The sequence below is a fragment of the Amblyomma maculatum genome, chromosome 10, assembly GCF_055883805.1.
Source record: "Amblyomma maculatum isolate TAMU_Amacu chromosome 10, ASM5588380v1, whole genome shotgun sequence".
In the NCBI taxonomy this organism is placed as follows: domain Eukaryota; kingdom Metazoa; phylum Arthropoda; class Arachnida; order Ixodida; family Ixodidae; genus Amblyomma; species Amblyomma maculatum.
This window is the reverse complement of record NC_139353.1, coordinates 136673887-136818065: the sequence shown is the minus strand read 5'-3', so window position 1 is coordinate 136818065 and position 144179 is coordinate 136673887. Positions and strand designations below refer to the sequence as shown.

The window sequence follows — 144179 nt, the reverse complement described above, 5'->3', positions numbered from 1 at the left end:
CTATTGTCCTTCGCCCTCAAGGTACAGATATTATGCTGAGGCATGCAAAAGGAAAGAAAAATAAAGAGCCTCTGCCCGTGCCACAAAGTATAATGGCTTCCCTCAAGGTACAAGGTATATTATATATATATATGGCTTCCCTCAAGGTATATATATATATATATATATATGTTGACACGTCATTCATAGACGACGAACATTTGAACGGGCGATTCGGAGAAGACGACGAAGCGAAACGGTGCTCCGCTTTTGTGCTGCCCTGACTGACTGTTGGTGTTCTTCGGTGCCAGAGCGCCTTCTGTGTAACGTTACGTTACAAATCTGGTAGAGGAATTGCCGGGTATCGATCCAGTCCTGCATAATCAACCTGTCAATGCGGAGCTTAACCCCGTACATCAACGCCTCGGCCGCCGCCTACGTGGAGAGCCCCCTGAATCGGACCCCTTCCGGCCGCTACCAGGACGACGCACCCTCAGACGGCCGTAGAACCTGCTGCAATGACATCTGAGAGCAGACTTCCCACCCACATCCTGTGTCATCAGCCGCGAACACCCCCCCTCCTTTCATGGCGACGTGTTCGAGGACGCCGAGGACTGGCTTGAGAACTACGAGCGAGTTGCTCGTTACAACGGGTGGACTGATGAGCGCAAGCTCCACAACGTCTACTTCGCTCTTGAAGAGTCTGCACGGACATGGTTTGAAAACCATGAGGCTTCCTTTCCATCCTGGGCAGCCTTCTGTCGTGATTTGAAAGCCACCTTTCCTAGCTATTTTCTCGCCTACTTTTGAGCAACACTTGGGCCGGTTGCGCATCGTGCTTCAAGTACTCAAAGGCGCGCAACTAACGATCAAGCCTGAGAAATGCCACTTTCATCATCATCATCATCGTCATCAGCCTGATTATACCCACTGCAGGGCGAAGGCCTCTTCCATATTTCTCCACTTAACCCGGTTCTGTGCTAGCTGCATCCACTTGACCCCTGCGAACTTCTTAATCTCATCCGCCCACCTAACTTTCTGCCGCCCCCTGCTACGCTTTCCTTCCCTTGGAATCCAGTTTGCTACCCTCAGCGACCATCGGTTATCCTCTCTTCGCACTACATGTCCTGCCCATGTCCATTACTTCTTCTTAATTTCCCCTAGAATGTCGTTAACTTGAGTTATTTCTCTGACCCACTCTGCACGCTTTCTATCTCTTAATGTTACCCCTACCATTTTTCGTTCCATAGCCCTCTGGGTTGTCCTCAACTTAAGTAGAACTCTCTTGGTTAGCCTCCACGTTTCAGCCCCATAGGTGAGTACAGGCAAGATGCAACTGTTGTATACTTTCCTCTTGAGCGATACCGGTAAGCTGTTAGTCATAATCTGCGAGTGCTTGCCAAATGTGCTCCATCCCAATCTTATTCTTCTTGTTATTTCCTTTTCATGGTCCGGATCTGCGGTTACTACCTGTCCTAAGTAGACATATTCGCCTACTACTTCCAGTATTTCGCTACCTAATGTAAACTGCTGTTCCTTCCCGAGGCTGTTGAACATTACCTTAGTCTTCTGCATATTGATTTTCAAGCCTACCTTTCTACTTTTTCTGTCTAGGTCATCAATCATTATTTGCAGTTCATCCCCGAGTTGCTTAGCAAGGCAATGTCATCAGAAAATCGCAGATTACTGAGGTATTCTCCATCTACCCTTATCCCTAACTGCTCCCATTCCAAGACTCTGAATACTTCCTCTAAACAAGCTGTGAATAGTACTGGGGAGATTGTGTCTCCTTGCCTAACACCTTTCTTTATGGGAATTTTGTTGCTTTCTTTATGTAGAACTATGGTTGCTGTGCAGCCACTATATATATCTTCCAGCACTTTCACGTACGGCTCGTCTACCCCCTGATTTCGCAATGCCTGCATCACCGCCGAGGTTTCAACTGAGTCAAATGCTTTTTCGTAATCAATGAATGCTATGTATAAGGGCTGGTTATATTCCGAGCATTTTTCTATCACCTGATTGATGGTATGGATATGATCGATACTAGAGTACCGTTTCCGAAACCCTGCTTGATCCTTTGCTTGATTGCAGTCTAAGGTTGTCCTGATTCTATTAGCGATTACCTTAGTAAATACCTTATACGTAACAGACAGTAAGCTGATTGGTCTAATTTTTAAGGTCCTTAGAGTCCCCTTTCTTGTGAATGAGGATAATGTTTGCATTCTTCCATGCTTCCGGTACCGTCGATGACACCAGGCACTGCGTATACAGGGTGGCCAGTTTTTCTAGCACGATATCCCCCCCCCCCGTCCTTCAGCAAATCTGTAGTTATCTGATCCTGTCCAGCTGATTTCCCCCTTTTCATTGTTTCTAGTGCTTTCTTGACCTCGTCCTTCGTCACTGGTGGAACGTCTGACTGTTTTTCCCTACCGCCAATCTCATTACGGTCCTGACTACTTTGGCTACTGTAGAGATCTGTATAGAACTCCTCGGCTACTTTGACTATCTTGTCCATATTAGTGATGACGTTGCCCGCCTTGTCCCTTATCGCATACATCTGGTTTTTGCCTATGCCCAATTTCTTCCCCCGTTCTTTACAGCATGCTCAATTTTCTCCATGTTATACTTCCTTATATCGGCCACCTTGCGCTTATTGATTAGCTTTGATATCTCGGCCAATTCGATCTGGTCTGTTGGATTGCAAGCTTTCATACTCTGCCGTTTCTTAATCAAATCTTTTGTCTCCTTAGACAGCTTACCGGTATCCTCTCTAACTATCCTACCGCCTACTTCTACCGCGCACTCAGTAATGATATCTCTGAAATTATTGTTCCTTGCCTCTAGGGTAATGTCGCCATCCTCAGTTAGAGCTGAATACCTATTCTGTAGCGAGATCCTGAACTCTTCTGCCCTCCCCCTCACCGCTAATTCGTTGATGGGTTTCTTTCTTACTAATCTATTGCGTTCCTTCTTCAGATCTAGTCTAATTCGGGACCTCACCATCCTGTGGTCACTACATCGAACTTTCCCGATTACCTCTACATCCTGCACAATGGCGGGGGCTGAACACATTATGAAGTCGATTTCATTTTTAGTCCCTCCGCTAGGACTTTTCCATGTCCATTTCCGGTTCTTCCGTTTGCTGAAGAAGGTATTCATGATTCGTAAGTCATTGCGCTCTGCAAACTCAACTAGTAACTCCCCCCTGCTATTCCTAGAACCAATGCCATAGTCACCTACTACCTTGTCTCCTGCCTGTTTTTCCCTACCTTGGCATTGAAGTCGCCCATTAGTACAGTATACTGCGTCTTTACTTTTCGCATTGCCGATTCTACATCTTCATAGAAGCTTTCAACTGCCTGGTCATTATAACTACATGTAGGTGCATAGGCCTGTACAACCTTCAGTTTATACCGCTTATTAAGCCTAATTACGATGCCTGCAACCCTCTCATTAATACTATAGAATTCATCTATATTACCCGCTATATACTTATTGACAAGGAAACCTACTCCTAGTTGTCGCCTCTCTGGTAAACCTCGATAACACAGTACATGCCCATCCTTCAGTACAGTATATGCCTCATTCGGCCTCCTAACCTCACTAAGCCCTATGACATCCCATTTCATGCCCTCTAGTTCCTCTAACAGCACTGCTAAACTAGCTTCACTAGCTAGGGTTCCAGCATTAAACGTTGCCAGGGTCAGTTTCCAATGGCGGCCTGTCCAGCGGAGCCAGGCTTTCTTAGCACCCCCTGCTGCGTTACAGGTCTGACCGCCGCCGTGGTCAGTTGTTCCGCAGCCGCTGGTGACTGATGGCCGGGGTTTTATGGAACTTATCATAGGAGGTTGTGGCCAATTACTGCACCAGGGTGGCCAACTCCTGTTCTGGTGAGGGAGTGCGTTGCCGGAGGTGTTCACCGGCATCAGGTCGCACCCGAAACCTGTATATGCAATTCCATCGACACGCGGATTTTTTTTTTGCCACTTTGCTTTCAAGGAACTACGCTTTCTCGGCCATGTTGTCAGTGCACAGGGCGTTCTCCCGGATCCCGGGAAGACTACCGCAGTGTCAAATTTTCCACGCCCCACCGACAAAAAGGCACTTCGACGATTTCTAGGTCTTTGTTGATGCTACCGACGCTTCGTCCAAGATTATTCTAAGATAGCTGAACCCCTGACAGCACTAACCAGAGAAGACATACCCTTCCTGTGGGGAGACGATCAAGAACAAGCCTTCCAGGAGCTTAGAAGCCGCCTACACAGACCCCCAATACTAGCCCATTTCGATGAAGACGCCGCAACCGACGTACATACTGATGCCAGCAATGTTGGCCTCGGCGCAGTACTCATTCAGTGGCAAGGCAGAGTAGAACGGGTTGTCGCCTACGCGAGCCGAACACTCTCACAATCGGAGGCGAACTATTCGACAACGGAGAAGGAGTGCCTTGCGGTAATCTGGACCATCAGCAAGTTTCGACCATATTTGTATGAACGACCCTTCCGTATTGTCAGCGACCATCATTCCTTGTGCTGGCTGGCAAGCCTTAAAGACCCGTCTGGACGCTTAGCTCGTTGGAGCCTCCGTCTTCAAGAGTATGACGTCACTGTTGTCTATACGTCGGGACATAAACACCAAGATGCGGATTGCTTGTCACGCGCGCCATTGGACTCCACTGCAGTGGAAAACGCCGACGATTTTCCCTTTATTGGGGCCATTACTCAATCCCATATGGCTGACCTTCAACGGAAGGATCCGGAGCTGACGCCGCTCATCGATTATCTGGAAGGACGCGGTGGTAGAGTACAGCTTGCTTTTCGTCGTGGCTTGCAGTCATACGCTTTACGAAGTGGAGTTCTCTACAAGCGCAATTTTGAAAGATCAAAAGAGACATTTCTACTCGTAGTGCCTACACACCTACGGCCTGACATATTAAGCGCTTGTCACGACGAACCGTCCTCCGGCCACTTGGGAGTTAGTCGTACGCTTGCAAGAATTCGGGAGAAATACTATTGGCCGAAATGATTACCTTTAGTGCGATCTTACGTTAAAACCTGCCGTGATTGTCAACGCCGAAAGACTCCGCCCGTGAAACCAGCTGGATTTCTTCAGCCGATCGCTCCACCGAAAACTCCTTTCCAACAAGTGGGGATGGATCTTCTTGGTCCTTTCCCGAAGTAAAGTAATGGAAAGCGTTGGATTGTTGTCGCGACAGACTACTTGACCCGATATGCTGAGACCGCGTCGCTCACAAATGGAACTGCCACCGAAGTCGCAGAGTTTTTTGTCCACGACATCGTATTGCGTCATGGCGCTCCGGCTGTTATCGTTACCGATCTCGGGGCAGCTTTTACGGCCCGCCTGACTAAATCTGTACTGAACCTTACACACACTAGCCATAGACGGGCCAAGGCATACCACCCGCAAACTAATGGCTTGGTGGAACGGCTAAACAGAACTCTGGCCGACATGCTGTCCATGTACGTGGATATAGAGCATAAGACCTGGGATCAAATCCTCCCATATGCCACGTTCGCATATAATACGGCACTTCAGGAGACGACGCGGCTCACACCCTTCGAGCTTGTCTTCGGCCGTCTAGTGACCACTCCACTGGATACAATGCTGCCCGTATACACCGACGACGAAGATGAGCTTGACCTGGACATCGCTAGTTTTACCCAGCGTGCGGAAGAAGCGCGGCAGCTGGCAAGGCAGCGCATATACCTACAGCAACAACTAGACGCTGACCGTTATAATAAGGTACGGCGCTTCGCTGCCTACGAGCCTGGAGACTATGTCTGGATTTGGACCCCCGTTTGTCATCGTGGGCTGTCTGAAAAATTGCTGCGCCGGTACTTCGGCCCATATCGTGTCCTCCGCCGCCTCAGCGACGTTACTTACGAAGTTGAATCCGCGACCCAAGATCCCTCAAGCCGCAGACGACGCAAGTTCACTGATGTACACGTCGTCCGAATGAAACCCTACCACGAACGCCCCGCTGACTGTTCTTGAGACTGATGGTGCTCCGCTTTTGTGTTTTGGCATCCCACACCAATCTAGCATAATATCTGTCAGCTCATCGCATCAAGCAGCATTTGCAGCATCGAGGCCATGCTGCCAAGAAGGGGGGCAATGACACATGCCATTCATAGACGACGAAGATTTGAACGGGCGATTCGGAGAAGACGACGAAGCGAAACGGTGCTCCGCTTTTGTGCTGCCCTGACTGACTGTTGGTGTTCTTCGGTGCCAGAGTACCAGAGCGCCTTCTGTGTAACGTTACGTTACAATATTATGCTGAGGCATGCAAAAGGAAAGAAAAACCTGAACGCTGTTGGCCCCACCAAACGCCATATCTATTTATGACGCTGCTCAGATCGACGGCAGCGTGGCCATTACCGCCGTCCAAGTTTGAATCCACCCGAGCAACAACACCGTCACGGTCAGTACTCCGGATAAGGATCGCGTTCTCCTCTACGCCAAGGTCCAAACAATCACCCTGGCAAGGTCGCCATTCCGGTCGCCACGTACGCCCCAGCCCCCACAACTCGGTGAAGGGGATAATATACAGAGCCCACAACCACGAGACCAACGCAGATATTCAGGCTGAGCTCAAAGCCAGGAACCCAGACCTCACTGTGCTAGCCACGCGCCGCATGGGCTGCACACGCCACTTCGTGATCACAATCGCCGGTGCCAAGTTCCCCGCTACGTGCGGTACCTTGGCTTTACCTTCGAAGTTTTTCCGTAGAAAAGCCGCCCGGAGGCGTGCTTTAACTGCCGAAAGTTGGGCCACAGAGCGGATATATGCCCCCATCCAAGAAAGCCAACCTGCCGCCGCTGCGGCACTGCACACGATCCTCCCCCGGACGGCCTACCACCAACATGCCAGGCGTCGTGTATTGTCTGTAAGGGAGGCCACCCTACAGGCAGCAGAAGCTGTAAATACCGCTTCATACAATCCACTCCAGCCAAGTCCTCTTCACCAACCACCGACACTGGCAACGACGCGGACGAGACAAACCCTGGACGCCAGTCTCGGCCCCGCGACCGTACCCACAGTCGCCACCAGCCTCCTCGGGATCAATCCTTCCCCCCACTCGGCAGTGACAGCCGTTCCAACCGGAGCCGTTCCGTTTCCGCCTCACGAAGCCCCCGGGCCAGACCCCAGACTGAACAGGCCAAGACACCGAAGCAGGTCGCCTGGAAACCCCCCACACAACTCACCGCCTCGTCTCTCGACTCGCGGGTAAGGAAGCTGGCAGACATGGTAAAGAAACTACAACTCCAACCAGCTCAAGCGAATGCGAAAATTCAAACCTTAGAATCTGCGCAAATGAACCATAAGTTGCAACCGCAGCAGGTGGCTCGCGCTCCTACCTCTGACGCAGTCAGTGATCCAAAGTGACGCCCCCCCCCCCCCAGCGACAAGAACAGACGAGTAGCCACCCTTATCCGCAAGGCCTGCATGGCCGAAAGCACAGGAGTGCTCCTCATACTTGGTGACTTTAACGCGCCGCACGAGCAGTGGGGCTATCCCCACAAAACATGCGGCCGTAAGGGAGCTGAAGTGTGGGAGACCGCCCAGACACTGGGGCTTACATTGCTCACCGACCCCAACAGACAGACCCACCCGCATAGGTAACACCATCACACGGGACAGCTGTCTTGACCTCACTTTTGCTCGCAACATTACAGATGCGCGATGGGAAAATCTTGGCATGAATATAGGCAGCGACCATTATGTTCTCAGCACGACATTCAAGGGCCTCACACAGCAAAGTCCCTCGCCGCACAGTGAAGCACACCAACTGGGACGCATTCGGATACGTACGTACTAAACGTGCATCCATCCCCATCGAGGACCTGGATGCCTGGACAGCCTCACTACTCCAGGATGCCAAAAATGCCACCTCCACGACTACACAGGAGGAGGATGGCCCCAACCCTGATGCCAGGCTCATCCACATGTGGGAAGCACAGCGTAGCCTTCAAGCTCTTTGGCTCCGACGCAAACATAACCGCCCTCTCAAACTTCGCCTCGCACGCCTTCAGCGAGAAATCGAAACTTACGCCGCTAAGCTTAGCCGGGAACAATGGCATCAAACATGCGACCGCCTAAACGGACAGCTAGGCTGTAAAAACTCATGGTATCTGCTTAAACATATTCTTAATCCGACCCACACTAAGGCAACAACCCACAAGAACCTAGCTCGCCCGAGTAATACACGCTTTTCAGGGCACAAATGAGGAACTACTCGACACTCTGACAGACAAGTGCTCTAACGCCTCGACCGAAATCCCCTGCCCCGTGGCATACACGAGACTTCCAAACACCGACATGGACAGGGGCATCACTACAGCTGAAGTTCATGCAGCTCTAAATCACATCAAGACCACCGCCGCCTCAGGTAACGATCATATAATTAACAAAATGCTCCGTAACCTCGATGACCAGTCCATCCAAGCACTCACGAAACTTTTCAACACCCATTGGCATGATGGTCGCCTTCCGGATACCTGGAAGCATGCCAAAGTGATCTTTATACCTAAACGGGGCAAAAACTTTAGCTGGGCAATCTCTGACCTATTTCTCTTACATCTTGTCTCGGTAAGGTGATGGAACACGTTATCCTTAACAGGCTTAAAAACCCCATAGACAAAGAAGATCTCCTTCCGCCCATTATGATCGGGTTCAGAGCCGAACTCTCCACTCAAGACATCATGTGGCAAATACAACATGACATACTCGACCCAGGTCGCATGCGGGCCACACGGACAATTCTCGGCCTTGATATTAGCAAGCCGTTTGACAACGTATCACACGCCTCCATTTTCACAAATCTCGCTCAGATGAATGTAGGCACCCGTACCTACAATTACATCGCAAACTTCCCACACAACCGCACCGCAGAACTGCACATTGGCGAACTCATCAGTAACAAGATTACCCTGGGCACAACAGGAACCCCACAAGGTGCAGTCCTCTTCCCTTTCCTCTTTGACGTCACCATGAGGGGCCTTCCCCCACTCTTAACATCATACCTCACGTAAAACACTCCCTATACGCCGATGATATCACTCTGGACCAACTCTGGTTCAGACGGGCACATCCAGAGCTCCCTCCAGACAGCCATTGATAGCGTCCACACCTAAGCGAAGGGCCTCACATGCTCCCCAACAAAATCGGAGCTGCTTGTCATCCGCGACAGGAGAGTGCGCCGACCCGCTCCCGCAGCGCTTGAGCTCATCACGCTCCAAGTCGACACACACCCTATACCTCCTGTCCAGACCATTCGTGTCCTGGGCATGCTAATACAGAACAATGCACAGAACTCGGAAGCAATACAACGCCTCCGCACCACAGCTCACCGAATAATCGGCCTTATCCGCCGCATCTCAGCACGTCGTAGAGGCATGATGAAGGAGGACCTCTGTCGGCTAACACATGCATTCCTCGTTAGCAGGATAATATACTCATATCTCTACTATCACCTTTGCCGAAAAGATGAGGCAGTTAACATCATCATCCGCTCGGTGTACAAGGCTGCCCTAAGGTTGCCACAATACGCTAGCACAAAACACCTCCTCCAACTGGGCATTTACAACACTCTTTCCGAACTTATAGAGGCACACAAGACAGCCCAAATTCATTGTTTCTCCAGGACAAATCATGGCCGTCTCATCCTTGACCGGTTAAAAGTCAACCCAAATAGGCGATCCCACAGCCCCCCTCCCGACATGTGTACACAGCCGCCTCGTTGCCAAACCGCTACCAAAAACATGCTGCCTGGCCGACACGACGCGCGCCGTCAGTCGGAACACGCAACATACGTGGACGCGGCAAGGCAAGATGCAACAACCTGTGTGGCCTGTGCTACCACACCGCAATCTATCCTTATCTCCGCCGCTACGGTGCGCGCCTCCTCCCCACCGAAGCGGAAGAAACAGCGATAGCGCTAGCTATCGCTGACCCGCGTACGCGTACAACTCTCAGTGACTCAAAAAGAGCAATTCTAAATTTCTCGGCAGGCTACATCTGCCTTCCTGCTGCACGCATCCTGCGCGGCTGCACTCCCTGACCGCGAAATTAACTGGGTACCCGCCCATGCGGGCAACTCTGGAAACGATGGGGCCAACCAATTTGCCCGTGGATTAACAATCCGGGCGGTCGGTCTCACGCATTCAGACGCATTCGCTGAAGCCCTCCAGACTTTCGTCGAAATTACCGATTTTCACGAAGAGACGAGACGCCTTTTCCCGCCTCCCCACCCCGACCTCGACCGAGCACAAGCTACCCTGTTCCACAGATAGACACAATCAAATCTTGTCACTCCAGGCTGTCACTAATTACTAACAGGGAGAGGACTTCCGGTTCCGTCTTGCGTGGAGTGCGGCTCCGTCGGCTCCGTGAGAAGACGGCGAAATTCGCCAGTAGCCCGAATCAGTGGCCTATACTTCACCAAAAAGAGCCCCGTGAAGGTGATCGCCACGCCCATACTACTTCTCGGCCCGATCTGGCCAGTTTTCAGGCCCCCACGGCCCATTTCGCCTTGAGCCGCCGCGTCGCCCGAGCTAGGCCTCACTCCGCTGGGGGCTAGGTCTACTCCGAACGCGACCTCCAAGCATAAAGTCATCATGAAGGTGCAAGTTCCAGGCGAAGCTATTCACCCTCGGGACTTCAATTCGCGGGACGGGACTCACATCCTCAGCGTTTCCGCCCGCACCCAGGAGCGACAGCAGAATCATCAGATCTCCGCCATGCAGACCGATGAGGCAGACAAGCCTACCACAGACGCTGGAGCGGCATCACCTGCTACCAAAGATACTAAAAAGGCCCAGGCATCCGAGCAGCTGCGCGCCGCCTGCTCTGCCGCACAAAGGTCACGACAGCAGCCGCCACTCCCACTGAAGATTACAAGGGGATTTTCCACTCCCGTGGAGGACTTCACCTCTCCTCAGTACCGCTACGACAGCTCCGCGTCTCAATCTTGAAAATCACCACTTCACTCCAGGAGCCCACCCGCACCCAGATGTGTGTTCATCCCACCAATAACACTTGCACAATGAGCATGCCAAACCAGACCGACGCACGTATGCTGGTACAAATCACCAAAATTAATTACCAAGACATCGACTACGCCGTAGCAGCCGACATCGCTCCCACGGAAGGCGCGGTGAGAGGGGTAATCTCGAACGCCCACTGGATTTAAAACCCCAGGGAGCTACTGGAGGATCTCTTGAACAGAAATGCTCGTGCTCCAATAGTGGATGCTCGACGCATGGGTGCCACTCGACCGGTATTAATTACATTACTTTTAGAGAAGGACCGGTTCCTCGCATAGTCCTTTATGGCGGGGGACTCCACAGGTGCACCCCTTACAGAGGCCACATGGACGCTTGTGTCAACTGCAGATAGTCAGGCCACAGGACAGATGTGTGCACGCTGCCACGTACGAATAACTGCGCGAGGTGTGGCAAACCGCCTCCAAAGGAAACTAGCCCTTTCTGCACTCCGGAATGTATATTATGCGGAGAAGCACACATAACGCGGGTACGGGGAGATTCAAGGCTGAAGGGCGAATACCTGCAATCAACGCTGCACCTCAATACCTTTCTCGTTAGGAAAGCTACCCGGAGGCGCTACTCGGAAGATAGCACTCAACGCCACTCGCTCCACGTCGCTTTGCAAAGGAGAACGCGCAAAGGACCCACAAAAGATGTCATGGGCTGACCGAGCAGCTGAAGTCATCTCCAAACAAACCTCGCCACCCTAGACCCATCAAGAGGATTCACGCGACAAGGAACTCAGGGCCCTGCGGGAAGAGGTAAGCCGCCTTTCCTTCCTTATACAGACCCCACGCCAGCCATCCTCATCCACCCTCCCTTCCCAAACTGTACCTCCCGCCTTTTATCCAACATCACCAGCCACGCAACACCCCCCCCCCCAAAAAAAAAAAAAAAGAAACGTACGTACATCAGAACCACCAGCTGTCACACATGATGATCTTGAGCAAGTTGTGGCAAAATTTGAATCAAAGCTAAAGACTTTAGAAGCCCGGTAGATTCCAAAATCGACTCCCTCTTCATCGAACTCGAGAACAAAATTGACTCGATGTTCTCACGCCTGGTTTATATGCTCGACATGAGAGTGACCAACATAGACACCCGCATTCAAACCTTAGAGCACAGGCAAACCGTTATCCTGAAGCACATCAATCTCCAACTACCTCCTCTCCATCCCTCGCAACCACCGCCCTCTTCAACGCCTAGCGCACTTGGCTCCCAATCGCTCCACTATAATGGGGTGGAAACTTAATTTACCCATTCTCCAGTGGAATTGCCGTGGTTTAGCGCGCGCCTTTCCAATTACTCGTTCCCATTCTCACCCCGCCACCCCAAATCATCCTTCACCAGGATATGGCCACTACAGCATCACTGTCTAGTTTCATGTCCTACCACTCAGATGCCACGGACAAACCCAGGGTGACCACTCTTAATCGCCGTTCAAACACGCACTATTACGTCAGAGACACCCTGCGTTACCACGAAAATAATGCATCACGCACACACAGTATCTCCATATTCATTGTCAATATATACCACCCCCTTTCATCCAATGTCTTCCGTGGAGACGCTCTTGCGGGACCTCCACCGACTCGCTGGCAAGCACCCTCTGCTCATCGGAGGAGACTTCAACTGCCAGCACACCGACTGGGGGTACAGTTATACTACAGGCCGTGGTCGACGGCTCTGGTCCTTAGTCCAGGAGCTGCGCCTCACTACACACAATTTCCACACAGCCACGCGGATCGGCACCAGCGTCAGCATGGACACCAGTCCGGACCTGACGCTCAGTCGCTTCCTCGGTGGCGTTACCTGGACAAGAACACAACACACGCTGGGGAGCGATCACTACCATCATTAACATATCGCTCTCTTTTAAACAATCCCGCCACACACACATCACCCACAAACTGGTGAACTGGAACGCCATCCGCGCATTGCGGAAGGACGACTCAAACACAACTATCACGGACATCGAAGAGTGGGTAGAATCACTTATGACCGATGTCCAACACAATACCCGGCTGATTACAACCACACAGGACACCCCCACTCTAGATTCCCGCCTCGCCCGAGAGAGAACATGTTGCTTCTCGCAAGCGGACGCATGGTGCATCGGCTCCGTGATTTTTCGCTTGTGACCGTGGCACAGCAAATCGATCCTCGAAGAAATCGGAGCGACTGCATCACGCAAGTAACCCGACATCAACCGCGCATCGCGGCAGCGGGGCTAAGCCTAACGGGTTGCTCACCCCTCTTTCTCCATTATGACTTCTAACTTGCAACGCGGCTATGATCCGACCGAAATGTCATGGTCCACCATTTCGACGGCCCAAGATACTGGTTATTTTGTCTCACAGCCCCTTGAGAATGAGAATCTTTTCAAACTTGTACAACGCCGCTTCAAGTCCAGAAGCGTACGCAAGATGGCGGCCGACAAGTCAGCGGCCTCCCAACCTTAAGCCAACAAGGACGCTGGCGCGCAGCCCCACGCTCGTTCTGTCCAAACTGCTGACCAACCAAAAACGGCAGCAGGCATGCAATGGCGTCCACGACCCATGCCACACCCGTACCCCCAAGACATTGTTGTAATCCACAAGCCCCACGTCACGGCGAACTTGCGCCGTGTGTTCCAATATGGCGAACTGGGAGCGGCGCTCACAGCCTACCTTGGCAAGCAGGCGGCAGCCACTCTCATCATCATCCCGACATGTAGCAACGGGCACCTAGGACCCACCTACAGCGGACCGCCTAATTCGCGACTTCAGCTTGGACACCGACAAGAGACCCCTCCCTATGCGTGGACATCTGAAACAGACCGGCGAAATCTGCCGAGTTGTGATCTCTGTGGCCAACCAGGAGACAAGCAACACCCTGAAAGAGAAAGTGCAGTGGCGAGCTGGCGAGCTCGCAGAAGTACTGAAGCTGGGAAAGACGAACGTCGCGGTTCTCACTTTTGTGGGGAAGGTGGGGCCGCGTTTTGTGCATTACAATTCGTAACTGGCTGTCGTGCGTGAATACAAGCGTACTGTGCCGGCGTGTGTAAGGTGCGGTACTATCGGGCAGACATGTGTCTTGCCCCGGACCCCTCAAAGTGCGGCCTGTGTGGCCAATGTGTGGAACTTACCCCAGAAGGTCCAGCTCCACATGAATGTAAACCGTCGTGTGTAATCTGAAGCTTGGCCCACCCCACGGTCTGACAGGATTGCACGGGTAAATTGCGAAGACTTCGGACGCCCAGAAACAAGCCTCGGCAACATGGCGTCTTGAAAACCGACACACTTGGCAAAAAGCCAGGTCACGCCACTCGCGGAGCCAATGACAGCGCGGAACGCGGCAACTGCACCGACGACTCACGTAGCAGTGACGTCAACGATTCTTCCTTCCATAACCTGACGTCATCGAAAGGCAAGAAGAAGGCACCCCCACCGCCTCCAAGCGAATAGAATGACAGACACTTCCCGGTCCTTCAGACAACCTCTTTGCTTCAGACAGACGGCGCTGCCAACGCCCATGCCTCAGGGTGCCTCGATGCGTGCCCGCTCGCCCTACCATGCCTCCGCGCCGCAACATAAGGTGGTGGTGGTGACTATGGTTTATTTTTGGGGAGGGGGTACTGGTCACGTCTTATGTTAGCCATCTTTGTGGCATCACTCTTGGTGACCAGGGGGAAGGGGAAGTTGGGATTAGGGGAAGGTTGGGGAGGGGAAGGTTGGTGACGCCGCATATGTCGCCGCCATTTCCGCACGAAGCACTATAGGCCCATGCAGGCCTACAGAACAGAGCTGAGGCCAGACTCCTCCAGATAAATCAGGAGGAGCCGGTGGGCAGAAAGTTGGTTCCGAGCTGGGAAGAGCAATTGCCCTTCCGTATCAGCAGGGAGACCAAGATTCCGATAGCCATTCAGAAGTTAGACAATACATCTCTTTGGAGCTCGGATCCAGAGGGCTATGTCATCTGCATAGATGGAGCAGGAAACTTTGTGGATTCTGATCTGCTGAACGAACTTCGGCAGGCCAGCTAGGACGAGGTTGAACAGCCAAGGACTGAGGACTGATCCTTGGGGAACCCCAGATGTAACAGGACGAGGAGCGCTAAGTGTTTGCCCAACTCGAACTTGGAAGGTGCGATTGGAGAGGAATGCCGAGACAAAGCGACGCAGTTTCCCAGTCACTCCAAGGGCATCCAGAGCCTGCTCAATGATGGTATGGGGCAGGTTGTCAAAAGCGGACTGGACATCCAGAAGAACCAGGAAGACAACATCGCCTGCATATTTGGCTTCCTCAAGGGTGGAGACCACATCCGCTATAGAGTCTGCAGTACAGCGGTGCTTCCGAAATCCTGTCTGCATCTCTGGAAGGAAGTTGGTTGCTCTGGCGATCCATGTGAGTCATTCCAGGGCAATGAACTCCATGGTCTTGCAGGCTGCAGATGTGAGAGATACAGGACGGTAGGAGGATAGTTGTTTAGCCGGCTTACGGGGCTTAAGGATGGGAACAACGATGGCATTTCTCCAGTTGTCCGGTAGTATGCTGCTGTCCCATGTCATTGAAGACTGCGAGGAGGCGCTTCTTCTCCGGGGCATCCAGATTACGGAGCATCTGGAGTGTAAGTCCGTCAGCGCCAGGAGCTGATTACTTCTTCGAGCGGTTGAGGGCACGGTGAAGCTCATGAGGGGCAATGGGTTCATTGCAGAGGGCAGAGATGGTCTGTGCCAAAGCTGCTGGTGGTGAAGGGGTAGCCCGAAGGGGCGAAGGGGGATTCGCTACTGGAAGTCCAGCGGATGGGGGGGGGGGCGTGGTTGACTTGGAAAGGAAGTCGGCAAGTTGCTCTGCCAAGTCTTGAAAGGAAATGCCTCTTGCGATAGCTGCTCCCAGGACAGGTTGTCGATTGGAGGCAACCTGCAAAAGGGATTTGAGGATGCGCCAGGCAGCAGAGGACTGTCTGGCTGACTGTATGGACCGGCAAATGCTGGCCCAGCTTTCCCGGGAACGACGGTTGGCCTGACGACAGCAGTAAGCATCGATCCTGCGGAAGGCCTTCCAATGTTCGGGATGGTGGGTGCGCTCGGCCACTCGCTCAGCCCTTCGTCTGGAGGCCCTAAGTCCGAGTAGACGTAGGTCCGGGACTGGTGCATGTAGTGGTACTGCGCAGGTGATTGTGGACCGCAACATAAGCACGTGAGCAGCTGGGCAGGGGCTGCCTCCTCTCCTATCCCCTCCTCATCTTCCTTCCCTTCCGCGGTCCCCGGCGTAGACGCCGAGAGCCGCAAATGAATCGAGCTGCTCAGGGCACAGAATGAGCAATTGCTCGTTAAAAATTCAAAATTTGGAAGGTAAACTCCTAGCCGCTTCGAGTCCCCAGAGCTTAGACGCCATGGAGAGTGAGCCGGAGCTGCCAGCCGCGTTCGCGGCAGCTATGACCGCTATGAAGGCGCGTCTCGCTTCCCAACTGCAAAACATGGTGGAGGCCGCCATGAACCGCGTCGCAGCCAAATATTCTTCAATGGTTCCTGAAACTGTCTCCAAATACATGCAGGATAATGCCAGAACGAGCCGTCGGGCTGGGAACCTTAAAATTTTGCCCCGTCTCATAAAAACAGTCCGTCTAGCTGGGAACCTTAAAGATATGTCCCGTCTCACAAAATACTCCCGAATTATTGCGGATTCGGATAATGAGGACTCCAACCCCGCACCTACTTCAGGTGCCGGCTCCGTGGCGGCGTCTGTACCAGTGTCTCTAAATATCACTCATGGCGGGACAGCCTAAACAGCCGTCCCGCTCCCCCAAATCATGTCAATCACTATTGGTAACGCAGTGAAACTTCAGGGGCCTCAAGAACTGCCAAAAACGCGCGAATCTGCGCCTCTACTTAGAAACATTTGAAACTTCGCCCGGCGTGGTCGCCCTCCAGGAGCCAGGAGCGGTGGCCAAATTAACAAACTACACGACGTTCCAGCGAGACCCCTCGTCCCGTCTGTTCGTACTCAAATCATACATGGCCACAGAAGTGGATCTAGACCTAACACTCCCCTGTTCGTATGTAATGGTGATGATCTTACCCCTCCACCGCTCAGATCCTCCCATGCACATACTCGAAATATACTGCTCCTCCAAACTAAAGCGAGTGGCATTCGCAGACATCTTTAGCCGCGCGCTGAAGACAGCGGGTCGAGACCCCCTCCTGATATTGGGCGACTTCAATGACCGCAGTCAGCTGGAGGGGGGTACCGTAAAGAGGAGGTGCAAGGACGCAAACTGGCGGAGCTTGTGTCTACACTGAGCCTCACCCTCCACACCGACCCTGTTTACCCAACACGCGTAGGAAACTTCGTGACGCGGGACACGTGTCCGGATCTTACCTTCACTCGCAACATACGATACGCAGACTGGGTTAACACCGAGGAAACCCTCGGCAGCGACCACTGCCTTCTTAATACCACGATCTACACACACCCCTGGAGCGTTCTACCACACAAGACCATATCCCTAATTGGACTACCTTACGACAACATTTTCCCGCCACTACCAACACGGCATAGTAGAGAAAGGGTACACCAACTGGTCCCGGTCACTGATGTCACACCTTCGCACACAAGAAACGCAGATCCAGGTCACAGAGGCAATAGCGGACGTGGATAACCACTTCATTCACCTCTGGGAAGCTCGCCGCAGCCTTACGCGCCGCTGACGTCGCCAAAAATACAACCGCGAACTTAAAGAACATATTGCCGATATCATCCACCGAGCCGCCGAGTACGCGGTCCAGCTCGTTGACTCAAACTGGGTGGATCGTTGCAATACAGCGGTCCGACAAATGTCTAGCCATAATACATGGAGGCTCTTCCGCGGGCTCGCATCAATCCAATGCAGACCCGCACCGAAATCCACAGTCATTTACACTGAGCAATCCACTCCTTTAAAGGCAACACTATTCAGCTGGCACAGTCGCTCCGGGATCGCTACTTGTGAACAGCTCAAGACCCCCGAGGATTGGTCTACTCCTCGCAGGCAAGGACAACTCGGAGCTGGACAAACCTTTCCAGCTTCATGATCTTGGGGCCAGTCTAGTCAAAATGAAGAGAGGCACCGCACCTGGTCGGGACAAGGTCACCGTCAAGCTTTTGACGAACCTGCCTGACTAGACGTACCAGTGCCTACTCGAATACATAAACCCAATCTGGACAGAGGAAACCCCCTTAACCATCGATTGGAAAACGGAACTTGTGACTTTGTGAAAGCTGGCAACTTGTGAAAGCTGGCAAACCAATCGACACGGATAACCTCAGCCCCATCTATCTCACCTCCTGTGTGGGCAAACTAATGAAGGCTATGGTGCGCGATCGGCTATCCGAGTATCTTGAACACAGGCACACTTTTGCGGCCACCACGTTCGGATTTCGCCCACGCAGATCCGCGCAGGATGTCCTTCTCCAACTTAACAGAGAAATTCTCAACCCATTCGAACGCCCCCACAATGACCGGGCTGTAATCGCCCTAGACTTGAAATGCGCTATCGATAACGTCATGCACGAAGTCATGAAAGGGCACGGCAGCTGGGATTGCGCACAGATAGATAATCCGCTTGTCTTCCTCGTGCAGATCATCGCCAGCCTGCTGGTGATACCGTCAGGATGCCAACAACCACGTCAGCATTTCCAGCCCGAACATGTGCAAGTGCTACGGAACGACAATTTTGCAACGCCCCCGGTCCTACGATCCACGGACGAATTTTGGCACCTACCATCACCAACGACTAGCGGCAGCGACTGTGTGGCCTTCAAGCCATGCGGAGCGGCGCTGCAAGCTTCTTGGACTATAAAAGACTTGACCGAAGGATTTCGAACCAAAGGGCACGGCAGCTGGGATTGCGCACAGATGGATAATCCGCTTGTCTTCCTCGTGCAGATCATCGCCAGCCTGCTGGTGATACCGTCAGGATGCCAACAACCACGTCAGCATTTCCAGCCCGAACATGTGCAAGTGCTACGGAACGACAATTTTGCAACGCCCCCGGTCCTACGATCCACGGACGAATTTTGGCACCTACCATCACCAACGACTAGCGGCAGCGACTGTGTGGCCTTCAAGCCATGCGGAGCGGCGCTGCAAGCTTCTTGGACTATAAAAGACTTGACCGAAGGATTTCCAACCAAAGGGCACGGCAGCTGGGATTGCGCACAGATGGATAATCCGCTTGTCTTCCTCGTGCAGGTAAGAAAGCGCTTTGGGAAATGTTTTCGATCTAGCGAACGTTGCCTTGTTGTGCTGCCGTGCCCTGCGGTACTTCTTGACACAGTGTGCGATGTGGTGCATGTGATGAAATTGTTACTGCTTGCGGGTGACGTTGAGAGTAATCCTGGGCCTGACATGGCAGAACTTTCGCAACAGTTACAGAATATAGCAGATGACATAAAGACAATAAAAGAAGAAAGGTTAACATCAATAGACAACAAACTAGAACGTCTTACTCTCCTTGAAGACAAACTTTCGTCATGTACCGATCATATTGCCAATCTTCAACAGGTCGTATTATCTCTGGAATTAAAGCTAGACGATCTTGAGAATCGCTCCAGAAGATCAAATCTTATTATTTATGGCATCCCTGAAAAGGAAGAAGAAAATAGCGAATCCCTGGAGCGAACTGTAAATGAAGAAGTTTTGAAAGAATCCCTAAAAATGGAAGAAGTTGCAATAGAACGCATTCACAGACTAGGTAGACCAACGGAAAACAAAACAAGGCCTGTAATACTAAAGCTTCTAGATTTCAGGTAAAAAACGAACATTTTGCGCAACTGTCACAAATTAAAGGGCACCGAGTTTACCATAAGTGAAGATTTTTCGTTTCGTGTCCGCGAAATCAGAAAAAAGCTATGGAAATACGGGAAACCAAGAAAAGATCGCGGCGAAAAAGTGTCGCTGGTTTACGACAAACTAAAAATAAACGGTGAACTTTATTTTTGGGACAACGAAAATTGTGAAGTGTTACCAGTTGCAGCTCCTCCAGTTACACCTTCACTAACCGAGACAAAAAACCAAAACACAGGTACACGGACTCTACGCTCGCGCCGTCCACAGCGTCCCAAATAACCTTCGTGAACATTAATGCGCGTAGTATTATCAATAAGGTCGGTCCCCTAGAATCCTTATTATTAGGTTTAAAGCCAGAATTCATGGCGATAACTGAAACATGGCTAACAAAAGAAATTAAAGACTTTGAAGTAATTCCCCCAAATTATTCCATATCACGCAAAGACAGGCCGACGCGAGGCGGAGGCGTGGCATTATTGATAAGAAAAGATATAAGATTCCTTACGTTACCTGAAGTTGAAGGGGTAGAAGCTATCTTTTGCAAACTCTGCTTTTCTGATTCTACCATTGTTGTTGGTTGCGTCTATCTTAGTCCTTGTTCTGATCCTATCATACTCCAATCATTGTATACGTATATGCAACATCATGTTAAGGGGGCGAGACTAATACTTTTAGGTGATTTCAATCTTCCTGATATTAACTGGAACACCCTGCACCATAATTCACCTTGCGCCGATGTTGTTTTTGATATAATGCTTTCTTTTAACCTTTCGCAAATCGTAACAGAACCCACACGTGTACAAGGAACCAGCTCCAACATTCTAGATTTAGTTTTCCTGAGTAGTCATTTCCCCTGTCAAGAAACCAATGTGGAAATTTTAAATGGCCTGTCTGACCACAAACTAGTAATGTGTTCTGTCCCGCATCACTATAATGCACCTTGTTTGCAATCAACAATAACGTATCCCGACTACAACCGAGCTGACGACACTACCATACTTGATACTTTATCGCACGAACTAACATCATTTCAACATCTCTCGGATGACATACACACTGATATAGAAACATTGTGGCAGAGATTTAAAAACGTTGTGTCATATTGCATCACTAATTATGTGCCTACCAAGACTAAGAGAATACGCAAACGTAATCCATGGATAACTCGAGCCGTAATTCATGCCAAACGAAAAGTTCGACGACTGAAAAAAGTGCAAAAACGCCATCCATCACCGAGAACAATTGAAAAATTAACCTTGGCTATCACTGATTTGAAATCCAAAATAAAAACAGCTAAAACATTTTACTTTACTAATACGCTGACTCGCTTCTTAAAAGATGCTCCCCAAAAGTTCTGGCGTCACCTGAGCCCTAAATCAAGAAATGAAAACCAAGCTTCTCCAGACGAAAACCGAAATATTGCAGCCGCGCTGAATAACTACTTTACTTCTATCTTCACTACAGACAACGGAACTACGCCTCGTACTAATTTTTGCTCCGGAAATTACCTAGAACCCCTTACCGTAACAGAAACAGGTGTCTTAAACCTCTTACTAAACTTGGACACAAAAAAAGGATCAGGGCCTGATGGAATCTCTAACATCTTCTTGCGTAGATATGCCGAATGGGTAGCAAAATTTTTGGTGGTACTCTTTAACAAGTCGTTGTCAGCGCACACCCTTCCTAAAGAATGGAAAATAGCTAAAGTGACACCTATACATAAAACAGGAAGCAAATCAGATCCCTCAAATTTCAGACCAATTTCACTAACCAGCACAGTATGCAAACTACTAGAACACATTATCTTAAAACACATAACAACCTACTTAGAAGAAAATCAAATTTTAACACCTCTTCAGCACGGTTTTCGGAAAGGAGTTTCTACAGTCACACAACTAATCGAACTTACACATGACATATCCTTCGCCATTGATCAGCAGAAACAAATCGACCTAATTTTCTTAGACTTTTCTAAAGCTTTCGACCGTGTATCACACTCTAAACTTATTATGAAACTAACTGCAACCTTTGGAGCTGGCCCCATAGTAGATTGGATTGTTGACTACCTGACTGACCGTACTCAATTCGTCGAAATTAACAACGCGAGGTCCGAAACAGCCAATGTAACATCCGGTGTACCACAAGGCAGTGTTCTGGCCCCAGTATTATTTTTAATTTTTATAAATGACTTACCTACTAGTGTTTCTCAAAATATTAAACTTTTCGCCGATGACTGTGTACTTTACCAGGAAATTAACTCTGTCAATGACCATATAACTTTAAATAACGCCCTAACAGCAGTGACAAAGTGGTGTGAAGAATGGCAAATGACTATTAATGTTAAGAAATCAGTTACTTTATCCATAACCAGAAAGTTACATCGATCAGTTTTTCAGTACACAGTAAACAACATTCCCCTTGCCTCGGTTTCCGAATATAAATATTTAGGCATAACACTGACCTCTGATTTCAGATGGGATTCTCATGTTAACATTGTCACATCAACCGCCTTAAAACAGCTATTTTTCATTAACAGACGCCTTAAACAAGCACCATCGGAAACAAAGCTACTCGCCTATAAGACATTTGTCAGGCCAGTTCTAGAATATGCCAATGTTGTCTGGTTCCCTTTCACTAACAAGCTTACTAAACAGATAGAAGCAGTACAGAGGAAGGCGGTCAGATGTATATATAACAAACACAGGTTGACAGACTCACCAACAGAACTACTCAAACAGGCAGGACTACTAACCCTTCAAAACAGAGCAAAACTAGCGCGCCTTAAAACCATGTACCAGCTAATACGCAATCACTTAAAAATCGACACTTCAAGATACATATCAAAATCACAAACAAGACAAACACGTAATAATCAAGCTCACACTCTAAACGAGTTTTCATTCCGTACTGACACTTTCAAATATTCATACTTCCCTCGTGCTATACGCGAATGGAACACCTTACACACATCCATTGTTAATAATTCATCATTAAATGCTTTTAGTACATGTGTGAAACATAAGCTACTTACATCTGACTAATTAATGTGTTCTTATGTCATTACGAATTTTTCTCCTTCCGTTTGTGTTTCACTTGTCGTATTATTTGTCCGCGAAAATCTTGTCATACGCTCCTCAGTCTGTCTTATTGCTATAGTATAATTTGTTATGCATAATTTTGGTATCATATTCTTTCATGTACTTGATTAATTACCATTACTATATTTTGTACCTCTGTATTTTTATGCCCTTCCTGTTACGATCCCTGATGGGATTAACAGTATCGAATAAATAAAATAAAATAAAATACTGACCCATCTAAGTGAAACACACTGTGGCAGCAATACTTTTAATTATATAAGACAATTCCTTACAGACCGACAATCCTATATCAAAATACAAGACAAGGAGCACGGACCATTCATATTCGGCACGCGGGGCACACCTCAAGGCACAGTTCTCTCCCCGCTGCTTTTTAACACTGATGCGTCTGCCGGCCCAGCTGGCTGAGGTCGAAGGCGTGCAGCACGCGCTCTACTCCGACGTCATCACCCTATGGGCAACGCAGGGCAGTGTTGGTGACATTTAAACCTGCCTGCAAACAGCGGCGAGCATAGTGGACCGCTGTGCCCGGCGCTGTGGTCTTCAATGTTCCCCCTAGAAATCACAGTTTGCGCATCTCCGCCCCTCTCCGAGATGCACTACACAAATCTCGCTCTCGCTTGCGAGCGGTTCCATTCATGAACCAAAAAATATCAGAGTACTCGGTCTCTTCATCCATCACCAAAGACGCCCTGACACAACACTTGCCAAGCTCCGCCAGGTGGGGGACCAGGTGGGCCGTATGGTCCGCCGGGTGTCTACCAAACGCCTTAGTAACCAGTCGAATCCTGTATTCGACTCCTTACCTCCACTTGCGGAAGAACGAGGAGGGCACCCCCTAGGTGATCCTCCGAAAAATCATGAAACGTGCCCTCGACCTCCCAATCTCCACTTCTAACAGTCGGCTCATGGCCCTAGGGGTGGCGAACACTATCAGGGAGCATCGGGAAGCACATTTGATGAACCAATATACCCGCCTCACACATACAGTGTCGGGTCGCCGCCTCCTTGCCCGGCTGAACATTCAAAATAAGCAGTTCACAGAGGAGAGGCTCCGCATCCCAGAACTCTGGAGACGCGCCCTTAGAGTGCGGCCTCTCCCTGCCAAAATGTCACGAGAAGACCATAATGGGCGGTGCTTGGCGCGGGCGGAAGCCGGCCCGCCATTGTGGCAACAAGGTGTGTTCTACGTGGATGCCTCGGGCCCCCATCTGGGGGGGGGGGGGGGGACTGGTATACGGCCGCGGTCGTTCACAACGGGAACACAGTCGATGACCTTACATTCCAGGCCAAATCTATAACATACGCTGAAGAGGTAGCCATTGCACCCGCCGCCTCAGACCACACTTCTAAATATATCACACCGACACACGAGGGGCTTGTCGGAACATCGCCCAAGGGTGGACTACCACCTTAGCCCATAGGATATATCAAAATTGCAGTCGGGACACGGACCCCGCGTGCGGATATCTCATCTTGGGTCCTAGCCACCAGGCTCTTGCAGGGAACGAGGCAGGTGACGCAGCCGCCCGCGCGTTTTCTCTCCGGGCAGTTTCCTCGGGACTCGAATCGGGTGAGGACATCGATTCCAATCCGGCCTACACAAAGATATTGTAAATTTTTATCAAAACTCGCATCGCAAGTACCCTAACCCATGCAAAGGGTTAGGAAAAGCGAACGAGAGGCTGCTCCTGCGCCTCTTCACTAACACGATGCTGTGCCCGGCAGTACTTAAACATTTTGACTCCCAATTCACTGGCCAGTGCCAGTACTGTGAGGAGGTGGCTGACACCTACCACATGGTATGGGCCTGACAACAAAACCCATCCCTTCCCACATCCCTACCCTTTCCCGGGAAGACTTGGAGGTGACCCTGTTCGGCTGCTGCGACCTACAGGCCCAAAAAGCCTTAATGCAGCGTGCGCGGGCGGCGGCAACCGCCAATGGGGTCCCTGACTAGGTCTCCACCCAGTATTGTAAGGCCGAGGCCCTTAAGGCTCCGCGTCAAACAAACCCCCAAATATACAATAAACGTTTTCACCACCACCACCGCCTCGCCCACCTCTGGGAGGCGTACCACAGCTTACTAGAGCATCGGAAACGCAACAGGTTAAACAGAACGCTTAAAAAGCGACTGGCCGCACTGCAGACGCAGATACAACACGCAGAGGAGGTCTGCCGCTCTAATTGGAGGCAAGTTTGCGATGAACTTGCCGGAAAACTGTGCACCAAGCAAGCTTGGCAACTTCTGAGACATCTCATAGATCCCACACGGTCCAAATCCACTACATAACACCATGTTACACGCCTCGTACACACACCCCGGACGCTCTTGACACACTTCAGCGGACATACACCTTACCCGGCACATCCGTCTCCATGCCCCTCTACTCAGGAAAACTTAACCCGGAATTAGACGCTGATATTTCTTAAACAGAGGTAAGAGCGGCCCTCCTGACTCTGCACAAATTCAGCACCGGGACTGGACAAAATCTCCAATTCTATAGGAGGTATTCACTGAGGTCGTACTACCAGATGGCGCGAGCATCGTCCCGCCTCGTCCGCCATGTCGGAGGTCGCCGGTGGCATCGGCGCGCGTCGGCTCGCGCTGTTTCAGGTTCGCTGTCAGGTGCCCGCCGTATATTGGAAGTGATCCGCAAAGTTTTATCAAGCTGGTAAATACGTCCACATACACTTTTCTTTGTTGAGCCCTTTATGGGCACGGAGTTTGCAGCGATATTTTGATGCTCCGGGACATAACACGCTGTTCAGTGTTGCACCAGGCATCACCCGTGCAACAGCTCGACAGCAAAAGTGGCCGGTTACCCATTTAGCGAAAAACGACTTGCAGCTCGTTAAACCCGTTGTTGGCTGCCACTGAGGCAGAACACATCGTGAAAAGACAGCGAGCGCAATAAATTCTCCAATTCCAAAGCTGGCATGGCAGCGAAACATACACTTTTAGTGGCGGTAGTCGGCAAACTGCCGAAGCTTCCACAGGCGCTGTTCCAGCAGTAAAGCGAATCAATGCAGTTGCTTAATTTGGGTGACAGAAGATCGAGAAAAAAAAAAGTACTGTCATGTCCTCGCAGGATAAACGGCCCACCCAGAGAGCATGTTTTACAAATTTAGTATCGGCTACGTAGCTCTGCTCGAAATGCACATAACCCATGGAACCTAGGTTCGCAACAGCGCGATGTACAGCGATAACGCTTGATAAAGTTTTAACTTGTTACTTGCAAGTCGGAGGAGGACAGACACGTCGCAATGTGCTCACCTCTAAAAACGACACGCCGGTCATCGACACCCTCACGCACGTGTGGCTCTTGGCCTCGCTTTCTTGCCAAAAATTAACACATTCGTGGCTTAGTACGTTTTAATTTCTTCCCCTGTCGCAAAACTTCAGACCGCACTTCACGTGGCAGGCAGCGATGTCAGGGAATTCAACGCGAATCAGTGATCTTGTAGTACACGACACACCTCGACGAAGTTACCGCGGTCGTACGAGCCGGTGTTTTCACAAAGTCAAACATTTTGTCCAGACAGTCGTTTTTCTTGTTCCACGAAGTCCACGGGTGTATCCACTCGCTCGCATGGTTTTCGCTGGCGCACGCAGAAATTCTGTAAAGGCGCGAAAGGCTTACCCCACGGATCAGAACGAGTTGAATACTGTGGCTGGGTGCGGCGCCCACACACACGACCCATGCACGACCACGCGTATGGCGAATTCTGCGCTGGCCGCTAGCGCCCCTAGCGGATGACGTCACGTGAATACCTCCTATACTCCGCAACCCTGATGACAAATCAATCACACAGATTACAGACTACAACAAATGCTGGGCGGAGGGCACCCTCCCGCAGTCCTGGCGATACGCCAAGGTAATATTTATACCAAAACCGAACAAGCCTCTTAAAAACAACTGCTGGGCGCAGGGCATCCTCCCGCAATCCTGGCGACACGCCAAGGTAATATTTATACCAAAACCGAACAAGCCTCTTAAACTAGAGAAACTGCGCCCAATCTCGCTCACCTCGTGTCTCGGTAAACTTTTTGAGCACGTAGCACTTGTGAGATTGACACTTCACATGGCGGACAACGACGTTTACCCACACAGAATGGTGGGACTCCGCCCCCATCTCTCCGCTCAGGACGCCATGCTGCAGCTCACTCACGATATCTTCGACCCGGCTACTATTCCGGGCCACACAAAGGCAGTCCTGGCTTTGGATCTGTCCAAAGCTTTTGATCGCGTCGAACATCAGGCGATCATGACTGCCCTTTCTCCCCTGAACATAGGTGTACGAACGTACACTTACATTCGCTTGGCTGAGGTTCATTCTGGCCCCCTTACCTCTCCACCCTACACCCTCAGCGGAACTCTGGCGGAGAGCAGACGTCTATCTGTAACCGTGCTGATACCGCAGGAGCTGCTTCGCGCCCAGCTGCGCTTTGCACGTGAACCTACCCACCCGTTTTCAGAGCAAAGTATGACATCACTCTCCAATCTACTGCCTGCGCAATATCAACGCGCAGTACCGTCATCTTTCCCACCATGGAGGTTTTCTTCATGGCAAATTTCGACAACTATACCTGGCATCAAAAGAAAAGCCCACACCCCAAGACCCGCACTTAAATACTTCGCCCTTGAGCACATCTGTGCACGCTACAGTCATCATTGCCACATCTATACTGATGGCTCTGTCACAGCTATTTCTTCATCCATCGGCGTGTGGGTACCATCAATGCACACCACAATCTCGGCAACACTCAGTCATCGCACTTCAGCTGTGGCTACTGAGTTAACAGCTCTGAGAGAAGCAATTATATATATTCTACAATAACGCCCTGCAGCATGGGTTCAGCGATTGTCGCGCTGCACTACAATTGCTTAAATCATCAAGAATTCAGAAAGAGCTCGTCATTGACATAAATAAGCTACACACAGAAGCCTATGACCTGAGTCACAGCATTGTGCTACAGTGGTTACCTGCTCACTGCGGCATCGCGGGCAACGACCTCGCAGACGCCGCTGCAAAAGAACTAAAAGATTCCACAAGGACAATTTCAATACCATTGTCACGAAGAGATGCAGAAAGACTTGTAGCAACTGAATCATGGCGATTGCAACGCTCTCTGTGGTGTGACCCGAACCATAAATATCGACCTCTACACCGAATAGATCCCACTTGCGTCTTTCGAATTCCTCACAATTTGAACAGGTGGCATCGAAACTGTCTACACAGAATCCGCTTAAATGTGTCATACACAAACTACTTCCTACATAAAATAGGCATAGCGAGCAGGCCTCTGTGCTCTACATGTGATGTGTGTGAAAATTTTGAACATTTGGTAACCTCCTGTCAACGGTTTACTGCACATCGCAGGACACTGCGCAATAATTTAAGCTTACCTAAAGAAACAACATTGCGCCTTGAACATGTCCTGGGTCCTTGGTGCGACGGATCGTCTGCTGCGCGAGCTACCAAGGCCTTACTAACTGTTCTGAAGGACACAGGGTTGATTAATACCCTTTAAAACTCATCTGTGTGTGATTATGTGCGTGTGAAAGTTAACTTTTCTTAAGGACACAGGGTTGATCAATACCCTTTAAAACTCATCTGTGTGTGCTTATGTGCGTGTGAAAGTGTGCGACACCGATTCTCTTTTTTTCTGATTTATTTCCCCTTCCCCTCCCACACTCTGTCACCCTCATCCCTCAGCCCTCATCAGGAGTAGCATGCTAGGCTTACCACCAGGCAGACATCTCCTGTTGCCATTAAAATATATATATCTCTCTCTCTCTACACCCTCAGGAGCGTCGGTACTCCACGGGGGTCCGTCCTCTATCCTTTCCTATTCAACGCCACCCTCATTCCCCTCGCCCGGAAACTGTCCACAATACCTCATCTTAGACACACCCTTTATGCGGACGACATCACACTATGGACCACACACGGTAGTGATGGCGACATAGAGGGTACCTTACAAAGCGCCGCATCACTCACACAAGAACACGCCCAGAGCATCGGACTCTCTTACTCCCCAGAGAAGTCTAAGCTACTTATACTTCGCCCCACGACCCGCGGATGTCCCACCACACCCATTGTCATTGAAGTCGATGGCCGTTCCGTCCCAGAGGTGAATACGCTCCGGATCATGAGACTTCACATCCAGAACAATAACAAGAACACCTTAACTCTCAAGAAACTAAAGCGGGTGACAGGCGCGATATCGCACCTCATCCGCTGAGTTTCGGGCCGTCACATAGGCATGAAGGAGAACGACCTATGTCGTCTAATTCACGCCTTCGTCCTCAGCCGTTTCTTATACATAGTCCCCTATCTCCGACTCAATAGACAGGAAACGGGCGCCTTAGACGTCATGTTGCGCACGGCGTTCAACACGGCCCTACATCTCCCAATCAATAGTTCCACAGAACACCTTCTACAGCTTCGCCTCCACAACACATTTGTGGAGCTTGTGGAGGCCGGCCCATCGCCAAGCCCAATACTTGCATCTCAGCAAGACCTCCACCCATGGAGGAAGGAAAGAACTTAGGAGAGGCCCTGACGTCATTTTTTTGAAGCCGGCGCGGCCGCGCCGCGACCGGACGCTGCAACGTCTCTCCTCCTTCTTTACCCTCCGCATTTTTTTCTCCGCGACGCTCACGTACCTAGGGCCCTTAGCAACGCTGTTGCTAGTGGCCCGGGTTTTCAAAAGCAACAGCGTCGCCGTTGCTAATGACCCGACTTGGCTAACCCTAAATTTTGACGTCACTTCCGCCACACTTTCTTCAATGCATTGGGAATGGCAAGGGCCTCTCCTAAGTTGTTTCCTTCCTCCATGCCTCCATCGGTTGCCATATCCTGGAGACTTTAGACATTCGCATCCCATCTAATGACCCTACCCTCCTTCCCATACCTCACCCCCTCCAACGAAACCTTCTCATCAAGCCTCTCCCTCGCAACATGCACCCCCAGTATCACGAGCAACGCCGCCGAGCCCGAGCAGCGGAACTCCACAAATACTACGGCTCCGAAACGGACGCCGCATGCGCGAATGAGGGAGCGGTATTGGCCGTCACCAATTCCTTCCTGCAACCTGTTGCTACTGTCCCCCTCCGTTCGGTCACCTCCTCGGAGGCAGCCGAGGAAGCAGCTATCGCCTACGAGCTTGCACACACGGAAGCACGCTACATAATTTCCGGCTCGAAACCTGCGATACTAAATTTTGCGCGTGGTAGAGTTCACGTTTCTGCATTCAGCATACTGAGCTCGCCCGCCGCTACCTCACCCCGCTATGTGGAGCTGATGTGGGTGCCTGCGCACTCTGGGAATCCCGAGGCCGCCAATGCGTTAGCCTCCGACCCTGGATTCACGCGTGATCGCATGCACTCCTTCAGTGAGCTAACGTAGGCCTATCGGGCCGAGCGACTTCTCTACCCTCCACCTCATCTATCTTTAGACAATACCACCAGACGCTCTGGCGACGACTACAAACGCACACCCTCCCGTCCCCGTATAGTGCGTTTCGCTACCACCACACCCTCACCGATCCCCCCTGCACCCTTTGCAACAACCCCACCGCCACCCTCACCCACATCCTGTTCCAATGCCCGGCGGATCTTCCTCCGCGGGGTCTAGAGCACCTTACCACCTGGGAGGACTAGGAGACCCTGCTGCCCTCTGAGGACCCGGTTCGGCAGAAGATCGCAACAGACTAGGATGCCGACGTCATGAACCATAGGAACATGAACGTTTGAGTGTAGTGGGGCCGTGCGGGGGCCCACAGGCATGCATGCCCCCAACTCCTCTGTTTTAATAAAGTTATTACCACCACCTACTAACGAGGAATACGACCCCGCATGTCCAAATTGCAAGAACGGAGAACCCGCCACTTAGGAGCACATCCTCTGGGGATGCGAAAATAACCCGCCCCTAAGGGCCCTCCTGCCAGCTCCCTCTGCAGAAAGCTGGCACCAACTCCTTAACGTGCCAGACAAGAACACTCAACTTGCACTTATTTCGTGGGCCCAGAATGTCGCTCCCACCTGGGGGCCACACAGGACCCACCTGCCCTAATTCACGACATCTGGGGCAAATAAAGTTGTTTCTCACACTCTCTCTCGCGCGACAGCGCGAACCGTCAGCAACGCGAAACGGTGACAATGTTCTGTGTTGCTGGCATAGTTCAATGCAAAACAATTTACAAATGCAATAGCAGTCATAACAATTGCAAGAATTGAATTACTTTGCGAGAACGTGCAAAACAAAATGCATTTCTAACACACCGTATTGAGTATGAAGAGTTTAACATGTGTTAACTCGCGCTATACAAGTGGTCAGGTGTCCTTGGGCATTCACCATTGTTCGTACAAAGCGTGAAATTTACGCGGCAAGGCACAATCACAGTGCAAAACTGCAGAAAAAAAGCGTGAGACATGAGCGGCAGTGACGTACGCTTCGCGTTCATGCTATTGGCTGATCACGCATGCACTTCCGAGCGAACGAGCGAAATTTTTTATTTCGGCAGATCCAAGCGACGATCGGCAAGCGACAAATGCATTTCATGTTCGCACGAAGTCTTCGCGCGACGCGTGCCGCGGTCGCGTTCGCGTGAGCTTCCGCGTATATGTAGCTCAGCCTTAACGTTACGTATACCCTGGCATAGCCGAGCTACGCCACTGCCATTATTTTTTTCACTTGTTCCTGTTTTCCTCGCAACGGCGGTCTTTTTGTTGTGTGCTTCACGTAGTCCAGAGCCCAAATTCAGCCAAGTACTAGACCACTGTGCGGAGAACAGCTAAAATGGTGAGTTTTTATGTTACTGTTTGGCAAACTAAGTGTTAGGGTTCGTTTCTGGTATTGTGCAATTTTAGTGGCGATGATTTTACCAGTCGGTTACCAGTCGGTTACCAGTTAGGTTAGAGCAAATTATCGACCATCGGAGGTTTTCCGGGTTTGGGTATTAGCACTATCTCAGCAAATTTCCATTGCTCTGGCATTTCCCCTGTTTCCCAGCTTTTCTGCATGAAATTAGTTAGCTCAACTACCGAGTCGTTATCCAAGTTCCTTAGCATCTTGTGTGTTATCCCATCCGGCCCTGGGGCCGATTTTGTCTTTAGTCTACGGATTTCTGCTACCACTTCAGCTACCGTTATGGGTGCATCTAGTCGCTGGTTTGGGTGTCCCTTGTAGGTTTCTAATTTATCTTTCCTTACTTCTCCGATGTATTTCTCTTTAAGTTCTTTACGGAAGTCATCATCGCTGCCTCCATGATGGTGCCTAGCCTTTATCAACTTAATGGAAGTTTGCGTTTTAGTTTTCTCTGGGTCCAGCAGGTGTCGCATTATACTCCATGTCTTAGCCATGCCCATTTCGTTTGCCATTTGATTGCACCTGTCTCCCCAGTTTTGCTCGCATAGGTTTTGTGCGTGGTCTTCTATTTCTTTGTTAAGCTTCGCTATCCTTTTTCTAAGACACCTGTTCCATTTTTGTTTCTTAAGCCTTTTTTCGAGACTGCTTGGCTTCCCACATGTGCAATAGCCGGCTGTCTACCACCTCTGGAGCATCCTCCCTCTGAACAATTTTGGTGTGCTTTTGGACGTCTCGTTTAAGCCTGTTACACCACTCCTCGATATTGTTTACGGGTGGAATTTCCTCGGCGGTTCTCCAGTCTCTAAACTTGTCCCACTCAGTGATTTTGCTTTTCCTAATTTTTCGCGCTTTCGGCCCTCCTTCTATAATAATTACTATGATATAATGGTCGCTGCCTAGGTTTAATTCCACGTTGTACCAATCTAGACCTTCTATGTTCTTTGAAAGTGTGAGGTCCTCAGACGTGTCCTTGCTGACACTATTTCCTATCCTCGTCGGGCTGTCTGAGTTGTTATTCAATGTGAAGCCTTGCTCCTGAATATCTTCCCATAGTTGCCTGCCTTTGGAGCATTGTCTACTGTAACCCCATGCTTGATGTTGTGCATTGAAGTCACCTACTATGAGTGCTGTTGCCCTCCGCATATATTCTTAGCCTTTTTTATTAATGCACGGAATCTGATCTTTTTCTGCTTTGGCGAGCTGTAGATGTTGAGTATATATGAAAATATTAGGCTCTGTAATGCTCCCGGCTAACACCTCCACGAACACGTGTTCTATGTCCCTAGATCCTATCCGGTGCTCCAGAGCTGCCACATTTCTTTTTACTAACGTTGTCACTCTCGTTCTGTCTCCTTTGTTACTATGGAAAGCTTGGTATCCTGCCAATTTCGCAGGACCCCCTGTTTCCTGCAGCGCTATTGCGAGAGGTTGGTTTTATATTTGTTTAAGATGCTGCTGTAGCACTGGCCTCTTTCTCCTAAAACCTCTGCAATTCGATTGCCAGATTTGATTGCTAATATTCTTCCTTCTGTCCATCTTGAAGCTGAATTATCGCTTCATCTGCTTTTTGCTGCCACCCTTTGTTGGCTGCCAACTCCACCTGTATTAGGCTAATATTCTCTGCCTTTTTTTGCATCCCTTTATTTATCTTCTGAATCTGTGCATTTATTTGTGCATTCATTTGTTTCATAAAATCTGTGAAGTTTGTGATCACACTCTCTAGCTTCGTGAAGCCATTTTCCAATCTTGTGACCTTAGTTTCCAGGCCTTGCGAAGACCCCGTGTCATTGCTTTTGCGTTTTGCCGGCGGCGGTTGTATAGGTCTCATATCCTTGTCACTGTTAGCTCCCGCCTCGTTTCCTGCTACTGTTCCTGCTACAGCTGTGGGTTCAGAGGAGACTGCCCAGATACATGGAGGAGAATGAGCTATGGCCCCGGGAGGTGATAGGGTTTAGACAACATCTTAGTACGCAAGATATTATGCTCAGGATACATCATGATATAGTAAAATCAAGATCAAAAGATGGTAAAGTAATTTTAGGATTGGACCTGAAGAAGGCATTTGACAGTGTAAAACACGATGCTATTCTGCAGTTCCTCACGGAACTAAACGTAGGTGAAAGGATGTATAAATATGTAGGAAATTTTTTAACAGACAAAGAAGCAAAAATAAGATACCAGGGGATAGAATCTCAGATATTCGAACTGGGGAGCAGGGGCACACCACAAGGAGCGGTGCTATCGCCCACACTTTTCAACATAGCCATGTGTGGACTTCCAGAAAAGCTGAAAAAAATAAAAGACATAAAATTCGGCCTATATGCGGATGACATAACCATTTTGACAAACAAAGGCAGCGATGCTGAAATCGAACAAACATTGCAAGAGGCAGCAAACAACACTGTACAATATGCAAAAGAGAGGGGCATTAAATGTTCCTCAGAAAAATCGGAGTTGTTTATATACAATCCGAAAGTCGAGCAAATGAGGGTGCTAGGAATGGTCCTCCAAACGAACGGGTACAACGCAGAAATTATAAACTGGAAGGACAGGTCATACAAACGACAAACCTTATAAGGAGAATAGCTAATAAAAAGGGAGGCCTTAAGGAAACTAACCTATTAAGGCTAATACAAGCTTTCGTAATAAGCAGGGTCGGGTATGCCAAGCCATACTTAGACCTGAAAAAGGCCGAAAAAAACAGGATCGATAGCATGATCAGAAAATGCATTAAAAGAGCACTACACCTCCCGGCAGGTACCTCCACGGACAGGCTAATGATGCTGGGAATACACAACACCTTAGATGAAATAATTGAGGCAACACTAGCTACACAACAAAGAAGGCTAGAGAAAACTAAGAATGTAAGGAACATATTGAGGGAAATAGGTATACAACCGAAGGAATACTGGGACACGACAGAGGAAATGAGAGTGGAGGTCCGGAAACAGATCCATATCCCCCCCCCCCCCCCCTTACCAAAGAACATGCACCCTGAATATAGTAAGCAAAGACGAGAAAAAAGGGCCGAAACACAGACACGGAGATTCGAGACGGAAAATTCAGGTAGAGTTGCATATGTAGACACTGCATACTGCTGCAAAGGAAAAATGAATGCAGTCGTACTCATTGGCAAGCGAGAAATGGTTACAGCAGTTTCTATAAAAACGAAATCGATACAGACAGCGGAAGAGGCTGCAATAGCACTGGCTCTTGCTCAGATCGAGGCAAAATACATAGTCAGTGACAGCAAAAGCGCAATCAGGAGCTACACCGTTTGAGTAATAGCAAAAATTGCGGGCAGAATCCTCGATCAAAAGCGAATAGAAAGAGACGTCACCCTTGTTTGGACGCCAGCCCACGCAGGCGTGCCCGCAAACGAGGCGGCACACAAACTAGCCCGAGATCTCACACACCGGGCTGGACGAGTGCCACCGGAGCAAGGCAAACAAGAGGACCTGATTAACTATAGCGAAATAACAATGCAATGCACTACAGACTGAGCAGGAGGGTCTTACCACCACCAGACTCCACGTTAGGCAAAAAGGAAGCAGTAGCATGGAGAAAGCTACAGACAAATACATACTCTAACCCAGTTCTTGTCAACCATATATGGCCAGAAATACGATCAGACCTATGTTCACTATGTAAGGAAAATGGATCTCTAGATCACATAATATGGGAATGGGCAAAGTCACCAGGCAGGGCTAAAAATGTAACTAAAGACGCCTGGGAGACCCTTCTGCGAAGCTCAGACCCAATTGGAGCCCAAAGAGAAATTGTTCGACTGGCCGAAGATGCCGCCGGAGTCCAAGAACTACCGGCCTGCAACTAAGGCGACTGTCCCACCGTTCGGGTCTAACCAGTCTAGGTGGTTCTGGTCTAACCCCCGAAGAGCGGGATAGTCACTCTGTTGAACGAATAAAAGCTCTCTCTCTCTCTAGGTTAGAGCATAGAGGTATACATCGCTAAAAATACGGCGTTTAGTCATTGTGCTTCAAGCTAGGATGATTGAACTGTCCATGTGGGCAAAAGATACTCAGTGCCGCCTATTTGCCTCTAGAAAGCAACTTGCGAGTGTGGGACTTGTTCAATAGGGAGAGCAGCCAAGCTGTAGGCAATTAGATGCGGTTTTGGGTGTCTAGAATATCCTGAACTTGCATAAAACACTTCGCAGGGCAGTCCCGCCACCTACCATATACATTGCCTCTTACTAGTAAAGTGGATAGCTTTCTAGCGCAACTCTAGAAGGCAGTTCCGGCCTTTTCTTGTACTTGTAAAAGAAACTGCAGTGTTTGTAATCGGCATCTAGCCGAATGTTACCACTCTGTTGGCCACTATGGAATAAAACATGGCGGTTAAACTAACAGGCTCGCTTCATCAGTGTCTCGCCCAATATAATCAATCGGACCCCATCACAGTCTCCGGGAACACTAAGATGGTGTCTGAGGTGCTCTTTTATCTCATGTGAGTACCACTACATCAAGAGTCAGTCCGTCCAATCACCCATCAGCAACAAGCGGCTACCGGCAATCGTAGCCATGGCACATGTGCTCCCTGCCTTCCCAAGTTTTGACCTACGCGCTACCGACGACAACAATATTGGTCACGAATGGACGAAGTGGATAGAAAGGTTGGAAAACTTTCTTTTAGCTTGCGATATCTCGGCACATGCACGCAAAAAAGCGCTCCTCCTGCACTACATCGGTGAAGAAGTCTACGACATATATCGCTCGCTCCCCGAGAGTGCTGCGCAAGGTGCGACGGCTACAAGCACGACCCAAACCACGCAGAGTACATCGACGCCAGAATACGATGCCGCTCAAGCGAACGAGTGAACTCAACATTTGCTGTCTGTAAATTTCGTCAAGCTTAGCAAAACGTTGGTGAGTCACTGGACGCCTTCTACGCGCTCCTCCTGCAGCTTTCTCGCCACTGTAACTTCGAAAACGTCAACTCTGAAGTCAAGAACCAAATAATTCTCGCCACAACGTCGTCTCGCCTCCGAAAGTATGCCATGCTTCATTCCCTCACGTTACCGGACTTACTTAAGCAGGGAAGAATGCTCGAGGATGTCGAACGGGATGTGTTCGAAATCGAAAAGCTCGTCGATAACAATGCGGCGGCGTTCGCAGTACACAAGGAAGGACAACACCATGGCTAACACCCAAGAAATGAACGACAGATGCCACGGCAGGCCTACACACCGCAGCGACCTCGTGCCTCGTCAGCAGATTGTCGCAACTGTGGCGGCAAGTGGCCTCACCAAGGCGGTCGATCCAGTTGTGCTGCATGGGGCAAGACTTGCAAGGCATGTTACAAGGTTGGTCATTTTGCACGATTCTGTCGCTCGACCAGGAGAAATGTACACGTAGTGGGCTGTGACAATGACTCAGACACACCGTTAGCCTGCAGTAAGAAGAGTTCAAGTACTAGAGATCCTGCAGCCACCTGTGACACCAGTCCAAGCAGCGACGAGTACGTTTTTGGTGCCATGACTTCCCCTCAAGCAAGTTCGTCTCCAAAGGCTATTGTCACTGTCAACAATGTGGCAGTCCCTTTCGTAATCGACACGGCTGCTACAGTGTCAATTGTTGGCGAAAATGACTTCAAGAGCTGTCGCCTAAATGTGAATCTCCAAGAAACATCCATCAGAGTGTTCCCATACAAATCAACGTCTCCACTTAAACTTTTGGGCAGTCTCTGTTACAATGAGCTACAAAAATAAGTGCATTGAAGAAGACATTTTTGTCATTCCAGGAAACTGTGCACCACTCTTAAGCTTCATAGCAGCAACCAACCTGGGGCTTGTCCAGATCACGTACCATGTTTCTGACAATCCAGGTGACAAGTCAGTCGTGAAAGCATTCCCCAAATTGTTTAATGGAGTTGGAAAACTCAAAAACCAGCACATCCACCTTTTTGTGAGCGACTCAGTCCCACCTGTTGCACAACCACACAGACGTATTCCGTTTGCCTTACGTGATGCCACAGAAAAAGAACTTGAACGCCTCCTGTCAGAAGACATCATAGAGTCAGCCATCACCTACACCGTGGGTGTCCACTCTGGTTATTGTGCCCAAACCACATCAGTCTGATGAAATTCGAATCTGCATTGACATGCGTGTTGTGAACAGTACTATTCAATGTGAACGGCATTTGTGTCCGACAGTGGATGACATCATTGTTGCCTTAAATGGAGCAACAGTATTCTACAACCTTGACATGAAGAATGTATATCACCAGTTGGAACTTGACACTTCAAGGCAGCCCACAACTTTCTCGACACATGTTGGCTTGTTTCGCTACAAACGTCTCAGCTTTGGCATCAGCAGTGCGGCTGAAATCTTTCAAAACACCATCCTCCAAGTGCTCAATGACATCACCAATGTCTTGAATGTTAGTGACGACATCCTTGTTTTAGAGCGCAGCTCTTTGGCGTCCGTTCCTGGGTTTCGCGTCGGCGTCGTCGTCGGCCTCGTAACCAGCTCCGCCCCCCTTTCATCCCCCCAGCGCTTGCAGCGACCGACTGATACCGCTGGATGCCGCTGACGCCGCTAGAGAGTCAAGGTAACGTGATTGCATAGAACACCGTCGCCGCCATGCAGAAAGAGGAGGGGAGGGTCCCCCCCCGCCCCCCTGTTCTTGTGTGGCGGATAGGGTGCTCTTCAGTTGCCGACGCGCCAGTTATTTCACGTAGGCCCCGGCACGTCGACGAATACGTGACCACCTTCCCATGGCTAGACCTGCTTCTTGGCGCTGCGGAAGCGAGGGTATCATATTGTTTGCGTCGGCATCGGCGGCGTTGTCCCTGAAACCAACTCCGCAGCTGGGGTTGACTCACTATCGGCGTCAGCAGCATCAGTCAGTCGCTGCTATCTCTTCCCTCCTCCCTTTATCGCGTTGTCCGCTTGCTGCGCGCGCTTCTGCCCCCATCGTTTGCCGCTGGGTGTACACGCCGCCCCCCTCCCCCCTCTTCCTGCGAGTCTCCGGTTGTCAAAGCGCCGGCTCGAACTTAATTCCTTTCTTCGCTCCTCCTCCAATGCAACTCCTGTGCGGTGGCAATCAGAGAGCCAGATCGGTGGCGGCGGATTTGCCTCAATCTATCGAAAAGGTGAAACAGCTTATTTGCTGCGCTCAAATTTCGCATTAGGAAGTAACGTCATCATCATCAGCCTGATTATACCCACTGCAGGGCAAAGGCCTCTCCCATATTTCTCCACTGAACCCGGTTCTTTGCTAGCTGCATCCACTTGACCCCTGCGAACTTCTTAATCTCGTCCGCCCACCTAACTTTCTGCCGCCCCCTGCTACGCTTTCCTTCCCTTGGAATCCAGTTTGTTACCCTCAGCGACCATCGGTTATCCTCTCTTCGAACAACATGTCCTGCCCATGTCCAGTTCTTCTTAATTTCCACTAGAATGTCGGTAACTTGAGTTATTTCTCTGACCCACTCTGCACGCTTTCTATCTCTTAATGGTACCCCTACCATTTTTCGTTCCATAGCCCTCTGGGTTGTCCTCAACATAAGTAGAGCTCTCTTGGTTAGCCTCCACGTTTCAGCCCCATAGGTGAGTACAGGCAAGATGCAACTGTTGTATACTTTCCTCTTGAGCGATACCAGTAAGCTGCTAGTCATGATCTGCGAGTGCTTGCCAAATGCGCTCCATCCCAGTCTTATTCTTCTTGTTATTTCCTTTTCATGGTCCGGATCTGCGGTTACTACCTGTCCTAAGTAGACATATTCGCTTACTACTTCCAGTGTTTCGCTACCTAATGTAAACTGCTGTTCCTTCCCGAGGCTGTTTAACATTACCTTAGTCTTCTGCATATTGATTTTCAAGCCTACCTTTCTACTTTTACTGTCTAGGTCATCAATCATTATTTGCAGTTCATCCCCCGAGTTGCTTAGCAAGGCAATGTCATCAGCAAATCGCAGATTACTGAGGTATTCTCCATCTACCCTTATCCCTAACTGCTCCCATTCCAAGTCTCTGAATACTTCCTCTAAACAAGCTGTGAATAGTAGTGGGGAGATTGTGTCTCCTTGCCTAACACCTTTGTTTATGGGAATTTTGTTACTTTCTTTATGCAGAACTATGGTTGCTGGGCAGCCACTATATATATCTTCCAGCACTTTCACGTACGGCTCGTCTACCCCCTGATTTCGCAATGCCTGCATCCCCGCCGAGGTTTCAACTGAGTCAAATGCTTTTTCGTAATCAATGAATGCTATGTATAAGGGCTGGTTATATTCCGAGCATTTTTCTATCACCTGATTGATGGTATGGATATGATCGATAGTAGAGTACCGTTTCCGAAACCCCGCTTGATCCTTTGCTTGATTGCAGTCTAAGGTCCTGATTCTATTAGCGATTACCTTAGTAAATACCTTATACGTAACAGACAGTAAGCTGATTGGTCTGTAATTTTTAAGGCCCTTAGAGTCCCCTTTCTTGTGAATAAGGATAATGTTTGCATTCTTCCATGGTTCCGGTACCGTCGATGACACCAGGCACTGCGTATACAGGGTGGCCAGTTTTTCTAGCACGATATCCCCCCCCGTCCTTCAGCAAATCTGTAGTTATCTGATCCTCTCCAGCTGATTTCCCCCTTTCCATAGTTTCTAGTGCTTTCTTGACGTCGTCCTTCGTCACTGGTAGAACGTCTGACTGTTTTTCCCTACCGCCAATCTCCTTACGGTCCTGACTACTTTGGCTACTGTAGAGATCTGTATAGAACTCCTCGGCTACTTTGACTATCTTGTCCATATTAGTGACTATGTTGCCCGCCTTGTCCCTTATCGCATACATCTGGTTTTTGCCTATGCCCAATTTCTTCCCCCGTTCTTTACAGCATGCTCAATTTTCTCCATGTTGTACTGTCTTATATCGGCCACCTTGCGCTTATTGATTAGCTTTGATATCTCGGCCAATTCGATCTGGTCTGTTGGATTGGAAGCTTTCATACTCTGGCGTTTCTTAATCAAATCTTTCGTCTCCTTAGACAGCTTACCGGTATCCTCTCTAACTATCCTACCGCCTACTTCTACCGCGCACTCAGTAATGATATCTCTGAAATTATTGTTCCTTGCCTCTAGGGTAATGTCGCCATCCTCAGTTAGAGCTGAATACCTATTCTGTAGCGAGATCCTGAACTCTTCTGCCCTCCCCCTCACCGCTAATTCGTTGATGGGTTTCTTTCTTACTAATCTATTGCGTTCCTTCTTCAGATTTAGTCTAATTCGGGACCTCACCATCCTGTGGTCACTACATCGCACTTTCCCGATTACCTCTACATCCTGCACAATGGCGGGGGTTGAACACATTATGAAGTCGATTTTATTTTTAGTCTCTCCGTTAGGACTTTTCCATGTCCATTTCCGGTTCTTCCGTTTGCTGAAGAAGGTATTCATGATTCGTAAGTTATTGCGCTCTGCAAACTCAACTAGTAACTCCCCCCTGCTATTCCTAGAACCAATGCCATAGTCACCTACTGCCTTGTCTCCTGCTTGTTTTCTCCCTACCTTGGCATTGAAGTCGCCCATTAGTACAGTGTACTGCGTCTTTACTTTTCGCATTGCCGATTCTACATCTTCATAGAAGCTTTCAACTGCCTGGGCATCATAATTACATGTAGGTGCATAGGCCTGTACAACCTTCAGTTTATACCGCTTATTAAGCCTAATTACGATGCCTGTAACCCTCTCATTAATACTATAGAATTCATCTATATTACCCGCTATATACTTATTGACAAGGAAACCTACTCCTAGTTGTCGCCTCTCTGGTAAACCTCGATAACACAGTACATGCCCATCCTTCAGTACAGTATATGCCTCATTCTGCCTCCTAACCTCACTAAGCCCTATGACATCCCATTTCATGCCCTCTAGTTCCTCTAACAGCACTGCCAAACTAGCTTCACTAGCTAGGGTTCTAGCATTAAACGTTGCCAGGGTCAGTTTCCAATGGCGGCCTGTAACGTAATCGTCGGTAATTTTTTTTTGGACAAACAAAACCGGAGCATCACGCCTCATTGAAACTGCAGTGACTCCAAGAAGCTGGACTTACACTCAACGAAAAAAGGTGTCACTTTCATCAACGAGAACTGAACTTCTTTGGACTTATTTTCTCAGCTGACGGCGTTCGTCCTGATCCCAAGAAGATAGCAGCCTTCCTACAAATCAAAACACCAGAGTCACCGCAAGAAGTAAAGAGCCTGCTAGGCATGATCAACTATTCAGGCAGATTCCTGAGAAATCTAGCCGACCTCACAGCCATTACGTGAACTGACATTGAAGAACGTTGCATGGGAGTGGACAGAACGACAGCAGAATGCTTTTGAGAGCTTAAAGCAAGCCATGTCTGATGTATCCACCCTTGCTTACTTTGACCCATCCAAGCCGACAGAACTGGTAGTAGATGCAAGTCCACATGGACTGGGTGCTATCCTCACACAACGTGTCAGTGAACACATTGCAGTGATAGCCTATGCAAGTAGAGCCAGCGCCTGCTCTATACTTTGGTTGGTAGAGCGCTCACACCTGTTGAAAGCCGCTATTCCCAAATAGAACGTGAAATGCTCGCAGCTGTATGGGCAATGGAACACTTTCGCCGTTATCTTTGTGGAATTCACTTTCTTTTGCTGACTGATCACAAGCCTTTAGTGAGCATACTGGGAAACCCAAGATAATCACCATCTGCCCGCATTGAGCGCCTCGCTCTACGCATTCAACAGTACAAGTTTGATGTACAGCACACCGCAGGAAGTAGCAACCCTTCCGATTACCTTTCCAGCCATCCGGTTCCTGAGATGAAAATACATGCCCGCATCGACAAAGTACCCAACGAGTACGTTAACTTCATCCAGTGCCACTGCATCCCAAATGCCTTCTCAGTTCAAGAAGTTTCTGAAAAAACTAAAGCAGACCAGCAGCTACAATTACTTGTCAGTGCTATCCAGCACCCCACACTTAGCAGCTGGGTCTCAGTTGAACTGAAGCCATTTGCTTTCATAAAGACTGAACTAACAACAACATCTGAGGGCATCGTTCTTCGAGGAATGCGCCTAGTTCTTCCCACTAGCCTGCAGAAGCAAGCAGTGCTGCTCGCCCACAAGGGTCATCAAGGGATTGTCAAAACAAAACAAATGCTGAGAGAAAAAGTTTGGTTTCCAGACATGGACAAACTAGTACACACCTTGATTAAAAGCTGCCTACCACATCAGGTAGTCGTTCCCCAAGCAAAGCAAGAACCACTTGCCATCACTGAACCACCCAATGGTCCCTGGGAGGAAGTTTTTGTTGACTTTTGTGGTCCGTTCCCAGATGGAAAGTACGCTATGGTGGTAATAGATGACTTCTCGCGATACCCAGTAGTACAAGTCACACATTCCACGAGTGCGAACAGTGTGCTCCCCTTACTGCGACGAGTGTTTTGCCAGTTCGGAATCCCTGCACAGGTAAAAACTGACAATGGACCACCATTTCAAGGCAGAGAGTTCGCTGCACTTTCGAAAGAGTTAGGATTTCGACACCATCGGATCACACCTTTGTGGCCTCAAGCTAATGATGAAGCTTAACGGTTCATGAGAACATTGAAAAAGCATGTTCACACAAGTCAGCTTGAGAACACAGATAGGAAAGTAGAGCTTGACACTTTCCTGATGTCATACAGATCTTCCAAACACCTTACAACAGGAAGATCACCATATGAACTGCTGTTTGGCAGAGCAATGAGGAATCTTCTGCCGTGCTACCCTGAAGCTCCTTCGCACAATGAAGACTTAACAAGGTTGAAAACAACCGCGCTCGAGAAAAAGGCATACAATAAACATCATGCTGACGCGCGAAGACATACTCAACCACATCGCTTTTCTATCGGTCAACAAGTCCTGTGCAAGCAAGAGAGACGCGACAAGTTCACTCCATACAATGATCCAGACCCTTATATCATTGTAAGCATTCATGGATCACAAATCAAGGCATCGAGAAGAAAAAGTGTAATAACGCGTAACTCAAGTTTTTTCAAGGATGTCTCTGACCTCAAACAAGCATCAGCCACAACACTACTCTGCCGCGATGACATCATATATCCACCACCTGTAGTGAACCAACCTGCACCTCCCATATAGTACCCACCTACACCACCTGCCTTGCACCAGAGTTCTCCAACACGGCGCTATCCACAGAGAAACAGAAAACCTCCACGTCATCTGTCTGACTTTGAGACCTGACTTTGTGACTGTTTGCCAGTGAGAGACCTTTCTACAGTGGACTGTGGCAGTGTGTGCACATACATTTAACTTTCCCCAAGTAGGGTAGTGTAGTGTTTGTAATCGGCATCTAGCCGAATGTTACCACTCTGTTGGTCACTATGAAATAAAACATGGCGGCTTAACTAACAGGCTCGCTTCATCAGTGTCTCGCCCAATCTAATCAATCGGACCCATAACAGTCTACGGGAACACTAAGGAAGCTACCAAGGGCGACTCATTCATTGCTACTCTTGCACAGCATGATGGCAGGCGTTCAAGGAGGATTGAACAAATTACAGAAGGGCTTGGGTTTTAATAACGTTAATTTCTTATGTTTAAATTTGCTACGCTTTAGCTCTTGTTTGGAAGTCAACTACAGCTTTCGTAATTTAATCATTTTTTAACATTGTCTAAATTTTTTTTTATTTCTTGAAATTTCCTTACATTAACTTCTGTCATACTTAGTGAGATCCTGGTGGTCTTGTAGGCTTCTTCTTGCACATAATGCTATTTAATTTAGGATGAATGTTGCCCTGAAGCTAAGAAAGAATATTGTATCGTATGAGATCACTGCGTCCACCACAGGTAAAAACGTAGTTCCGTGCGGTGTAATGGAATGCCTTTATAAAGCATGTTCCAATGCTGCATTGCTGCAGTGGATGAAGACATGCTCAGTGCTCTCATCCTTTCTAGAAAGAGAACACCGTGTACCCCATGGCGCATAAATCCCACGGCGTTTAGCCAGGAATTTAGTGGTAGGGTTCCTGTGTGGAGGTTTTGACAAAGTTTTCGTTCCAGGCGTCATCCTCGTCTTTTTCATCCTTATTTATCAGTATACCGACCATGGTCGGTAATGATAGCAGCAGGAGCGCCCATATGCAGGACGATGGTGCGCACGAAAAATTCGACTTTACAGCAGTGCTGCTTGCAAGGGATGTGGTCTCAGCATACCATGTTAAGTAATCTGTCGCGATCACAATTCACTGTTTTCCAGCAGAAGACTCCGGAAAAGGGCTGAAGAGTTCTACGCCGACTTGCTGGAAAGGGGTCCTTGATGGCGCTGTGGGCTGCAGAAAGCCGAAAGGTTTCAGAGCAGACTTGCGTCGTCGGCAATCGCGGCACTTTTTGACGTAATTACGCACATGGTAGTAATCTGGGCCAATAATACCTCAGCCGATTCTTTGCCAGCCAAAGACTCACCCCCAAGTAGCCGGTGGATGGCTCATCATAATAAGCGTCCACGATTTCGGACCGTAACTGGCATGATATAACAAGCAGAAACGTCTCCTTTTTTACATCAAAGTTGTGATTGTAGAGGATCACCTATTTTTATGCTTTTATATTTTTTGATCGATTTTGAAACGACCTTGCGAAAGAACTTACTAGTATAGAGGTATACATTTTACCTGGTGTAAAGAACAAGACCTGCATAATAATAATCAATCAATCAATCAATCAATCAATCAATCAATCAATCTTTATTTAATGTGCGCAGGAACAACCATGTGGTCTTTGTGCTGCAGCACAAATAAAAAAAAGAAACAAAAATGAAAAAGCACAAACATGTTTACACACACAAAGAGAACACAAAAAAAGAAATAAATAATACATGAAATGAAACAGACGAAAAGTATCACGGAAAGTAAGCAAACAATGAGTAGCATCACTTATATACACAGTGAGAGAATTTTTTAGCACACCAGGAAATAAAGAAAAAAAAAAACGAACGGTAGATAGAAGACAAAAAAAAAAACAACAACAAATAACTGACATTGATTATAGTAATATAGAAATATACATAAAATAAACAACCCTTCCAGGCGCAACAAGTGCATGGTACTTAAAACACAGGCTAGAAATACAAAATAATACAATAAAGAAGTAAAATTGAACAAGGGGCAGTAAGATTCGAATATAAAGTTTAAAGTTGAAATATAAGTAAGAAACGGATAAAAAGTAGTTCACGATACAGACAGCATTGAACAGAAGAAAAAGCAAAAAGTGAAGTAAATACAATTTAAGGCTAGAAAGTGGGAGTTTTAAGTGATAAAGTACTATTTAGAATACAACGCTACGAACCTCCAATGTAAGTGAACAGAGCGAGTTTTGGAAGATGTCAAGGTGAGGACAAAAAGAGTTAAATAACCACTGCATCCTGTCCAGAGGGGAGTGGGAATGAAGAGGAGAAACCTGAAATGGTCTGAATTCCCTCATGCTCTTTCGCGGAACGCGCTGTAGGATGTACTCTAAGAGCTGAGGGCACATAATGTGGCCATGAAGGAGTTTGTACAGAAATATGATATCAAGTCTGATACGACGGCAGTGAAGGGTAGGAAGATTCAGTTGGGCGCTCCTGGTGGAGCGAGAGGGGGAAGTTGCGCAAGGAAAGCGATAATGAAATATCCGTAAAAATTTTTTTTGTACTCTGTCAACCTTGTCCAAGTTCGATTTGCAAGTGCCATTCCAAACAACCGACGCATACTCCAAGACCGGCAGGCATATGGACAGGTACAGTTTTAGGAACGGAAGTGGAGTATGGAACTCTCTCGAAAGTCTGCAAACGAATCCGAGTGTGCGCATAGCCCGCTGAGCAATGCGGTTAGTGTGAGAGGAGAAGCTGAGGGTGCGGTCAAAAAGTACACCAAGGTCATTAATTTCATCAACCCTATCCAACAGCACGGAATTCACAGAATAATGGAAGAGAAAGCTATGTGTTTTACGAGTAAAGGACACAACCCTAGTTTTGGAAGAATTGAGGGTAAGTCGATTCATCGCACACCAATCAGAAAAAGCAGATATGTCCGATTGCAACAACACGCAATCTTGAAAAGAATGTATTACCTTGAATATTTTTATATCATCAGCATAAAGAAGAAACGAGGAGTTCTTTATCGCCGCGGAAACATCATTAATAAAAACGGAGAAGAGAAGCGGGCCTAGTACTGAACCTTGAGGAACTCCACTCGTTGCAGGGTAAACGAAAGAAGTCTGTCCATTGACACTGACAAAGCAGAAGCGATCAAGGAGATAGTTGCGTAGGAGGGCTACGAGAGAGACTTCAACGCCAGAGAGTAGAAGTTTTTCAAGAAGTAGTGAGTGAGTAACAACGTCGAAAGCTTTACTCATATCACAGTACACAGTGTCAACCTGACCCCTCTGAAGGACTGCTGCAGAGGCATACGTCATAAACGTGACAAGGTTGGTAGAAGTAGAGCGGCCCGACATGAAGCCATGTTGATTCGGTACTATGATATGTTTGAGATGGAAGGAAAGTACGCTGTGCAAAGCTAATTCGAACAGCTTAGAGGTTGCACATAGAAGAGAAATCGGACGATAATTGGAAACATCAGATTTGTTTCCAGACTTGAAGACAGGAAACACGCGTGCCATTTTCCACACGCGAGGAAAGGCAGCATTTTTTAAACAGTTATTAAATATGGCAGTCAGTACTGGTACGAAGATATAACTGAAGGCTTTTATTATGGCAGCTGGAATGCCATCGGGTCCAGGAGACAAAGATGGTCTCAGACGCTTAAGACTCTCAGTTATCAACTCCTCGTCAAAGAGAATGGAATTAGATAGTGCACCAGATGGGAGGCAAACGGAATCACAATGTGGATGTTTGTAAACGGAGGAAAAATGTTGTGCAAAACTGTCGGCAACATCCCGAATTTCCGAACCCTGAGAGTCAACTAAGCTGATACTTAAATCTGATTTAATGGAACGCTTGCGAACGTAACGCCAGAACTGACTAGGACGATTTGAGGCATTCCTCTCTAAAGACTCAAGATAGGAGTCGTAGTCCCGCTTGTATAAGCGTTTGCAAAGAGAACGCACACGGCGAAACTCATCTGCCCAATTGTGAAACCCAGGGCGTTTCGCTTTACGATGGGCCCGTTCCTTGAGCTTTAACGCCGTTATTAGTTCCCTTGAAAACCAGGAAGGGAACTTCCTACGCGTAGGAGTATGCAAAGGTATGTACCGACGCATACCATCAAGAACTATTTCTGTAAAGCGACTGACTTGTCTATCAGAATCAGTAATGTCATTTAAAAGGGACCAGTCGACGGAAGAGAAGAAATTGAAAAGACCGACATAATCACCACGTGCATACGCGAAGCGGGGCGAATTCCCCACCCGATCTGAATTAGTAGAAGGTGAGGCAGAGAGAGCAGTAGTAACTAGAAGCGGAGGGTGAAATTTGTCACAGCGAGTCAGCGGTATGTCTGAACTCGAGACTCGAACACTTTCAAAATTCGATAGACAGATGTCAAGAATATTACCGCAACAGTTTGCAATGAAATTGTGTTGCTGCAAAGAGTTAAAGGCTATAAAATCAAGTAGAGCGTTACACTTACTTAATATGTAATGATTGTTGTGAGAAGAAACAAGTGAGTTCCAGTTGATACCAGGAGTATTAAAATCACCTAAAATAAGAAGTTTGTGTTTGCTATGACGGGTTATAACATGTTCGATTGAGAGCAGAACATCATCATAGGCTGAAGGAGGTAGATTCGGAGGAATGTAGAAAGCTGCAAGTAAAAGTTTTTCATATCGATTTAAAGTGAGCTCGAGCCACACACATTCTTCAACAGTTTCCAGATCGGAACGTCGAACACACTTCACAAAACTGTCAATAGCAATGAGCACTCCAACCCTCTTGATTTGGGACCTGTTTCAGGGCGGTCGCTACGAAAAACAGAGTAATTATTTGGAAAGAAATCATTGGAAGGAATATCACTTGACAGCCAGGTTTCGGTAACCACAACAGCGGTATAACAAGAGGACAAGACGCTAGAAAAAAATTCTGATCCCTTAGTCCGAAGACCTCGGGCGTTTTGATAATAGATATCCAAATTAGGGGCCACTGCAATTTTGCGTCAGTTCAGAGGGATGAAGCATATCGTCGTAAAGCTTCCCACGAAAGTCCTTGTATATGCAGCCCATCGGCCACATCGAAGGCTCAACAAGCTTACTGTAGGATTCTTCATCAATTTCAATATGGAAGGACGAGTAGGAGTCGTACCTTGTTTTCAGCTGCCGGCAGGAAATGGGAGTAATATTCACTGATTTTAGATGGTTGGTAAGGTCTACCGATGTAGTATCGGGACTGAGTTTAGAGACGAAAATAGTCTTCGGACGCTTCTTTTGGTAAATGGCAACGTTCAGGACAGATGAGCTGGATGCGCCAGTAATGGCTCGACTTCGGTGCTTCTTCATCGCACTGGGTAAGTCAACCGCACGGCGAGGAGCAGAGGCAGAAGATGAACAGATGAACAGAGGCAGAATAATAATAATAATAATAATAATAATAATAATAATAATAATAATAATAATAATAATAATAATAATAATAATAATAATAATAATAATAATAATAATAATAATAATAATAATAATAATAATAATAGTGGTACACAGGAAGGGAAAGACACAGTATCGGTCACACTTGTTTCAGTGGACACCTGATCCGCGCTGTAAGGTTGTGGCTGTAGGAAGGAAGAAAAGAAACTGCACGTGCCTGAACTGCCAGCCCAGTTCCCGTGGGGGAACTGGGCTGGCCGTCGTCCACCACCTAAGAGGTGGCGGGTGCAATGACGGCCTACAACAGATAATGGATGGAAAAACTTTATTTTCGTCAGAGAGCATGTATGGATGGTTCCGTGTTAGATGGCCATCAACCCATGGCTGACGGCGACCTGGGTGGCCCACTCCACGGCCCTGGTCTAGACGACCGGGTCTGAGCTGGCCAACACGGCCTCCCACTGCTCGAGGGAAGGATCACGCATAATATCCGCCGGTGGCGGTGCTATGCTACAGCTCCATAATATGTGGTCATAGGTTGCCAATTCCTGACACCATTTGCACTCCGGCTGAATGTCCGGGTAGATTTTGCTCAACACGTATGGGTTGAAGAAACATCTAGTCTGCAATCGTCGCCAGACGCATTCCTGCGTCTTCACCAATTGCTTGTCCGGGGGTGGGTAAATCCTCCGCTCAAGTTTGAAATGATTAGTAATGTCCTGAAAGGATACCAGCCCATCTCTCGTGGACCTTCCCGGAACGTCCGGCTCACCTACTCGGCCGACGAAACCTCGAGCATTCATGTGAGCCGTCTCGTTCCCAGGATTCCCAGAGTGTGCTGGTACCCAGACAATTTCCGCCTCCGTAGTCCCTCGCCCCGTGGCCCGATTCAGCAATCGCGCCGCTGTGACAGATGTTCTGCCCCTCGCCAAATTTCGGATGGCTGTTTTGGAATCGCTGAAGATCAAGTCAGCATTACTACTAGTAATAGCTAGTGCTATCGCCGCTTCCTCTGCAGTTTCTGGGGAGCGGGTTTTGACTGATCCGGAGGCGATCAAGCGTCCCCGCCCGTCCACCACCGCAATTGCAAATGCGTCCTTGTCCCTATGCTCGGCGACATCTACATAGACTGCCCCGTTGTACTTCCCGTACTTAACATGTAAAGCTTTGGCTCTTGCCTTCCTGCGGTCCTCGTGGTGTATTGGATGCATGTTCTTGGGCAAAGGTTTTATGTACAAGCCCTTGTGCATTTCCCGCCTAATCTGAATTTTAGTGTCACCAGCTGGAGCGTCAACTCCAATGCCGACCCTTTCCAATATGTCCCTCCTGCTTTTGTTTTTGAAAGCCTACCGAGCTGCATCATCAAGTGCGCCTCCCGTAGTTCTTCTAGGGCACCCCTAATCCCAGCAGCCTTTCGGTAGACGCATTGTGAGGCAACCCAAGGGCCGCTTTATATGCCTGCCTAATCATAGCCTCCACCTTGCCTTTTTCCGTCGCGTCCAACTTCAAATAAGGCGTCGCATACACTATTCTACTGAGCATAAACGCCTGCACCAGCTTACACAAGTCCTTTTCCTTAACACCTCTCTTACGATTAGCGATTCTCCTGATTAGCCTCACGGTAGCATTGACCGTATTTTTAAGCCTTTTCAAGGACTCGCTATAAAATTCGGTAGCTGGCTAGCCCCCACCGCAAGCGGCGTTGACCTACCGTCCCAGCCCTGTAGGGCCAGGAACAGCCACTCTTCACCACCTCTCCCCACCCCGCGCTGTAAGGGAAAGGAGGAAGGCGGCAGTGAAAGTGGAAAGAGAGAAAAAGGAGCCGGTAGTGCAGGGCCACGGAGTAATTTCGACCACCTGGGGATCTTTAACGTGCGCTGACATCGCACAGCACACGAACGCCTCTTTGTTTTGCCTGCACGAAACGCAGCATAATGAAGAGAAAACGTTTCAGTGGGAGTGTTTTATTGAATCGCGCAAAAATGTAGGGAGGAATATCGACTTCTTTTTAAGGACATGGGTCCAGTTTTATATTTATTTTTAGACTCTTAAAGAGCACAATGCAACGCTTTTGTAGTCCCTAGAAATTATAAAGTATTGAGGATTCTTGACCATTTTCATAAAAATCGCAGATGTTCTTTTCTGTAAAGTTGGAATCAGATTTGCTTCTTCTCATTTTTTTAAATTTCCCATATTGCGAAGAGGTTAGAGAAAACTCCTACTAGTCTTGAGATACAAGTTCTGCCTGAAATAAAGAACATGACCTGCATTATATAATAATAATAATAATAATAATAATAATAATAATAATAATAATAATAATAATAATAATAATAATAATAATAATAATAATAATAATAATAATAATAATAATAATAATAATAATAATAATAATAATAAAAATAATAATAATAATAATAATTGGGTCACAGGAAAGGAAAGGCGCAGTATGTGTCACACATTTTGTGGAAAAAAAAAACTGATTTATTTATAGGAATGGAAAGGCGCGGTAACTGTCTCACTTGTTTTTCTGTGGACACCGCAACCGCGCCGTAAGGGAAGGGAGGAAGATGGGAGTGAAAGTGGTAAGAGAGAAGCCTGATCTGCGCCGTAAGGAATGAGAGGAAGGTGGGAGCCAAAGAGGAAAGAGAGAAATGAATGCCTTAGGGGAGGGAATAAAAAAAGTTTCAGTGCCAAGGCATCGTGCCACGGCTGAAACTTATTTTGGCGAAATATGAAGCTCAAGAAAGACAGGGACGTGATAGATGTACACAGGACACACCGCTATCAATCGAAGATTATTGAGAGCAGGGAAGCGTTCATGTAGAAGTGCACCAAAAGATAGGAAACGTAACACAACGCACAGTGCCGAGGAAAGCACTAAATTTCTTTATCTGATAGATAAACCTTTGCAGCACCGTCGCACGTAGCTGCATTCTTGCAAATCATGAGTGCTTCGATTATTTCACTCCTTTTTGCGCTTCAGGCTTCGCTAAATTGAGCGAACTGTATACAAACTATACTCCACTTTGCTGAAAACTGACTTTCTTGCGGCGCTTCGCTCCTGAAGTAACGGCTACACTTTTTTCGTAAACAGTGGCGTGGCAACAAAACGCGTTTTTTTAAAGGTTTCTAAAAAAAGTTTTTATAGATTTATTGAGTAAAATTGATGTAGTACAACACAATATCAGTGTGCAAGCAGCAGGGCTCCACACGTACAAAAATTTTGAAAGAGCAAAAACGGCGTCGTTTTCCACTTCTAGTGGTACATGATTTTTTTTTTCAGATAAAACAATGCATCTTACAAAACTAAGTTTCATTCCTTTGCGTCGAAATGTTTCCCCATGATATAAAAATTTCACTGAAGACAAAAAATGATCATGAGACCTCGATTACCGTTCTCCTCTGAGCACACCCAATCAAGAAGACTTTACCGTGCCCTGTGAAGCTTCGGTTGGATGGATGACTGCGCCTTTATAGCTGGCGGGTAAGGATGCTGAAGGGAGAGAACTTAAAATTATAATCGTCAAGAAGGGAGGGGGGGCAGAGTGGCCAGTTTTTAGCATGATCTTTTAAACAACTTCATTAGATGTGCTGGCGCCTGATCCTCAACAGCTGTCTTCACCGTCTACTTTCCCTCTGAGGCCTTTTTTGCTTCCTCTTTCGTTATTGGCAGGATGTCCAGTTGCCTCGCACAGCTGTCTCTCTCATTATGAACTAGATTATATCGGCTACAGTACACTTTTGTGAAAATGTCGTTGGCTGCTCTAGCCATCCCTTTTAACTAGACAGCGTTAAGGACCCCAGAAAATTCGGTATCGACACTACGAGCGAAAAATCGCAGGCATGACTGGGGCAGTTAGTAGTTGACAGATGACATGGTCGGAGTTCGTAGGCACGTGCCACCTTCGACTTTGATATGGGAGAGTGGGATCGGAATCCAGACCTTCCGGAACCCTGTATTCATACCTACGTGTCGTAGCCTTCCACATAAGTGGCACATCTTAATAATGTATCCAATGATATGTGTTGTATAATAGGGAAAATAATAATAGTGAGATAATTGAGCGAGTGGTAAAACAATGTGATGCGAACGAGGATCAGCAAGGGTAAAACGGGCCATTGACGCCGTAGCGCCATACCTTTATAATTGCAGGGGTGCACATAAAGGAGCACCTAATTTTGGGGTTCGGGTTTCATCCCTTGCAATGATGCGTAACGCATTACTGTGCACGAACCAGCACGTAGTAATCGGGAACGACGGCTGAATAATTTATAATCGAATTACATTTCACCTTTTCCGGTTTCGGTTTTAACAGCTGAGCTATGTCTGTCTAGGTAGCGTGAGGCATAAGAAAAACAACGATATAATCATACCTCTATCGTTTGAAAAAAATTACAACGTTAATGCCAATTTGCCTCCAGAGCAGAAATAATAAAGCAAGAGAAGAGTCAATAGCTGTTTTTTCATGTTGCGCGTAGGCTATATTTATTAATTTGCTTGTTTAAAATACCATAAAATTAGTAGGACAGCAGACTTGATTGGGATGTCACAGCCATCTCTCGGCTGTTGTAACCTAAACCAAAACTGTCGAGAAAAAAATTCAGTTATAATCTATTTGATGACCATAGGCGAATACTACGTGGGATTCATATACAGGAGTGTCTTGCATCATTAACGAGAAGAAAGAGGCCGTCAAATTTTGATGTCTGTACCCCTTTAAGAATACTTAGGTGTAGTAATGTGAAAGAGTAGCGAGTTTTGTCACGCCGCCTGGCGGATTCGCCCGATATTACGCTAGTGGGCCTTGGCCACACTCGGCCAGATGGAGTATGCGTATGGCGTATTTACGGTAGGTAAACCAAGGAACAGCGCTGATGAAACTTGATGAAGACGACTGTGTTCAGAGCACAGCGCGAGAGTGTGTTGCAATAGGAACTTGAAGACGACGACTAGCGCGACAGTGTGTTGCAATTTTACACGAGGCGTGATCGGTTGCGGAAGTTGATCTGTCCGGGTGGGAGTACTGGAGTACCTGGCAGTGTCACGATTTTTTTGTTCAGTTCGTGCGAAAATGCTGTGATGACAGGCTCTGCCCATTACACTCATGATCCAAGAAATGTTTTGACATTAAAAGGCGTAGCTTTAATGTCCCCTCACTTTTTATCCGATACAACTGACTTTTACCAATGTTTAGTTACGCCTCTGCTCTTCAGCGCATGCTCGAATCGCTCGATATTGTTATGCTTTCTTAATCCAATTACTCGACGTTTATTGGTGATGTCTTCCAGTGGCCTCTCTCATTAGAGACGCAGACAGGAGCAAGCTGGATACGAACCGTAGGTGGCACCATCAAGCCGAATATGTGATGCACTCCGAGAGCTACAGGAACAAAAAGAACAAAAATTGCTGAATCGCTCGGTACTGAAGCAGCGTCTGACGCTTTGGAAGGCTATTTTATTTATTCCATACTGTACGTTTCCTTCAGAGCGCATCCTCATTTCATTGTCAGAGCATTCGTTGGAAAAGAGCGGTTTTCTGGGCTTCTGCAACGTGACTTTCGAGCTTGGGCAGAGCCGTCATCCGAATCAGTTCCCCAGCGGACCCCAGAAACCTTGAAAAGGCTGTGCGCATGTATATTTATTGCACTATACGCACTAGTGAACGCCTCTATTGACTTTGTTGTCACAATATACTAAGTCATAAAGAGTTGTCAAAATGCAGGCGCGAAGCCATGGAAGTCAGCTCGCGATAGGCCTCTTTCATATATAAAAAAAAAAAAAAAAAAAAAAACATTACAAAGACGTAGCGCCGTGCGCATTTACATTTATTACACTATGTACGCACTATTAAACGTCTCAACAGTCGCATAAAAGAGTCATAAAAATGTGTAACAATGCAGACGCATACATCTTTTCCGTATACTTCTAAATACCGAAGCACGCGGTGACACACAGCGAATTAACTTTCCGAGACAACACACTGATGGACACGTGAGCTTAAACAGAACTCTGAAGCAAGATCAAAACTCTGTCAAAAGAACCACTTCGCCTGACCAGGCTCCCGTACCTATTGCATCCGTGGCGGTGGTGTCGGCACCACACTGTAGGATTGCTGGAAGCACGCACGTAACACAGAAAAAGTAGGAGAGCCTGCGAGCACTCGGAAAGAGTCAGCCGAATGTAACCGGAATGTTCGATTTCGATCAGCCGAATGCGCAGCTGCCTCTCAGAGTGTTCGTGATCGAACGCGACGAGTCTTCTCCGTCGGCTTTATTTTGCCTGTTGAGGTTGTCATGCTTTGGCGCTCCTTAATATTATATTTTTTCTTCTCTGAGAACTTTCCAGTATCCTGTAACTATACTTTACAGCTCACTGGTTTAACTCATTGAGTTTTGAGTCCTGAACCCCCGTGAGATTATTGTTAATTTGTTTGAACAATAAGCTCGCCTTCTTAGTTTAAAGCCGAATATGTGTTCTCGAGGGAGTCCTGAATTATTTCATTTTTACTTTCACCGTTTACTCGCGTATGCACCTATTTAATTATTACTGCTTTCTTCTTTGGGTTATAATTCGAGATATTGTATATATATGGTCACTGGATCGCTCATTTTCACGTACCTACACATCTTTCACGACGCCTCGGTGAACGGTCTGTTTTATTTGTAGTCACTCTATTCGGCCCCCTCCACATTGCTTCTCTCTTTCCAGTAAATTATCTGTAAGTTATTCCGTTCTGCGAGTTCTGCTAATAAATTCTAATAAAGTCGTCCATCAGTTGAGTATATTACAGGGGGTGTGATCTCCGATCAACACGGTTTTAGCTGGCAACACCAAGGAATTCTACCGCGTTAACGAGATGGCGCCAGGTATCGCGAATTAGCTCAATAAAAGGCACAAACTGCAAGTGGTAAAGGCCTGCGTTACTACATGTGGTCATGATGATTAGGTAGCTGAAAGATTCTATCAGTACGTGTAATCGCAATGAGTGAAGTAAAAATACATTATTTGCATAGTTTTTTCTGAAGGTGTCTTCTGGCGTCATCGCTGTGACGCCTACTTACGTTTAACGAAAATCAAGTAAGCGTATTTCTAGAGACTGCGGTTACACATAAAATCACATTCACGTCAACATGTGTTCTCAAGAAATATAAAACCCGAGCGGGAGTCACGCCTGTGCATTGAGCAAAGCTGTGTTCTTCCGTGCTGAAAAAAAGAAAAATAAAAGTGAGAGGAAACCCACACCAGTAAAGGTTTTCTGCACTTCAGTGCAACTAAAGATGAAAGAAAATGAAAAAAATGAGCCCAGAGTCCAAATTATTGAGAAAAAATAATATATGTAAGCACAATTCTGAAGTTCCGCAGGAAAACCTAACTGGCCTTTGGTTGGGTGATAAGTGGTAGTGACCTCTATTCGATGCTCATAAATATGGTTAGCAAAAAATGGCCGAGTTGCAGAAAAGTGGAGGCCGACATGCACACGTGGAATGACAAGAAAGTACACAGTCCGGGACCATCACTTGCGCATACGAGGGAAGGTCAAGTGGAATGTAGTGAAAGGAAAAATCAAGGATTGAGGTACGAGGGTAAAGCATGCGATGGAAGTTCATCTTATTGTGTTCTTTGCTTGATAGCCTTTACGCTGTTCAGTTATGACGGCAATATTGATAAAATGTCATCTTATATTGCATGAACACCAAGTCGGTTCCTGTCTTGCACAAATGCCACGTTGCTCATGTTTTGTGACAACTTCTTAGTAATGCCTCTTGCATTTTGTGTTTTGCATATAATGCTTGTAAAGTTATTATAGTTGATGGAAAGAGGCCGAAGGGGGCAGCCGAAGAAGAGGCTGAAAGACGATGCCGAGGATTACCTAAGTTCGAAAAAGCTCAAGAGGAATGGGTCAGCAATAAGATGAAGCGGAGAGAGGTCATCAAAGACAGCCACTTCACATATAAATGGGATAAGCTTCTAAAACAGAAAAACAAGAGGCTAGATGACCAAATTTCCCACCCATAGTCAAAACAAGCTCACTTCAAGAGAACCAACAACGACTGACTATCTCTTCGACTAGAAGACGAAACCAAATCGTGTGAAGAAACACAAAGTATACTGGTTGCTGAATTTCTCTTTTGACGTTAACTGACAGCGACTGGACGCACATCCCAGTTTGTTCTTTGTTGTAAGCGGTCGCATGCACATTTTCTGCGTGGCGCCAAATAGCTCTCCGATGCGCCATGCTATAGTGGCCATGCCTTTAGAGGGGCCCATTACGGTGTGCCGGCTACCAGTTTCGACAGGAGAGGGATTTTATTGCCGTGTCCAAGCAGGCTCTCCTTCCCTTCCTACTCACGTCTCCTCTCCCTCAATTTCGAAACTAGGCTCGGAATGAAAACGTACGCCACGGAAGTATGCGTGTGCGTTTCGATCGGGTAGGTGGCGCCACAAGTCGGCATCACATTTAACATTTGCAGAAGTAGCTGCCTCTTCCGTCATGTATATTGATAGGCTAATCGATTGCATTGTTCATTCTATCAACACACCGATATTCATGTGAAGGCCAAGCTGCGTTGCGCTTTACTGTGTTATGTCCCTCATTGCACTTTGAAAATAGGAGCTCGCTTCGAGTTACATTTTAGAAGTTTCCTGGTTTGTTCTAGCGAGTGCGCGGTCCGCCAAGGTCGGTCTGGGGCCCTCCTCCTTGCGTGGTGCGGAAGGAGGGTGGGATAAACAAACGGTGCCTGTCGATCCGGTAGTGCGAGCGGTTCGATCTCGCGGAACGGTGAAGGTGAAAGGCGCGAATTGCGAAACGGTTCATTTCTGCACGGCCGTCTGTAGAAGCGAGGCGACATGTCCTCACCTCGGGAGCTCGACATCGTCCTTTTCGGGGCCACAGGCGTCACGGGCGTATACGTGGTTGAGGAGCTGCACCAGGCCTCCGAGGGCCTGCGCTGGGGAGTCGCAGGCAGGAGCGCTGACAAGCTTCGCCAGGCGCTTCGCACGGCCGCCAAGAACCTCAAGCTCGAAGGTGAGCGCGATGCGTCACGTGCGGCGGCCGATTTCCTTACGCATCCGGCATTTCTTACAAGGTATATGCCTTTTATTCGTAACGATTTATTTTTACACACGACGGGTGATGTCTTTCCACAGCTCCGGACTGAGGAAGGTACACATCGCGAACACAAAAATGTTGAAGGCAGAGACAAGAACATGAACAAGTGCTAACTTTCAACTAAATTCTATTATAAAGAATGGTTGCATATACATAAAGACATAAATCGGTTACAAACAAAAGGATTGCACCAAAGGTCACGTCGCATGGCACAGATACTGCATCTCTTTCTGCGAGAGGGCTACTGATGGCGTGATGGGACACAATACAAACATATCAAATCAATTTCTAGCGCCTCTGTACTACCTCCCGTGTGATCTGCATGGAGAGGCTGTCAATAGTTACAACATTGCCAAGCTCCGGAGTCCAGTGGCCGCCCCCTTGAAATCACAGTCGTGACAACTTATTCCCAGCGTTTCACACTTCTGACGGACGTTCTCCGCATGCTCAAGCATTCATTCATTCATTCATTCATTCATTCATTCATTCATTCATTCATTCATTCATTCATTCATTCATTCATTCATTCATTCATTCATTCATTCATTCATTCATTCATTCACGCAATGTCCGCTCTATCTAACGTAGTAGCGACCGCATGACAGGGGAATCTGATAGTATTGTATAAGTTCCGCACAATCAACTTACATGTCGGCGTGTAATGTCTGGTGCAGTAACATTTTCCGATGGGTTCGTGGCTCTACGCAGCCTGCCTAATTTTAGGGCCGCTGTGCTTCAGAGCTTGACTATGTAGTAATTATTGGCAGCCACCCCATGCAAATCACATGGGAGATAGAGGCGTTAGAAATTGATTTGATGTGTTTGGATTGTGTCCGCATGCCATCAATAGCTGTCTCGCAAAAAAAGGAGATGCAGTGTCTATTCTACGCGACGTAAATTTGGGTGATATATTAGCCTTCTGTTTAGAACCTTGTTTTTTTCGTGTCTATATGCTAACCAGTATTTCTAAAAAAAATTAGTTGCCAGTTGGCGCTTGTCTGTGTTCTACCTTGCCCCCGTCTTAGCGCTTTTGTATTCGCTATGTTTTACCAACTACCCCAAACCCATGCCTTACTAAGGTATATGCATCCTCCATAACTGCTTGTTCTGGAAGGAACCACTAGTACCAAAATAAATACAACTTCCGCCCGGGCTCCAGAGCGTGTCAGGACTGAATCACGCTGAATCATTTCCGCTTCTTTTTTGCAAGACGAGCACATACTATGCGCCATGTAATTGTTTTTATTTTGTTTATTGAAACATGGGGCCGTAAGCCTTAACTAGGCTTTTACCGAAGTGGACAAACTAATCTAGCAACTGGATACAAAAGATCAAAATATCCAGCACATGGAAAACATGCGCACTGCAACACGATGCATCACGGGAAGTTAAAAAGAAATGGCATTGATTGTCAAATAACATACGGACTGCGATACACGCCTAACCTGTCGCCATGACTCGCATCTAAAACGCTGCAAAGAAGAACCGCGAATCGACACAATAAAGTCAACACGATAGTGAAAATTAAATAGTAAGAAGAAATAATATCAAACTGAACACTTGCGGGGAATAAATCAAGACATCGTAGCATTTATCTATTGTATGTATACTGAAAATTATGTAGTTCAGAATTGCTTTGTTGTCAAACCCAATGAAGTTTTTCGAGACCGTCCGCAGTATTTTCAAATCGTGGGCGTAACAGCGCTTATGTACACGGTCAAAGGCACAGCGAAGAAGGCAGATTTAACAACCACTGAGTCGCAGGTGCTCCCGTTTTAATGGGACAAAGGCTTATTGCATTAGCTGCGCATGCGTATCAATGCACCAGTCGGTGGCTTCGTTGCGAATTCTTCCATTTATTTGTCCACAGCCTTGACCTTGTTGCGTCTTAACCCTTTCCCTACAGTGCGATTTATGGAATGTTATATTTTGAAGCTGCATGACAAAAAGGGCTACAATTTCGATCCCGCTTTGTCAAGGTTGGTAATCTGAATAATATACATTGGCAGTGAATGATATTTTCATAACTCTCCGCATAGCTTCAAACATCAGTACCGGTGCCTCCACAAACTACCGCTGCGAAAACGAACATACACTGTAAACAAATTTTGTCTTCACCCCTTGTCTAAAGCGCAAATTGCTTGGCTAGTTGGTTCATAATGATTATAAAAGTAATGTATCTGCCTTCGCTGGTAACTTCACCTTTGTAAGTACCTGTTTTCAGCATAACTTGCTATTAGAGCCTGTAAGGAAAAAATAAGGTAGGCAAAATAATGCAGCAGTAATTGGGAAAAGCTGTATTTTGTAGACTATTACGTATTCGCCGTTCTTTCAATAACAATACTATTCGGCGAGAAAAGTCTAATATCAGAGTTTGACTTAATGCTCCCACGAAAAAGGACCTTACTTAATGCTGTCATGAAGCACACTAAGGTTGCCAAAAGGAGGCACGACAGATACTAAGGGGAGAGGAAGGGCAAGGCAGAAAGCACTACTGGCAAAAAGTAGCTAGATGGTTCGCAAAAAGAACAGTAGAGGAAAAGTCTGAGTTACGAGGGAGAGAGTGAGACCATCTTTTCATTGCTCCTTCGCGACGTCTGAAGAAGCATTGGTTGTGGAATGCCATCTCCACTGCAATTAATACTCATGATGACGCGTAGCCTGCTTGGCCCTCGCTTTTCGGTTCCACCAGGCTGCAATCAAGTCGTTACGGCCTCATACTTCGTCGCTAACTGAAGGCGCGAAAATGAAACCACGCAGTTCAATAGATGCTCCATTGCGTAGGCAGCACCGTACGCGGCGCGTTTCAAGCGTGCCTGGAGCCCGATATTGCTGTCGTACGCTTTTGCTGTCTCTTGAGGCCTCACTTGCGCAGTGACTAGAGATTGTAACTGAGAGTTGGGAGCGATCGGAGCGGTCGGCGCGAGACAACCGCAGAAGAGAACGCGGGCCGCAACTTCTTAGAAGCGAATAGGCCTGGGCTGGTTGGTAGCTCGTCATAATTCGAGAAACATAGCGCAGGAACAGTTAAACGAGGACAACGACGGGGCAGAAAAAGTGTTTCGTATCCTGCGTTGTTTCTCGCGTAACGTTTCCCCTTTGCCGTCCTGAACGAGCTGGGTCACTTACATGCACGCCTCAGCTGTACTACTGTAGGGATCTAAAACGGGACGGTCTATTGTTGCCGTCGTCATTGGGGAGCGACACAGTGATGTGCCGCCTATTTGTGCACTTCGGTTCTGGACCTGCGAGCTCGCAGCGGCCGCTCTCGAAAGCTACGAGAACACCGATTTTATGAAATGCCTCGTCGTAATGATACACTGGCTGGAAGTCGATTATGTGAGAAAATAGTTCGTAAACTTACATGAATATTGAATGCAATATACTGACGTTTTGGAACCTCGCGATATTTTGCTGGGAATTTAGACCAAAAATAAATTTGCAGTTCTTTACCGTTTAGTTAATCGAACAGCTTTAATACTGAAAATTTGATGCGAATCGAACAGTAAATAATACTCCCAAACTATTTGCGGTTTCGAACATTTTCATGCACCTATGTTTAGGGCACCGTATTTCGTTTTCATTGAGTATAGTATATTGGAACAGCATGAATACACCAAAATGTTCTAGTTCAATGCTTTACCCGTCTCTTTAAGCTCCGCAACAATGGAATCCTACGTTTCAGCACGTGGTCGCGTGTCCAGATCTCTTCCACAGCAACCGCACTTCGACAGAGATGAGACGAATAAACTGTCTTTACTGAACTTTATGTGAACGTTAGCTCTCCACTACAGTGTATGTCGTGGCATCTGTCATACACTAGAAAATGTGATATTACTTGGCGTAGATCTAATTAAGCGATTGTTGCGACCGCATGGCCTCCGGCATAGGCTGTAAAATCCCCTTGACGCAGCTCATCGTTTGCCTTCTGCACATTTCCCAGTCACGTTTGAAGCCGCAGCGAGAAAAAAAAAAAATCCAGTTTCTCGCCGTATCCTGGTGAGAAACAATCCTGGTGCTGCAACATGTATTTCACGCAAACTACGCAAAATCACAATGCCAGCAGACATCCTACTTCGAGATTAAAAAATTTTAAATTCACTACACAGAGCTTACTAGGGATGAATGACGCCGTTGGATCTATAAACTGCACAATACGGAAGCCACGTTTCCATCCATTGTTGGTGATTGCTTTCACGGCAGCTGTGTACAGCTCTTTCTCTCTGTATTCCTCTGAACATCTGACAGCTCAAACTATCATCCTAGCAGCAGCTTCTGTTTTCCATTGATCAGCGCGTTGCGAGTTTCGGCTCGTTTCTGTCCGCGAGCTGCTCGGCGTCCAGCACCTGTTGGACCAACACGCCTTCCGCGCCAGCGTCAAGGCCAACACTCGGCATGATATCCTCCACGTTGTCGCCGCTGCCCCGTTTGCTGCGTAATATTTTCCCACTCACAGCGACTGGACTCTTATCCCGGCCTCCTCTCCACCGTCGTGGCAGGCTTCCTCTCTACGACGAGCAACCCATTACGGTTACCTTCTCGGCTGTCGTCGCGTCAGCCTCTGCTTCTTCGCTCTCGCCATCCCGGGCACAGTATACGGTCGCGCTAACAAACGGGAGATCCGCTTGGGTGAAACACGAAGGTCGCACGAGTCGTCAACGTTGAGCGACGAGAGAGAAGGTGGGGGGATGGCTATGGTGAAAGGCACATTAATAGCGTGGCTGACGGTGGGCACATGAAACGGGCCGCGAATGTAGGATGAAATGAAGGGTGCTAAAGGGGTAGGGTCCCTAATAAATTTCGGTTATTGGAGCCCTATCACATAGTGCGTCTGTCTATTAAATTTCGCCATCTTCTAAATGCAGCCCCACGGGCACGGTTCGATCCATTGACATGAAGATCGATCCTCAGCTCCTGTAGATCTGCCGGCCAACGGCATACATTGATCCAGTGCATCAGGTGAACGCATCCCAGGCAGCACTGAACATTAAAAATAAATGAGTATATTTGTTGTCTAAGTTACAGCAAAATGTTACATTGGAACATTGCATTAATGTGAAAGTGCAATGACGGCCTACAACAGACGAAAATTTGGTGGCTGGCTAGCCCTTGCTGCAAGCGGCGTTGACCTACTGTCCCAGCCCCGTAAGGCTGGAACAGCCACCCTTCACCACTTTCATCCCCTCCGCCTCAGCGCACGTCAGATCCCCCTGAAGGAGGTCGAAATTACTTCGTAGCCCTCCACTATAGCTCCTCTTTCCGCTTTCACTCCAACGTTGCTCTATTTCCTTACTGCGCGGTCCAGGTGTCCACAGAAGAAATAATGGGATGGATGCGGCGCCTTTTCTTTCATGTGAACAAATTATTATTAGTCTGAAGCTTTCTGTGATCACAAGCCTTTGTCAAGTATGATGAAGGAGGTTAGTTGCTATACAGATTCCTTTCGGGAAGACTGTGCAGTAATTATATGCGATATAGATACGCAGTGCCATCTAGGCAAAAGCTTAAACTTGCACTGATTCGCAATTTCACTATGCGCACGGTGACAGAGCAAGTAACCGAAAGAGATATATCACTGCGCATGAGAGTTGGTGAGCGTGGTAGATTGTTTTGAGCAGTAAAAATGGTTCCCTCGCTGTTTTACGTGCTTTAATGATGAGAACGCAATTCTAAATGTTTGCGCTTGACGAGACGGGTTCTGCAGGCGACTTCGGCTGGGCATCAAATTTATATCGGTACTCCCTTGATGGGGCTGGGACAGGTATGTCACTGCCGCTTGCGGCGGGGGCTAGCCCGTCCGAATTTTTACCTGTTGTAGGCCGTCATTGCACCCGCCACCAAGCATCGGGGCTGCTTATCAGCGCTGTCATAAAGCCAAACAAGTGAGTTGGCACTTTGCAAAAGCAGCGCTCATTACAAAAAAAAAAACTACAAAAAAATCCAAAACAAATCGAGAACTTAGCGTTTTTCTATACTGGGTAACTCCAGATTACAAAGTTCCTCGACATCATCTATTAGACCTTCGTTCGTTTCGGAACACACGTGAGCTAAGTATCACGCGGAGAGGAGGTTGGGAGATGCTTCACATCTTACACTTTTGTCACGCGGATATGAGTTAATATTAGTGGCGCATATCCGCTAATCGGCCACTAAATAGCCGTTCAATATTCAATTTTTTGAAATTGGTTGTGCCAAAAAAAAAAGCCAAAATCATTGTTGTACTCATCGGTTTAAAAGGCAAGGATCGCCACACGGCGTTGTAGGCTGCTGGCGCGATCGCAAAATAACTCGGAAACAGTGAGGCAGTGTCAGAAAACGCCAGAAACGTAACAAGCAGCCTGTGGCACTGTCGCAAAAACATTGCGCATGTCACATGCATCAGATGTGCGACTCGCGGCCTAAGCTTGTATATGATGCGGTTCGGTTTATAGATTTGGACTTCTTGAAGCGCCTTCGAGCTATGAGAGACGCCATTGGAGGGTTTCGGATAGATTTTTTTTTTTCGAAGAGTTTGCCACAAGGCATAAGTTGGGAAAGGGGGAATGGGATGCAGGAGATAGAAAGTTAAAAGAAGGAGTGCAGTCCAGTTGTGCTTATGTATTCGAGAAGGTTGGCAGTATAGCGATTGTCCATTGTCCATTTCTTATAATCACTATCGCGATTCCACCGCAGGCCCACCTTCATGATTATCCGTTGCCTGATGTGCGTTGTTGATGGACACGTCCACAACAAGTGGCGCACATCGCAGACGTCAGGTGGAGTGTCACAATGAGGGCACCTGTCAGTCACTGGTAGGTCTTTTTCCCGCCATCGATGTCGAACAGATGGGGTCAGAGCCGCCCCTGCCCGGATCCGGCGCACTGTCACATCCTCCTGCCGAGTAAGACTACGGGGGAGAGGGTGCGAACACGGAGGAATGAGAGCGCGTGTTCGGTGGCGCAGAACTTGCGAATCGGAAACGTGGGACAGGAACGGATCTGGGGGAAGAGGGGAAGGTGGTGGATCGTCTGATGTGTTTATATGAGTCATAGCATCTGCTTGTATGTTATGTGGATCACGAGCATGGCCGCGAATCCAGTGTATGCGAATAGGACATGGGTACTTTGAACATAGCAAATGTATGGACTGTGTTATTTGGAATGTGCGTCGAACGGCCTTAAGCTGTTTAAGGGCAGTGAGAGAGTCTGTGTAAAGATGAACTGCATTGAATGTAGGAACTGGTGGGAGGGAATGTAAGCATTGTAAATTGCTTGAAGTTCCAGTGCCAGAGGGGTGCACGTATCCGCGGTATATGTCACGTGAGTGTTGAGATGCGGTTGAGAGGGACTATACACGGCAGTAACTCCTCGCTCTGCAGTATGTGATGCATCGGTATATAATATGCACCCTTCAGGCAGATGTGTGGATGATACCGACGGGGAAGCAGTGGGGCGATTGTCCGTGAGCTGGCAGTACGACCATGGAGGTAGTGTCTTTAAATGATGTAGTTGTAAAGACTGTTTGCGAGCTCTGTTTGCCATCCGCTGATCAACGAGTTCAGTGAGCGTATTTAGCTGGCCATACTCCTGAAGTACTGGTATGGGTGTTGAACCACTTAGACCTATTTTACAGGCGCTGACAGCGCATATCGCACGTGTGCCTTGCTCCTCGCCTCCGTCAAAAAGTGGCGGCAAGGTCTAACTGTAGTTCACGTTCTTGGGATCAGTACCACGAAGCCAGCGCAGTGGGACTTAGCTAAGCACGTTTTGAATGATCTGATCAAGGTTAAAGACAATAATGATATTGATGGTGTTTAACAAATAAGCCTACGCTGTTCTTGTCACGTGTTCCTGTTTTCTGAAATTTTAAAGTTTTTTTTTATGAAAAGAGAGAAATCATTTTTTTTTTCAACCCATTTACAATTTTTGTAAATGCTGCATCTTTACTTGTGCGGCGAATGTGCCACCCAGGTTGAAGGTCTTTGCAAAGTATTAAAGTTGTGTGCCTTTACAGGCAGCGGGCTTGCAGGCGGTTACAGGATTCCTTTAAAATTTGAAAGAATGTTGCATTTGCACTTTTAAATGTGTATTATGAACATTAAGAACACGTTATCTTGACGCTTATTTGTGACATTTCGGGAACGGTATAAAAAAAGGACATTAAAACAGTGATTTAAACTTTAACAAAAACAAGAAGTAGCATTTTTTCCATGATTCGAAGGTATACCGGAGATGTCCACACCAGCCACCTCAGCGACTCACCTACCGCGGAGGCGGTCAATAAAGTTTTTTACACCAATAGCTTAGAATAACGACTAAAAAAATTTGATAGCTTAAAGTAGTGCGCTCACAAGAAGCCTTGTTTGAGAGAAAAGCACGAGCCGTTTCGGTATTGGAGTAGCCAAAATTTCTTCTGCAAAGGCAGTCTGTCCGAGGATCATATACCTGCAAGTTGACAAATTTCACGTGAAGTCCCTGCGCGCGCAAATCTTGCATTTTAAGCATCAAATATGTTTCCCTTCCTTTCTCGAAGCAAGCGCTGCACGGGAACAGCGGAGAATTAACTTTAGGGAGAACATGGCGCTCGATTGGAAGTCGAACCTAAATGGAACTCTGCGAAACTTTCCCTCCGTGTATGCGTAGTCAGATGCACGTTTTAGCAGTGAAAAGCATCACCCAGCATATTGCCATGCGGCTGAGACGACAGAGATGGCGGGAGACAACCAGGCTGGCGAAGGACACTAACGATTTACTGGACGAGTTTTCAAATGGGGAAACCAGTCGGCGCAGACGATAGCGACAACTTTCTTATAGGGTCATTAGGTTAAGAATAGCTCATATGCCCCATAGCATATTGGAGCTGTAAGGAATATTGTAGGGGGTCCGCATTTATTCCGGCCAGCTGCACTTCTAAGATCACGCGGTAAAATGCAATTTGCTGCATTTCGCCAGCATCGTGATACGGCCAGCTATGGTCGGGACTGGATCCTGCAAGCTTGGGTGTAGGAGCCGAATTCCATGGTACAGAGCGAATTTCGTAATAAAGAACGCCATGAGGGTTGTAACCGGTGGTAAACGGTCAAGAGTGGGGGGGGGGGGGGGGGCGGTGAAGAGAACCCAGGCCCTGGTTCCGCTAACTGTAGAGATGAGCATCTGTACAAGTTTTCTGTCTATGGTAAATTCGGCATAGTATTTTCTTTTGCAAGGACGTTTGATTTTACATCGAGTGGAGATTCGGTCTTGTGTGTATGGTCCTGTGCCAGGCACGGACTGAGATACTGCTAATGTGCGAGTTTGTGTTGTGCAGAGGATGCCTTGGACAAAGTTCCGGTGATTGTGGCCGACGTGGCGGATGAGGCCTCCTTGGTGGCCATGGCGAAGCGTACCCGTCTTGTTCTCAACACGGTCGGACCGGTCAGTATAGCGCACAACTTGGTGCGCATGTATTTTGTATTACCGCATGTTAACAGTACTCGTGTTTGCTTGCCAGGAGTATGGTTTTCTGGGCACCTAGCATGTTTACACATATTGATCCCACATACTTGTGCAGTTCCACGTTGCTAAGCATGGTTACGGCATAATTAGGTTGGTGTTAGCGGCGATCTGCGAATACTGTGAAAGCAACGAGCATATATGTCCAGTTACTCTCCGTTGCATATTCACAATATTCTTGTACACACAGGCATGAATACATCGAGTACAAGAAGGTTGTGTAATAAAAAAGGGTAAATATTTATGTAATTGTGCATGAGAACCAAAACACTGATGTGCTATATTTAGAGACTACGACAAAATATTTACGGGTACGTGCATCATTGACGCAAGTCTGCGGCAGGGCCAGCATTTGCATACAAACGTTTTTGCTAATTATAAATACCTTTATTTATGTTTCTCGTGGTGCGCTGTGATTTATGAGAACCATTTGTTTAATGCTTGGTATGAACATAAATTTTAGCAATTTAGCGGAATATTGTGATCGCATGTTTTAAACATTGAGCTGGCCACAGGAAGTGTACACCGCCTGTTGTCAGGTAAACGTGATCCTAGGCTCATTTTAAAAGGGTCATCTTTAACAACGCTGTATTGTAGATTAAGAACTGTAATATTTCACATCTCCCTACGCTTACTTTGCGGTTCGAATAACTGAGCTGTACGGCTTAGCTCATATAATCGGTGTCAGAATAATTACATCCCTCAGCATTACATGATCATTTCTAGTGGATCGACTTGTGACATATCGTTTTGGTGTGTGTGTGTGTGTGTGTGTGTGTGTGTGTGTGTGTGTGTGTGTGTGTGTGTGTGTGTGTGTGTGTGTGTGTGTGTGTGTGTGTGTGTGTGTGTGTGTGTGTGTGTGTGTGTGTGTGTGTGTGTGTGTGTGTGTGTGTGTGTGTGTGTGTGTGTGTGTGTGTGTGTGTGTGTGTGTGTGTGTGTGTGTGTGTGTGTGTGTGTGTGTGTGTGTGTGTGTGTGTGTGTGTGTGTGTGTGTGGTGAAGGACCAAAGCTTCTTGCTCATGCGTTTTGCTCTAGTTCTTGGAGAGTTGCAATTCTCGCCTTCATTTTGTTACAGCAAAAGCTACTACAGAACCAGTGTCGTCGTAGATTTCAGCATTATACCGTTGAATATACAGCGTCAGTCAGCCGTTAGTTGGTTGGTTTGGGGGTTTAACGTCCCAAAGCGACTCCGGCTACGAGAGACGCCGTAGTAGAGGACTCCGAAAATTTCGACAACCTGGGGTTCTTTAACGTGCACTGACATCGCACACCACACGGGCGCCTTGCTTTTCGTCTCCATCGAAAAGCGGCCGCCGAGTCAGCCGTTAGAAAGCAGTCACTTAGTGGGATGGTTTAAACGACACCTCCAACTGTCGACATAGTGAAGAGAGGGAAATATCCTCCTCTAGGTTTGGAAGAGATGGGGGATAGGAAAAGTCAAGGAGAGTGGGGAGAGAGGGGGGTGTCCTAGTGGTTAGAGCGATGGAATACACAACCGAAAGCCGACTGTCACAGGAAGAGCTCAGAGAGCGACTACCGTGCAAGGAAGAGATGATAAGGAGGGCCGAAGAATGCACAACCTTACGTGTGCTTGAAGGTGGATTCAAGGGGATCAGTGGTTTAGGCCCTCGATTTACTAATTCGAAAAGCGCGGTTGCGAACTCGTCTGCGGCGGCCGCCTTTAGATGAAGACGAAATGCAAGGCGTCCGTGTAATGTGTGCTTTGAACTACCTCAGGTGACATGATTGAAAAAATGCACTGCGCTAAAAAAGACGACAACACACTTGAAGAACTGCACAAGTGCAGTGTTTAAGCGTTTCATCGTCGTCTTTTTTAGCGCAGTGCAGTTTTTCAATCATGTCTAATTGCCAACTCGCCCAATTTTATACCTTACCCCAGGTGGTCGCCACTTCATGAGCCTTCCACTGCACCTCATAGCCTGAGTCGCTTTGGGTCATTAAGCCCTATAAACCACACCAAAACAGAATACAGAGCTATAAGGTTATGTAGCAAATTTACAGGACTAGCTTTCGCTCCCATTAAACAAACTTGTCAGGAACAGCGACATGTTCTCTCTAAAACTGCTGGCTGCATGCTTATGGAGATATTCAGAGACCTGCTGAAGTAGGAACGGTTGTGGTAATGGAAGATGCTTTAGTAATCGGCGATTCGCTGATGACAATGACACACTAAGTAACTCGAAGGACGAACTGCAAAGCATGATCAATGACATTATTCGTGCACTAAGCCAGTAAGCCTCACCCTTCTAATTTTCCCCCGATCCAGTACCGCTTCTTCGGACGTCAGGTGGTTAAGGCGTGCGTCGAGAATGGCACCCATCACATTGACGTCAGCGGAGAACCTCAGGCAAGTTGAGCTCTGTTTTTGCATCCCTTGCGCACGAAATGGTGCTGAGCTAACAATGCACCACATTTGCCAACAGTAAGGCTGCATGTTATGCTCCTCAGAGGTGCAACGGAAAACGTATGCTGCCTCTCAAGGTCTAAATAAAGGAAAGTTTAGGGGACCCTTGCTTTCACCTTTACAGGTGTTTTTTTTTTATATTTAGGAAAGCCATGATGATCGGACTATACACAAGAGAAGCAAAATATGCGGCCTGAGTTTGAGAAATAAATTTCAGTCCAATCTATAAAGAAACTCATTTCTAAGCAAACAAAGATTTGAAAATAGGCATTTGTGCGTATATGAAGAATAAAAAGTTTGTGACAAAGTAGCTCATTGCCGCCTAATAAAAAAAAAACTACTCAGTCGCAAACTTGATACAGTTACGCTATCTAGACAGCAGTTTCTCGTTGTTAATTGCTTTTCTTCGCCCCTTACCTGACTTAACCTCCGATGTCCCGCCAGGCAGTGTACTCGGCTCTTTACTATTTATATATATATATAATAATAATTTTCCTGGCAATATTTCTTATAAACTATGATTTTTGGTACGATTGCATTATCTATCGCACAATTAAAAAGGCGAATGACAATCTTGCTCTTCAGGCTGGTTTTGACAATTTTTAACTGGTGCGAAGACAGTCAAATGACCCCTAACGTTAGTAATTGGAAGGTTATGGCATTCGCCCGCATGTAATCTGTAATTGTTTATTAAATGGCTTGATTGTACCCGGGTTTCATCCTACAAATATCTAAGTGTTCATTTCACGCCCAACCTATCATGCTTCTTGCACATTTCGATCATTTATAGCCAAGCATCAAAGTGATTAGGGTACTTCCGCTGTAATTTGCGCGTCTCCGTCCGTCCTGCGCAACCATTCTTATTTAACCTTCGTTCATTGGCAGCTAGAATTTTCTTCATCGGTCTGGTCACCGCATCGGACTATCTTGTCAACTAGAATCTCTATAAAATGTAACTGCTCGCTTCATATTGTTTCAATTTCCAGCATTGCACAAATAAACACGACATTTCCCTTCGGCCATTAGAATTTCGTCGACAACTTGCCCTCTTATGCCTCTTTCAGAAATATATTCTTAAGCCGACACCTTGCCCCTTTTCCTTGATGCTACGTCACGCATATCATCACGGTTACATAATAATGTAAGCTTTCGACGATTTTCTGGCAAAAGGCTTGTGCTCAGGGCATCTGCACTCCCACGAGTCATATCACAATCGAATAGGTAAATACAATGTTTCATGTTAGTGTCTTCATCTTTGTTTCATACACTTGTTCTATTTGCCTGAGTGTATGATAATGTATTTTGCCGTAGCCTGTAATAATTGTTATCTTTTACTCTTCATGTGCCCCCTATATCCACGGGTTTGCCATAGGAGCCTGTAAGGTATATTTAAAAAATAATTTGTTAAACTTATTTATTCTTTAAATAAAATTATCCATATTATGCTTACAATTAAGTACTTGGAGTCTATCTCTATTACTTTTTCAGGCGCTATTTCGTTCCCAGCTTACCTGAAATAAAAACAAGAATTAGGGTTCCAGCAGAACAAAAATGTGATTTTCTTCAGGACTCGATTGGTACAGCCGCATTCAAAAATTGAGTTAATATCAGATCACGCAAAACGGGAGAGTCGTATCATGCTCACAGTGCATTGTGTCTTCCGGAAAAAGAGCTAATATGGTACGTAGTCTGGATCTGCAGTTACTACTTGTCCTAAGTAGACATATTCGTCTAGTACTTCCAGTGCTTCGCTATTGTGCTGTTGTGAAGTGCTCTTCCTCCCCGAGACTGTTGAACATTACCTTAGTCTTCTGCATATTGATTTTCAAGCCTACCTTTACATTCTATTATTTCTTTTATTTCTAGTATTTATTCCAAGCTAACTGTTGACATTTATCTTCAAAGAAATCGTTAAATTCGTTTTGTTTTTTTTTTGCCAATGACATCAAAAGCATTGCTATCATGTCTGGTTGGGAATGCAAGGTGCTGGATGGTTCGATTTTTCTCACGCTCCCATTCTGAATTGAGAAACCCGAGTTGGCAGCTGCTGTCGAATCATATATGTCACGTGGCCGCGTGACGCCACACAACTCTACCACCTATCGGTTCCCGGCTGCCACCGGCTCAGAGCCTACTGTGTGATGTTTCGCTCACAACGTCGATGTTGGATTTTCTAAAAAAAAAAGGCCTTTAACGCCGTTGCATTAAAATTTTCGTTCCTAGTACGAAAGGGCAAAATATTCTGCTATGTTTTGGACAAGAGTTTCTCGGCTTCTTCGACTCTATAATGCTTTTCTTCGATGATAAACATTCTGCGGCGGCAGAGACCTGTGCAGTATGATGATCTGTAATATTTCACCACTGTGATAATGACTTAACGCGCTCGCATGCCCGCTTTTATGATGCGTCTCTCACCCACGTCTTGTGCAGTACCTGGAGCAGATGCAGGTGGAGTTCTACGACGAGGCTCTCGAGAAGGGAGTCTTCGTCCTGGGTGCGTGTGGCTTCGACAGCATCCCGGCTGAGATGTGCCTCTCCTACATGCGACAGAACTTCAAGGGTACGTGTCTTACTCCTTTGCTTCTGCCCTCGCCCCCCCCCCCCCCCCCCGCCCCCTAAACATAATGGAGGAACATACATGCAGTTCCCGCTCTATAGCCTACTTCGGCATTTCCGTCGAGAAGTTCCACAGGTAACAACACCGCCCCTGTCGGTAGCCGCGCGAATTACCTGTCGAGGAGAACGCAGACGAGGAGGGAAGTTGAAGACAGGGAAAGCGAAGGCAATGAGAAGAATAATGTGCATTGACACATGCGATTTCTTCGTTATACTCAGAATTGTATAAGGTGCGCACGTAGGTCCTAAAGACACGACAACTAAGAGGAAGCTCGTGCCATTGAGGTGAGCCGTAAGAGATCACTGATGGGCTGCATTAACCATTGAAAATACTGTACGCGGCCTCTTTACCGGTGCGGACGCAACATGATGCAGAGGAATTACTTTTAAGATGACGTATATGCGTGCACGGAGTTTCGAAGACAATACATGCCGAAAGCGGATGGCCTTCGGTGAGTGCAATGGCATGAATACAACTAATGACGCGCTCCAAGGGATTCCGAGGCATGCGCGAAGGGTCTGATTTACGGTGTTCCGAGTATGCAAAACTGTCTTGCATTTGTGTGAACGTGTAGCTGTGCTGCACCTCGAAATTTCCTAAAAGAGTAGGCCGTACATGTCGAGCGCTCAATAAACCGACGAACACCATAAATTTCCGCCAATGAATTACTGCCGCCTTCCGCCCTCTGTCGAGAAATTTGGGAAATAAATCAATAGAGGTTTGCATTATTTGTCTAAAAGAAAAGGTGCAATGCGATATCCACGGTAGTGTAACAGCCCTGGAAGTGAAGTTGCAAGACCAGCACATGAGAAGGACAACGGCGTTACAAAGAATCGTTCCGGCGGGCGCAGCTATTTGGACCAACTAAGCTGCATGCGCTGCAGCTGCATGCTTCGGCTGCATGCGCTCCGACCTTGCGCTTGGAGATAGCAGAAATCATGGTTGCTGTGCTGTGACGTCTGGCACCCACCTGTAAACGTGGAGGTGTCATCTGCAACCACAAATATAGGGAGGGTATAGGTATCCGTTCTTTGCGAGCACGCGATGGTTGTCAAAATAAAGAAGGTTGGGCTTAGAACACCGCAGTGGGCACGCCCCTGTAGGTATAATGCACAGGCATTATTCCATACTCACAATGGATGAAAAATGACCTTTAGGTCTAAAAGTATTCTATCCAATAATCATCGCACTATAGATTCCAGCAGCCTTCAGAGCATCCAAGGGGGCTTCATGAGTCCCAATGTCGTTGGCACCGTTGACATAAAGAATAAGTGCCACAAACATGCGCCTCAGGTGTTTCTGTTGTCAACAAAACTCTGGCATTTCTCAAACGTCACCTTCGCCTCACCTCGCATCACGTGAAATTGCTCGCCTACAAGTCACTCATTAGACCTAAACTTGAATATGCATCCGCCATATGGGACCCGCATCATATTAACCTCATAAACGATCTAGAAGCCGTTCAAAACCGCGCTACAAGGTTCATTCATTCTTCTTACTCGTACGACGTCAGTGTTTCAGCCCTAAAAGCTAAATCAGCACTATCGCCTCTTTCCGTTCGTCGTCGCATAGCCTCGCGCTATCGCTGTACCATAAATTCTTTCACTTATCACTTAACCGTGCCCCCTACATCACGCCAGCATCTTACATTTCCCACCGCACTAGTCACACGCTTCAAGTGTTTCGCCCACGTGCCCGAACTGTTACTTTTTCAGCCTCCTTCTTCCCGCGTGCAGCTAAAGATTGGAACGGCCTTCCCCAGCATGTCGTCGACATCACCTGCCCTTTATCGTTTGCTAGCAATCTAAACAACATTTTTTGTATATGACCACATATGTTGCATTGTCTTCTACCTTTTCTGCTCATCCCACCCCTTATGTAATACCCCGCGAGGGGTCTTTAAGGTAATAGAATGAAATGAAATGAAACAGCTGAAACGAGACTAATGGTTCTGTCAGCAAAGGAGTGGCAACGCCGAAAACCGGCCATGGCATTGGAATTGATTTCATGTAGCTTAACACGCCAGTAAATTCGCTTCAGAATGATTCTGTCCACCTCCCATCATCGTGATCAGCAGGATATACCCATTCTAGGCAGAATGTATTTTCCATATTCCTCCAATTTATCCGGTGTCGTGCTAGCTGCATCTACTTGACCCATGGAAACTGCATCTATTTGACCCTCCCCATAGCCTCGTCCATCCACCCAACTTTCTGTCCCTCCCGCTACGCTTGCTTTCTTTCGGAATCCAATTTTCTGTCCTAAACGACCATTGCTTATCCTTTCTTCGCACTACATGCCCATGCCCATTTCTTGAATTTCACTGTATAGAATGTCATGAACACCAGTTATTTCTCTGACGTACTCTGCACGCTTCCCATCTCTTAGTGTTACACCTACCATTTTCTGCGAAAATGCGAATTTAGCGTGCTAGCGTCGCATTCCATTTACTCATTATCACATATTAACATACTCTTTATCACATAGCCGCTATCTTCCGCATCATGTCACACCAATCTCAAAAGGTTAAATCCTGCCTGCCTTGCCTTACCTGCGTGCCTTGCCTTCCTTGCCTGCCGCTGGCAGAAATAAGATTAGTTGGAGGGATGTATTAAATGCCTTTCCTTGCGCTCGGTGTAGTAAGGCAACTACTGCTGCTGCTTACGATGATGATGATGATGATGATAACATCTCAGTAATGGGAGCAGCTTCTGTGTCACGTTTTCCTCCAATTCTGCAGGTTCTAGAATTCTTTAAACCAGGGCTGTTAAAAATGTATACAAGAGCCGAACCTTGCTCTAGTAATCACCTCTCCGATTCGGTCATCGAATGCGCAAGGTTTCGCTGCCCGGCTTGCACGCTAGTGGTACGCACATGCGAAGCAAGTGGTTCCGGTTTTTGTTTTTCTCTGATATCTCGGGGGTGAATCTCCCAGCGGCCATGAATCACAGACGCTAGCGCCAAATTCCCCTTAAGTTACGTTCGTAGCGGGAGGGGGCGCGTAAAAAATGGACTTGACGGGGGAAGCTGGGACAACACACACACACACACACACACACACACACACACACACACACACACACACACACACACACACACACACACACACACACACACACACACACACACACACACACACACACACACACACACACACACACACACACACACACACACACACACACACACACACACACACACACACACACACACACACACACACGTCTTTCGGGAAGTGGTTGAGGAAAGGGGAGGTGACGATTTCGAGTACATACCCACACCACGTGACAATATCACAGGTGTCTCTACAGTGCGGGCATCGCGGAGCCAGCAGGAATGAGATGCACAGCGTACAAAAGCCATGAAGAAGATCGCGACTTTGGTCAATAAGCCAACACGCCAGGCGACCGACGCAGACGTTGGTTCAAATTCACAACGAGCGGAGTCGGAACGGTTACGGCGCTTCGCGCACTGGAGCAGGCGGCGCCACCGATTCGAGGGAAATATTAAAGCGCTAGGGAGAAGTCCTCCTTCCATGTTTTGCACTTTCGCCTCCTTGTATGAGAAGGTGCGGCGTATTAGATGTGACGAAACTGCCGCTGAGTTTAAGCGGCCTCCGTCCCTTTCAAACGGTATGGCGCTCAGGATACTACGTTTGCAGTTCGTGCGTCACATTTACAGGTTGTTTGGTGCAAACATCACGAAACTGGAACTTAGAGCAGCGCTTTTCTCACACGTTTCCTGAGCAGCTGGTCAACCCGCAGCAAGAAGCTATGTTTGGAGAATCTGCGGCCTATCTCATTGACCACATGCATGGGGAAACTTTATGAAGGGATTGTGATCAGACTTCAGAACTATTTCGAAGATAAAGGTCTCATGACACACACAATGTTTGGTTTTCGTCCTAAGCTATCGACGCAAGGCTTCCTTCTTCCCCTCAAAGAAGAGATTCTTAGCAACATGCCAAAGTATGGAGAGCACGTGATCATGGCTCTCGACCACAAGGGGTCATTCGACAATGTTAGTCATGAAGCCGTACTATCTGGTGAGCAACCTACATTGCGGGCGAAAGATTTATGGTTATGTGAAGGGCCTCCTTACGGATAGGACTGCGACAATAGGGAACTGGGTCTTGAAATCGGACAGGATCAGGATGACTAACAAGGGTATGCCTCAAGGATCTCTAATCTCGCCCTTTTTCTTCGACATCGCTATGGCTAGTTTGGCGGAGAAGTTGAACGCCATAGACGGCATTAGGCACGCAATGTATGCCTATGACATAACGATTTCGAGGACGGAGGGCTCGCTAGGTTTCTAGGAGGAGAGGCTACAAGCAGCCACCGACTGTGTCGACTGCTACACAACGGCTAGGAGACTTTCGTGTTCGCCCGAAAAATCTGAAATTCTCAGAGTAAATAGGCCTCGATACGACAGTAAAGTTGACCTCACCGTTATGCTAGCCGCGGCTCGCATACTAGAAGTGCGCGTGCTGAGAGTGTTGGGATTGTGGATTCAGTCCAATCAGAGATCGGACCACACGATCAGATTGCTATGATCTGTTTTCCAGATAACGAGAATGATTAGGCGAGTGACCTATAGAAGAAAATGGATTAAGGAGGAAGACATACTCAAGTTTGTGCGGGCGCTTGTGGTAAGCAGAGCCACGTACATTCTTCCATATCAACGCCTGAGCCAGATGGAGAAAGAGCAAATGGAAGCGATCCTGAGGAAGGCGTGCAAGGCAGCGCTGAGACTGCCAATAAGAATGTCAAACGCAAATTTATTGGCCCTTGGCTTAACAAACACATACGAAGAGCACACGGAAGCCCAGCTTGTCTATCAGAAGAGGCTACAACGCACTACGGCATTACGAGCTCTCCTCCCGGAGACTGGGCTATCATGACTACATGCTGGAGATTGACCGGACGGTAGACATACCGGACGCGATCCGGTCTACGTTTGCAGTAGCGCCAATTCCCGAGAACATGCATCCTGTCGTTCATCATGGTTGGCGTAGGGCCATCTTAGCCAAGACCTATCAGAATAAGAACACCGTCTATGTAAATGCGGCGATGTACTCAAACGAAAGAGATGCGGTGGTGACGGTGACATATTTTCAGCTAAAAGAAAAAAAAATGAGCGCCGCGCTGCGGAACTGCCCTGTGTCTGGCGCCGAGGAGGCCGCTGTTGCTCTAACGGTTGCTGAGGGCAATAGGGTCGGGCGTTCGCTAGTAGTTATGATCGATTCACAGGACGCTTGTCGAGGATTCACCAACGGCAGGACTGGCAAAAAAGCGGCCGCCATCTTGAAGGCTAGCGAGATAAGCGACTAAAAACAACTCATACTTCGGGCTTCGGGCCACGAGGGCACTGCCGGGAACATCCGGGCTGATCTCATAGCTCAATGGCGCACTTCCAGGAAACCAGAAGACACTATCCTCCGCCCCACAAGATAAGCAGTCAGTGTCTTGGCGGCCGCTACAATCAAATTCTTACCCATGCCTGTCTTTATACAGCAAGATACATGCGACCGTAAACAGGGACACATGTTTCTGGCATGGACAGAAACCGACACTTTATCACATTACACGGGCCTGCCAAAAAATAGATGCAGAGCCTATAACCCACAACGCCACGCTGGAGCAGTGGGACGCTGCACTGTGCAGTTTGGTGTCGAAAGACCAGCTCTGTCTGGTTGAATGGTCCAGCCGGGCAGCAAAGGCCACGGGAGTCCTGGAATGAGGACCCAACTGCGGGGGCTCTACATTACCTTTTTCCGTTAAATAAATTTTGTTCTCGCTCTCTCTTCCTCCCTCTTTTCGTTCTTTCGCGCTGTTCGATTCGGAAATGAGAGCAAGGTTTTATATGCCCTGTCTTTTTTTATAAGTGCAGTGGATAATTTATCTGCTCGTGTGCAGGTGACTTGGACCAGGTGGAGTCATTCGTGTTCTTTAAGACTGGTCCAGAGGTGAGAAACTGCGCAATCTTGCTTGTTTTTCCTGCTTTGAGTTTAGGTCGCGGTTTTAGTGAACTCATTGCATCTTGAGAACGTGAAAAATTCAAAAGTATCGCTTATTTGTTCTTCGTTGAGGCTGCAGATGCAACGCCGGTGCCTCCCATGTTAGACATATTTGTGGCACAATGACATCAGTTTGCCTAGTCATTTTAACGTGTAATCTTGACACCTTTAACATGCTTACGGGATCATTACTGGTCAAAAATTCAGATTATATATAATTCAGTTACCCGCCGGGGTGGCGCAGTGGTTACGGCGCTCGACTACTGTTCCCAAGGACGCGGGATCGAATCCCGGCCTCGGCGGCCGCTTTTCGGTGGAGGCGAAAAGCAAAGCGCCCGTGTGCTGTGCGATGTCAGTGCACGTTAAAGAACCCCAGGTGGTCGAAATTTCCGGAGTCCTCCACTACGGCGTCTCTCATAGCCTGAGTTGCTTTGGGACGTTAAACCCCACAAACCAACCAACCATATAATTCAGTTAGTTTTCGGTGAGTCGAACTGCGTTTCTTCAGGTCTCAAATTGTCGTTTATTATTGCACCAGCAGCTGTATCCCGTCCAATGAGATTCGCTTGACCATTGAACGAAATATTGGGAGTGAACAAAAAATACTAATATTCAAAATTGTTGATCGCTTGATTGATTTATAGGAAGGGAAAGGCACGGTAACTGTCTCACTTGTTTTCTGTGGACACCTCAACCACGCCGTAAGGAAAGGGAGGAAGGTGGGAGGGAAGGTGGAAAGAGAGTAAGTGGAGCCTTAGTGGAGGGTTGCGGAGTAATTTCGAGCACCTGGGCATCTTTAACGTGCGCTGACATCGCACAGCACACGGACGCCTCTTCGTTTCGCCTCCATCGAAACGCAGCCGCCGAGGTCGGATTCGAACCCGGGTACTCTGGCACAGTGGTCGGGCGTCTTACCACTGCACCACCCCGGCGGGTTGAGTTAGTTTGTTGCATGTATGATACTGTCCAAACAATAGTGCGCATGCAGTAATGTAATATGAACAGGTGCAGAAAATGGCTACGGAGGTACAATCTCCTGAGTATAGTTTTCGAAGTCAACATATTTTACCATGACAACGGCATTGTAGCTGCCACTCTCAACGAGGTACAGCCCAGCCGCTGACATGCTGATTTATCAACGCGCGAATTTATGGGTTCCAAAGGTACAATGCTTGACAGGGCTAATTTAGTGCAAAATCGCTACCGGTTACCTCGTAGTGCCTGACACGGCAATGTTATTGTAATGATGGGAAGAGCAATACCATAGCGATTAACACTAGAAGGATAGCAGAAACGGCCACATATGTGGCGCAACATCGAATGCACTGGCTACATTGCATTTAAAGGCGAGATCAGGAATACTGAAAACAAGATTTTTAACTTTTTAACTCTTGCCACATTTTTATCGCTATAATTTAATAGAACGACCAAACCACGAGGCCACAACGCACTTTGCTGTTCTCTTCCCGCAGTGTCATCGACGCACATGTTTTCCTACACGGCAGCTAAATGCTGAATTGTTCAGCATTTCATTAGACGCTTTCGTACCATGGTGCGTTTTGCTACCATTAGCTATGCGGAATTCAGATGCGCATCATCACTTAATTTCACTGCCATCTTGTGGCATCTGTCTGCGAAATTCTGGCGCTAGATAAAAGAATAGTGTGTGCGATTATTTTCTAAACTTTTCAATCTTCTCATTTGATTCGCTGAAGGAATCATATGATGCAGGTGGAAAATGGTCTGGTTAAGTTTCCGGAAGCGATTGATGCTGTAAGAAACGCCGTAGTGGGAGGGCTCTGGAGATTTCGGCCACCTGCCATGGGGTTCTTTAAGGTGAACTGACATTGCACAGCGCACGGGCACCTTGCTTTTCGCCTCCATGGAATAGCGGCCGCGATGGCCGGGATTCTATTCCACGTCCTAGGATTCAGCAGTAGAGCGCCCTAACCACCGAGCCACCGCGGCAGGGAGCGAAGACGTTTTACGCCAGCATCTATACGATATCCCACATTTCTATCACAATTAGAAGTGATGGTCTGGAAAGCTGGACTTGAATGGTTTTCAAAAAACTTTGAGTGCACTGCAGAGATATGCATAAGAGAAATACGAAAGCATGTGCTGGCTACTCCTTAGTAGCTCGTAGAGCGTCATAACTCTGAATTTTTCAGTTTCATGACTTTGATTGATTTCCACATCATGGACTCCACAGTCATGCACATTCTATATCCGATCTGACTCATGACTAAACTATAATGACTCACGTGGCATGACTAGACATGAAATGGCATTTACATACCATATGTCATTGCATGCACATGCACGACTACCAGTCTCATCTTAATGTGACGTCATATCACACGTTACATTCTGCTTTCATGTTTCGCTCCCAATTTTTGCTTCCAGGTTTTGCGGGCAAGTTTTCGCAAACATAAACAAGTAAGGCTTTCGCCTTAATATTTGGCACGGAGTTCGAAGAAGTCATGTTGTAGTATCCTTCAACGACTGTTTTAAATACATAGTTCATCCCAACGTTGCACAGCTCGTGGCCTTCATCGAGCTGCTTGCAATGGAGAGTTTTTTTTTTTTCTGCGAAGTTTATTGCCTCAGGGCATAAAAGGAATGTTATGATGGATGAAGGGTGTGGTCAAATAAAAGAAAAATGGTTGGCTGATGCAATGAAATCGAGGAGTGAACGATGATGCGGTTCTAGTGTCCAAACAGCATATGACTGCGGATTATGGGGGGAGAGGCCAGCTGCCACCAGGTGCCGGATCCGCGTTGGCTTCAACGCTGGACAATCCCACAGTAGGTGATGGATGTCAGCTTCTATATTTCTAGACTTGCAGATGGGGCACCCAGGTTGTGGATATAAATACCGAAGTTGTGGCCACTTTCGGATCACTGCTGGTGTTAGGGCCACCCCAACTCTAATCCTTCGAAGCGCCACCTCCTCTGCACGGGTGTCACCCGTTAATAATTATGGGGTTATTATTAACGATGCGCCCTTAACGGTGCGCACACTCCCAGACACCCTTAGAGTGAGTGGGGGTAGTTGTTCCGGTCGCGAAGGAGATGCCCTCGACCTGCGTGGCAAGCTCAGCCGGAATTCAACTACCTTGTAGTGACAGAAGGGGGTGGTCGTTTGGTGCCCAGCGGTCACCGGTTCAAACCAGAGAAAGGATCGGAGTCAGAAGTAACAAACAAAACACAATTTATGCACAGCAAGAGACGATACAAAGGAATACACAATATCACTTGAAATACAACAGACGAGAGGTTCACAGAATACAAACGCTAAGCATGCAATTACACAGGTATCCAATAACGTAGAGGCTTTACAACAGATGAAACACGAGAGAGTACATAAACAAACACCAAATTGTTCACCGGGCACTGTTGCAGTCCGACGCCTCAAGAGTCACGATGTGGCCGCCATACGAGACGAGCGCCGCTCCCTTGAAAGTCCGTGGGCTTGCCAGCAGCGGGTGATCCCCGGGAGTCCAGTCGAAACACAGGCGAGCACGTCGCAAAACACTTGACGAACTGACTGACTCGCTGACTGACTCATCAAACGGCGCGGTCTCTTTAAATAGGGCGCGCCGCGTCTGTTTGTTAGCACGCGTCAAAGCTAGCGCGCACACACACATAGCTTCACTGGTTATAGCTCCCTCTTCTCCTCCAGTCGAGCCGCGCGTCGTCATTGGCCAGGTCCCATAGAAGTTTCTCGAAAGGCCTGGCACATTCCAGGCCGATGAACCACCGTCCTCCCCGGGCAATGGGAAAGAGGGTCACGGCATCGCGTACAAAGTTACGCGCTCTCCCGCGCGGGGAAGGGCTTTTCTCTCCATGCCTTCCACGCGACGCCGTGCGGGCCTCGCGCCGTACCGGCTTGATGAAAATGGGCGCCGATTTCGTGACAACGGGTTAGACCGCGGGGGAGGCTTACCGTACACGGAGGTATAAGAGCACGTGTACGGCGCCGGAGGTGCTCCTTTCTTGTTAAAAGCAGGGTGGTATTGTCCAATTTTATGAGGTTTGGCGATGTCGAAGTTGAGTTTGAAAGGCGGGTCGCAGAATCCACTTGGCTTTGAGCACTTAAAAGGTCACGCGGGGTCCATTCAATACGAATTGGATTTGGTATGCGAGCCGCTAGACGTGTATGTTCTGGCAGATTTCCGGGCTACTACTAACGCGTCTAAGTAGCCTTGTCACTTGGAGGGCATCTGTACGTATGATAATACGGGCCGTGGGAAGCATGGGAATGGCGGTCACAGATTGCCATGGGACTGCAGTGATCTCTGAGAAGTGAACTTCATCAGTGACAGTGAACATTTACGTCTTTCAACACGCTGGCTTAAAGCGTTTCGCACTTGAAACAATGCTTTTCTGAGTTTTCGCGTGTACAGGACACGACTCGTTTTCAGTTTTGAACCGCGTGAGAAACACGGTAACTCGAACCACCTTTGCAGGCTGAAGTGTTCGAAACTATTTTGCCCCAGAAGGAGCGCAGCGGGGTTTGCGGAGCCTCTTCCAAGCGCACACCCCTATGAGAGCCGGGCGCCAGGCCGGGGGACGCTTGTACCCATTTTACCGGTGGGTGTCCGGCGGTGGGTTTCGAACTGACCACCTCCCGCAGTTCCTCTCCGCGGTGTGGTTTTATCGCGCAGCGGCGTGAATAATGATCGGACGTGACTGTCAAGACTGTGGCAGTGCTCAGACATGCTTAGAAACCCTTGCCCTGATGCCCTTTTCGGAGCCAAGGCTCGAACACAGTTCTCACATTTCTCCTCTTCATTAACGCGGAGAAAACGGCAATTTTACAGTACGTATAGCATGACGGTCACATCGCCCTATGTTGCGCCCTGTCTAGTGCATATCAGTGTAGCGTTTTTTCACAGTTAATGAGAGACTGTTATCTGACAGTTATGAACAGTTATGCGGTACTTCATGGAACTAATCATGAGAACATATGGGATTGGAGAAATATGGGAGAGGCCTTCACCCTGCAGTGGGTATAGGCAGGCTGATGATGATGATGATGTGGTACTTATAGACAGTTGAGAACAACGCAGAGGGCTGTGGAACGAAAAACGGTAGGTATTGATTGGTTTGGTTGGTTTGTGGGGTTTAACGTCCTAAAGCGACTCAGGCTATATGAGAGACGCTGTAGTGGAGGACTCCGGAAATTTCGACCACCCGAGGTTCTTTAACGTGTAACGCTAGGAGATAGGAAGCGTGCAGAGTGGGTCAGAGAAATAACTCGAGTTCATGACATTCTAGCGGAAATCAAGCAGAAATGGACATGGGCAGGACATGTAGTACGAAGAGAGGATACCCGATGGTCGCTTAGGGTAACAAACTGGATTCCAAGGAAAGGAAAGCGTACCAGGGGGCGGAAGGAAGTTAGGTGGGCGGATGAAGTTAAGAAGTTCGCAGAGGTCAAGTGGATGCAGCAAGCGCATAACCGGGTGAACTGGAGGAATATGGGAGAGGCCTTCGCCCTGCAGTGGGAATAGTCTGGCTTATGATGGTGATGATGATGATGCCATAAATACATAAGTTGTAACGCCGTGGCACTCTGGCTTCTCCAGTGTTGCGTTATCCACCGCAGTGACTCGTTTTATAGGAATCTGTAAAATTTGTGCGAAAAATATTTGTTTTTTTTGCTTCGTATTGGGCTCGATAGATACTTTATTTTTAATCGATTTAAACAAAAAAAAAAAACGTAATTCACACCACCAAAAGGTATGTCTGCCTCTATTCCAGATTCAGCCTGAAGCACCTGTCTAAACGGAATAATATGCGTTATGCGCGTGCAGGGCACAAAGCTCAACTTCGGCACCTGGCAGAGTGCCATTCATGTCTTGGCACACTCTTCAGAGCTGGCTGAGTTGCGGCGGCGGGCCCGTGAAAAGCTCTTCACCAAGCCGCTTCCAGAACACCGCTCACGCCTGGCCCGCAGGTGAACTGCTTTCAAGCTGTCCCGTGGTGCTCATCAAGTCGTGCGAAAACATACTCTTTATGTGAGCCAAAGTGCAAGCGGGAGACAACCTCATGGCAGTGCACAACTGAACAAAGCTAAGAGGGTGAATAATCTTACCTAAACAAGGCGCTTTGTCAAAAGAAAATATTCCGAATTTGATCACTGTAATCACGTCCACAGTTCTTCATAGCAACCTTCTTGGTTGCCTTCCATTTTATGAATATTCTCTGCGCCACTTAAGGACCTGAAAGCATTTTTATGCCTTGAGGATTTTTCGACTGTAATTGGCGTTTCGTTATGCGAGTTGAGCTTTAAAGGCACGGAAACGAACTCGGAGTTGTTTGCCGTTAATGTTTTTGTTAAATATATAAATAGGGCGGAGTAATCAGTCTGTATATCGTGTTATTGTCAGTCAACGCGATTCAAAAGCTTTAACTAAATTCTGCAACAAGCTGCTCTTGTTCGTCCTGCTCTTCTCTGTGTTTTCGTGTCTTATGTGCACTGTTTTAGATGGCTCGCTACCAACTAGCCCAAATTTCGACATTAAAAGCTGCGCCGAGAGTATTTTGGTTAGCTGGTAACGCGTGACCTACTTAGAAATCTGGCAAGCCACATTTTGTCACTGGACAAGCGCATTTTTAATGCATTAGCCCTACAATTCTTAAGCTCAGATTTTGCCGATGTTTGCCAGAAGGCTCTCTCTGTGACCTTGGAGTTCGAGGGAGAACCAACTGCGCCGCAAACTTAACCAATGAGGAGCCATGGCTTGCGCATCTTAGCCAATGAGGAAGAAGCGCATCACATAGCTGTAGCCAGTGAGTAGACGTTCCTTCTAGTGCCAGATCACCTATTTTGTATTTAAACACCTGCTCAAATCACAGTTTTTTTCATTTTAATATTACACAATGACACCCAGTATATTAGCAGATCCTTCCTCTGCACCCTTGTAGGCTTCTGCTATGTATTGTCAAAAATCACGCTATTAGTTTTTAATGATAAAGTACGCAGTGCAGGCGGAGGACGAACTTTAAAAGCAAGATTTTGAATTCGCCTGTTCCCAGGAATATGTTCATAACATTGTCTTCAAAAATTGGAGGGGACACCTAAGCTGCGCCTTTAGGGGTACGACGCCATAGCGTAGGCTACCAGCCCACATATAAAGCCCGGCTTTAACCAAGCCCTATGAACGTGTTCGCGTAGCCCATGTTAAAATGTATGACTCAGAATGCAAGGGCCTTGGCCGGCCGACTCTAACACCGCCTTACCATATGAAAGGAGAGGACCGAGTTAACAGCCCCTGCGTCCGATCAGTACGCCGCCATATAAGCTACCAGCGACCCCCTCTCAGCGACATGCTCATGTTTTTCACTCACAACGCCAACGGCAGATCCTCTAGTGAACGAAGTCTTTAATGCTACCGCGTTAACATATTCTACACCTGCTTCACAGTTATAGTTAAACACGTGCCCATTTTTGTTTCATATGGCACTCTGAACCAGTGGGCGCTAATGCAGGGCACTTTAAAAGCAAGTCTTTGCTACGCACTGAGATGCTAAGCCGCTATGTACGGCAAGCACCAGCACTCATCATAGCAACAATTCTGCAGTCTTGTGCATTTTCGTCTACACACGTCCTCCAGATACAACCATCACATTCAGTACGGAGATAGTCGCTGCTGCCGGAACGCATAGCGACGAATAGCTGAATGCAAGGACCGAACAAGCAAATGAATAAGGACGAGTGTGCTTTGGGTAGAGTGCCTGTAACGAGTTAATTTTGATTCTGCAAAGTTGAATCCCCAGATTTAGAGTAAACTGGTGTGTTTCAGGAACGCCCTTTTCTGGAGCGATGTGGCCCAGGGCTGGTGCCTGCCGTTCCTGGGTAGCGACCGAGCCGTGCTGCTTCACAGCGAGATGTTCCGGTATCAGCTGCGTGGCACAAAGCCGGTAAGTCCCCGGATTTTGCTTGCTCTCCATTATGTCCTTCAGAGTGGCTGTCTAGCAAAACATCAGCGATAGCAGTGCATGAACCTGCCTTCACATGTTTTATGCTTGCATGCGCAGAACCTTCGTATCAGCCTTGAACGTTTCACTTCCGGGTAAAAGCTTTTTTCCTTCCAGGGTATTTTCCTTTTTTGTTTTGATATTCAGCTTTATAAACAGTCTGCACGAGCGTTATGCTGGGTTGAAAACGGTGTTCATGTGGAGTGCGTTCTTATGCAGTCCGGATATCACTGACTGCCATTTGGAGCGAAACGCTGCACTACGCCATGTTTTGCCAAGGTCATCGGGTGTGCTAATTTGATCTTCAGCCGGAGGAGCGCTGGGGGAGTGTCATGATGTCATACCACGTGACGCGCCACAGCTGCTACCGCGCGCCGAACCCTGCCTCACCAGCTGTGGCCATGTGACGAATCATGTGTCTCGCCGCTCGCTGAGTGTACGTCTCGTCGTGGAAGAGAGTTTTGTAAGGCCGTCTTCGGCAGCCCCGCTAGCGTTACCATGTCACATAGGCGACAGGCTGTTCCAGATCACCCGGCAGACGTGGCTCGCCAAGCTGCTTCGCTAGAAAAAACACTGTGGTTTAACTCTTCTTAACCAAGCAAGTCATAGCGAAAGCTCCGTTACACTCGACTACGCTTGATTAGTACTAGCAATGTTTAGTTGAGTGTAACGAAGCGTTCGCTAAGTCTAACTTGGTTTAGAAGAATTAAATCCCAAATTTTTTTCCACGGGCTAGCGCCAGAACGACAAAAACAAACCGTATGTAAGGTAACACGAGAGTATTTCACTTTTTGAAAGGAAATGTATGGACACTCCGTCGCGCCAGCTCTCCTTGAACGTTTTGTGCAGTTAGTTCCAAGACCAAAATGTCTTCAGACTCTTCTTTTTCTTTTTTTTTTGCTGACGAATGCTACACACGATGGCTGTTAAACACGTCGCATGAGGCTTTGTTACATGGTGTATGGTATATTTGGTTTCATGCCCTAAAGCGAAATGGGCTCCTGGCAAGGGACACATTAGTGGAGGGCTTCGGTATAATTTCGGCCACCTGTGTTGCTTAATCTGCAATGGCATCAAACAGTACACGAACATGTTGCGTTTTGCCTCCCTCAAAACTCGGGGTATGGCGGGGATTGAATCTGCGCTTTCAAGCTCGTCAGTATAAGCACGCTAACCATTGAGATGCACGGCGTGACAAAAAATCATGAGAAGTGACCAAAAACCAGATTTGTCAAAATTAGCTGTCAGTGCTGTGCTTCTCCACTGGAACCATCTTGCATTAAGTGCGGTAACAAACAGAATTGTGAAAGGTTGATTTGGTTAGGTTTATAGGGTTTAATACCGTAAGCAGGGATGACGTAGTAAAGGGTAGCGGGAATTTCGACCGCTTAGAGGCTGTTCAACGTCACTCCCAGTGCTCTTTCATCGCAATGTACACGAGTGTCATGCATTTTCGACTCCATCGAAAAATGGCCCGCAGAGGCCGGGATCACACCCACGTCCTAGCGATTAGCAGTCGAGCGGTCTCACCGCTGAGCTTCCGAGGCGGAGCAGAAGTGCCAGGACGGCGAACTGCTGGCTCAAGCATCCTTAAGTACACACATGTCATGACTTAGATGCCGTATACATTTAATGCGAGGTCATCATCTCACTTCCGCGTACGTTTCGGGTGCCCTTCCTATCGGCTTGTGGCAACAGCAAAACAAACTCATCGCAGGCATGAAACACCATACAATTGTGAGGACCTCAATGGAATTGTCGGGCGAAGCATTCACTGTGGGGACAGTTTTGGGGGCACAGGGCAGTGGGCACTGTAACGGGCTTTCCTCTTGGCTGCAGGTGCAAGTGCAGACGTACCTGCGGGTTCCTGGCTTCTTTGCCGGTGTGCGGCTCCTCCTCGTGGCGGCCATGTTTCAAATATTCAGCATATGTGCTTGTGGTCGCTGGCTTCTTGAAAGGGTGAGCGCCGATTGCTGAGTCTTCCCACACTTTCAAGCTCCGCTTAGGGGTTGCGTGTGCTTGCAGAATACCGCAATGTCTTGACAAATTTTCCAAGGCCTTGCTCAAAGTGTGTCTGAATTGTTCGTCAAGGTTACTTTACGTGAACTAGTATATATATATATATATATATATATATATATATATATATATATATAAATGAAGGGGAAATGAGGGTACTCGTTATAATACATGAAGCAAAGAAGCCGACAGTCGGCGAGGCCAAGGAAAGCATTGGGGATTGTACTTGGTCTTTTTTTTTCAATTTTTACTTCATAATCACGTAAATTAGTAATGTAATGTGTATAGGGAAAATATAAATAAACACAAAGTAGAAAGAAAAACAACGTGCCGATGGTGGGAACCGAACCCACGACCTCCGAATAACGCGTCCGGTGCTCTTCCAACTGAGCTACATCGGCCGCTGTCCCCCCTGCTACTTTCTTGGGTATTTATGTTGTCTGTATACGAACCTTGAGAGTGTTCACCAGCGCCACCCTCAACCCTCAACTTTCTACTTTGTGTTTATTTATCTTTCCCCTAAACACATTACATTACTAATTTACGTGATTATGAAGTAAAAATTAAAAAAAAGACAAAGTACAATCCCCAATGCTTTCCTTGGCCTCGCCGACTGTCGGCTTCTTTCCTTCACACACACACACACACACACACACACACACACACACACACACACACACACACACACACACACACACACACACACACACACACACACACACACACACACACACACACACACACACACACACACACACACACACACACACACACACACACACACACACACACACACACACACACACACACACACACACACACACACACACACACACACACACACACACACGCACACACGCACACACGCACGCACACACGCACACACACACACACACACACATATATTGTAGTGAACTACACGAGGATATACGAAGACAAGGATGAAGTAGGCGAGAATACCACGAAGACGAGGATAAGGACGACGAAGTGCCGCTGCGCTGCTCCAGGGCGGCAGGAAATGCTCACCTCCACCAAGTGAAAGGGGGTTTTTACTGTGTTTTAACAGGGATAATAGCCCTCTCGAAGTTGCAAGGCGAACCACACAAGAACACAGCCAGTCTAGGTCTTCACAAGCGAGCTCGAGCAGCGCAGCGGCACTTCGTCGTCCTTATCCTCGTCTTCGTGGTATTCTCGCCTACTTCATCCTTGTCTTCGTATATCCTCGTGTAGTGAACTACAATATATATATATATATATATATATATATATATATATATATATATATATATATATATATATATATATATATATATATATATATATATATATATATATATATATATATATATATATAGTATGAGAGATTCACATTGAAAAACTTATACCATATTTATTCGATGATGTTTGGGTCGTAGCACGACCTTTCTCAATCATGATATAGAAAATGCAATATATCCCTAATAAATAAATAAACATTATATATATATATATATATATATATATATATATATATATATATATATATATATATATATATATATATATATATATATATATATATATATATATATCAGCGCAAACAGTTATAGAATGGCAGTAGTAAGTCGGTATCATTCGATACCTTTGTGTAGATTGGGCATTGAAAGTTGAATTTTCTTTGTGGCATTTATGCTTTTCACTGAGAGCAATCATAGGTCTACAGAATACAGATTAAAAAGAAGGCTGCGGTGTTTTGTCCTTATGTATTGGCTCTGCGTGGCCGCAGATATTTCCTATACCAAATGATGATTAATTCAAGTCAGCAGTACCACTTAAAAAGAAAACAATCCCCTACGCATTTCTTAGCCTCGCCGACTGTTCGCTTCTTTTATTCGTGTAACTTATTCCACGAGTGATATTTGCTAGCGCTATGGCACTGAAACTTTTGTTTGGGGCTAGTAAAAGTGTGCTGCAAGTTTTACACGCCGTCGTCAGCACGACCATACATAAAAATTCTTATCTGGGTAAAATTAAAGTTGTGCTCTACCTTATATTTTTTTCTATGTGCACAATAACGATGTTCTATCCACCCACTACCGCAAACTATCCCAGACTTTAACACTGGTAACCGCAGGTGACATTTGACTAAAAAGCGGATATATTTTTTCTGCAATCAGCTAATTGTTCCAGTAAAATTATAGAGTAACATTTTTACTATCGCTGGCAACGTGGAGCGAACTTTCAAGAGAGCCTAACACACAGCATATACAAGTGATCGCATCTTGGGCAAGGTTGTGCTGCCTTAAGAACTTTGGAAACAGGTGGCTGATTTTGTCTCTCTTACAGCCAAGGCATCAGCTTTCATATAGTGACGATAGTTTTAGCTGATTCTGTTGTTTCTTCTTTTTGCTTGCAGTACCCGGGCTTCTTTTCCGGAGGCCTGGTGAAGCGAGGCGGACCCACAAGGGAACAGGTGTCTACAAATTTGGTGTCTTGTATTCTTGGCCGGGCTTATAATTGGTCATTTCTTCGGGCAACATTGAGCATACAGTCACGCAAGTGTGTAGATCGCGCTCTGAAAGCCAGAGTGAATGAGTGGAAGGGCATGAGGAGCGGTGGTAGACTTTCCGTTCTCTTGCTGTAGCCAATTAGCATGCTAAGTAGGATCACGCGTAAAGCCGTGGGTGAATTAAAATCACCGGTGATTCTTGCGAGAGTGCGCTAGCGAGTTCCGATTTCTGCAGAGCATTTGCTTGTGGTGCCCCTTTGAGCACTCAAGCTTCCACCTGCGTCAGGGATTAGTGGCGTGCTCTGCGTGAAACTGTGCCAGCGCAGAGGAGAGTTGTTTGTTACGTTGTTGTGCAAATTCATCATTTTAACGCGACAGCGTTAAGGAGCTCGCGTCGCGGAAAAGCCGGTGTCGTCGGCGGCGTTGGCCGTGAGCGATAAATCCCGGCATGCACTTCATAAATAAAAATCATCTTCCAAGATGGGCTGGGTGCGAATCCAACCAGGGTCTCCGGAGTGTGAGACGGAGACGTTACCACTAAGCCACGAGTTCGATGCTTGAAAGCGGTGCAAAAGTGCTTCTAGTGAATGCGGTGTTGCCTTAGAAACGTGCCGTAGAACGTTATACTGCGGTGTATATCGGTAATTATGAGCATGTTACTTACAGAAGTCGCAGTTACACGAGTAGCGAAGTACGTTTCCGCTACATTTCTTCTGCGCTCTGCGCACATGCAGAGACTTCTGTAAGTAACATGCTCATAATTACCGATATACACCGCAGTATAACGTTCTACGGCACGTTTCTAAGGCAACACCGCATTCACTAGAAGCGCTTTTGTACCGCTTTTGAGCATCGAACGATAAACTGTGGGCTGGCGAGGCGCCGACAAAGCGAGCGCTATCAGATGAAAAAAGGTATGCTTGCCAGAAGGAAATCAGGCAAATAAGACATGAAGGGCAGATTACAAACGATGCTAAAGATATGAAGTGTGCGATTCTGAAACATTTTGCTGAGCTTCTGAGTAATACGCGCGAACATAGTGAAGGGTTTCCAATAGAATATTTACGGCCAATGCCAACGCTCGAAGATCGTGTGAAAGAGAGCCTTGAAATGCCTATTACAATGCAAGAGATAGAAAAGGCCATAGATGACCTCCCATGTGGGAAAGCCCCTGGACCAGATGGGCTGAGCGCCTCCTTTTACAAAGCGTTTAAAAACCATCTTTCCAGCCTTATGTTGGAAGTGATAGAGAAGCCTACGAACTCAAACAAGTGCCATTATCATTTACTACGTCATACATCGTACTTATTCCAAAAAGTGATGATCCAGAGAAACGCCTGTTGGTGAAGTCCTATAGGTCAATAAGCCTGACAAATGTTGATTACAAAATCTTCATGAAGGTTTTAGCGAAGAGATTGCAGAGTGTAATAGCCAAATTAGTCGGACCGCACCAAACGTGCGGCATAAGAGGTCGCAGCATCGCCACAAATATACATGTGGCACGAACCGTACTGGAATGTGTAGACACGCTTGGAAGTCAGGTTGCCATGATTCAGCTGGATTTGGAAAAAGAGTTCGATCGCGTATCACACGACATCCTTTTCTCCATTCTAGAGCATTGTAACCTGTGATCGGTAATCGTGGAGGGAGTGAGAATGGCGTACGCAAACTGCTCGACGCGTATTATAGTGAATGGCGATCTCACTGACAGTCTCGCAGTGCGTTCTTCGGTGAGGCAAGGATGCCCACTCTTTCCTCTGCTTTTTGCAGCCTATCTCGAGCCATTATGCTTGGCCATTCTCAATAATGAATGCATCTCGGGTTTCAAGCTTCAGTCAACGCATGTGAAGCTACTTGCATACACGGACGACATTGCAGTATATTGTAAAAACAGAGAGAGCATTTGTGAAGTGTAGTTGTTGAAAAGTTTTGTGACCAGACTGGATGTTGGGTTAACTGGGAAAAAAGCTCCGGATTTTGGCACGGCTTATGGGATGCTGAACCGGCTTCTTTCTCCCGATTGCAATGGTCTTCCTTGCCAATGCAGTATCTGGGTGTGCCCCTACACTGTTACGCGATCCTAGCTTACACTGGAAGGAAGAAACAAATAGAGTGCGAGAGAAAGCGGAAGCATGGCAAGGAAGACAACTGTCAATCTTTTCACGCGCGTTCATCTGCAATGTGTTTTTGATTTCAAAGATATGGTATGTAATGAATGTTCTATGTGCGTCACGAACTGCCATTCAAAAAATTCATCGTGTGTTTGCGGTTTTTCTTTGGACTTCGACCTGGGAAAAGACGAGGCGAACGAATTTATTTCTTTCTTTAAAAAGCGGAGGAGTCGGTTTGATTCATTTGTTTCTGCGCCAAGTGGTATCGCGCTTTTTTTTTTCTTCGCGACCAAAATGACACCTTTTTAAGAACAGTCATGCAAGTGCGGCTGCAAAGGCTGTTACCCGGATTTGTTGTCTCCTCAAGTGAAAACATGCGTGGTGCTGTCACAGGATATTTGCGCGAGGTAGTTCTCTCTTACAAGTTGTCAGAAGTGCGTTTTTCCCTTGAATATTTGTACAGTGTTGGCAAGAAAAAGCGGTATAAGGACTTAGTGGAAATCATGCTGCCGCGCACCTTTGTATCGGGAGCCTTACCGTGGAGGCCCAGGGCAGGATACTTTAAAACGAGTGAAGAGGATGCCAGTTCGACCGGCTGCCAAAACGTTCTTTTTTAAGTTGCACTCGAACACTCTACCCGTCAAAACCCGGCTTCACGAAAAAGAAATCTATGTCCCTTGGACGACAAACTGCCAGCTTTGCAAGAAGCCAGAGACAATCGAACACATATTCTTAGACTGCTGGGATGCAGTATTTCATTGGGACGTGCTACAAAGAACAATTAAAAAAGAGCTGCCACTAAACCCTTATGGCATCCGGTTTTTACTGGTGGAGAACGAAGACGTACCCTATGATTTAATAATGCTTCTAGGCCTCCACAGCTTGTGGAAAACACGAATGCAAGTAAGGCATGAAGATATTAACATACGCAGTGTACGTGAAAATTTTGTTGAAAGTGCTGTTTATCTACGGGAATGTATCTGCGCGCTCCCTGACCCACCACAGTGGGCAGAAGTTCTGGATGACCTGGTAAAATTGAAGAAATTTTAACCTCTCACGCGTCAGCTCAAGGGCAGCTGAAGTGTTTTATTAAGTGTGACCATTTGTTGTTCATGTATACTTCGGAAATAAAGAAAAAAAAAACTCGTGGCTGAGTGGTAGCGTCTCCGTCTCACACTCCGGAGACCCTGGTTTCATTCCCACCCAGCCCATCTTGGAAGTTGCTTTTTATTTATGAAGTGCATGCCGGGATTTATCGCTCACGACCAACGCCGCCGACGCCGACGACACCGGCTTTTCTGCGACACGAGCTCCTTAACGCTACCGCGTTAAAAATACCACACAATTGCAGATAAGTCTGACGTCATGACAAAAGCACACCTCTGGTATTTTTGCCACGGTCCTTGGGTGTTTAGCAACGGGGGGTGCCGCTTTTCACGGAGTGCACATGTTTTAATTGCATGCTGTGTACTTTCTTGTACGGTCTGCCCCTACAGGGAGCATATGTGCATGTGTGTCTTCTATGATCGGTGGTTTGCTTGCACCATTTTAGGTACTTCATCAGGAACTGCCCCAGCGTATACCCTACTCATACGTTAAGACAGCACACTTACGCTATCAATACCGGTCGCCTGTTTTTTCTTGCAATTATTCGTTTGTTAGCAATTGTGCGCCAGCTATGACAGCAGCAAGTTGTCTAGAAACTTGGCCTCTTTTAGAATATGCTTCCCCCTTGGGATCGGCAACAGTTCAGCAAGATTTTCTTGCAGGTCCTGGCTGCCTCATTTACCATGACAATGCGTGGCCGCGGCTGGAAGAAGTTGGCAGATGCCAGTAGCCGGCACGAAGGTCAGATGGACCATTCCATGACCATCATGCTGGATGGACCAGGTACACGCAACTGACTATGTTTGTCCAAATAGGCGGTAATTTTACTACAGAATGTTTTGTTCAAAGCTTCTATAACCCCAGGAGCTACCATAACAAGCAGGCTTCGAGCTGTGAAAAAAAAACAAAAAAACAATGGCAACACTTAAGCTCCTTTTTCAAGGTCATGAGGCGACAGCTTTTATGGCTTCCGTCTGTTGCTCCTTTGTTGATCCTTATTCGCGTGCATTTGCTTTTATACTTGCTTAATTCCTAATCCTTTAATTTGTGTCGTTGTATCCCACATGTGCATACACTCATTCACATGCACACGTAAGACACTATATTATATGAACGGCCACCCGACATGGGCGTAAAGTCCCGTTTGAACCAAGCCATATGCGAGCGTGCCTGCGTTGCCACAGTCTTATGTACATAGTGTGGCTGAATCGAGATCACAGGAGTTCCCGGAAGTTTAAATTTAATCTATTTGATTCTTTTATACTCTAATCAAGAGTGCGCCCGCAAATGAGTAAAAATGGGTTAAAAAAAATGAGTAAAAAAAAACCTGTCTTCTTGCGCGTACTCCCATTGTTAGGCTCCGGCATTCCCGCCAAGCTCTGTTTTACATTTTAATCCTTAAAAATGCAAAATACTTATGGTCGACAACGAAATATGATTTTGGCTACAAAACACACGAACCTCTAGTAATAACGTAAATGCCTGGTTCAGCTTTTAAAGGTATCCTGTCATTGCTAATTGTATTAAATAAATTTGATTTAAGGAGAGACTGCGCCTTTGTTGCCAATAAGATAGCATTCCGTACACATCTTGTGGCGAAACTCAACTCCAGAACTTAGAGATAATGACGTGGCCTTACAATGGAGTGCGTTAGAGGACATATGCTATCCCCTTTTTACTCCCTTAAAGGGCACCTCCGGCGGCTTTTTAATCATTTTAATTGCATTACATTCCTCGGTGTGTTCTGACTACAATACAAAAAACCGTTCTTCGAAATTACAAGTGGACTGATTAATTGCAAACTTTATTAGCACATGTATAGAAGATTCACCTATTCCACGACCCACATAGGGGACTGGGACTCCGGAACTGGAAGCGCGCAAAGATACTCGATTCTTTATGGCCTCAGCCACCAGGCGGGTTGCTTCTTTTTGGGTGTCATGGATTTCGCTCTGCAGGAGGGATTCCCAAGCTTCCCTGTCTTGAATGTTGGCCATTGCCCCAGGTGAAAAGGGATGTTGCGAGATTATGTGGTCTAGTGTGCCTCTCTGCCCGCAGTGTTTACATTTTTCGTATTCTTTGTCCTTTACTTTTAAATAGCGCAGTTATACTGGGTTGGAGTAATTGGTGGCCTGTAGTCTGCGAATACTTTTGGCTTCTCTGTTTAGCTATTCATGTGAAGAGTGCTTTTTTCTTGAGCTTGTAGGCTTGTAGCATTTACAGATCTCGTGGTAGGTGCTTAACCTCTTCCCGGGTTCTGGGTTGTCGAACTTCTCGACGTTCATCCGGGGGTAGATATCTCGGGCGAACGCGTGGGCGGCTTCGTTTCCAGACGCCGATTCGTGGTCTGGGGCCCATTTTATTGTGATCCTTCATGAGATCCTCCTAAATTCAAGAATTTTCTTTGCCGTGGTTTAGACCTTTCCTTTTGTCAAGTTCCAAATGTCTGTTTTTCTCTCTCTTATTATCACTTTAGCTTTTGTGCCGATGCAGGCTAGCGCAATTGCTACCTCTTCGGCGGTGGCCGAAGAGGTAGCAATTTATCGATGCCGTGATTAGAGGTGCTCTGGTCCCGTCCGCCATTGCCGCTTGGTGTGTTAGTTCTTAGTCTTAATTATTTGCACCAACTGGACAATTGTATCAAGATACTCTATATGATTCCTTAAGGCGGTTGCGGACACCTTCAATTTCTTCTCTGCGCGCTGTTCTTTAGATTACCTGCATGTATAGCCTATCTAGAAGACAGAAGAAGTGGCTCTTTGTTCCCCATACCTTTATATCGGCAGCCTTATCAGGAATTTCTTGACACAACGTTTTCAGTCGTGATAATTGCGTATGGTCATTCAGTCCGCTGCAAAAACATTCGTTTTTAAATTGCACACATCATCACTCCCTGTTAAGGCATGGCTTCACGCCAAGCAGTTGTTTGTGCCATGGACGGTGAACTGCCGCCTGTGTAAAACGCCAGCTGCCACGCTGGACACGTGAAAAACCGATCGCGATTGTCATTGTCTAGCATGAGGATAAAAGTAGCGACAGCAATGGCGATGCGGTCAGTGACAATGATAATGGCGATAGTAGCGATGAGAATGATGATGCATTTAATTCATAATGATCACAGTAGCGATAGTGATGATGTTGATAGGAGGGGCGGCAATACGATGCAGTTGGTAAAAACAATCCTGCAAAGTGGCCTTTCCCATTTGCATTCTTAAGTACACTTAAAGGTCCACGGAAACGGCCCCCAAGAAACCACTGATAAACGTGTTCAGTGTGTAGAGCACATTCTTTTGAGCATTAACGCAAAGTATAACTCCTTGGAACAAAGCCAGCGATTTATTATTAATTTTTAAAAACAGCGTTTTTTGAAATTCGCGGGCAGAGGGAATGTCGCTTGGCGGTGTCGCATGGAACTATTTCCTAATCCCGTGACGTCACGGGTTGGTTGACTGGCAAGGCTTGCTAGAAGCTGCCATTCGCTGCGGTCACTGCAACCATGACGTCACGAACACACTTCCGGTAGCTGTGAAAGTCGTCTGCTCGTGCGCTGCTCGAACTCTGTGCGGGCTGTTACAGCTCGCCGCCCTTATCGGTTAGGTGGCCATTGCCCATTAAGTGCAACAACCGAAGCGACGCAGGGATCGGCAGAACGAAGCTGCATTTACAAATATCTTATTTATATAACGTGGTTTCAGGAGTATCGGAGTGTCGTCCGACGAGGCGTGAACAGTACGGTCAAGCACCGCACGATGGCAGCACCTCCTTGACCGCCGTAAACATCGCCGCTGTGGCCCCTCCTCCCGCATACCGTTCGCGAACCACACGGCGGATCGTTAGCACCGATGTCCGAAATAAAGCGTGCTAAAATTTGTTGGCGTCTGGAACTGAGCCGAATATCAAGTATGAAGCCCTCGTGAGGATCGCTGACCAGCAGCAAATTGCTGGTAAGAGCGATAGCCGTGATACAAGCTAGTTTCTGCTCAAGCCAGCTGCCGCTGGTGCATTTCGGCTGATCGGATCTGCTCGTACTAGCTCTGCGATTAATGCGTCGGCAGAGTTAATCCTATAATTATTTTACTATGGCTGGATAGGAATCACTATAAGGCAGTTTCATAAGTAGACGATTTACGACAGCGTTGATCATGTTCCAAAGCGTCGACCGCCGCGGCTTCGAAGCGAAACAATAGTCCTAGCGACGACTAGGGACGGTCACGCACGGCGCCGGCGTTCGCCGCGCTCGCACGTTCCACCCCCGCGGTAATTGTGTAACGTACCTCAACCTGCTCGCGGCATCCCGTGCTGCAAGCGTTGGAAACTCGTGTACTTTCATAGCTAAGGCCGCGTATTTTTTGGCGTTCTGCTCAGCAACAAGCCGTTCAAACGATACTGTAGGCACGACAAGGCTTCAGTACGCAGTCGCTGCGCTGTCGGCCGTAATCGAAGACGTCGGGCGGCACCATAATCTATACATCGATCTTTAAACGTGGTACAGTGGGTAAATGAATAACTTTGTGAAGCAGACCCGCTCGTACGTTTCGCGCACTCGGGCGCCGACGAGTAGCTTCCGTCAACAGACGCCGTCATAACCTCGGTTAACGACGCAAACCGAGGTCGTCAAGCTCGGTTTGCGGTAACCGCGGTTAGTGGTGCAACCATGGTTTGGTCCGCCGTGTAACATAGGATAACCACGGGTTCGCGGTTACACTAACCGTCGCTGCGCGAACTGGCGAACTCCTCAGGCGTGTGCAAGCGAGGACGGGTTGGCGGAGTACGCCCGTACGCCAGCGAGCGAGCGCGCGGCAACCGGAAGTTCGTCGAAGTGACGTATGTCTGGGCGGAGCTTTGAACTTGCTTGTATTCTTTGTTTTTTATGGCTCCCTTCGGCGTACGAGTTGAGAGGGAAAATTGGAAAGGTCATTTTTAATCGCCGATATCTCTGGTGTTGCAGAAGCTAGATCGAAAATTTTTGCGGGAGAATGATGGGTGGTTCAATAACTATCAGTGTTATGGCGTTGTTTACCCTTCTTGGTGACCCCTTTCTGGGGACCTTTAAGCGCAGTCTTGTAATTTTTGGCATATCTCTAGCAGGTGGTAGCTGGCAGGGGACATGACCGGGTACTCATTGGTCGGCGGGCTTTGTGACGTCACACCACCACATGAAGTGGCGGACGCTTCCAGCTCTTGCTTCTCATTTCACATAGGGTCAAGGATGAGATGGGAACTTAACCTTCGAGGACTCTTTAGCAAGGAGTAGGACACGCTTTGCTGCCAGTCCATGGAGGCACATCCATACGGCTTGGTTAAAGTGAGGATTTATAGGTATCAATGTCGGGTGGCCTCAGAAATAGAGTAGTTTACTGAGTGCAAGGTGGTGAATATGTGCCACATATTGAGACAATAATTAAAGTTCCAGTGATTAGACGAGTAGCCAAGTACATGTACATGAACGAGCACTAGTATCCGCAAAAGGATAAGCAGATGATAACCATACCCTTGAAATGTAGCTTAAGTGTCCCTCAATATCTTGTTTGCATGCATATCAATATTGTGCGGCTCCTACCTACAATGTCCCCACGTTCGTATACTCTACTGAGTACAGTGCTGATAGAAAAACAGTTTTGCATTTTCGAACGTAATTGAATTCTGCGTGACATGTGCAGACCCAACTTATGTGACAACGTCCCGGTGCATGGTGCAAGTAGCGGTGGTGGTGCTGAAGGAGAAAGACAAGATGATCGCCAAGTGAGTTCTAGCTCTGACTGCTGGATGAATAGCTTGTCTCTAGCAAAGTTATTTGTACATCTGTTTGTTAATACGTGTGCAACTCTCCTCCTGCCACTTGACTACTGTCGCCGTGTCCCACTCAGTTCTTTTGAATCAGAAAGTGAAGGCCTCAATTGGAGAAATGCTTGTAAGCCAGACGCTACATATTTACAAGATTGTATTTTCATCTGTTTGAGAAAACATCCAGTGCTCATGCCGGTTTCGAATAAAATGAATAAAAGAGAGTGAAGATTTCAGGCACGTTGATATGAGATGGGCGCTTTTTATTTGGAGCGATACTGTTTTCTCGTCCCTTCACCCCTAGAACCTAAACTGTGCATGTCTATAGCATGTACAGGGCCATCCACTTCTAGCTATAACACTGTCACTGCTTTCAAAACAGCCTTGCGTTTGCCCTGCCCATGAAATGAAGCTAAAGGACATGCCATGCGAAGCGCCACCTCTGAGTTCCTCTCTGCATGTCACTTTGCTTTGATATGCGCCTGCATTAGATGCAACGTTGGTTTGAAAGCAGTGATCGGTTTCAGAGTGGACGACCCTGCATTAGTTTGCTTGATATTTAAGCAACCGGACCTTTCCTACACACTACGTCTACACGGAGGCTACCAATTCTTTAATAGCTGAAGAAAGGTGTCTCGTTTTGAACACCTATATCCTGACTCAAGGTCGGCTGGCTAGATCAGACGTCTAAACAGTTATTCAGCAAATATTTTTATATGCCGTCGGCTTTGCTGCATTTTACAAAGCACATCATGTATACAACCTAGTGAGTGGATAGTGACTTTCAAATGCAATACTGCAAATCATTGAAACGAAAATGTTAAAATTAATGACAGCGAAAATGTCTCAAAAGCACAATAGAATAAAAAAGGTGGACAGCCCATTAGAATAAAACATTTCTACATTATCTGCTTTATTCTAGTGTTCGTTTCTGTTTGACAAACAAACACAGCTATCAAGTATAAAAGCTTGACAAGTTTGTTTTTTAACGCGAAGGTGTGCGAAGGAATGCCATGCCATGGGAGATATGAGCGATACAAGCAGCCAGCAACTTCAGCTGCGTAATACCTCGAGGACATGAGAAGCAACCGCACCTAGACAACGCATGTTCGTCAAGCTACCGCGATAACAAATGTGCTGTTAGGAGTAGAACAGGAAATTTCTATACGCCAAATTGAGAGGCGGTTGTGGCCATCTAAAGCGGCTATCTCTGTCTAGAATGAAAATACATTAGGAAAGAATGCTCACGACAATTTGAAAGCAATGCTGAATGACTGAATCACGTATTCTAGCCTACCCTGTTCTTCTGGAGCGAACCTAGCTACAGCCATGGTTTCGCAGATCAAGGTGCTACATCCGCAAAACGCTGCGAAGACGCGAGTTATCCTGCGAAACCGGCACATTAAGACATCGACCAGTTCATACGATGAGAGGAGGCACTTAAGGTGTCATTCTTGAAACTCTTAGTGAACATATAGTGTTATTCTTTAGTCATATGCATCTCGGCTCGTCATTTCCATTGGCTTAAAACTTTGTGCAAAAAATTCTCATTTAGGTTTTGTACACAATAATAACAGGAGCACGAATGCTGAAGAGCTGCGTGTATCACTTATAAATATACAGCACGTAAATCAATTTTAAAAGTGAATGCAAATGGGAAACTCAAATGATGCTGATCAATTCCCAATCAGAAACAAACTACAGAAAAGTTTCTGTTACGACAGAATTTCTGTGCGGTTTTGGACGGGAAACCTGTTGTGACAACAGAACATTCTGTAGTAACATCAGAAATTTCTGTAGTTACAACAAAAAGTGCTACAGAACTACAGACAACAGAAATATACTACATAAAAAGTACAGAATTACAGAAAAGTTTGACGTTTACGACAGAACTACAGAATACTGTGTCGTATTTTTGACACGGTTCTGCAGTTTTTTTTCGACTGGGAAGTACCTGCAGATATCTCGAATGACTCAGAGGCGATCGTTCTAGGAAAAGTTTTATAAGCAATGGCTGATGACTTGAAGCTACCTGAAGATTGGCAGAACTGTAATGTTATATCAGTCTATAAAAGAGGACTTGAAGGACATGTAAAATAACAGATGGACCAGATAAGGTTGTTTTGAAGTTATCTGCCAAGGTATACGTACATAGGGCTAGAGAAATTCCAGGCAGTCACCTAACTGGTGGTGCTCGCAACAAGTTCGCACAGAGGCAAAAACAAAACAAATAGTTCAGAGTAGCCATTCCATATACAGCTTTTGTACACCTCGAGAAATCACTTGGTTCGGCTGAAAGATAGCAACCATGAAAGCGTCGCGCAACGAGCGCATAGTAGACGCATTTGTAATAGTTTTGGGAATATTTACAGAAGCTTCAAATGGACGCTACTCCTCAAAAATAAAATTTAAATAAACAAAGCCATAAAGGCGTTTGCCGGGTATTATACTATTTCTTGTTTCGCTGAAGTAGGTGTGACCATATTTTACTACGGGAATATAAGCTCTTGCTGGTGTGTTAGTCGGACACCTTCTGTCAAATTAGCGGACACTACCTAGCCGAAATAATTCCTTGTTTCTTCTTTACCACGTGTCTGTGGCGCTTTTACAAATATATTGGTGCCCGAATTCTGAAGCTATCACAAGTTTCGACTATTACTTGGCAGAATTCAGGGTCGTTTCGAAAACGAGAGGGAAGATTGTTTAGCTTTCGCGCTTCACGCATAACATAGCTAAAATTGGTTTGTTCATTGTGTGTACAAGCTATTGCACCAGCCACTTTCGTGCACGACACACCTCACACATTTTGCGTTCCACATGGAGTAAGGAGTTACCGCCGAATCCTGATTGTTCTAATTTAACCTCTGCATGGTGTCTCTGTTGTTTCAGAGGTGGCGTCCTGAGTCCCGGTGTGGCTCTGGACGGGACGTCCTATCTGGAAAGGATTCAGAAGCGGGTATTTCGCATGGCTGTCGTCTCTGGCCAGAACTAATGGGGTGTGCACCATGACAGCGTGCACCAGGTATTGCATGCATTGTATGCTCGTAGTTCCCGACTCATACCTCGATCCTCTCCAACGGGCACCGTAAGCCGGTGCACTAATCTCCCACCGTGCTGGCAAGCTTCGCCTTCAGTGGTGTACATCTTTGAGTGGGTCAATTGGTGATCAGCGCGTATAAATGATTGATCTACGCGACCTGTCTATAGTCGGGTACTAGTGAAGTATGCAGCAACCACCACGCACAAAGTATACCACCCCTGTCAAGGCTTTGCTTGTTGCCTAAATGAAAATCTAACCACCAAAACAGACTATACATATTCAAGAATTTCGATGCCTGTGGGCTGTTATCCTATTATCTGCCGAGCCTGCGTTAATTTTCTGTAATATTCGTGTAAAATTTTATCGCTTTGCCGGAACACTTTACTGCATAGATCTCGAGGCTCTGTTTGTAATCGTCAAGCGGGAGAGAAATCAATAAACCAAACATTGAAACCATCCTTGTGTCTTATTGCAACAGAGCTATCGCTTGACTTTCGGTTCAGCCACGTTGAAGTCATCTAGTTTTTTTTTTATGCTATAGCTTGTTGACAGGGAAATGTAAGTTTATTGCCCTCAACGTGATTGTCTTCCTTGTTCTTTCTGTGTTCATTATCTTTCTATAGATAGGCTACATCATCACAATGCACCGAAAAGCTTAGCTTTACCCGTAACGCCATCTCCCGATCACTTGTGAAAAGTGCCACTTGCCAAAGATATTAGTATAACAACTGTTTCATTGCATTATCATCTTGTAATTTTAATGACAGTGAGCGTTCCAACAGTGATATATTAGTAATCAATCTATGTGCAGCTGACGACATATGCAGACCTCGCCACCAAAGGAAGAGGAAGGGCTGAAGAGCCGCAAGCATTCCTTTTTTCGTGATGTCTCCAGTAGGCACTGATATTGAAAAGGACGTAAAAGGTGTGATGGTAGAACCATGAAATAATGTTTATGTTTTATCAAATTTATGTATACATTAAAGGGGCGATGACAGGGTCGCTCGATGTATTGTCGTTTTATCTGTGAATAATATACAGGTCTGTAATTCTACTCGCAAAGTTTTAATGCCTAGCGCGCGGCGCATATTAAAAAAAAATTGCGATAGAAATCGGAATTTGGAAGCTCCTCCCACCGAGAGCGACCGCCATTTTGAAATGCTCGTGTGACGTCACGAAGTGTACACAGTGGAGCGTCGTTTGAATGCAGGGTAATATCAAAGGACACGTCTTTTTTTTTTTTTTCTTGTAATCCCGAGCTCCCGCCGCCTACTTTCAGTGTGCAGAGGAAGCTCGACGATTTGCACAGCTGCGCATTAAAGATAAACAACGCACCGACGCCTGACGATAAAACTTGCGACGCCGCCACGCAGAGTACAAGCCGGGAGACGAAGTGTTGCCTCGACACTTTGGGCCGTACAAAAGTATTCGCCGGGTCAGACAACTAGACTATCAAGTCATTCTCGACGGTACAGGCCCGCGCGCGCCCAGAAATCGCACATGTTGTGCGTCTAAAGATGCACTTTCGTTTGTGGGGTTTAACGTCCCAAAGCGACTCAGGCTATCGATTGCGTTAAAGAATCCATGGTGTTTAAACTTTGTAATGTTTATGCTTAGGTTGTTTTGTTTATTTTGGAACATCAAGCGACGTTTTTTAAGGGGGGCGTACTCCGTAGGAGGGGGGGAGGGGAGTATTGCCGCGAACCATTAAAACTCCTATTTGCTCCTTTTTGGTAGCCGCCGGCATGCGCCCTTATCACTCTGATCCGAACGCAGGGATCAATTCTCTATTCTTTGCTTGTGCATGTTCGTTGTCGCAAGACTCGGCTCTATCATTTCCTTTGTTGCGGCCGATAATTCGAGATGTATCTCGAAATATTGTAGCATGCGTTGACGACAAAGAAGCGCAGAAGTGGGAGAGGAAGAAGAAGTGTGTGCTTACCTCGAGCCTGAACTCTGACGCTGTTCGTAGAACCTTTGCCACGCCTTGGACCTCGGACGCAACTGTAAGGGTCGCTGTTTACGCGACATCTGGTGGAGGTGCGGGGTGCGATTTTCATGAGCCGGACGCCCCCTACAAGCCCAGGACGCACCCCTAAGGTGGAGACCCTAGTACACCAGGGCAGCCGCCGACTGCAAGGTCTGCCTCCCGAGTGTGGTCCTCTCCCTGACCACAGACCAACAAGGAGCGTTTCTGTCAGTGCGATGAATCCCCCGGTATCGACAACTCCTGTCCTGATCCACCACCAGCGGTATCCACCACATTTCCACGGCCTGCCCCATGAGGACGCTGAAGACTGGCTGGAGCAGTTCGACCGGGTGGCTGCCTTCAACGCCTGGAACGCTGACTCGAAGCTTCGCCATGTCTACTTCGCACTGGAGGATTCTGCGAGGACATGGTTCGAAAATCAAGAAGCCGGACTCCGAACGTGGGACACATTCAAGGCAGAATTCTTGTGTATGTTTACCAGCACGCTTCGCAAGGAAAAAGCGCAACTGCTTTTAAATAGCCGTATACAACATCCGAATGAAACTGTTACGGCCTACGCCGAAGAGATGAAGCGACTCTTTCGACGCGCGGACCCAACCATGTCGGAAGAGAAAAAAAGTGCGCCTTTTGATGCAAGGTGTTAAAGAGCAGTTATTTGCAAGCCTGGTGCGAAGTCCACCAACAACTGTCGCCGAATTTATAAGTGAGGCGTCTACCATCGAAAAGGCACTTGACATGCGCGCCCGGCAATACCAGTGCACTACAGTGTCTATGAACGCCGTGAGTGCAGGTGAAGCCATACAGTTTTCATCAGAATCGTTGCGTGATACGATCCGGGCGATAGTCCGGGAAGAGGTGGCCAAATACCTGCGGATTCCTCCACAGCCACAGGTTGCCACAGTTTCCGATATCATCCGTGAGGAAGTACAACAGGCGCTGGGTGTTCCCGCACCCGTCATTGTGCCCGCACCCGTCACCGGGCCCGCACCCGTCGTCGCGCCTGAACCCGTCGTAGCTACACCGCTGCCCCAGACCCTGAGCTACGCCGCGGTCACCAGCCGCTACCTGCCGCCTTCGACAGCATCCTACGAGCCTCGCGCACCGGTCGCCCATGTGTCTTCACGGCCGAGCGTACGCCGCCGAAGCACCGATATCTGGCGAACGCCCGATCACCAACCGTTGTGCTACCATTGCGGCGAAGCTGGACACCTGTGTCGCCGCTGCCCCTACAGGGAGCTCGGCCTCCGTGGGTTTTCTTTTGATGCCCGTCGTCCGTTGCCTGGTCAGCAGCCACGCGAAATCGCAGAATACATTTCGCGTTCCAACACAGGCCCGAGCCGCCTCCGATCGCCGTCGCCTCGCCGTTAAAGCTCTCCTGGACGCCAGGAGCGACTCCAAAATCCCCATAGGGGAAACTAGATGCAGCAGCCTCTGGAGGTGCGGCTGCTACAGTGCGAAAATTTCAAGATCCTCCACAGACCCACGACAGTTCTTGACTGCAAACTACAGTTCGTTACATACGGCCACCAGCAGAATCGACGCCGCTACGAAATTCCGCTGATCCTCAACGTAACCACGACGCCGACATTCGCCCCACCACCCCTTCAGAGCATCGAAGTCGAGACCGAACCCCACGAAGCTGTCGCCGCCCGACACAACAAACTGCCGACCTGCAGATCTCCGTTGATGGCGTAGACGTCACTGCTCTAGTCGACACTGGCGCCGATTATTCAATTCTAAGTGCACACTTCGCCAAAGCTCTCAGAAAGGTCACAACATCATGGGGTGGCCCGCAAATACGCACCGCTGGCGGACATTTAATTATGCCCACGGGAGTGTGCACGTCGAGGATCACTGTACAAGGACAAACCCTTCTGGCGACGTTCATCGTATTGGCTCAGTGTTCCCGTGACGTCATCCTCGGTATGAACTTTTTAACCGAAAATGGCGCCATTATCGATCTGCAAAATAAGTCCGTAAGATTTTCGGTGGAGAATGCTATCGAATCCAACAGCATGCTCCCCGCTGCACTCCCCATTATTGATGACCATGTTAGTGTGCCCCCACGTTCAAGCATCATGGTCTCCGTGGGTTTCCTCCCAATGCAAGATACAGAAGGTGTCGTCGAGACAAAACAGAAACTGCTTATTGAAAGAGGCATCGCCGTTGCCAGGGCAGTTGTTTTTGTTGAAAATGGCAAAATTGATGCTCTTCTCACGAACTTCAGCAATGAACATCAACATCTGAACAGAGGGACAACTGTCGCATATCTCGACGCCATAACCGACACTAGTTATGAATGAAATTTCACCAGCGCTTCAGCAACAGAACCCTCCGACAACACTGAACCTCTGTACGATATAAACCCGTCCTTACCTCGAAAGTATCAAGAGAAACTACGGCACCTGCTCCGTCGCTACTCTAATGCATTTGCCAGATCATCACGCGTCGGTCGAACCCACCTTGCAAAGCACCGCGTCATTACAGACGAAGCTGTTCGACCACTCCGCCAGTCGCCTTATCGAGTTTCCCCTAAAGAACGTACTGCCATCCGAGACCAAGTGAAGGAAATGCTCGATAACGATGTCATTCGCCCTTCCCGCAGCCCCTGGGCTGCACCTGTGGTACTTGTGAAGAAAAAAGATGGCACACTTCGTTTCTGCGTAGACTATCGCCGACTGAACAACGTTACGAAAAAAGATGTTTACCCTTTGCCCAGAATAGATGACGCCTTAGATCGTCTGTGCAACACAAGATACTTCTCCTCCATGGATCTCAAGTCTGGATACTGGCAGATAGAGGTCGATGAGAGGGACCGCGAAAAGACTGCTTTCATTACACCTGACGGGCTATACGAATTCCAGGTTATGCCCTTCGGCCTTTGCTCCGCGCCCGCAACCTTTCAGAGACTCATGGACAGCGTTCTTGGAGATCTGAAGTGGACGACATGTCTTGTATACTTGGACGACGTAATTATATTTGCCCCGAATTTCGAGGAGCACCTCCGTCGCCTAGACGCAGTACTAGACGCCATCCAATCGTCGGGCCTCACTCTGAAAGCCGAAAAATGCCATTTTGCTTATGAAGAGCTGAAGTTTTTGGCCCATCTCGTCAACCAGGCAGGAGTTCTGCCGGATCCTGAGAAAACAGTTGCCATCGCGAATTTTCCAACGCCGCGGGACCACGCACGTGGGTTTCTACAATGTTCAGGGTACGCTAATCACCGTTCGTGGTTTTATCTAGATCTTTCTTCAACGTCTTTGTATTGAGCGCTGACGAGTGAAACTGCATTCTTCGTTCGACGACTGACGAGCACGTTTGCTGTTATCGCCGCCGCCAATTCTTTTAGTTCTTTTGCGGGCGCAAATCAGCCCAATAAAGAGGCTTGTCCTCACTACGTTGGCAATATTTGTTCAGAGGTGAGTGTAGGAGTTGTTTTATTATGGAGCTGTACAATATTGTGGACTTTGCAAAACGTGCAAGCTGTGTACGATAACGGGCGGTGGACCTACATGCTCGTGCAAGGTTGCTCTACATTTTCACGAATGTTGCATGTATGTTGCATATATGTTATATTTATATTGTTAAATGTTTATTGAAACATTATAACGACCTTTATATTGCCGCAATGTTGCTTACTGGCGCCGCCTTGCGGTTGAGCTCGGGAGACTGGCACGCGCTTGTCTTCTTCACTCGCCGAGCTCGCTCGCTAGTCGGTTAGCCGGTCATGCCTTCTTTCGCCGGTGCCTAGCTGTGCGTTGGTACAAGTAAACCTGCCAACTTAGCTCTACCGACTTCTGTGACAATATATAACATTGCTTAAACATGAGAAAAAAGGCCATTAAGAATATCGAAATAACATTCGACTGAAACAAAAATGGAACATTGCTCTGATATTTCGCTTCAGTTCAGTTCAGTCGTTCAGTCGTGTCCGACTCTTCGTGACCCTATGAACCATGTCACGGCACGCTTTCCGGTCTCCCACTATCTTCCTAACATCACATAGCTTCATCTGCAGTGCCTCGAGGATGCCATCTAACCATCGCGTTCGCTGCCAACCCCTTCTCCGGCGACCCTCAACCTTTCCAAACATCAAATCTTTCTCCAGCGACTCCTCTCTTCTCATCAGATGACCAAAGTAGCTGAGCTTTAACTTTAGAATTTGACCCTCCAATGAGCAGTCAGGGTTTATGGTCGACAATATCGACTGATTTGATCTTCTGGCAGTCCAAGGAACTCTCAAGAGTCTTCGCCAGCACCACAATTCAAACGCGTCAATTCTTCGGCGTTCAGCCTTTTTCACAGTCCAACTCTCGCATCCATACATCACAACTGGAAAGGCCATAGCACAAGTTATACGGATCTTGGTTGACAGACTAATGCCTCTGCTCTTTACTAGGCGGTCAAGGCTAACCATTGCTCTCTTTCCCAGAAGCAGGAGACTCCTAATTTCTTGGCTGCAGTCTCATTCCGAGGTAATCTTGGAGCCCAAGAAGAGAAAATCTGTCACAGCTTCCACTTCTTGTCCATTGATGCTCCAGGACTTGATAGGTCAAGACGCCATGATATTTGTCTTTTTAATGTTCAGTTTAAGCCCAAACTTCTCACTCTCTTCTTGTACGCGCATCAGAAGACTATTGAGTTCCACTTCACTTTCTGCCATTAAAGTGGTATCATCCGCATATCTAAGGTCGTTGATACGTTTTCCAGCAATCTTCACTCCAGCTGAAGACTCGTCCAGACCGGCCTTCTTCATGATGCACTCTGCATATAGGTTAAATAGGCAGGGCGACAGTATGTAGCGTTGTCTCACTCCTTTCTCAATCGGAAACCAATCAGTAAGACCATGCCCAGTTCTGACTGTGGCCTCTTGTCCTTCATACAGGTTCCTGAGGAGACAGATGAGGTGAATTGGAACTCCCACCTCTTGGAGAGCTTACCACAATCTGCTGTGATTTACGCAGTCAAACGCTTTCGCATAATCAATAAAGCAGAAGTAGATGGGTTTCTGGAACTCTCTTGCTTTTTCCATGATCCAGCGAACGTTGGCAATTTGGTCTCTAGTTCTTCTGCCCTTGCGAAACCCAGCTTGCACGTCCGGAAGCTCCCGATCCACATACTGCTGCAGCCTTCCTTGGAGGATTTTCAACATCACCTTGCTAGCATGCGAAATAAGCGCGATCGTGCGGTAGTTGGAACAATCTTTGGCACTGCCTTTCTTTTGAATGGGGATGTAAACTGACCTCCTCCAATCCTGTGGCCACTGCAGGGTTGTCCAAATCTTCTGACATAATGTATGCAGAATGTTAACAGCGTCATGGTTGAGGTTTTGAAGCAACTCAGCTGGAATGCCATCAATTCCGCTAGCTTTGTTCTTAGCAAGGCTGGCTAAGGCCCATTCAACTTCACTCTTCAGGATGCCCGGCTCGAGATCAGTAATCAGAGCCGTCTTATGTTGGGTTTGCACATTCGGTTGGTTGGTTTGTGGGGTTTAACGTCCCAAAGCAACTCAGGCTATGAGAGACGCCGTAGTGGAGGACTCCGGAAATTTCGACCACCTGGGGTTCTTTAACGTGCACTGACATCGCACAGCACATGGACGCCTTGCTTTTCGCCTCCACCGAAAAGCTGCCGCCGAGGCCGGGATTCGATCCCGCGTCCTTGGGAACAGTAGTCGAGCCTCGTAACCACTGCGCCACCCCGGCGGGTCCTTCTTGTACAATTCTTCTGTGTATTCCTGCCACCTCTTCTTTATCTCTGAGGCTTCAGTGAGGTCCTTGCTTCGTTTGTCCTTTATCACGCCCAGGTTAGCACAAAAGCTTCCTTTGATATCTTTGATTGTCTTATACAGAGCTCTTGTGTTCCTTAATTGGCTGTTGTCCTCAACTGCTACCTGGGACCTTTCGGGTTCGGCTCCAGAGATACATTTTGTTACGGTTTGAACCAATTTGAGCCTGCCCGAGCCGGTTCGAACGGGTTCAGAAAAAAATCTTCTGGTGCATTTTTTTGCTTCACTTTTTGAATACTGAGTTTGCTTTTCTGTTCCAGTATATAAAAAAAAACGCTAAAATTCTTATAGTCTAGTCCGTCTGTTGTTTTTGTTGTCAGATGTGACGGGCTCGATTTGGTTGCACAGACCTCAGTATATTTTTCATTATGAGTGACTGGCAGTTAGAGCAGGATGGGTGAAAATAATGATTACTTTCATTCGCACATAACCAACTAAAACTGACAAGCACCGAAAGTTAAAAGAACATAATGTTTCCTGCTGCGCTTTTCAGGTGCACAAAATCTCGCATGGACTTTAGAGCGAAACCTCTACTACTACTTGTACAACAATGTTGTTTCGTGCGGCTCCCACTAAAGGACTTTGAAATCAGATCAAGGTCGAACCAAGCATACTCCTCAATACAAGCGATGTCGCACAGCACGCGGACACCTTTGTAGTAGTATGCGGTTTTTTATCCACAAAGAGAAACGCAAGTAAAAACATGTTTGCCAGTCCCGGTATCTGCTATCTAATCACCAGAAGGCCCCGCTGCGACGATGCAGTGGTAAGACGCCCGAAGACTGCGCTGGAGTACCCGGGTTCGATCCCGTTTAGTCATGGGCAGTATCGAAGATACATGTATCTTCGATACTATCTTGATACATTTTGTGTATCGATATTAGGTATTGAGTACTGAAAATGAAAGGATCGGAGTATCGGTATCGAAAATACATTTTCGGCGTATCGTGTATTCTAATGATACTCGAGTATAACCACTGTGTGCGAGACATTTGGTTGACGGCGCTAACTCCGGCGCTAGTACAAGTCGGGAGGCATCTTTGCTTGCAGTGCATCCTCATTTCCCTCTTGCTAGAAGTGTCCTTCAAACGCCCTGTCCCCTTAGCCTCCATCTATCCATATTTTCTTTGTTTAAAACTGAAGGAGCCAATTGCAAGTAGGCGCTCATGGGGTTGTTTACTTGTGAGCACCGAGTGCGCACCACGAAGCCGAAGCCGTTAATAGACACGCAGAAACGAAGAACAAAATCGACAAACAGCAAAGCAGACAAACAGGGAGTAGGGACCACGCGCACATCATCCCGAGTCCCACCCTTTGAAATCCGCCTCCCTGTCCGTCTCTGAGGCATGTGATTATTGTCAAGCAGCATGCTCAGTGTGCTGACGAACTCAGTAACTTATGCACGACCTTAGCTCTCCAGACCCTTGAGCTTCGCATGTCGGCTTTGCTTGGCGGCAAGAACGTGATCGTCTAAGGCCTCAGTCGGGCACGATGCAGTCACCACACTTGTCGTTTACAGCGTTTGATTCGAAACAAACATTTTTCTTCCACTAGGCTTTTTCTGTAAAAGCTATTACTTCTATAATATTCAAAAATACACGACGCAAAAGCTATGTAACCGCAGTTTTCTAGCACATAAATTTGAATAACAAATACATGGTGAAATATATTTTTTTTTGCCAAAAACATTTAAGCGAAACGTGAATAAAACTTGTGAAGATACCCTTGTTTCATAAAGCAATAAAGTGATGTTTTCGAAATATGCGGATTGATTGACGTCATACTAGCCACTCTCTCTCTCAAAAAGAACAACTCTTTCTTTTATCTAAACCAGATGCTAATGAATCTAGACTTTGTTAACTACCTTCAAGATCCTCGAGTCGACGCGGCTATACTTTACTCTTGCCTTCTTGTTAGGGGGGCCCCCTTCGTCAAATGTAACAGTGCGGCGTGCTCGACTAATTATATAGAGATGCTTTTCTGATTTGCCTCATTTACAGAGCGCCCACATGGCGCGGCCATTTCGGAAAACATTCGGCCATTTTATTTTTGTTATCCTCTAGCTTTTAACACAGAATGCAAGCATCAAAAGTCTGCTATCGCACTAATATCAAAATACCTGCTCAGTTCCCCAAGCGCACGCAGCACTGAGCCTTATATCAAGATAAAATGGAGGGGGCCGTCGTGTAATTGACGTGTAGTATATGAAATGAAAAAATACAAAAGAAGTTTGAGATCATTACTCATGACTATTTAGTTATAATATAATTGCTAATTAAAACTAGTTAGAGACTACTGCTCACAGGGTGGTTCGTATGAACCACCCTGTGTACCTTAAAGAAATTGTTGGCTAGGCTACTTGTCGAAATTTTGTAGCCATGGCTTCAACTCAATATCTGTAGTTCTGAAAAGGCCAGCTGCCCGGACAGCGGAGCTTCATAAATCCGAGCTGTCGCATTTGTTTAAGCCCTTTCAGGGAAGCAAAAACTGTGATATATGTACCGCTGAAAGTTCTTGAAAGTATGATAAAATTTTTCAGCTTCGCTAATAATTTTACCGCCTTTATCACATTGGGATTTCAGAGATGTATCGAAGTATCGAAGATACAGTACCGAGTATCTGTATCGGAAATCGATTTCGGTTCGGTATCCTGTATCGGTATCGGAAATACAATTTTGCAAGGTTTCCAGTATCGGTATCGAAGATACTTTTTTGAAGTATCTTGCCCAGCTCTGCCATCCCGACCGCCGGTGATGGTAGAAACATTTTATTGCCATTGAACAGTGAGGGCGACGCCCTCTGCATGGCAATTGAGTGCTCCCTTACTACATCAGGTCAGTTCAGTTCAGTTCATAGGAGACACCCTTATAAGGCAAAATAAAGTCCTTGAAGAGCAATCCTTCTAATAGCACTGGAAATAATCTTCCTTTGATCTTGACTTGTGCTCTACATGATAGACTCCCAGCAGGACTCTTCGACGTTCGGTGATATGGGATGAGGAAAGGTGGGGCATGTAAGAAGGATGTGGCTGCGTTTTGACCGAGGCGAAACGAATTCATGCATCCGTCCAGTCTTCCTCATCATCCATCCAGACTCTGTGGCAAACCAGCACACTTCCTACACATCCTTCTTACATGCCCCACCTTTCCTCATCGCCCATCAACAAACGTCGCAGAGTCATACTGGGAGTGTCTCATGAAGAGCACCTCAAGTCAAGACCACATAGTAAGGGAGCACCCAAGTTCCATGCAGGGGGCTTCGCCCCCCCCCCCCCTGTTTGTTCAATGGCAATGAAATGTTTCTACCACCATCCGTGTGCTGTGCAATGTCAACGCATGTTAAAGGCCCCTAGGTGGACGAAATTTCTCCGTAGCCCTCTACTACGGTTCGTCTTTCTCTCTCTACTTTCCCTCCCACCTTTCTCTCTTCCCTTACGGCGCGGCTTAGGTATCGATAGGAATAAGTGTAACAGATACTGCGCCCTTCACTTCCTGTGAACCAATTATTTATCATCAGAAGGAGAAGGAGAGAAGGAGGCACAGGAGAGCCTTCAAGAAGACCCTCCCCCAGGCGGAGCCCCTGCCCCGAGGTCCATGTCGGTGTAAATAAAGTCTTCTCACTCACTCACTAAAGCAAGAAGTGAATAACGCAACCAGAAGCAAGGAACAGCAGAATCCGTGCTTTCGCATTACACCAATGCGAATTCTGCAGTGCTCTTTTATTATTATTATTATTATTATTATTATTATTATTATTATTATTATTATTATTATTATTATTATTATTATTATTATTATTATTATTATTATTATTAATTACCAAGATCAAGTTCACGATAACTTTATTGCCGTCAATCTAGAGGCCCCGTCGCTCCCTCTGTAAGACCATAGGGGGCCTCCAAGCTAGGGGATAGGGAGCCCCACAGAAAGACGTCTTTCGCAAAGCGTCCCGTGCCAGACGGATTATTCGAGCTTGCTACTCCGGAGCCCGACTTCGGAGGAGGGCATCCCAGGTTTCTTTCTCTCTGAGTCCATCAATATGCCCGGGAGAATATGGGCATACCTCGGCGGCTGCCTTTCGATGGAGGCGAAACGAAGAGGCGTCCGTGTTCTGTGCGATGTCAGCGCACGTTAAAGATCCCCATAATAATAATAATAATAATAATAATAATAATAATTGGTTCACAGGAAGGGAAAGGCGCAGTATCTGTCCCACTTGCTATGTGGACACCTGAACCGCGCCGTAAGGAAGGGATGAAGGTGGGAGTGAAAGTGGAAAGAGAGAAAGGGGAGCCGTAGTGGAGGGCTGCGGAGTAATTTCGTCCACCTGGGGATCTTTAACGTGCGCTGACATCGCACAGCACACGGACGCCACTTCGTTTCACCTCCATCGAAACGCAGCCGCCGAGGTCGGGTTCGAACCCGGGAACTCCGGACAGTAGTAGGGCGTCTTACCACTGTACCACCCCGGCGGGGCTTGAAGGCCCCCGGCGGTCGAAATTACTCCGTAGCCCTCCACTACGATTCCTTTTTCTCTCTTTCCACTTTCACTCCCACCTTCCTCCCTTCCCTTTCGGCACGGTTCACGTGTCCACAGAAAACAAGTGAGACAGTTACCGCGCCTTTCCCTTCCTATAAATCAATAATACATTGTTGTAGAAGACCTTGCACAGCGCGATACGTCGCCAACAGTCAATAGAACGTTCTGCGATCAGTCGTGAGACGTGTCAGCACACGTACCAGCGTCGAAGCGAGCTTCGTTGTCGTTTTCTTTCCTGCCCGTCACGCGCGTTGAACATGCTTGTCGTCGTTCTTTTCAGCAATAGGCGCTGAACATATCAGAGCCCAATACCTGTTTTACAACTGCCCCCGGGCGAAAAGACGCCATCCTGGCTGCTCATGGCGATGTGACAATGGCCGGATCGTAGTAAGGTTTCAGGCGGTTACTGTGTACTATTTCACGATTTCGGCGACGGTGGTCAGTGGATGGCGTAAGGGGTTCGATGAGGTAGTTGACGGGGGATGTTTGCTTGACAATACGGTAGGGGCCCTGATATTTGCTCAGAAGTTTGGATGAAAGGCCGGGACTGGAGGAAGGCACCCATAGCCAGACCAAAGAGTCAGTACGGTAAGTAGGAAGAAGTGCAGATTGATCTCGGGTGGTTTTCTGCTGTTGCTGGGCGTGAGAAGTGAAGGACCGGGCAAGCTGGCGGCATTCTTCGGCATAAGTTGCAGCTTGTGAAACAGTCGTGAATTCGGAAGAATCCGGTCGGTAAGGGAGAATGGTGTCCATGGTACAAGAGGGCTCACGACCGTACAGGAGGAAGTATGGTGAGAAACCGGTGGTTGCTTGTGTGGCAGAGTTATAAGCGAATGTGACGAATGGAAGAACGCGGTCCCAGTTGGAGTGGTCGGAAGCGACATACATTGCTAGTATGTCGCCCGCAGCTGCTGTAGCCTCAAAGACGTCTGCATGGAGAACCAAGTCGACGGTACGCCCATCACTCCAGAAGAATTTGACGACGACCCCCGCTGGACCCGAATTGTTGAGGCCCAGCGTTCGGCCTACCCTAGAGGAGACGCTACTCCTCAAAGCGACCCCCTCAAGTCCGCCATAGCGCCCCCGCCATCACTGAAGACTCCAAGATTACGTCACCATGTCCCTCTACCTCGACTTCCACAAGAAGACTACAAGATCGTGTTCCGCCCCGGCGGCGGCCTCGACCTCCGCACCACTACCAATGGGGACCTCCAGACCTCAGTTTGTGCCATCGCCAGTTGACTATGCCACCGCCCGTGCCAAGGATCTCGTACGTATCAACTGATACAACAACTCATTCACTGTTCACCCTCAGACCAACGCACCCGGTTATATGTTCAAACCTCTGAGCTGCGTCTCGCAACCAATTCGTACCGCCTGCGCGCTTACGTTGCTGCTCCTGACAACGCTTTCCGCGGTGTAATCTACAACGCCGTGGACCAACAGAGCCAAGAGGAGATCATAGCAGACCTTCAAGCTATGAACCCCAGCAATACCTACGCCATTGCCGATGCAAGACAGATGGGGCGTACGCGGTCCATCCTGATCACCTTCGTCGGCACAAAAGAACTACCCCGCACCGTGATATTCAACTGCCACCCTTTCCGCCGCAAGGCCGAAGCCTGCACCAATTGTTGGAGCTACGGCCATCGCTCCGACGTATGCACCCAGCCCAGATCCGGACGCTGCACTCGCTGCGGAGCCGTGCACGAGATTCGGGAGCCCCCCGACTGCACACCTAAATGCATCTTGTGCCAAGGCACACATGTCACGGGATCCCGCCCGTGTGGACTTCGCTACGCGCAGACCGGTCCCTCTCCAACCAACTCCAGCCTTAAGTCAACGTCATCCACCCCACCGCAATCAAAACCCTCCACCGAAGACTCTAGCCCATCTAGACCCAGCCAGCGGTCCAACTCCCGGACCCGCCAAGAACGCAGCCCCCGCCGCCGCTCCGTCTCTTTTCCGCCACTGCCGAGTCAAGACAGCTCATCGACTTCTTTTCAGGTGAGCCGGCCTTTGCAGCCTCCCACCCCCGACCCCGAAAAATAAGAGCTCAAGTCGCTGCCCAAAACAGGGAGATTACCCTGCTAAAACAACAGCTGCAGGCGTTGTTGGAGCACCCCCAACTCCCCAGCCCTTCTCCACAATGCCCCCACCACCTGTCACTCAAAAGCCCCAGCCGCCCCTACCCGCCCCCATGTCCATTTCCTCCAATGCTTCCTCCCGCGCCACCTCCCCTTCCCGCACCCCTCCACAAAAGAGGCAATCCACCAACCAGCCCACATCCATCCCGGAGGTGGAGGCCGTCATCCACCACACAGCCTCGTTTCTTGATGCCCGTAAGCAACGCCTCATGGCCGCAATTTCTACGCTGCGTACCGACACGCAGAAATGAATGGAACAAATTAACGAACGCGCAGCCAGAATTGAGGCCCGCCAGAGTGCCCACGAAGCCGAACTTGCCCAGACGACCCTAATGGTGTCATCCCTCCTCCCCTCCTCCTCATCTCCCAATCCCCCTGCACCAGAAGGGGCACCCAGGCCTCGTGATGGCCAGACACCCCTCACGCCTTAATTTCTGGCAGTGGAACTGCCGTGGTTTCCGCGGAAAGCGGAACGCGCTGCAGCTCCACCTCCAGAACATCCCTCCCTCCGAGCTCCCCGCTTTAATCGCCCTCCAAGAAACTTTCTCCCCAGTTAAGCTGCGCGACTTCACTGCCTTCCATCCTTCTTCCTCATCCCCCCCGAACATTGCCACTCTGGTTCACCGCAACTACACGGCGATAGAGCATCCTCTCGACTTTCCAGAGTGCACGCACCTTTTCCTAGAACTCCTCCCCCGGCGGCGACAGGATGCCAGTCTCTTTGTTCTTAATGTCTACAGCCCTCCTCGCACACCTTCAGCTCCTCTCCTCTTCCTTCTACGCAAAGCCCTTTCTCGCGCACATCGCAACGCGCTCCTCATTCTTGGGGATTTCAATGCACATCACATCAGCTGGGGTTATCCCGAGAACAGTAGGAAAGGTCTCACGCTGTGGACATTCATCCAGAACGAACAGTTATCCATCCTTAATGATTTTTCTGACCCAACCCGCATCGGCTCCAGCGTGCAACGTAACACTAATCCGGGCCTTTCCATCTGCAAAAACGTCGTGGATGCAGCGTGGACGAACACCTGGGTCTTTCTCGGCAGCGACCACTATATCCTGTCCATCTCTTTCTCTCTTCCTAGCCTATCCTCCCGCCAGCGTCTGAGCCAGGTAGTCGATTGGGATCGGTTCCGCCACACACAGCAACATGCCCCCACCTCCATCTCAGACCTTTCTCAATGGACTGCCACCTTGCTCAAAGATGTTTCATGCGCCACCTCTACCGTCCCTACCCCTCCTCACTCCTCCACGGCTGACAGCCGCCTCCCTCACCTATGGGAGGCGCATCATCCCCTGCACCGCCGCTGGCTTTCACAAAAACACAACCGCTCACTACGCCTCCGCCTTTCCCGCCTGGGTATGAAAATTGAGGAGCACTGCTCATACCTCACCAGGCAGCAGTGGGGCCAGACATGCGACCGCATGGCCGGTAACCTCGGGCTGAGGGATACGTGGGCGCTCCTACGTGCCCTCCTTGACCCGTCGCATGTCAAGGCCACGCAACGCAGGGATGTGACGCGCCTCCTGCAATCCTCACCGCTATCCGATTCCGATTTCCTTCTTGCACTCCGAGATCGCTATCTCTGCACTTCCCCTCCGTCCCCCCTCCCTTCTTACATCGGCACCATTAATTCTGCGCTTGACGCAGATATCACTTTGGGGGAGGTTTGTGCGGCGCTACATAAGCTCCGCACCACTTCCGCACCAGGAGCAGACCAAATTTCTAATAAGGCCCTCCGTAACCTGGACACATCATCCCTAGAGGCCATTACGGACCTCTTTAACAAACATTGGCACGAAGGCACCCTGCCTTCTGAGTGGACCCACGCTAGGGTGACCTTCATCCCCAAGCCCGGCAAACCCATAGACATTCAAAATCTCCGTCCTATTTCCCTCACCTCTTGTCTCGGTAAGCTCTTTGAGCACTTCGTTCTAGACCGCTTACAGAGCTTCCTCGAGGACAACCATCTCTTCCCCGATTCGATGTTCGGCTTTCACCCATCCCTCTCTACACAGGATGTCATGCTCCAGCTCTCCGAAGAGGTACTTCACCCTCTTCACGCCAAGCGCACTCGCGCGATCATGGCACTGGACTTGACAAAAGCATTTGATAATGTCTTCCATACCGTCATTCTAGACGCCCTTTCTACCCTTAACGTGGGCTCCCGAATCCGTAGTTACATCAAGGCTTTTCTTGCCCATCGCACGGCTGAGATCTCATTCGGCACCCTCTCCTCTTCTGCTTTCCCTCTTGGAAATCGAGGTACCCCCCAGGGTTCTGTTCTCTCTCCCCTTCTCTTCAACATCACCCTTTTTCCGATGGCACGTGCTCTAGCTAGCATTCCTAACCTCTCCCATGCTTTCTACGCTGATGATATCACCCTCTGGGTGACTACCGGCAGTCTTGGTGACATGGAAGCCGCTCTCCAGGCGGGCGCTAAAACCGTCGCCGATTATGCTCGCACGGTCGGGCTAGCTTGTTCCCCGTCCAAGTCGGAGCTCCTGCTCCTCCTGGCTCGAGGCATAGCTCCAACCTCATCTCCTAACCTTAATGTCACTATCGACGGACATCCCATCCCTTATGTCTCTTGCATCCATATTCTCGGTCTCTTTCTCCAATTCAATGGCAAACACACTACTGTCCTTTCCCGCCTTACTACCACCGTCCAGAAGACGGTACGGCTGATCCGACGGGTCGCTAACCGACACTACTGCATGCGCGAGCACGACCTCCGTCGTCTTGTTCAGGCCTTTGTGCTAAGCCGCCTTGTCTACTCCCTCCCCTACCTCTTTCTGTCTCGTACCGAGGAAGACAAGGTCAACTGTCTCATCCGCCAAACCTATAAGTCGGCTCTCGGGCTTCCCACTTCCACTCCCACTTCTCGTCTACTGGCGATGGGCGTAAACAATACTCTTTCAGAACTTGTGGATGTCCATCGCGTGGCACAACTCGATCGTTTATCTCGCACCACCCCTGGCAGAGCCCTTCTTCCCTTCGCTTGACCCCTGTCTCCCCTATCTCTGTCATCCATCCCTTGCCCAGCTCCCTCTTCTCCATGCTCACTGTCAAGCCCCTTCCCAAGAACATGCACCCTGAGCATCATGCCGCTCGCCGATCTGCCCGCGCCTCCACCCTTTGGTGCCAGTACGGTACACAGTCTGACGCCATGTATGTTGATGCGGCACCCTACCTATCGCATCCAGCCTATGCCCTGGCCACTGTCTCTAATACACGAGCCCCCCCTCTCCGTCGCCACTATCCATGCTTTCACTTCCACTGCCGCAGAGGAAGCAGCCATCGCCCTCGTCATTGCCAGCACACCAGCCCTTTTCATATTTAGCGACTCTAAGACCGCAGTCCGCAACTTTGCAAAGGGTAGAATCTCTTCCTCTGCGCTCAATATCCTTAATCACTGCTCCCCCCTTCCCGATCTATCCAACTATTGTGGGTTCCGGCTCACGCGGGGCACCCTGGAAATGAGGCGGCAAATTCTATCGCTCGCGAAATGACCGACCGAGCTGGCCCCCTCCACCCCGGGATGGACACGCGTGACTCCCTCCTCACCTTCCATGACATCACCCTCCACTACCGCAACTCCCGATTACCTCTCCCTCCCCCTCACAAGTCCCTATCTAAAATCGAACAGAATACGTGGCGCCATTTACAGGCCCACACTTTCCTCTCCCCTGCACGCCTTGCCCTTATTCCCCCCGGTGCCTTCTCGCCCCAATGCACGCTTTGCAGCTCTCCCCGAGCAGACTATGCTCACATTCTTTACTCTGGTCCGGCGCACTTTCCCCCCGTCTCCTGGCAAATAAACAGCCCGCAGCTGTGGGAGCCTGCTTTGGCCAGCTCGGAGCCGCATATTCAACAGCGGCTTACGACCTGGGCAGCGGAAGTCGCCGCCAGGCGTGACCTGGAGGCCACGACCAGCAGCCGGAAGGCCACCCACGGAACGGCGGCAACATAATTTTACTTTTTTTAATTTTTTGGCCTTCAATGAATAAAGGTTGTACCACCACCACCCATGGTGCGGTTAAAACGCTCAACCAATCCATTTGTTTGCGGATGGTACGCGGAGGTGGCGCGGTGAAGGATTTTGCATTCTCTAAGAACAGCTTCGACAACTTCAGAAAGGAAAGCGGGACCTCTGTCACTCAGCAATTCTTTGGGAGCCCCGTGGCGAAGAATTATGTGATGGAGGATGAAGGAGGCAATGTCTTGGGCTGTAGCAGATGCCAAAGGCGCCGTTTCGGCGTAGCGTGCGAGATGATCGATTGCAACGATGATCCAGCGATTGCCTTGATGTGCTAGGAAGCGGGCCGTATAGGTCTATTCCAACACGCTCAAAGGGTTGAACTGGGCAGGTCAGCGGCTGCAGAGGAGCGGCGGGTTGGCGAGGTGGGTGTTTTCGGCGCTGACACTCTTGGCAGGACTGGACGAACCGACGAACATAACGGTACATCCCACGCCAGTAGTACCGCTGTCACAGGCGAGTGAAGGTTTTCAATAAGCCGGCGTGGGCACACTCGGGATCGTCATGGTAATGGGAGCAAATTACGGAGCGTAGATGGGTCGGAATTACAAGCAGCCACTTTCTACCATCCGGAAGGTAGTTCCTACAGTAGAGGAGCTCGTCTCTGATGGCGAAATGGTGAGACTGGCGACGGAGAGTGCGGCAAGGAGGTCGTGAAGCGCGGCCAGATAAAAAATCCAGGAGTAAGGCGATCCATGCGTCTTTGCGTTGCTCGGAAGTCATACCGGTGGGCATGTCGGTGGGATGTAGAACGGATATAGCAGGAGTGGCTTCCGACGGCAAGGGAGAACGTGAGACAGCATCAGCATCGGCATGTTTACGGCCAGAGCGATAGATGACGTTAATGTCGTATTCTTGGAGCCTCAGAGCCCAACGGGCCAGTCGACCAGAAGGATCTTTCAAAGAAGACAGCCAGCAGAGGGAGTGATGATCGGTGACGACATCAAAAGAACGGCCATACAAGTAGGGGCGAAACTTTGCTATTGCCCAGAGAATAGCGAGACACTCTTTCTCGGTGACGGAATAGTTTGCTTCAGCTTTTGTTAGGGTCCGACTTGCGTAAGCGACAACGTACTCATCAAAGCCAGACTTCCGCTGAGCGAGTACTGCACCGAGGCCGACGCCGCTGGCATCTGTGGATTTCCGTGGGAGAAGGGTCGAAATGACGCAGGATTGGCGGAGTCGTCAGAAGGTGGCGGAGTGTCGCGAAGGCATCATCACAGTGTGGAGACCAGGCTGAAAGATCGTGGCTGGACAGAAGCTTGGTGAGAGAGTTGATGATTGTGGCGAAATTGCGAATGAAGCGGCGGAAGTACGAGCAGAGGCCGACGAAGCTGCGGAGTTCTTTCACATTATTTGGCCTGGGAAATTCTGCCACAGCGCGTAATTTTGCCGGATCGGGAAGAACGCCATCCTTGGAGACGACATGTCCGAGTATGGTTAGCTGCCGTGCTTCGAAACGGCACTTCTTTAAATTTAATTGGAGGCCAGCGTCGGTCAGGCATCGCAGAACTGTCTCAAGGCGCTGGACGTGAGATGGAAAATCTGGGGAAAAGATGACAACGTCGTCAAGGTAACAATGGCAAGTGTGCCATTTGAGCCCTCTGAGTAGGTTGTCCATCATGCGTTCGAATGTGGCAGGGGCATTGCACAGTCCGAATGGCATGACATTAAACTCATAGAGCCCATCGGGTGTGACGAAAGCGGTTTTTGGGCGATCGGCCTCTGCCATCGGCATCTGCCAGTAGCCGGAACGCAGGTCTATTGAAGAAAAGAACTCAGCTCCCTGCAGGCAGTCAAGGGCTTCGTCGACACGAGGGAGAGGATAAACGTCCTTGCGCGTGATCTTGTTCAGTCGGCGGTAATCTATACAGAATCGAATGGAACTGTCTTTTTTCTTGACCAGGACGACCGGAGACGCCCAAGGGCTGTGCGACGGTTGGATCACGTTGCGCTGGATCATGTCTGTCACCTGTTCGTCAATAATGCAGCGCTCGGCGGCTGAAACACGGTACGGACGCTGGCGCAAAGGGGCATGGGTGCCGGTATCAATACGGTGAGTAACGGTAGTTGTGCGCCCCAATATAGAGGCTACTAGCCTCTATAGCCCCAACGAAGGTTTCTGGGAGTCGAACGAAGCCGCGAAACGTTGTAGGATGGCAACAAGCTGGGCTCGTGGTAAGGGCGTCAGGCCAGCGTCGATGGACCGGTGGAAAACTTCGAGGGATGATGGAGGGGCGACAGGAGGTGGGTGTTATAGCGCTGATGCGAAGGCCGGCGATGGTATCGCCGAAGGAATAGGTGGGCGTGGAATCGAGCAAAGCAACACTACCCAGTGACTGGCCCCGAAGAAAAGTGATAGGGCAGGGGCACGGGTTACAAACAAAAATAGCACTCGAGTTGCGAAAAATTGTCAGTACAGCATGGGGCAGCAACACGGATTTTTGGTCAGCGCATAGTAACGAAGGTGTGTAGATAACAGTGGCGTCGGAAAGAGCAGCACAATAAAGAGGCACAAGCACTGAGGAGAAAGGCGGAACGTCGGCGTCCTCTGCGACGTGTACGGTAGCGGCAGCAGCAGCGGGTGTGTCGAAAAAAGTGTCACTGAGGGGTGATAACTCAAGTTGAGCACGGGCGCAGTCTATTATGACGTTATGATTGGAGAGGAAGTCCCAAGCAAGGATAACGTCGTGTGGTTAGCGGGCGAGGACGAGGAATTCTATTGCGTATTGAACGTCGTCGATGACAAGGCGGGCGGTGCAGGCGGCCAATGGTCGAATGCCCTGAGAGCTGGCTGTGCGAAGAAAAATTGCAGGATAAGTGGGAGGCTTAGCGCGGAACAGACAACGACAAGAGAGGCACACAGGACGAGCGCTAACTTACAACTGAAAATTGGAAGGGAAAATGTACGAACTCGAGGAAAAATATGTGCGCATGCTCTATAATGCCCTGAATTTGCATGACTGGAAAGATAAATCAAGATAATCTAGGGCCACCCAAAGGCAGATAAAACAGAAGAAATAGAGAAGAAATACCGGAACCATACAAAAAAACTTACACAGCATTTAAAAACAATGCTTCCTTTTTCAACAGAATAACCGACGTTTCACTAACACACTTATCGGTTCCTAATCTATGGATGAATGACACCTCAAGAAGCTCGCTTGCTAATTGCACGTTAGACCGACCAAGAACTTTTGTTTGCCCGAAAAGTGGATGGCATTTGCAACTTAAACAATGCCTAGGCAGGTTATTAGATTGGGACGATTTAAACGATGCAGCATGTTCCCTTAAGCGCTCATTTAGACATCGGCCAGTCTGGCCTATATAGGCGCGGCCACAGCTTAGAGGGACTTCATACACAACACCCACTTTACAGGCAACAAACTCAGTTACATGCTTTACACTACATGCCGGTTTCTGGTGGCTTAGGCTCGTCAGAGCGCACAGACTAGACAGTTTTCGAGGTGCCGTGGAAACAACGTCTACATTGTAGGCATTGTTTAAGTTGCCAATGCCATCCACTTTTCGGGCAAACAAAAGTTCTTGGTCGGTCTAAGGTGCAATTAGCAAGAGAGCTTCTTGAGGCGTCATTCATCCATAGATTAGGAACCGACAAGTGTGTTAGTGAAACGTCGGTTATTCTGTTGAAAAAGGAAGCATTGTTTTAAAATGCTGTTTATTTTTTTGTATGCTTCCGGTATTTCTTCTCTATTTCTTCTGTTTTATCTGCCTTTGGGTGGCCCTAGATTATCTTTAATTATCTTTCCAGTCATGCAAATTCAGGGCTTTATAGAGCATGCGCACATATTGTTTCCTCGAGTTCGTACATTTTCCCTTCCAATTTTCAGTTGCAAGTTAGCGCTCGTCCTGTGTGCCTCTCTTGTCCTTGTCTGTTCCGCGCTAAGCCTCCCACTTATCATGTATTACCAACTAGCCCAGAACTCTACTTTGCTCAAAAATTGCAGGAAGCGGCGTCATCACCTTTTTGAGTTTGCGACAGAGGGCGTAATTAAGAACAGAAACGGCTGTGCCAGTGTCTACAAGTGTTTCGACAGGAACTCCCTCGATGAATATGGTAATAATGTTGGCCGGTACGTGAACAGGTCTTGAGTTGGTCCCTGATGGCGCAGTTCTTGCCTCCGCAACTGCGGCCGTTAGTTTTTCGTGTTAACGGCTGATTGGCGGCGGAGCATCGGATATCGGGAACGACGGCCAGGAGAAGGCGAGTGGTGGGAGCGGCGATCGTAACTTGAAGAGGACTCCGGAGGAGGCTCAGCGAACACAGGCGAGGGGGACGAAGGAAGATTGTACATCGGCTCACGTGTATAGTCGTAAGGACGAGGGCCACGATTGCGGCACAAACGAGCCACATGGCTGGCGACTCCACAGGCGTAGCAAATAGGTCGGTTGTCTTGTGTGCGTCAGGGGTTGGAAGGGCGTGGCTGTGGTCGACGGCGGAGAACCGGACGATAATGGGGGATTGTAGGTTGCTCATTTTGCTGGCGTCCCTGAGGCTTGTATAGAAGGGGAGGCCGGCTTACGCAGGGGCGACGGGGGTGGTGGCCGCACCAAAACATCAGCGTACGTCAGAGGAGCCGCCACCAACGGCTGCTGAGGAGGTGAAGGCAGAACCTCAGCGACCTGCTCTTGTATGACACGCTGAAGAGTGGGAGTGAGCGGCGGCGCAGGCGCAGGTGCTGGCGGGCAAGTGAAGGTGGTCAAGGAAAGCTAGCGTGCGACTTCCTCACGAGCAAACTGCTGAATGTGCTGAATTAGCGAGTGCTGGTCCTGGGCACCGTCCCCGGAGAGAGCCAAGCTGGAAAGAGTGGCCTGCTGAAGGCCAGCACGTCGTGTGGAAAGCCGCCTCTTGCGCAGCTCATCGAAGCTTTGGCAGAAGCTGATAACGTCAGACACAGTTTGGGGGTTTTTGGCGACGAGCATCTGGAAGGCGTCATCGTCAGTGCCTTCCATAATGTGTCCGATCTCTCGGCGGCGCTCATGGTAGGGTTTACGCGCTTGCAGAGGTCTACGACATCTTCTATGAAACTGGTGAAGTTTTCGCCGGTTTGTTGTGCCCGACTTCGCAAGCGTTGCTCGGCGCGAAGCTTACGTATAGCGGGACGGCCAAAAACTTCGGTCAGGCTGGTCTTGAGAGCCGTCCAGGTAGAAATGTCATCTCATGGTTGCGAAACCATAGATTGGCAACGTCGCTCGAATAGAAAATGACGTTTGTGAGCTTCACGGTGTCGTCCCACTTGCTGTACGCACTTACGCGTTCATACGACGCCAACCAGTCTTCTACATCCGTGTCATCGGTGCCACTGAAGATGGCTGGGTCGCGCTGACGCGCTGCACCGGGACAGATGACAGGCGATGGGGTTGGCGGTTGGCTGGCGGTCTCAGGCATCGCGGAGGTGGTAGGCAAAGCTCGGCTGCGAAGCTCCAGGTTGAGGGGATTGCTGGAACCTCCACCACTTGTTGTAGAAGACCTTGCACAGCGCGATACGTCGTCAACAGTCAATAGAACGTTCTGCGATCAGTCGTGAGACGTGTCAGCTCACGTACGAGCGTCGAAGCAAGCTACGTTGTCGTTTTCTTTCCTGCCCGTCACGCGCGTTGAACATGCTTGTCGTCGTTCTCTTCACCAATAGGCGCTGAACATATCAGAGCCCAATACCTGTTTTACAACATAATAATATTAATTGATGGAATTGAACGGCGGCGCAACACGGATACGGACACAGACAAGAAGGGGACACCACATGCGCACACTACCAACTATTTATTAAACGGAAAGGTGGCATATTTATACGTCCATCTCAAGCATCAGACTCATCGCCACAGTCCGCTCCAAACCCAACACGTGAACGCCGAGCAGCACCAACAGGAAATCAGACAAGATATTTCTAACCTCAGTAGATAAACTATCAAAAACGGGGAAAAAAAAAACATATTTTTTTAAAAAAACGGAAGGCAGGCCATATCGCATAACAAATGCAGTGTGGACCGAAAACAGCAGAGTAAGACATGAGAAGCTACCAGCCCGAACCCTAACAAATAAAAAATAAAACGATAAAACAATCGTAGCAAAAGCAGAGTCAAAACAGATAAGCAAAAACAGTCAGAACCCTAAGCCAACAACAAAAGACGATCGTAGCAAAAGCAGAGTCAAAACAAAAGAAACAACAGCGGTCAAACCTAAAACAACAGCAACAAAAAGCACTGGTAGCAAATGCAGAATCAAACGAGCGACGAAATTAACAACCCGCCTAACTAAACATCACAAGGCCGTTAAAAATCCCGGGCTTAAAGTCGCACAGTGCATGCCATCACAAAAAATTATCAAGGAATGAAACTTCATTTCTACGGAGGGATACAGACGAATTGCTAACACAAATGCTACCCTTCTTTTTGATCATAAAGGCTTCAGGAATTTCCCGTGCCACCTGATCGCGACTCCTGCCCAGAATCCTTATACCGTTAAGCATTGGCTCACAGTTGCATGCTTTGCAATGGGTAGACAAATTTAGCCCGCCTCCGTTTTCTAACGATTTCTCATGCTCCCGTGCTCTGTCGTTTTTATAGCGACCCGTCTGGCCTATATAGACCCCTTCACACGTCAGTGGGATTTCGTAGACCACTCCGACGGCACAGGAACAGTAATGCTTGCCGTGCCTCTTTTCGCACAGGGCTTTCATCTTCTGCCCGATTTTCGAGCACAATCCGCTCAGCTTTTTGGGCGCGGAGAAAACGACAGGTACGTCGTACCGGCCGATGACCTTCTTCAAGTTATGTGCCACTCGGTGAATATAGGGGACCACTTGTGGTCGCCTTGATCCCAGCTTAGCATGGATTTCTTCTTCCCTTTCATTTTTTGTAGAAGGGTCTCCGCTACGCTGCAAACAACAGAACACGGGAAAGCAGCCATTCGAAGTCTTTCAATCTGATTGTTGAAACTAGCCTCAGCCATGTGAGCACAAGACTTAAGTAAATCTAGGCAAAGCAAAGCGATCGCCCTTTTTACAGTCTTAGAGTGTGCTGATTCGTACGGAAGCAGTTCCTTTTTGGCACGGGGGGAATACATCCAACACACCCGCCCTTCAAGAACTTTGACATTGATATCTGAAAGCTGCAAGCTGTCCTTAACTGGTAGTTCATGAGTAAATGCCAGCCCTTTTCCTTGTTGTCTGAAAACAGATAAGATACTTTCCACTTTGCTGGGGAGCGTCAATGCAGTGTTAGTTCTTTTAAGAATTACCAAGTAGTCATCAACGTATCTAAAAATTCGCAGGACTAGGTCATTTTCAAGGGAAGAAGCTAAAGCACGGTCAATAGATGATAAAAATATATTACACAGGGCAGGGGCAACACAGGAAGCTATGCAAATGCCTTTTTTCTGCAAGTACATTTCTGTGTCAAAGGAAACAAACGTAGACCTGAGGTAAAATTCAAGGAGTGTTAAAAAATTGTCCACACTTAGTCCAGCTGAGTTTTGAAATGTTATAACGCCATTAGATTCAATACACTCCTGTACGGATTTGAAAAGGTCGCTATGCGGAACTGAATAGAATAAATCTTCGACGTCTAGAGAAAATAAGTATCCAATGGAAGACAGGTCTTTTAAAAAAGCTGTTACGTCTGCTGAATTCCTGGTGGCAAAGGGATCGTCCACTTCCAGTCCTTTCAAGTGCTTCAGGAGAAATTTACTCAACTTTTGCTGCCAAGAATCCCGCTCACTAACAATGGATCTAAAAGGCATGCCTGGCTTATGGGTTTTCACCGTAAAAAACACATCAAGAGACGCTTATTCTATTTATTCGATTATTAGATTTATTAGATTTATTCTATTCAGTTCCCCATAGCGACGTTTTCAAATCCGTACGGGAGTGTATTGAATCTAATGGCGTTATAACATTTCAAAACTCAGCTGGACTAAGTGTGGACAATTTTTTATCACTCCTTGAATTTTACCTCAGGTCTACGTTTGTTTCCTTTGACACAGAAATGTACTTGCAGAAAAAAGGCATTTGCATAGGTTCCTGTGTTGCCCCTGCCCTGTGTAATATATTTTTATCATCTATTGACCGTGCTTTAGCTTCTTCCCTTGAAAATGACCTAGTCCTGCGAATTTTTAGATACGTTGATGACTACCTGGTAATTCTTAAAAGAACTAACACTGCATTGACGCTCCCCAGCAAAGTGGAAAGTATCATATCTGTTTTCAGACAACAAGGAAAAGGGTTGGCATTTACTCATGAACTACCAGTTAAGGACAGCTCGCAGTTTTTAGATATCAATGTCAAAGTTCTTGAAGGGCGGGTGTGTTGGATGTATTCCCCCCGTGCCAAAAAGGAACTGCTTCCGTACGAATCAGCACACTCTAAGACTGTAAAAAGGGCGATCGCTTTGCTTTGCCTAGAGTCCACATTACTTAAGTGTTGTGCTTACATGGCTGAGGCTAGTTTCAACAATCAGATTGAAAGACTTCGAATGGCTGCTTTCCCGTGTTCTGTTGTTTGCAGCGTAGCGGAGACCCTCCTACAAAAAATGAAAGGGAAGAAGAAATCCCATGCTAAGCCGGGATCAAGGCGACCACAAGTGGTCCCCTATATTCACCGAGTGGCACATAACTTGAAGAAGGTCATCGGCCGGTACGACGTACCTGTCGTTTTCTCCGCGCCCAAAAAGCTGAGCGGATTGTGCTCGAAAATCGGGCAGAAGATGAAAGCCCTGCGCGAAAAGAGGCACGGCAAGCATTACTGTTCCTGTGCCGTCGGAGTGGTCTACGAAATCCCACTGACGTGTGGAGGGGTCTATATAGGCCAGACGGGTCGCTATAAAAACGACAGAGCACGGGAGCATGAGAAATCGTTAGAAAACGGAGGCGGGCTAAATTTGTCTACCCATTGCAAAGCATGCAACTGTGAGCCAATGCTTAACGGTATAAGGATTCTGGGCAGGAGTCGCGATCAGGTGGCACGGGAAATTCCTGAAGCCTTTATGATCAAAAAGAAGGGTAGCATTTGCGTTAGCAATTCGTCTGTATCCCTCCGTAGAAATGAAGTTTCATTCCTTGATAATTTTTTGTGACGGCATGCACTGTGCGACTTTAAGCCCGGGATTTTTAACGGCCTTGTGATGTTTAGTTAGGCGGGTTGTTAATTTCGTCGTTCGTTTGATTCTGCATTTGCTACCAGTGCTTTTTGTTCCTGTTGTTTTAGGTTTGACCGCTGTTGTTTCTTTTGTTTTGACTCTGCTTTTGCTACGATAGTTTTTAGCTGCTTTTACTTCATTTGTTTTGACTCTGCTTTTGCTACGATCGTCTTTTGTTGTTGGCTTAGGGTTCTGACTGTTTTTGCTTATCTGTTTTGACTCTGCTTTTGCTACGATTGTTTTATCGTTTTATTTTTTATTTGTTAGGGTTCGGGCTGGTCGCTTCTCATGTCTTACTCTGCTGTTTTCGGTCCACACTGCATTTGTTATGCGATATGGCCTGCCTTCCGTTTAAAAAAAAATGTTTTTTTTTTCCGTTTTTGATAGTTTATCTACTGAGGTTAGAAATATCTTGTCTGATTTCCTGTTGGTGCTGCTCGGCGTTCACGTGTTGGGTTTGGAGCGGACTGTGGCGATGAGTCTGATACTTGAGATGGACGTATAAATATGCCACCTTTCCGTTTAATAAATAGTTGGTAGTGTGCGCATGTGGTGTCCCCTTCTTGTCTGTGTCCGTATCCGTGTTGCGCCGCCGTTCAATTCCATCATGCACCAACTCGCCCCCAGGCCGTTATTCTGTAATAATAATTGGTTCACAGGAAGGGGAAGGCGCAGTATCTGTCACAGTTGTTTCTGTGGACACCTGAACCACGCGGTAATGGACGGGAATAAGGTGGGAATGAAAGTGGAAAGAGAGAAAGAGGGGTCGTAGTGGAGGGCTACGGTGTAATTTCGATCACCGGGGGATCTTATTGTGCTCACAGCACACGGACGCCTCTTCGTTTCGCCTCCACTGCACCACCCCGGCGGGGCTCAGTTTATTTTTGATCCTGATTGGCTATTATCCGATTTTAGTCTTTGCTACTGTAAAGAAGTTCCAATCAGGCGGACAGATCGCCGAGAAAGAGGAAGTGACTTTTTGCGGACAAGCTGTCTGAAAGCTGAGCCACCACCGTTCCGGTCTTGCTCGCTACCAGTGCCCACTACCAGTGCCTGGATCCCCGCTTAACGCTTGGTGGAGGTGCGGGATTTTTCTTTTATTTCCTCGCCCTGGATCTCCGCAGCCGCCGAATTCCAACCTCAATGACTGACTCTAGCATCAAAACCACCGGCCCCGCTACCTCGGCCTCTTCGGCCTCTTCAATTTCATGCTCCGGGGTGCTTCGACAGCGGGACTCGCCGTTCTTCAGTGGTACCGACAATCAGGACGTGGAGGACTGGCTTTCGTCGTATGAGCGCGTAAGCACCCACAATAAGTGGGATGACGTCTTGAAACTTAACAACGTTATCTTCTACCTTACACAAGTGGCAAAGTTGTGGTTCACCAATCACGAGGCTGACATTCTAACTTGGGCCTCGTTCAAATCTTGCTTTGTGGATGTCTTTGGTCGCCCTGCGGTCCGCAAGCTTCGCGCCGAACACCGTTTGCGCGAGCGGGTGCAGCAGACAGGAGAAACCTTCACTAGCTACATCGAAGACGTTTTAGATTTGTGCCATCGTGTAAACGCATCGATGACTGAAGCCGAGAATATTCGCCACATCATGATGGGCATCCACGAAGGCGTATTCAACATTCTGATGGCAAAAGAGCCCCTTACTGTAATTGGGGTCGTCACAATGTGTCAAAGCTACGACGACTTTCGTCGGCAACGCAGCGTCCCTCGACAACTTGACGCCACAATCGCGGCTATGTCTGACACCCCTGTCAGCTCCATACTAATTCAAGAAATCAAAGAATTCGTACGGGAAGAAGTTGCACGGCAAATATCGCTAATTCCTAACGTTCCGCATTCCAGTTCACACCTGGCTCCGACCATACGCCAGGTTATTCAGGAACAAGTTGCCGGCGCACTTCCGCTCCCTCGACAACCAAGTCTTCATGCCGCTCCACTGACAGCTCCGCTCATTCATGCCGACGCTGTCCCGACGCCCGCACACACTCCACTGTCGTATGCTGAGGTTGCCGCAAGACCACCACCCCCTGCGCCTTTTCCATCGTACGGTTCGCCTCAGCGGGCATTTTTCCCCCAGCGCCGTGCGCCACCTATTCTACGCCCTTGGCGCACATCTGACAACCGGCCCATTTGCTTTGCATGTGGTCTTCCTGGCCACGGCCGCTCAATGGAGGCGTGCCCTGGCCATGTTGCACGCTTGTGCCGCCGTCGCCCGGCCCCGTCCGTTTTCGATCAGAGCCCGCTCAACTACGCGCAGCCGCCGTCCCATCTCCGTGCGTCCCCTCAGCCCTCGTCCAACTTTGACCACTTCTAGAATGACAACCGCTCAACTTCTCCGCGCCGTCGCTCTCCGTCGCCGATGCGCCGCTGTTCTACCTCGCCAATGTCGGAAAACAACTAGACGCAGTTCCACAGGCAAGAACTGCGCTTCCGTCGACCAGTGAAAGTCCTGCTTCGCCACCGCACAATTTAATTGAACCATTGAAAATATTTGTACCCTTGCACTTGTAGATACTGGTGCTGCTGTGTCGGTTATTGACGTTAGACTGTGCCGTTTGTTACGAAAAGTTGTTCTACCATATTCTGGGGTTTCTTTGCACACCGCCACTGCTCAGCACATCGAACCCACTGAGCACAGAATATCTTGTAGCTGTCTTGATATGTCTATATTGGTCACATACATCTTGAACTATCAAAGACATCTACAAGATGTCGCTTGGTGCTAGTCTAGAAGACATCATCGGCAAGATGTCTGGAATCTGTCTTGTGAAGAAGTTTTATGTCTTCAGCTACGCAAGACAGTTGTTAGCCAGCTTACGCAAGATGTCTTCTAGAGTTCTGCTTCAGAAGTCTACCATACTTCCTCACAAGACGTTTCAGGGTCACATATGCGCCTGTATAGTGCAATATGTACACAATTTAACTGGACGACACTGTTTTGCATACTCTAAGTACAAATTGTCGAAGGTTTGTTCTAGCAATTTTTCAGCTTGCAAAATGCTGTATCCAAAGTGCCTGCGCTTTTGAATAACCATGCAATCTGGGCTGTTTCCAGCATGCAGGACCAATATGGCACCAAGAAATGCTGTTTAGGCGACGGGTATCTGAACATAATGTACAAAAGCCGCTGACACCATCATTTCTGCATCGTTTAATTGGTGCAGCCAATAGCCACACCTGTGTTCGACCTCGCTGGTTGCAGTCCAGCCCGCCGGAAGACTCCAAACTCCGAGTGTTCACTACGACAAATTAAGCTAGCGATGTATCCGTGTGGGATAAAAGCCAGTAGTGCGCACAGAGGAACGATTTGCTGCGCCGGTGTTAATACGGAACGCCAGCTATGCACGATCCGCCATTCCCAAACTTCGCGCGCCGTGGCCTTTTTGCACCCCACCTCTTTACAGCGAGATAGAAAATAGTGCGCCAAAATAATTACGCAAGACGCAGGTTGTATTTACCGCTTTGAAACAAATACGTCATAAGAAACAGTTACATTTTACTTGTATAGCTTGTTTTATGAAATATATTTCAGATTTCTATTGTTTTTAAAGTTATTGTATCAATGCGCTGCTCGGCCGCTGGCCATTTCGTCGTGTCTAGTCATGGAGGAAGGAAAGCTTAGGAGAGGCCCTGACGTCATTTTTTTGAAGCCGGCGCGGCAGCGCCGCGACCGGACGCTGAAACGTCTCTCCTCCTCCTTTACCCTTTCTCCGCGACGCTCACGTACATAGGGCCCTTAGCAACGCTGTTGCTAGTGGCCCGAGTTTTCATCGCAACGCGTCGCCGTTGCTAATGGCCCGACTTGGCTAACCCTAAATTTTAACGTCACTTCCGCCACACTTTCTCCAATGCATTGGGAATGGCAAGGGCCTCTCCTAAGTTATTTCCTTCCTCCATGTGTCTAGTCGTGCCTGCACGTTAGGCCGTTGGTTTGTGACTGCGTTGAAAATGTATCCCGCACAGCGGCTGCTACTTCTGGCTGCAAGGCAAGCTTCGCTGGGTGAGTAAGAAGTTGGTTCTTCTAAATGAGTCACTTAATGGAGCAGTAAAGTGACTGAGTGTTTTGTTTTTCCGATAAAAATGCTGCAAGGACCGTTGTTTGCATCCGCCGCAGCAGGCTGTATGGGCAAGTAAGATAGCGCGCGCGGTCCGGACCGTTTAGTCAGTATGAAAGGCGGTGTTTTATGGCGCATCTATAGGTTTGTGCATGCAGGAAGGTTTTGCGCTTGTAATTCCACTCGCCACCTTTCGTGAACTGCCATTGGCGGCGGAACCTCGCGATGTAATTCTTCAAAATGAGCTTGGCGATCCGGTACGTCTTTCGTTGATTGCCGCTGGTTCTAACACTTTCCCAGGAAACACAACTGAGCAAGAAAGTCTGCATGCTTAGTTTGGCCTTCACTCTGCAGCAAGATACAGAAAATACGCACCGTCGAGTGGAAGCCGTGCATTGTTTATGGCAGCCTGCAGCGCTAAGTTATGCCGCGGTTGCGAAAAAGAACGATCTCAATAAGCCGCCTTTGAGGGGAGGGTAAGGGGCATTCTGGCCACAGCGACTCTCCCAACTGCTATCAAAATACTCTCGGCTTGTTCACAGGCACAAGTTGAAACACATGGCGAGATAGGAACGGCGTACAAACATTATGCAGTGATTTAATTTTAATAGTTCATAAAATGTTTACGTGAGCCAAATGAAGCTGGGCAGAGGCTAGTAGAGTTCTGTCAAGAAAACAACCTGACCATAGCGAATACTCATTTTCAACAGCACAAGAGGCGCCTGTACACATGGATTTCACCGGACGGTCTGTACAGGAATCAGATCGATTATATTATTTGCCGGCAGAGATGGAGAAGCGCTATACAAGCAGTAAAAACAAGGCCTGGGGCCGATTGTGGCACCGATCATCAGCTTCTTGTTGCCAAAATTAAGCTTCGATTGAGGAAAACGCAGAAAACTAGAAGGCCTTTCAGGTATGATCTGGATCAGGTTCCATTAGAATATGCTGTGGAAGTGAGGAATCGATTTCAAGAATTAGATCTAGAAGACAAAGAGCCCGAAGAGATGTGGACTGATGTTCGTGATATAATACAAGAAGTTGCTACTAAGGTAGTTCCAAAGCAAAAGAAATGCAAAAAAAGCAAACTGGTTATCTGAAGAGGCTTTGCAAATAGCTGAGGAAAGGAGGATGGCAAAAGGTATGGGGGAAAGAGAAAGATACAAGGTTCTCAATGCGGATTTTCAGAAAATAGCAAGGAGAGATAAGAACGCCTTCCTGAACATACAGTGTCAAGCAGTTGAGGACAACAGCCAATTAAGGAACACAAGAGCTCTGTATAAGACAATCAAAGATATCAAAGGAAGCTTCTGTGCTAAGCTGGGCGTGATTAAGGACAAACGAGGCAAGGACCTCACTGAAGCCTCAGAGATAAAGAAGAGGTGGCAGGAATACACCGAAGAACTGTACAAGAAGGACCCGGATGTGCAAACCCAACATAGGACGGTTGTGATTGCTGATCTCGAGCCGGGCATCCTGAAGAGTGAAGTTGAATGGGCCTTAGCCAGCCTTGCTAAGAACAAAGCTAGCGGAATTGATGGTATTCCAGCTGAGTTGCTTCAAAACCTCAACCACGACGCTGTTAACACACTGCATACATTATGTCAAAAGATTTGGACAACCCTGCAGTGGCCACAGGATTGGAGGAGGTCAGTTTACATCCCCATTCCAAAGAAAGGCAGTGCCAAAGATTGTTCCAACTACCGCACGGTCGCGCTTATTTCGCATGCTAGCAAGGTGATGTTAAAAATCCTGCAAGGTAGGCTGCAGCAGTATGTGGATCGGGAGCTTCCGGACGTGCAAGCTGGGTTTCGCAAGGGCAGAAGAACTAGAGACCAAATTGCCAACGTTCGCTGGATCATGGAAAAAGCAAGAGTTTTCCAGAAACCCATTTACTTCTGCTTTATTGATTATGCGAAAGCGTTTGACTGCGTAGATCACAGCAGATTGTGGCAAGCTCTCCAAGAGATAGGAGTTCCAATTCACCTCATCTGTCTCCTCAGGAACCTTTATGAAGGGCTAGAGGCCACAGTCTGAACTGGGCATGGTCTTACTGATTGGTTTCCGATTGAGAAAGGGGTGAGGCAAGGCTGCATACTGTCGCCCTGCCTATTTAACCTATATGCAGAGTGCATCATGAGGAAGGCCGGTCTGGACGAGTCTTCAGCTGGAGTGAAGATTGCTGGAAAACGTATCAACAACCTTAGATATGCGGATGATACCACTTTAATGGCAGAAAGTGAAGTGGAACTCAAGAGACTTCTGATGCGCGTACAAGAAGAGAGTGAGAAGTTTGGGCTTAAACTGAACATTAAAAAGACGAAGATCATGGCGTCTTGCCCTATCAAGTCTTGGAGCATCAATGGACAAGAAGTGGAAGCTGTGACAGATTTTCTGTTCTTGGGCGCCAAGATTACCTCGGAAGGAGACTGCAGCCATGAAATTAGGAGACGCCTGCTTCTGGGAAAGAGAGCAATGGTTAGCCTTGACCGCCTAATAAAGAGCAGATACATTAGTCTGCCAACCAAGATCCGTATAACCCGTGCTATGATCTTTCCAGTTGTGATGTATGGATGTGAGAGTTGGACTGTGAAGAAGGCTGACCGCCGAAGAATTGACGCGTTTGAATTGTGGTGCTGGCGAAGACTCTTAAGAGTTCCTTGGACTGCCAGAAGATCAAATCAGTTGATATTGTCAACCATAAACCCTGGCTGCTCATTGGAGGGTCAAATTCTAAAGTTAAAGCTCAGCTACTTTGGTCATCTGATGAGAAGAGAGGAGTCGCTGGAGAAAGATTTGATGTTGGGAAAGGTTGAGGGTCGCCGGAGAAGGGGTAGGCAGCGAACGCGATGGTTAGTTGGCATTCTCGAGGCATTGCAGATGAAGCTATGTGATGTTAAGAAGATAGTGAGAGACCGGAAAGCGTGGCGTGACATGGTCCATAGGGTCACGAAGAGTCGGACACGACTGAACGCCTGAACTGAACTGAAAATGTTTACAGTCAGGCATTACATTGCCACAACAATACTGTAGTCCGTATATATTCAGTGATTAAGTGATTTTACATTTTCATATAGTCAGAACGCACAATTTAGTTCTAAGTTCCTGAACTGCATGCTGGTGATGTGCTGGTGCTCTATTTGCTTTGGTCCTCAGTTTTTTTTTATTATTGGCGGAAATGTTTTAAGAAATTAAGCTTCAGTTCAATTGGTACAGAAGGAAGTCGAAAGCAAATCTTTCGGAGGGACCTCGTATAACGAAAAGCCTATTATTAATACACAAAAACATATCAATTTCATTTGTTTTCTTGCTTCAGGGCCAATAGACTCTTCCTGTCCATAACTGGGAAAAGAAAATAGAGTACTGAATCTTAACTTACTTTTAAGGCGTATAGAATGTAGCCATGTTATAATATGGATTCAGTGTATGCCTTCTGGCTGTCCTCAACAGCAAAGCTTTGACTCCACGCAAACTTTTTGATAGCATATGGACTCCTCCCGAAGTGAAGGCGTTTGGCATCAAAGGTGAAATTCCTTCATTTAATTTAATGCTCTTTTTCACATTGTGCTGTTGTGTCTGTGTTTGGTGCTCTTGTTTTTTGTGTGTCTGCGCGAATTTTCATGTGAACAAAACACTTGCCCAACAGCTCAAGCAAGTGAGCTATGCATTCTTCATTTTTTTTTTTTTTGCTCTGGGTGCATGCTCACTGTTTAAAATATTGCTTTCATTTGTTCTAGGAAAAACTGGTGATGCATAGGTAATGCATCCATATATAGATAATACATAGATTTATTTATTCTCTACATATGTCGAATGAAACACTTGGCAAACTCAGAGGCAGAAACCTTACCCAGCATAGAAAATGACTCTGAATAAAAAGAAAGGAATGTATAAAACAGGAAAATGGTGGTTCTCTTCAGGTGTGTCTGTTGGTGAAGACAAGGAAATGTTTTAGCCTTCGAGGTCATCAAGGAGTTATTAATATACATATATTATACTCAGCACTATTTTGTGCTGCTAGTGCGTGTCTTGGTTAAACATATTTACTCAGTACTCTCAACCTTATGTGACATATATTGAGGTTAAATTTTTATCCCATAGTGGAATTTGTACCAGTGTTTTGTAGTCAGTGATTTGCTTTATTAAACTTCACAAGAAATCGTTAAAAATTTGGAACACCTTGCAGGTATCCACCACCTCCACGCCTGCCTAGCAACTATCCTTTTCCTATCTGTGCCGCAAACACAACTTAGCGATAAGGGCCACGGGACTGACATCTCACTGGGCAGTCGCGGGCTACTGACTGAATACACAGGTATGGTTTGACTGTGCCAAAAACTTAGAGTTGCCAACAGTGGGACTTTTTCCTTCTGTTTGGGAGCTCACATATTTAAATCGTGCTTTTGATTTTAATCCTGGCAGATGTGACATGGAAAGCCTTCAACACCAATGAAACTTAGTTTTGCGGACGTCACAAAAGAGTGGTTGGTGTTTGCCTTGTGACAAAGACCAAGTCTACATCTAAAGGCGCTGCGCAGCCACCATGAACAGTGCCACAATCGCAAGCAGCTGGGATCAAGGCACCTTCTGTGCTCAGTTACAACTCAACTTTGAAGCTTTGTAATTTTTCAAAGGTAGGCCTCCAACAATTGACAGAGAGGAGCCTCCCAACCAATTGAGCCACAAAGGAATTCCCCCTTTCATGGCAATAGGTGACAAAAAAGAGGTAGTGCAGCTGGTGTTCAGTACCGATAAAGAAAAAGCTGCCCAGCTTAGCTGTGGACAAGGGCTGGAGTGGTACTAGTGTTGAGAATGATCTGATTGGCAGAAAAGCCTCCTTTGAGGGATATTCGCCCCTTCATTCTTAATTTGTAACTGACTGCAGTGGATCTGATAGCCCCAGAAGTTTTCTTTGTTTTTTTTTTCAATCTTCTCTGCCCCCTAGGGGTTGTACAGAATAACAGATGCACAACCCATGCCAGCTCCCTCATTTTACAATGCTTTCATGCCAGAATGTTGGCAGTGGTATTCAAACCTTGTTTTTTTTAAGTGCCTTTTCTCCATGCGTAATAACAGGCTATTTAGCATAACACAGTCGCACACAAGACAGAGGACACCACCAGCACTTACAACTGTTCGGCGGAAAGCAGCCGATACACATAGCCTACTCAGCTGATGCACACGGGTACAAGGCAACATGAAAACAGCACCAATTTTGTCAAACTATGCGTGAGAAATTTTTCTTCAGGCTCATAAGAAAAACCAATTTGCTGCTGACACAGCTGTAACCTGCTTTTTTATATGAAGGGCTTGTAGTGTTTCATGAGCCGTTACCCATAGTTTTCACAATTGGTGCAAACCCTACGGTGCAAGACAAGTCGCTCACCTTCATTGTTAATGTCTTTTGCATGTTCCCTAAGTTGGCCATTCACGCAGAATCCTGCCTGTGCAAAATAAGGTTTTTCTACATGACAGTAGAATTTTATAGACGGTGGTGCACTTTACGAAATGCTGGCCATGTCTCTTCTGACAGCCGACCTGTTTGCTTTCGTAGCTTATGTGATGGCTTAGCTGAGCAAGCTTTCAGGGAGCAGAGGATACCATCTATACATTAAACAGGTTCGAGCTGTGTCAGCGACACTTCAGTTTTTCTTTGAGGCTGAACAGATATTTCTCATACCTGCTTTGATAAGATTGGTGCTGTTTTCCTGTTGCTTTGTGCATGTGCACATCAGCAGTGAAAGCTATGCATCGACTGCTTGCCCCTAAAAAACAGTTGTGGTAAGTACACGTGGTGTCTTTTTTCTTGTGTATGTCTGTGTTATGCTAAATACCTTTTTTATTTCTGAAAGCCAACTATCTCAGCAGTTAACTTCCTTCTTTTTATACCAGCAGAATGTGAAGAGCAGCACCGTGTGCAACACTGAATTTTATTCTCTTTTTTTTTGCTGTGCCTTCTGTACTTCTCTCAAGCTGTTTGCTGCACTACAAAAGGTAAGGGCAGTTAGTGCCATCATAACTGGTTTATGCTGCCCTTATCTTTTGTAGTGCTGCAACAGCTTTTGAGATAGAATATAGTGGTTGGTATGTACAATAACAGGGATGCAAACCTTTTGCTCCTTCCTTTCTTTTTCCTTACGGTGCCTTCTAGTGCTTCTTGTAGAGTGATGTACGACCTTTACCTGCTACCTTTTCCTTAGTGCTTTTTATTTATGATAGTAGAATGTAACTATGACAGGCATGCAGCCATTGCATTGTTTTTTCAGTGCATTCTGGTCATGCTAACAGGAACAGCAGCAGTGAAGCAGTCTTGGCTTCTTTTTTGAAGTGTAGATTTTTTAATGGATTTGATGTCGTGCCTAATGCTCAAGTGTTTATACAGTTTCTACAAGACGTATGTATGACCAGCATTCAGTTGGTGGCATGCATGCACATATAGTATTATGAAATGCAACACTGGTTATGATGGTCCTTTGTGAAAGCACCTTTTTCTGTATACTCAAGCATTTTCATTCAAATTTGTTGCTGTGTATTATTTTGTACAAACATTATGCAGATAGTTCGTTTAACCACTCAACCAGTTTTGTACACTTTTGCATACCTATCCCTGTTTATTTCTAGTCATTTCCTGTTCTTGTTTGGAGTATGGATGTTTTCATTGTTTTTGTAAAGAGATTATTTTAAGCTTGGAGAGAACTGCATAATTATTTTGTCATTTTCATACCACTTGTAGTGTCTAGTTTCTGTGCTTTTAACTTCGTAGTGCATTGTTGAAAAAAAATCAAATATATGATTTACACATTTTGTTTCCTAGCACCTTTTGCAGTTATTGCCGAATCTCCCAAAGAGCACCCAACGATGGCTGTCCACAGTGCAGTGTGGCATGTTTTGTAACTAAGAATGTGTACAGATCTCACATACTGTTCGCAGTTCTATGTCTGTGAGAATGAATGACAATGTGCATCATTCTTTTCATGTCATGTGTTCATGAGTTGGCTCTTTCTGGTGTTTTCTTCCTTGGTACAATATTATGCTTCAGAGAACCACATTTTGTCATTTGCATACTGTTGCTTGTGGCTTTCTTTGCTTTTAACATGCGTGAGATTGTTTAAGTTGCCTATTCGCAATGTATAATGTTGAGGAAATTAAAGAGTTTTATAGTTTACTCATGTCATTTTCTAGCATTGGGTGCAGTTAGTACCAAACTACCAGAGCACCTGATGGCCATTAACAGTGAAATGTGGCACGCTTTGTAATAAAAAACATACAGCTCTCTTTACTAGACAACAGTTGTAGTGCGTGAGAATTAATGATTTACAATTGTACATCAGTTTAGATTGCATCATAACTGAATGTGTGAAAGAGCACTGTGGGTGTGTGACGGCAATGCAGCTTTAGTTGGAGTAGCATCTGATGAGACTATATTTTATGTCTGGCAGTAGTGTTGAAAACCTCTGCAAATACATGAGCATTTCAGACAGTTTTACGAGAAATAGCAGGAAATAAATAATTTAGAGCATTGCAGGAGATTCTAGAGCTCATTTTACACATTCAGAATCTATTTTAATGATTTCTAGATGATGACTTGCAAGACATCTTGTAGCTTAAAAAAGTGGGTGCATTAGCTGAGCTAGAAAGCTACAAGATGTATCAAGAGGTATAAAAACGTCTTTCATATCTTGTCAATGCATCTTTTAAATGTCTATCAGCTGTCTTGGGTGCCACTTCAGATGTCTATAAGGTGACTTGTTTATCTTGGGCAAGATGCCTTATAGCTATCTGCTAGACTGACTTACGTTTAGTATGTTATTTGTCTTCCAGATTTCTAGGAGATATCTTGCAAGACGTCTTGTAGCCTAAAAAAGTGGGTGCATTAGCTGAGCTACAAGATCACTACAAGAAATATCAGGACATCTGGCAATGTCTTGCATATCTTGTCGAGACATATTATATACGTTTAGTAGCCATCTCAGAGGTCTACTGAGACATTATCAGGCATCTTGCATGTCTTGGCAAGACAGTTTATAGCCGTGTCATAGATGGGTTGGTGTTTACTGGGCAACCGATCGGTACCTGCACGGTTCAAGTCACCATTCAGGACGTTCTCTACGTCATCAGTTTTATCGTTCTCCGTGACATGCTCTCAAGAAATTATTTTAGGATGGAACGTCTTGGGTCGCAATCGCGCCGTAATTCATTGCGCTCGTGCCGAAGTAGAGTTTTCTCCGCTGTGCACCGTACCGACTGCCGCTAACGTTCTTGGGGAAGCCAAATGCCACGTTGCGGATGCTACTGATATCCCGCCTTCATCTGCTGCGATTGTGCCTATAAACTGTGCCTCTCTTCAAGACTGTACAGTGCTCTTCACCCCATCTTCCCTCCTCGTCTCGCGACGCGGTCTTCCCCTGCCCTGCGCCGTCCTTAGTGTACGAAGCGGACGCACCGAACTAGCCATTAGTAAGGATTCGTTCTATCCACTAACGTTGCAATGTGGCGAGTGCGTTGGGCATGCCGAGACTGTTCGATCAGAATTTTTGTGACCGTCCCACCGGTTTTCTCCCCCTGTGCCGACACAATCTCCGACAGTGTCAGTGCCCTTAGCCCACCTCGTTCCTCGTCTCCTTCATCGCCTCTGGCTGCCTTCGACAAAGCCATCGACAGTGCTCTCGCTCCAGATCAACGCGCCAAGCTCCTCGACTTGCTGAACCGATTCCGAGCTTCCTTTGACATCCAGCAGCTATCCTTGGGTCGTACATCAACTGTTTTTCACCACATCTATACTGGTACGCACGCCCCATTACGCCAATGCCCTTATCGTGTATCAGCCTCAGAGCGCCGCATTATTGATGAGCAAGTCGACAACA

At 47.6% G+C, this 144179-nt stretch overlaps 1 protein-coding gene and 1 pseudogene across 1 annotated transcript; both read left to right on the top strand.

The window, feature by feature from the left end:
• Positions 1–18653: 18653 nt before the first annotated feature.
• On the top strand, positions 18654–20381 carry LOC146177522 (uncharacterized; annotated as a pseudogene).
• A 37688-nt stretch (positions 20382–58069) lies between these two features.
• Positions 58070–104031, top strand: LOC146177521 (saccharopine dehydrogenase-like oxidoreductase). The gene is made up of 12 exons (XM_084580493.1): positions 58070–58431; positions 67801–67907; positions 70272–70352; positions 72840–72969; positions 78945–78994; positions 84868–85010; positions 86860–86977; positions 88874–88993; positions 91449–91505; positions 95422–95542; positions 100420–100501; positions 103433–104031. The coding sequence occupies exons 1-12, from the start codon at positions 58254–58256 to the stop codon at positions 103533–103535; spliced, it is 1290 nt and encodes a 429-aa protein (XP_084436619.1). The 5' UTR covers positions 58070–58253; the 3' UTR covers positions 103536–104031.
• The last annotated feature ends 40148 nt before the right edge of the window (positions 104032–144179 follow it).

Excerpts from the sequence above, each read along its gene's own strand:
- LOC146177521 (XM_084580493.1), top strand. The coding sequence starts at position 58,254 with ATGTCCTCACCTCGGGAGCTCGACATCGTCCTTTTCGGGGCCACAGGC. Across the intron at positions 70,353-72,839 it reads ACGTCAGCGGAGAACCTCAG|TACCTGGAGCAGATGCAGGT; the intron begins GCAAGTTGAGCT and ends CGTCTTGTGCAG. Across the intron at positions 85,011-86,859 it reads CGCTCACGCCTGGCCCGCAG|GAACGCCCTTTTCTGGAGCG; the intron begins GTGAACTGCTTT and ends GGTGTGTTTCAG.